Consider the following 144,179-nt stretch of genomic DNA (forward strand, 5'->3'; position numbering starts at 1 on the left):
CAATGTATATATATATATAAATACATATATATATAAATACATATATAAATACATTGTCTGCACTATTGTATTTACCATTCTGTTTTTCCAAAACGTTCTCTGCTGACCAGACCACCAGCGCTATACTTGCCGCAGTTTTGGATATGCGATTTTGAAAGGAGAATATGTGAGTAATATTTATTCATCAGACTTCCCCCCCACCAATACATTTGGGAGCATATTAAACACTTTTGCGTATGTTCTCTTTTTCAGTGTCCATTTTGCGCTCCCCTAACTTGGAAGAAAACGACTACTTGAGGAATTGGTGAAACGGTCTTTTAAGGGTTTGAGCAGCAATATTTTAATATAGTTTTGGCACACTCCGTGCACTTATTTAAAAGTGTTAATAGTTTAAGATTTTTCACATCACATTTTAATTAGTATCTTTATTGGAAAGTCACATTCTTGATTACCCTTGCTTTATTATTATAATCAGAATTACTGTTCTTATAGCTTAATAACATCGTTAAGTGAATGAAACTTTTTCGCAATCAGTATATGATTTTTTTAAACTGCATACAGTATTAGATATTTTAAAGTCACATGAGGAGAGCAGATATGTAACAGTGTTGTGGTTATATAAACTTGTCTGGTCCTGACCATACACCCTCCCCCACCTAAAACAAATAATGATTAGACCCAAAAATGGAGGTAAAGGACACAGCACTGTATTGAAACCCAAAATAACATAATTTTATATATATATAACGCGAATTCGTGTTGTAACGTATCGTGTTACAACGTTATAACGGGGTTGAGCTGCATATATACTGTATATACAGCTCAACCCCGTTATAACGTGATCCGTTACAACGCAAATCCGCTTATAACGCGATGCAAGTGTGGCTCCCAATTTCCGTATTAATGAATACTTTACAACACAATTATTGGTATCTTAAATACTTTATTGTACAATGCATACAATTGTACATTATTTCTAACGCGATCCGCTTATAACGCGATGTGATTCTTTGGACAGCGGTATAAGGGGGTTAAGTTGTATATGCAATGGATTTTGCCAGCCATACAAATCCAACACCTGTTGTCTTCCAGTCAACAGGGGACTTTAATATGTATCTAAAGAGCATAAAATAAAAAACATTATCTCCTCAAAATCCTCAAATTGGGCCAAACCATCCAAAATTGCACCAATAAACCATTAGCAAGGACCTTTCACAATCAAGGTTATTTGAACCCATCAAATTGACCTTGGCAGCCCCTAGAAGAAAATCGCTCTCTCAATACTATCTTGCAATGCTACAGTAAAAATGTCTAACCCCACACCTGACAGTTGAATCTTATATGCCCTTTATAGGCCTGCACCATCATCTTCTAAGTGTATGGCCCAGCATCACTAAACGTGCTAAGCTATAGCAAGCCTCAGATCCTATTTAAATGAATGGGCTTTAAGGCGTGATAAAGCTTGGCACCCTTTAGTGAACCTGGGCCTATGGGTCTAATGACAAAACTGCTAACAAAATAAGCGACAGCTTTGTTCTGTTACTTAGGGTATGAGAATGCTCCATATATTTACAAAACCAGATGCCGACCTACTAGACCTGGATTTAACTCCCACCAAATCAATGTAGACTCCGTAAAATTGATGGCAAGATTTGCAAAATCCCATTTCTTCCTGTGGATCGAGTGGCTTCACAAAATGTAAATCATTGCCCTTAACAGGTGGGTATTTAAAAACAGACCTAATCTTAACCAGCTCTCTCATCCCATTTTACATCCCTACACCCAAACCAATAAATCTTACAATATTGAACAGGAATACCAAGCTGACGCCCATGCAGTGGACATACTGGACATTTCCAGGTCCAGTGGACGTAAGAATGTGCGAGTATCCACACTGCCTACAAGCTACCCGAAAACTGAAATACAATTCCCCAAACAACAAACTGTAGGTTAGATATAACTTTAAATGGTTCAACTCCCATCAGCCAATTTTATGAATTCTAGTTACAGACAGACCCAGCCTCGCAGCTTCTATAGCAGTCCCAATCCTAAAGGATTGGGTGGTACACTGGGTGCATTTTACCCAAGCCAGGTTGATGCAAATTTACAAGGTAACAATAGCAGCTGTTGCCACACACTATGATCATAACTGGGCAAAGACAAGAGGAGTTACCAAGTACACTGGGTAGTAGCAAAAGGAGATTCCATTTATATCTAGTGGGAACCAATGTTTCAGTCTGGCACGACCTTCACCGGGGTTATTGCTGCCTGCTCTGTGTTTCTGGTAACTTTTTTTTAGGTTTTCAAAGAGGGTCACAACAAAGTATTGCGTAAAGAAAGCATTTGTAACACTACATACACAATATAATAAAACTGTTCACTTTCACCACTACAAAAAAAACATTTCTAGAATGAAATCCATGCTGCAACTCTAATATAAGTCACAATATGAACAATGAGTATGTTGTAATAGTAATTAAGGACACGGTTGTTATATGTATTGGTATTTAAAAATGGAATTGTTTCCGTTTTTATACAAGTTCAATCCTTCACTGCAGGGAGCAGGGAGCCAAATAAGCTCTTATCTTGTGTGGCTCATTAAAATGCAGTTTTCAGTCATAAGAAATAGCGTTGCATAGAAACTAATCTTCAAAAAGCAATTATCCTTAGGCTGAATTTAGGCTATTAAAAAAAAATCCCCAACCAGCTTTCTCGAATCCAAATTCTTTGTGTAGTGGAAATGGATGTCTCTTTACAATACTTACTGTTCAATTTAACCTGTTTGATAGTATCTCAGCACCTGCATCACACAGCTCTGGGGGGAAAAAATCATCTGATCGGCATCTTACAGTATTGTGTTCCACTTACAAACCCAGGCATTTTGATTTGCACTCTATTCACAGGCTCATTTTAACCAAATGACTTAAGCAACAGGTCATGTTTAGATGTTTGTGGATCATTTGCACATTGCTGCTTATACCATGAAGCTATTTGTGGACAATGCAAGCATAAGATGTTGTTTTGAAAATTGCTGAGTGGGCTCTTGCATTATTAGTGGCCTCACTTCATTGTGTTAGAGAGGGGTCTAAGCATCAAAGCAAAGAAAGGGTGTTGCTTATAGCTGCATCAAGTCTTCAAATGGTATTAATCAACTTTATTACATTTGACGCTTTGCTGGAGTGTTGTTTTCTACACTAAGTTAAGGTAACAGGAACATGGCAAAACATTGGAACCTTTTACTAAGGAAAGCTTCAGTTATCAGCAGCTTAACTGCAAGAAACAGATGTGTTGTGCTCGAACTGGTCCCACCTTGGTCACAGCCATTAAGCCTTTCAGTGCAATGCCATTGTCACGGGAGACCAGGCCATTTACACCTTTTTACCAGGATCATGCATTGAGCAAAACGAGTTGATGAAATAAATTCTAAATTTATTCACAGGTAAAGGCAAACACACAATGTTACACAAACTACAGCAAAAAGACACACTTACCTGGGAATTGGGGTTGAAAAACTATACTTTCCTAGGTGTAGGGGCTTATCAATCCAAAGCTTACCCTAAAAAGTCTTGGAACTGAAATCAACCTGCAGTTCCAAACGCCACAGCTCCCTTCTCTCTCCAAAGGGCTGGAATTCACTTGGTGCTCAGAATCATAGAAAACTTTGAAAGACCTTGGAGAACACTAGAAAACACCCTATCGAATGGGCGCAAGGGGTTATAATACCTCTGACTTTCATTCAAAAAATACTATAGCCCAATCCAAAGCGTGAGAAATGTCTCCGCCGCCAATCAAGCTGGTAGACACAACAGGGTTACCTGGAAATCTGAATGAACCAAGGGGCATGGACAATTTGGCACCTCTGGCCCTGGTTCCCTCAATGCCACCCACGGTGACAGGCTCCTGCCAGTCTGGTGGGATCAATAGAAATGCAAATGGCGTCCATTGATCTCAGGATGTGGATACTTGTCTTTCCCTCCTGTCCAAATGGTATTGACACATAAAACACATCCTCTGTGGCTTTCATCTCCACTGTATGAGTAGACACAGTGGCACCCAAGTTGGTAGCCCATTGGCTCACTCAGAACACTGGCTCTGAATGTCCCAGCTCATTTCTGTGCACAAACATATGTTTTAGAACACACTGTTCCATAAATTATACACTTTAAAAATATCCTAATTCTTTTGGTTATGGGAAATAGAATAAGAAGCTGCACATTATTTCTTACTAGCCATATTCCCCACACTCTATACAATAAACTTAGGACTGGACTTTTAAAAGTCCCCTCACAACCTTGTAGATGATTGGAGTACCCCAGAACCCCTATACCGGTTCTCGGTGACCTGGGCATTTACTGGGTATCCCCATTAACCTAGGGACCCCTTGACTGTTTTAGGGACACCTCACATCCCTATTCCCCATTTACCTTTCCGGGCTGTGCTGAAGCAGGGACTCCTAGTGGTGAGTCATGAAAGCGGTTTCAAGGGGAGACAATGTGTTACCGAGACAATGTGTCAACATGCAGCCAGGCATCTGACCTGATTCCGAGGCCCTGACTAGATAGACACATTCTGACAACACTTTCTCCGCAAAACCGCCCCTGAACCTCATACCACTGCAATCCCTTGCTTGCTGGCAGCCCTGGAAAGGAAAAAACACAAAAATTATTTATGGTCGCATAATTATAGGTAATGCTTTTACAGCAGTTGGGTCCAAGAGCTGACACTCCTGAACCCCAAAACATGGATCAGAGGTAACCAAACGGGCTTAACCTTTATTAGTGAGCCTGGCTACCTCTTCACTGTCACAGCCATGCTAGCCCATTCAGCACTGGAGGGGTTAACAAACATTTCCTCTTACCATAATGACTAACTTCATGGGGAAAGAGTTCAAAATCCAATGCTTTGTCCCTGTCATACATCATATCAAACAATAGAGACTGAAGAACACTCATTAGCCACTGAGTTAATGGCGCAATACGTGGACCATGTATTATGCGTGGCAAATGGTTGTGTTATTGTTAATCTATTTGCTATAACAAGGGGCTTCCATGGGGTGCATTAAATTGTGAGTCTCTGGACATCATTTTTCTGTGCTTTAAAACCCCCTCTCAAGTCTGAGGCTGCATAACTGTGTCGCAGACATCCTTGTCCCTTTTGATGTGTTATGGTGAGATATCCTACAGCACACCAGCACTGTCATTAAATCCAATGGAAACTCTTTGATATTCTGCATTACAATTGGATAATGTTGGATTATATAAGGGAACAATGCCATGGGCTAAACCTGTAATCGTCTCTGCCAAATAATCTGTGTTCAAAGCAGGAAACACAACTACAATGTAATACATTACTACAATTGTCACTGTCTCATTTTGCATAACAAGCCTGATTTGCGTCTGAAAGCTCCTTCCATAAGATGTGCAGTTTATCGAGAGCTTTAACTTCCAAATCTTCTACGTTTAGACAGTATCGTACAATTCACTTACATAGGAGTAAAAATAGTTGGTCTGGAGTGAGAAAGTGGAACCAAATTATTGAGGAACCAACCAGGAAAGGGGCATTCCTGCATTTGGTAATATCAAACAATGATACAACCTCAACAAATCAACTACTATTTGGTTAACAGAGGAGGAAGAGCAAAGTAGGCTTGATAAAATCAAGGTAAATAAGGCACCTGGCCCTGATTGCATACATCCAAGGGTTCTTAAGGAGTTAAGTTCAGTGATAGACAAACTGTTAAATATTATATATAAGGACTCAGTTTCTACAGGCTCAGTACCACAAGATTGGCGTAAAGTAGATGTGGCGCCTATATTTATTTAGCTGGTTGTGATGTAGCTCAATTTTTACAGACCTTTAAGCCTGACTTCAATAGTGGGGAAGCTACTTCAAGGTTTATTATGGGATAATATTCAGGAATACCTAATGGATCACAAAATTATTAGTAATAACATGGATTTGAGGGATAGGTCATGCCAAACCAACCTAAGCTGCTTTGGGGAAGTGGAGGGAGGGGGGGGGGGGGGTGATGTAAGTAGGAATTTAGAACAGGGCGATGTAGTTGATGTGGTCTAGTTAGATTTCGCACATTTGTGTAATACATGATGTTAGTATACATAATTAAAAAAATGGTCTGGGTGTTATTAGCACCTGGATAGAAATTTGGTTGAAGGATAGACCACTGAGGGTTGTCATAAATTGAACCTTTTTACTTTGGGCTAAAGTTGTATTGTAAGTGGAGTACCTCAAGGTTTGGTACTGGGGCTATTGCTTTTTAATTAGTTTATTAATGACCTTGAGATTGGTTAGAGAGTAAAGTCTCCATCTTTGCTGATCTCACCAAATTGTGCAAGGTAGTAAAATCAGAGCAGGATGTAATTTCTCCACAGAAGGACTTGGAGAGACTTTACACATGGACAGGTAAATGGCAGATGAGGTTGTTTATAGTAAGGGCAGTTAGAATGTGGAATGTATAACCCATGGAGACAGTAATGGCAGATACAATAGGTACTGTATTTGTAATTAAAGGTTAGACATCTTTTTTTTTTTTAGAAAGGAAAGGTATACAGGGGTATACATAATAAATAAACATTGGAAGAATGTTGATCCAGGGAGTAATCTGATTTACTGGAGTCAGTGAGGAGTTTATTGTTGCCATTATGAAACATCATTGGATAATATTTCTGTGGGGTTTTTACTTTGCCTTCCTCTGTATCAATATATTGTATTTACAGATGTAGCCGGGCTCCCCTCACCCGCATTCGTTGTTGTCGGGTGAGAGGGTTGCAGCAGGGCAGGGAACGCTCCGGTATATTGGAGGTTCCGCGATATCAGGGCGCCGCCATGTTGAGTGTTGGCGCAGGCACAGGTGTGGAGCTGGTGGGGAGCAGGAGGTCGCGCATGCGCGGGCATAGCTACCAAAGCCCGCGAAGGAGGAATAGTTCCTATAGGGTGGAGCATAGGGAACTACGAGTCCCAGCAGCCACCGCGAGACCATGTGATGCCAGGGAACCAATCGGGTGGTTGGGATAGAGGAAGGAAGGGAGATATAGGGTCGGAGGGCGCGCACGTTGCTCAGAGCTAGCGGGAGGAGGAAGGAGACGCAGCTCCAGGTGTAGGGAGGCATTCAGCCCCTACCTAGGCCTTATACCCCAGGCCCAGTTAGGCCCTGAGTCCCCGTAGAGTGGATCAGAGATAGGGATTGGCCCTAGACAGGTTCCGGTTCCCTTATTGTGCCGTTCAGTGATCAATTAAAGAGACAGTGTCTATCTAGCAGGAGGTCTGGGCTCAGACCCTGCTACTGTTGCTGCTGTTCGTCTGGGAGGGGTCGCCCCGGACGCCTAATGCTGGATTCATATCGCATTTGACCCTTTGTGAAGACCCTTGGCAGGCCCGGGTACTGGAGTGCCCGGCAGGTAATCAACAAGTGCACCAACTATATCACCATTCATACAGGACATAGTGGCTGCGCAGTCACCCATACATATTCGTTATCTCACTTGACGGTGGGGACACATTGTGTTGGGGTTATTGGACACGGGGTGGGACCACCCGGTGAAGGAGGGGGTAGAAGCGTCCTGCGAGACGCAGTAGATAGTGTCTCCTCTAGGGAGGGACACCTGTTATATGCTGTGTGTGTGTATTGATATATATATTGTCCTGCGAGGAACAGGTGGGAGCCATCGCAGGTGGAGGCGCTGCACCAAATACGAGGTATTATCTATTATTACGTGTGCCCCAGGCTCTCCGTGGCGGAGGCTTAGGCCCTGTGAGCCTACAGGTTATACAGCATATGGTAGCGGTCTGTGTTCACTAGGAAACAGGGCTACACAAATATAGGATGAGGTTTTACTATGTACACAGATACATGTCCACATGAAGTGAACATGGCGGGTAAGACTAACTGGCTTTGTTCTATCTCCTATCTCCTATCTATTTTGCTAAATCAACATACAGTATTGCCAGGTGCATTTTCAGCTCATTTTTGGCATTTTATCACTTTGTTTATAGTAGATTTGACCACCACCATGCCTGAGAGACATTCATATACCTTACAAACATTTAACATATTTCTGAATTACCTGACCTGGGAGACTGCGAGGGAGCTCCCCTCCACCCCAAGTACCCAGAACCCCACATAAAATACTCAAATAACCAACAGACAAGGTCTGGAGGTATAGTACAAGGCTGTGCCTTTTTATTTAACCATAAAATAATTGGAAAGCGCTACCCCTGCCAGAGCACCCGTTCAAAGGGTCAAAGGTCCTTGAACCCATGACCCGTGACGACCAAGCCGGGCCCACGTGAACCGGCCGTTGGCGTGAGTGAGCTCCCAGAACTCACATTTAAATGAGACCCGCCCACTCGCCTCTCCCAGCCCCACTGGGGTTTAGCAAGTACGGAGCCCCTTCTGGCAAGGATAAGCACACTTACCCCCTAGCTGTCGCTGCGACGGAGGCAACAAACGTCTCAACAGTTTCACCCCATTGGGGTAATAAAAAAACAGAGACTTATTTCCCCTCCTTCAAGGAACTTCAGTCTTTATTCTCATATTTCTTATTTGCTTTTTTTTTTGTTCTTTAAACTTCAAACTGCATCCACCACATCATTAACAATATACACAAAGAAAGGGACGGGTGGGCTGGAATTGCTGACAGGACACCGACTGACCACTTACCCTGCCAGTTTGTAAGGAATTTATTGTCACAAAGTCCCCTACTCTGGCACCAGCACGTGCGTGCACCCCCGATCTGCCTACAGAGCACGCGTGCAACTCTTCTAGAGTGCCACAGAGCGTAGCTCCGCCCCCTTCTCTCTCGCGCGGCGTGCACCCGTGACGTCGTGCCCTGCTCCCCAGGTGCGTGGCAAGTACTTACAGCCCACTTGTCTCCTGCAGCCAATCCTTGCCTCCACAGAGGCCGCGCCTCCGCTCCGCCTCCCTTGTGACTGGTTCCTGTCTGCTATAAATATCCTGCAGTTCCCTTCCTGCTTTGCTGAGCATAACCAGTCGTAGTCTTGTGCCTCCACGTCTGTTGTGCCCGGCTCCTTGTGCTTTCCCTCTACAGTTAACCCTTCGTGTACCGACCCAGCCTGTATTTGGATACTCCTGTGGATACTGACCCCGGCTTACCCTCAACTCTGCTGACTTCTCCAACCCCGACCACGGCTACACAGACTTCCACTATTCTGACCTCTCCAACCCCAGACCACGGCAATACGGATTTTGACCATTCTAATCTAGTATCTGGACTAATCCACTCTCTCCAACCCAGACCCGGCTATGTTGACAATCCGCCTGCCAGACACACTTCCGCTGCTGTGGGGTGTGTGGTTCAATACTTCCCCACCTCAGTACCGAGGTCCTTTCTTGCTCGTGGGCAGCGCAAGCGTTACACAGTTGGACTAACCTCCCTTGCCTCTTACCCTCCCCCCCCGACCGCCATCACCGGAAGGTGGGGGGTAGGGTGGGAGGTGAGGGAGCCAACCTGAAGGTAAATGGGGAGCCTGGCTACCCGGTCAAGGTTGCCCTTCGCTTAGGGCTCAAGATAGCTTTAGAGTGACCTTCATCATAAGTAATGGGTTAAATGTCCTTCTAGCAATAAGGGGCTGTGGGTCATTTGATCTTAATCAGTACCACTAGTTCATGCAGATCAACTCCAACCTGTAGTTAGATAGGATTCCTTCTGTTCCCAAATGCGTGACTGTTTCAGGAACCAAAAATGATGTTTAAAACAAGTACTGTAGATCTGTTTGGTCAACCTCACTAAAGAAACAAGACAAAAGTTGATAACTTTTTATTTATTTATTTGTACATTTAGTATGTTACATACATCGTTGCTTACAAGAACTGGCAAATATGATTCAGTTGGTAAATTGCAGTTCAAGCACATGTGCCAGCCCACCAGCTTTAATACATTAATAGGGCTAGCGATGCTGACCTCTAACACCATGAGATGTTTCATGCATGTACATTTCGTGAAGTGAGAAGTGTGAAGAAAAGCCTAAATTCTTACTTACCCCTGAGAAAATAAATAATCAAAGGTGCATGTTTTGAATATAATATGATCACATCAGTGGATTCAAGCCCCTTCTGACACTGTAATACACCTTACAACCCATTGACTTTAATTAGCTGTAAGGTGTCTTACAGCACCAGAAAATGTTTAATAGCAGGAGAATTCTTAGTAAATATGAGCCTTATGTCCAAAATTTCCATTTTTGTCTGGGAACGTCCACTTCAAACAATAGACGTCAGACCGTAAAAAGACATTATGTTTTAAAGCAAATCCATGTTCAAAATAGAAAGTAGAAATTACTAATCTATGACCTCTGCCGGTCAGCCTTAAATAGTGGATGAATGGACAGTATCAGCCATGACAATATTTGAGGCAATAAGAGCATAACATATCTGAGAGCTGTGCAGCAGAACTGGGCAGTTTAACTGTTTATGTATGTGTATATATATATATATATATATATATAATCAAAAAAATAAATAGATGATACCGTTCTGTGGCTAACGAAATGCTTTTATTTGTGCGAGCTTTCGAGATACACTGATCTCTTCTTCCGGCGATGTTACAAGGGAAGAAGATATATATATATATTTATATATGCAAATGTAAATACAACTGTATGCTCATCTGCATGTCTTAGGCAGGTCTGCAACCCCGCCTTTCACCATTATCACCCAGCACACAGCACTTCCACTGCAGCAAGGGATTCTGGGAAATGACATGCAAATGAGCACACAGTGCCACTTTTTGCTTCAAAAACCATTTTAAACATGGTTCCCTATAGGCTTAAGCTTGCTGCATGGTCACAGCTTTGAGCACAGCCAGGGTTAAGGTGCATACCCAGAAAACCCACCCACAGACAGCTGTTTTGACCTTAATATATATATATATATACACACACACACGTTTATATGTATAGGTATATACACATGTACACACATACACACATTTTTTTTCCTTTGTATTTATACAAATATTGTATATTATGTTATATTATATGAATGGGAGTGAAGATGTGCTAAAGCTGGGCCCCTTTTTTTTTTTATTTCAAACATTTTTATTGTTTTCTGACAGGGGTACATTCACATCACATGGTTGTTTATAGACAGTAAACTTAATTAACATATACATTTAAAAGTGAACAACCCGAAGCATCTCAAGGTTGATTGATCAAGAAGAGGCGATCTGCCCCTAGTATTTTGAAACCTCCTATGCATTTAGATTCTACTATGTAGATCCCGTCCGGGAGAATTAACAGTTTTAGGAGGATCTTAGATCAAACCCCTTATATTAGTACTGTAAAGGATAGGCAGAGAGAGAGAGGGGGAGAAGAGAGAAGAACAGAAGAAGGGGGGAGAGAGGGGATAGGAACGGGGAGAGCTAAGGGAAGGGGTGTAGTTGTCCTCCCCTCCACCTTGTCAAAAGACCCTGAGTAGACATGAACTCCCCCTTAGAGGGGTTAGTGGTCTAATGCAGAGTCCAAGTGAAGCATCTATATCTCATTTTTAATCTCTTTAATTATAAGGCCACTGTGCCCAAGCTGGGCCCCTTTTTGTGGATCTGGGCCTAAGTGTTGGGAGACTTACAGAGACAGAAGGAGAGACCGAGCCTGGCAAATAGTGATCGAAGGAGAATTACAAAAAAAAGGCTAAAGCAGTGAGTGAAAAATGTTTCCGATATAAGAGAAAGGATTGAGCCAGTTACAGTGTGCCGGTAGATTAATATCAAACATTATTGACATTAACCTTCAATGTTACTTAGTGTTGCAAATGCATGCAATCTTCTAGTGGCTTACAAAGTTGAAGGAATTATGTCTCTAATTTCTCAATCATTAAGATGTATGTGTAACCATTTTCCCCTGTGCCTAAGGGAAAACGCGGGCGATTACGCATGCTGCTGTACCTGTGCAGCTCACAGGAAGCCAAAGCCTCCACTCCTGGGGAGCCTGGGATGCTATCTCTCGCGGTGCAGCGCCTCCACCTAGAGGATCCAAGCATAGGCGGGATTGACACCTCATAGGATACAATACTCACTAATAATAATAAAACCAATGTATATAAACACACTTTACTCATACATAATATAATGACACCAACATAACAATACATGGTAATACATAATAACAATAATAATGGTGGTTCCCCTAAAGTACTGCGGGTGCCCTGGGCACCTGAAACCCTGATGTCCGCAGAACAATCCCACCCAAGTGTGAGATAGCGCTACCCCCCTATGAAGTGTTGGTGCACAGTGGGTACCTTCCTGGTCAACGGTCCAACCAGGGAATACCTGTGAAGCGGAGTTGAATCAGGTCCCATGCAGCGGGACTTCCCACATAAATCCCCTCAACCTTAGGGTCCAGGCCTCCACGTGGTGCGAGCTCCAGCCATAGGGTTCCTCCTCTATGCTGCCCCGTGCAATGCTTGTCCAAGGCAGCAGCATGGATGTCTGTCCATCAACGCTGTAGTTCTAAGGGGAAGGGTCCCTATCTGGGTACTTCCTTACAATACTGCACTATAGCTGGCTCAGGGCCTAACTGGGGCCTAGGGGGCAAGGTCTGGCCTAGTCCAGGAAGGGAGGTTCTAGCATTTTGCTGAATGGACAGGACTCACTGTAGTTGTTTCCCTTCATACAGAGGTAAAAGGAAGGGTTCACAGTTTAGTGTTAGGACCTGCATTAATTTTGGTTTACCTTGACGTGGTATGCAGGCTTCTGACGCTTTGGCCAAAGGGTTTAACTAAATAACAAAGTAAATATTATTATTATTGAAGTATTTAAACTTTATTACTTTATATGTTTCGTCAATTGGATGTAGCATTGGGCAACCCTGTCTTTTGCTAGTCCAGGAAGCTGACTGCTCCCTGGACACTACCTTCCTCCTTACTGATCTCTGTCACGACTGCCAAAGTCACCTTTAGACCTGCAGAGGATATCCTGCTCCAAGAGGCTGCTTCATCCCATTGGCTGGGACAGCCCATGTGCTCTATCACCCCTCCCCCCCAAGGATTCTGGGGCTTGTAGTCCCGCTACATTACATGCGGAGCCATACAAAGATGGCCACCACAACTCTCGCCCGAGGTTTCTGGGAATTTTAGTTCCAGATTCCCAAAATGGCCACCGCAACTTCTCCTGATCTGACGGAGCAATGCAGGGAAATGCAGAGGCAGCTCTCCCTGCTACATATGTTTTAGAGGGTGATCAACTCTTAAAGTCAAAAGTGCCTCCTACTCGGCCACTAGGATGGTCTTTGCAGCATTAGTGTTTGTAATCACATCTAAACTCAACCGTACTGACATTTTTACTGGATTTCAGATGTAGGAGCTTGAAATAGAAATGTAACTGGAGAGTTACATGCTGCAATAACTTGTTTTACGCTTCGTCCAAGTACCAACTGACGGCTTTCACAAAGAGTGATGCTATTTTGAGATAACTTGCCACATTTTATAGTAGAGCATTGGCTCAAATCGGGGTATTACGAATTAATCTGATACGTGCTTCCCAAACATAGATACACACCACATGCTAAACATGGGATCTTGGTGGTCTCCAGTGCTCACGGATAACATCTCATTTTAACCATTGGTTGAAGTGCCATTGAAAAGAAAGTGGTACTCTGCCCATTGTAAGGCATGATAATAATGTGACATTTAGAAAAAGGGTCCACATTTTTTCAGTTTCATACTACATTTAATTTAGAACTACGCCAATCTAGCAGATCTTAAAGGATATTAATTAAACATTACTCTTTGTTTTCACCCTTCCCGGTAATGCCTTTCTGGCTCTTGTCCCCTCTTCCCCACCTTACTCTCTCCTCCATCATGCCCTGCTCCTCTTTGCACTCTCTCCTCCCGTCTCTTTGCACTCCCTGCCTTACTGTATGTATGTCTTTATTGATATTGCGCCATTAATGTACATAGCGCTTCACGGCAGTAATACACATGACAATCATATACTGTAGTGCCAACGGTTATTCTAACACAAACCAGTGGCAAATCGCCGAAAAGACCCAGGTACATGCTGGGTCTAGTTTAAGGCAAGTTTAAGGCATTTCTGCATTGACTAATGGCCCATCAGATTAACAGCGGGGGTCACTGGCAGTCCCATTCAAGCTGAATGGGACTGCCAGGGACCCCTGCTGTGTTAATCCGATGGGTCATTAGTCAATGCAGAAATGCCTTAAACTTGCCTTAAACTAGCCAGGTTACACCCAGCATGTAACCGGGCTAGTTTAAGGCAAGCTTTAGAATACTCGTTGTCTGTAAATAACAAATAATACAACTAACACGTAGTGGGAAGACGTGCAGTGTGTCTGCTCCTCTCTGTGCACACTACTCCCTCCTCTCCTACTCCATCGCATGTCTCCTCCTCTCCTTGCTGTCTCTCTGTTTCCTCCTCCTACTCACGTTGCTGTCCCCTCCCCTCTCTTTGCACTCCCCCATGCCCCATGTGCACACTGCCCTCCATTCCCTCCTCCTCCTCGTCGTCCTCCTTTCCTTGTCTCTGTCTCTCCTCCCGGCTTTCTCTCTATCTCCTCCCCCCCTTGTTCCTCTACTTGAATTCCGTCTGTTGCTTAGCAACCCCAATAACAGCTGAACCTTTGTTCGGAAACGTACCCAAGATATTTATATATATTATATATGAGAGATAACAGAAAATTAGTGCCCAGTTTAAAAAATAACTACCTAATTTCAATCAAACAAAGAGTTATTTCAGTAAGTAGGGATGTGCTATATATATTTATGTCATACGTTTAAGTGGAACAGAGAGAAAAAAGTAATTCTGCTAGGACTTGAACCAACATGTACCAGAGCTCTTTTCACTGAGAAAGTGGAGATCCTTATTTCATTTTCTGCACTGTTGTTTATTTGTTTGGAATATTGTGCTCTTCACCAGTTACTGTATATATTAGAGATGGAGCCTTGTGCATTCTTAGCTTTAGTGGCTAAGCAACCAGCATGACAGGAACAGCAGTCACGGGGGGTGGGTTCTGGTCCCAGCTGAGGCATATTTATCTTTCTGTGTTTTATGTGGCTGTAAAACGGTTATATTTTTCCAATACAAGAAAAAAAACAACATCTAGAAAAATAGAAAGACTGGCTTTTGGCTTTACAAAACTAAATTCAAGTTGTCACTGTTCATCATTAAAATTCATAGCTGCAGTATAACCACAATATAATTTGATACTATATCTATACTATTTACTATAGTTTAGTGCACAATAGCGGTGATGCTATCTAATTTACAGAGTGCGATTGCAGTGTTGTAAAACACTGTTATAAATACCCAGTTACACACAAATAATTTTCAGTTAACATGTACGAAACAGCAACCATGGACTACCTCCTCCAGTGCTAATGTATTACAGTGTAATTACAATATATTGTGTTTTCAGCTGCTTCAGCAAGTGAAAGGATTAATAATAAAATTACTAATGGTAACAAAACTTGTTCATCCAGCTCCATAGTACAATACTTTACATGAGCCAAGCAAAGAACAGGCAAGTTGTTTTCAGACTAGGCCAAATATTTGCTCATTCTTGTATAATACATCGGATCCAGATAGCCACATGAACCAAAATGCCCAATTTGAACAAACAAATCACTGAAGTAAAAGGTTTTCAGGTATACATGACATATTTACAATGCACATAATACAAATATTAAAATAAATTCAAGATTTTTGCACAGTTGTTAATTCATTTTCCTTTAATAGACAATTTTGGTCTCTCCAAAGGAAGCCAATTATTATGTCTGAGAGCTATATACAATGCTTAGAAAAGTTAGAAGTGAAAATGCAGCTAATCTAGGCAGACTCCTACTGTAGATACATTGTAGTATCAATGCAACTGAATGCACAATGCAACTGAAAATGCATAAATCAATTATATACAGCTGCAGCGGCCGTTATTCGAACACTGCACGAGTTGTGCACATCGGAATACCCATGTCATGACGCGGGATGTCTTCCAACGTACCGCCTTAAGACGCAAGTGCAGAAAATTGCATTTTAGAGTTCTGTTTTTTAACACCTTAAATTGACACCGTAGCACAGTACTGTACACATTACAATTCATTCATTTAATTGCACCCAAAGATACAGAATCCATGAAATTCAAACAAAGCAATCGCGATAAGCGCGGGTGCCTGGGGCGATTGGCCGCGTTCATGCTGCGTGGAGTACAGCAGGGCACACGAAAACGGCGCTGTGATTTGTTTTAATGTCGTAATTACGTACCCTGACGCGTTTCGTCACACTGCGGTGACTTTTTCTCTTCAGTATCCTGGTTTATCTATGTGGGCACTGGTGATTGGCCTCTGGCTGCTCCTATTAACTAATCCCTTCATGTGGGTGTAAATATAGATCGAGTCCTCCACTGTGTTACTATCCCCTTTGAAAAAGTCACTGCAGTGTGATGAAACGCGTCAGGGTACGTAATTACGACATTACGTCATCACGCAAGGGCGCGCTTTACGGCCGAAGCGCGCTTGGAGCTGAATTGAGGCTGTGACACTTGGAAATCGCACTACAAGCAGAGATACGGCTATTTGTCCATTAGAAGCTGCTGAAAGTGAACCGGAGTGGATATCGATCCGTTTGGTGTGATCCAGGACGTTGTTACCCGTCTGGTGGTGATTATAACTGCTTGAATGTCTATTACTTTTGTGAGTGTCCTTAATCCCCTTGTCCTTTTTTAATATTAAATGTACTTTTTTACACTATGGGACGTGCGCTCTCTGTTCTCTTGTATATATATATATATATATATCAGTCTTCAGTCCTGATACTCTGACGTTAATAGAATGACACAGGACTGCAGAAGAGTTTGAGGGGCATTGTCAAATTTTTCATAGGTACACCAGGGCCCTATACAGATATCCTCTTGATTTTCGTGTATATGAAGAAAATCCCCCATGTCTTTATGGAAATGTTATTTTATTTTCAGGTCTGCCCCATTTCTTATGCAGAAATGTTCTCTGGTGAGATTTGTGCATCAAAATACTCCATCTCTTTAATATTTAAATGAGAACCACTATAGGGAAAACTATAGTAATCTGTAAATGTGTTAGGAGCCGACACTGCTTTCCACCGATTTCTGTGATCTATTGCTATCAAATTGAAAACTCCTTTTATTAACGAAGTAATAGAGATGTAGCAAAACAATAGCAAATACTGTACCACTCCTTCACTTATTCAAACTAAAAAATAATAATCATACCTTCAGTAACAGAACAGCTATTAATGCAGCTTTTAGCCATGTTGTCACGACAGAAACCGACGTGAAGAATTCATGTAATGATATCTTTGAATTCCCACGTAACCCTATAATGCTCAAATAAAAACAACTGGACTGCAAATGTCTAATATTCACATTACATCAGTATTCAAGCTCAATGTAGTTGGTTTTGTTTAGAGGGTGGATGGGGGGGGGGGGGGGGCTGTATCTTTTATTCTACCTTTACATTCCAGAGGGGCATAGAGTATACAGTCCAAAATAGGACTAAAACATTGGAAGGAAAGGTGTTAAACTGCACCAAAAGATGAAAACCCAGTTCCACTAGAGTTTAGCACATCTGTACTCAAACAGATGATTCACAATGTGCTTATAAAGCATAGATACTGTTTAATGCTTTGATGAGAAATGTCCTTATGAAAGGCCGTTTTGCCTCGAGTCATTATGATATAGTACTGGCGGGCAGCAGCGTTGTTTTAACTAGAATATGCGTTCTTTCCTGCTGCATCTCTCTGTGTAGATGTATCAAGAAATTTGTTCCGAGTTTTGCGCGCGGTGCCTCAGCTTGCGATCTGGGGAGTGTCCGTAGCAGAAGAGAGAGTTACGGGATACACCGATTGAAATGAGATTATTACAGCATATTCTGCGCCTCCGGCCATCACTTTTTATTTTGTATTTGTTTAAAAGAAATCCACATGGTCTGAGGTGGCGCAAACTTATCTGGCTAACAATCTGCATTTAATGTAAGAAACACGTTCTTAAAGTACATTTGGTGCAAACGTAAGAAGACAAATGGAGCAAGGCGTCAAAACAAACTTCTATGCGCACTTCCTTTATAGTGATACATCTCCCCCAGTGTGTGCTAAGGCTTAGCACTGTCTACTAACCTGATGGTAAAAGAACACTTGATTTGCTTTACATGAAGCACTAGAAATATAACAATAATTGTGCAAGGTGAAACTCCTTGTATTCACAATCTATTATGACCCAGCACAAGCCAGTGACTCAGAATGACTGGATAAGGCTAGACCTATATTTTTTAATACAATTATTCAGCAATTATACAAATGTATCCCATATCTCAATAAATATAATTTTACATAAAAATATAACCTCACATTAATACATATAACTACTAGATTTTCTTTTTTTCCCCATATAGCTTCTATCATAATGTAATCATCTTGTTTGATTATGCAGCTTACCATACACTAAAATTACATTTTGTTCACATCCAAGAGAGCATCAAAGACTTTCCTATGAAATGTACAGACAGAAAAGTCTGTGGAAGAACATCTTCCCTTAAATTTTTCAAGTACCTGTCAACAAACAGGAAACAACTGTTTTAGAAGCAGCTATTCTTCATTTTGTCCACCAGTGTACAGTGTACAGATCATTTTTACTATTTACAAAATAATATTAATAAATACATTAAATAAAGTTAATATTGCGCTCACGCGCTTCATCTAAAAGTTGTCATCACATGTGATCATCAAGGTCCCAATATTACATTTGTATGGGCTTAGCACAGCAGTTCTGCTTTATGGCAGCATGTGACCTGTGTAAATTATATTAAAGTGACAATGCTATTCACATGGCATAAGCATCATTAAACGGCTGAAAGAGACAAATAGGAAACCAAACTAATCTTACAAGAAAAGAGGTTTCATTTGCCCTAACCCCTCAATACCAGCGATGTGTGCAGAGCAGGGCACTGAAGAACATCTGTGGTTAAGCCTTTATTTTGTTCCCTGCCTGGAGGGAGAGCATATTTTACACTACTACCTTATCAGTTTCTGAGTTGTCTTTGCAGAATAAAAATCAATGTGATCAACTCATTTTACAAGCGTGCACAACCCACAATACCATGGGGGTGAAAAAAAACAAACACTTTCATTTTAAATGATTATTTCTGTGCACAGAGGCAAACTATTTAAACCGCTCTAACTTTTGTTTTTCTGAGCAAAGTCAGCTGTGATTATTTCTGCATGTACATTATTTATTTCATTTTCTACTCATTCTGTAGTTTTTACTCATCTCACATTGGGTATTAAAAATAAATAAATATATATATAGTCCGACCAGTCTAACACTCTTTGGTTTAATTGCCATTGCTGCCTATGCAGCTAAAAAGGCTAATAATGTACATAAAAGCAATAATACTTTGTAGGTCTCTCCAGCAGTGAAGTTGTCTGTCCCATAAAAGAGCTCTGCCATAGTTTGACAATGTCCACAGCAATGTATCATCATGCCATCCACACGTGCTGTGTGTGTCTCTGATACCATACCAATAAAGAGCCCTTATATTACCACACTGTAGGACAATACTTCTATTACTGTCCTTCTCCCTTTGACTTGACTTCATGCAGCACTTACAGTGCAACAAATATAGGACAATACCCACTTGCCCACCTCCCTCATGCTTCTATCAGCCATAAACCAGACCCACTTCTACCTCTGTAAACTGAGGTCAAGGCACAGTCGCATTTTGAGATCTAAAGAATCTACCCTTTGTGGGCATCAAATGCTTCATTCTCCACTTCTACAAAGACAAAAAGGTACGAGCTTTTAAATAAACCTGTTGTCTAATCAATCATTTCCACCTTCCTGATTTACTAATAGCAACAGTAAAACCGTTTAAAGATATCCTGTAAGATGATAAACTATAGCAGTACTTTAAGATTAGATTAGGTAGCAGAAATATGACGTGTCCATGTATACACCACTTTTAACTACAAATGTCTTTGAAAGAGTAACATGTAACGCTACTCTTGTCTCTGTGCTTCAATATCTTAGCTAATTATCAATACATTCGTGTGTTCTTTCCAGATGTTGGTAGCACAGCCTTTTTTTCCCCACCAAGCAACTCGCTCGAATGTAGAATGTAAAGTAATGTGAGCAAGTATACTAACTAGCAAGCGGTACCGATAAGATATCGCATTGCCATAGCCAACAAAACGAAATGTCTATCTGTCCTATGAGGAAATATGCACGGGAAATTCATGTACATGGACTGCACTCATTAAAGGCTCAACAGCATAAAATCATCTGTTAAACATCTCAACACAAGTGGAGTTTCTGTATGTAACAGTAAGTGCAATAATGGGCATTATCCATATTGTTGTTCGCCTTAAAAGAGGAGTAAAATAAGATTTATAGACATCCCAGTGACAAGAAAGAGCACTTCCTTAATGTCCTTCCCAGTTGCCGCGCAGTTGCTTTCTGTACCTTGCACAGACTCTTTAAGTCATTGGCAGTAGTCTCTGAGACATTTGCAACTTCATACTGTATTTCCCAAACATTCTTTGTGGCCTGGTAAGCTAATGAAAACTTCAAATGTAGCAATGTATTTATATTGGAGAACAACTGTAATTACGGCTAAATAACAAGCACTTGGTTACTTGAGTAATGTATCCAGCATAAGCGGAACATATCTGTTTTCCTTACAGAAAAGGTCTTGAGTATTTGTGCGCCAGGTGGAATCTGGAGAGAGACCATGTAAGACATTCATTTCAGAAAGTATATTTTGTCTGCATGCATCAGCCAAGAATTTCTTCGAAATTTACTAGTTGCTTAATCTGCTCTGTGTGCATTGAATGCCTCCGAAGCAGCATTTTCTTGCTTTTTGATTCCTTTGGAAAGAGAGGTGCTGTGGGTATAAGTGGCTTTGTCCCTGTAGAAATAACATTACCCATTTTACTGTGGCCACTTATATCTGGAATAGGCGGATAAGGGTTCACATTCAAAGGTGGAAGGAAACCTGGTCTGGTCTGAGCAATATGATCTAAAAGCAATGCTCCCGACCCTCGTCTCTCTAAAATGGCATGGTTTCTTCTGCTTAAGGGTGTCATAGATACACTCTCCAAAGACTCTCTAGAGCCTGATAGCAGAGATGGCGGGGAAAACATTTTCTTCTTTTCCAGAAGAGATTTGCTGTCCTCTGTTACAACAGGAACCAGGCAAGTTGTGAGCTGGGAGTCAGAGCTGTAGTGATTTGCACCTAAATTTCTTCTCTGAACTATACTTCTCAGGCTCGAAACTGACATTGAGTGCATTGAGTCGGGGTCTTGGTCCACTGGGATTTCAGACTTGTTAGGATTCCCTTCATTATAAAGTGATAGAGAATGGATTTCATCATACGACAGCTTTCTGGGGCCTGCTTGGTCAAATGTTTTTAAGAGATAAGCAGGATCTTTCACATCAATGCTCTGGTGTCGAGTGAAGTAGCGCTTGGAAAATGCCAAGCCATTCATTTTAAGAGACAGCTCTTCCTCTGGGGTGATGTCCTGCAGTTCCTCCTGCAGAGAGGACACTTTGTGTTGGTGGAGCAGAGAAGGTGGTATCCTCAACCAGGGCTCAGAGTGCAATCTCTGCAATAGTGGTAGCTTTGCTCCAACATGCATTAAATGTGGCTTCCTAGTGGGAGAGCCTGGCTCAGATGAACCCTTGAATCCACCAGAAGAATCGGCCTCTTTAAAGCTAAAAAGTTCAGTTTCAAAGGCATTTGAACTTTGAGTAGGAGATGTGTTTAGCTCAATTTCAGAGGGCGAGGTACAAGGGCTGGGGGAATGGCATCCTTCTATGCCTGGGGATGGTGGGACATTTAGGTACTGTCTTGTGGTTTGCCTTCCCGATGGAGACTTATCTGTTGTAATGATTATAACTTCTTTGCCCTTTGCCTTGCAGGCATTGAGTAGAATCTTAAGAGTCTCTTTTTCCTCTGAGTTCACAGCATACACCAGTGCAGAGAACCCCGTGTGGTCCTGTAGACTGGGGTCAGCTCCGCTTTCCAGAAGTAAAGAAACCACCTCTGCACCGGTGTTCTCCAAGCACGCGTACATCAAGGCTGTTTTCCCAAATTTGTCTTGGATATTAGGATCTGCATTGTTCTCCAGTAGGTATTTGATCATTTTGACTTTGCTGACGCTTTGGTGGTCTACATGCTTGGTTTTGCAAGCGATCATTAGTGGGGTTTCTCCGCGATCATTGCTCTCATTGATGTAGGCTCCACCTTCCAACAACAATCTTGTAAGACGCAGTCTGCTTTGATAAACTGCTTTAATGAGAGAGTTACCTTCCGTTGTCACGTCCACTGCTTCATCCATGGTCACTGGTAGTTTTTAAGATTAGTAAACAGGACCTATTGAAAATTAAAAGAAAAAACAGTATATTAGATACATGGGTTAGTGATGCCATCACACAATCTCGTCTCATCATTTCTAGAGATACAAGGCCGTGTTAGCTAAGCAGTCTTCGTGTCTGTTTTGAGAGCCCTGTAAGAGCTGTTCTGTAATAACGATGATATAATGTATATGTATTTTTAATGATGGTAGAAAACAAGCAGAGTCTCTGGTTCAGCTATAAAAGTAAGGGTTTGGCTTCATGTTATCGGGTTACATATTATATGTCTGGAATTATTTGGGGGCAAGTGCCTGAATGGTTAATCTATTCCCTCCTTGTCAACAAATAAACCAAAAGTAGAGATATTAATCGTATGCTTATGAATTGTAATGGAGTCATAAAATATTAGAGGTCTATGCCTCATCATTACCTATGATTTCGGCAATATCTAGTGAGATGTTAATTATATAATTTGTACAAATAAATAACAATAAGCACTTCATCGTAAGAATGATGTGAGATCTATTGAGGTCCCTAAAATCTACTCTATTGCAATAGTCTAAAGCTTGAGTTCCACCTGTATTACAGGGCTGTCTGTAATAATTTCTCACTTTATGCTAGCTCTACTGCTGGTTCATCCAACACTTCAGATGTAAAAGGCTTATATTGCAGTATTATCATTGTTAATGTACTGTATAGGAAATATTTGTGTTGACTCCTCTGCCATTGGTTACCTGCTTCTATGATGAACAATTTAGCCTTGAATGACGACATTTCGCTTAAGTGTTTACTGTATGAAAAGAGCATTTCAATATTCACTAATCAATTCCACCCGCCCTCATCCCCCAGCTTTATATCCATCTAGCATTTAACTTGTATGAAAACTGTTCACATAAAGTAGGATTTAATTCACCATTTTTTTATTTATGTTTTAAATAGATGAAAAATCAAGGATTTACTCTCATATCGTTATGTATATAAATACAAGCAAGGAAAGTGGAATGCAAATAAGTCTAATTAGAAATGCAAAAAATGTATAAATAATTCCAAATGAACATAAAATGTATACACACAGACTGTTTAAAAAAACGGGATTTGTGCCCATTCCTCCTACAAGCTGTTTTGAAAGCGTTCTGAAGCTGCAACCAAAAATAAACAGTATTTTCACCCGTTTTGATGATCTTTGTGCTGCCGGATATAGTTTGTTAAGCCAAAAATGACTTGGGAGAATAGAGACACATGTAATACATGCAAAGTGAAATAACAGATGGTGATATCGCAAAATAGGAGAATTGTGTTGGGACCTGACAAAGCAGTGACTTGGGGAAAGACAGGAGACCAATGTGTTCAAATAGCAGGTGAACCCAGGAGATGCAGGTGAATCACTATCAAAAGCTGTGCTGCAAATATTATGAAATATGAAATTGTTAATGAAATATTGTACTACAGCATGTCAAAATAGTGACAGGGGAAAGTGAAAAGACCAATAATATGTTAAAATCCACAAATATAATCAGTATTGTAATAGTCATTTTAATCACAAACATATCTCTTTATTCTAGTTCTTGAAAGTTAAAAGGACCTGTAAATTTGCATCACCCTGCACGTGAATGTGCTCTTTGTCATTCTGATATTTGAGATTATAAGAAACAGTGGCTCAGTGAGTAAAGACACAGACTGGCACTGAGTTTGAAGCAGGGGAACCTGGTTCAATTCTTGGTGTCTGCTGCTTGTGACCTTGGGCATGTCACTTTATCTCCACATAGCCTAGATTGTAAGCTCTACGGGGCAGGGACTGTGTCTGCAAAATGTCTCTGTAAGGCACTATGTAAAAACTAGCAGCGCTATACAAGAACAAACAATTTTGATAAATGTCATGGTCTGCAGACTAAACTACTTCTTAGAATTAATCAAAATCATGCTTTAAGCATCATTATTAAAAAAAAATAATGTGAAGCAATGTTTGTTATTGTTAGAAGAGTGTTGTAACCCTAAAAAGGCATCTGCCAACTTTTCAGAAAGACATTGTGTGGACTGTTCTGACTTACTAATGACTGATGTACTACTAGAATGTGGTTGAATTTAGGATAGCACAATTCTGGTAAACTTAAGAAAAGGTCTAGAACCCTATGCTACTGTAGGAAGATTTTTTTGGATTCTTTGAGAAATTAGTGATATGTATCCATTTGTACCTTTAAACTTCCCTTAACCAAATCAAAGTATATGGCTGGTATAAAAAAAGGAAGTGGGGTGAGTATGTTGCAGGTGTGACTCCATTATTGGTGAGATGGAACTATTGATTCCCCTAAAAATCTAAGTCACCAATAGGATCCGTGTTTCAATGGGGTCCTACTTGTGTTGGAGGTGCACAGTATTATTTCACCTGATAGTCAATCAGGATTTAACCAAACACAGCACCTTATAATAGAATGCATATACACAACATTAATTGAATACACCGTAAGCAAAATGCACTTAACAGATGCATACAATCCATCGTCACTGCATTTTTTGGGGGGTGCTCATTACCACTTGTGTCTCCTGTGTCTCTTTCTTTACACATTTTCCTCTCTCTGGGGGACTGCTAACTATTTTGCCTGCCTTCATGTTTCCTAAAAGAAAGGTCGAGAGCAAAGTAACAGAAACCGCCTTTGCTGCCTATACTTTCTCTGGTGGTCCTGCCCAGTTGGTGGGGCTTAGGAGCGGGGCACACCCCTCAAATAAAAGATGGCTCCCAGGCAAATGAGTGGAGTTCTATTTATTTATTTATAAAATGTTTTACCAGGAAGTAATACATTGAGAGTTACCTCTCGTTTTCAAGTATGTGAGTTCTGGAGTGAGTTCTAGTGTTCTGTCTACCCTGTGTATAGTGCAGTGTGACTAGTCCTGTCCTGCCCAGGGAAGGGATGGTGCCCATGGTTTGGAATACCTGCAGAGAGGGAGTGTTATGGAACTACTGTTATGCAGTTGCAATAAACCTGTTGCATTGATACTGGTACTCCAGAATGATTTATCTACACCATGGAAGTTCCAATGAGAATAAACCCCCGCTTATGACAGAACCCTGTAGGATGGAGGCGCTGCACCTACTCCAAAGGAAATCCTAAACCCCAAGCTCCCTACAACATCGCGGAGACTCAGCCTTCTGTGAGCCAGCAGGTGTGCACCACAACAACGTAATATCCCCAGTACCAGCAAATTTCCCTTGGGGGGGTGGGGGGGGGGTGGAGAGATAGGGGTGTTATATGTAATTTAAATAACTATGGTAAGAGAACTTTATGGCAGGATTTACTAAGCGACTGTATGTAAGGAGATCCGAAGTGGTCTAGAAGAAGCACCATCTAACCCGTATTATGGAAAATGGACTGTGTCTTAAGGATATGAGTTTAATTTGCTGAAAGGAGCCTTCTAGCCACACTGCATCTGTAAGAGACCTGCTGGCAGCGTCTTTCAGGCTGCCTGCTTAAAGCAATAGTTTTGAAACTAGATTGATTTAAAGCTTCTGTAACGGAGTGCTCACCACAAACAAGGCGTGACCGCGAGGCCGAGGTGGGGATTTGATATAACACCAACCCACAGCCACGTGGGCGTGCCTGGAGTGTAGATTGGTCGAGGTAGGAGAGGTCTGGATGGTCAGAAATACCTGCTGAGGTCGGTGAAGGAGAGTAGCGGATTGTAGGTTGTACTTAGCCGCGGTCTGGATTGGAGAGAGGCGGATCGCCGTGGTACTTTGCCGAGGTAATTATTGGAGAGGTGCAGATGGTCGTACGTAGCCGAGGTCAGGAGAACAGAAGAGAGGAGTCCGGAAGAGTAGCCAAGGTCAGGAACAAGGAACAAGGAGCAGGACAAGACTATGTAGGCAAGACAGCAGTGAACACTTCGCTAGCAGGATGGTTTATGCTCAGCCAAATTGCCAGTGTGGCAGCTGAGCATATAACGGGAGATTTGTCCAATGAGGAGGAAGTATACTCCTGAGTAAGCTGGACTGTGGTTGGCTGCTGGAAAGAGCACATGTGAATCCTCAGGCAGAGGAATCAGCAACAGGTGTAGTATAGGCAAAGGAGCAAGGAAGGTTCTGCGCATGTGTGCGAGTGCGCGCTGCGTGAAGGTGGCGTCATCTGGAGGTGGGGCCAGCGGGGACGGCATTTAGTGCAGTGTGGTCTGCGCGCGCCCCTAGATGGAATGCTGGTATTCGCCGGCAGACGAGATGTGCTGCAGGAGGCAGGAGAAGCGGAACACCCGGTCGTGGGTTGGTGTAAGCGAGGAGCGCACCGAGGATCACGGATCCTTACAGCTACATAAACACCATACAATTCATGTAAACCAATCGAAATGCATACCTAATAATTTATATATAAGTCTGATGATTTATGATATGTTCATATGTATTTGTAAATAAATATAATACATAATATTGTACTTCTGTTGTACATCGTATGCAAAATGTAAGAATAGTACAATATAATATTATCAATGCAATATTAATATTCATACAATATTTTTTATTAGCATTATTATTTTAATTAACATTAATACATATTAAAACATCATATAAATGACCGTATAGTGTTAAATAAATTATCAGGTGAAATATTTTCATTAGTTTACATTAATTCTATGGTGTTAATGCTGCTTCATAGGAATGTAAGTCTTTAAAAGTGTGTACTTAAGGCAGCAGTCTGGAAGACACATTCTGGAGATAAATATGGTCTTGAATGAAATGTAATGTCGGATGTCATGGTAGACCGAGACATCTTACACGGGATCGCAAACGTCAGACAGAACGAAGGCGTTAAATAAAACAGATTTATTTTGTCCGAAGCACACAGGAGAAAAATGCACAGCTTTAGGGTTACACTCAACAAAATGGGGATTATGGGGGGGGGGAATCTTAGCTCGCTAGTTTCTGTACTCCACTTCGATAGGTTAACCAAGGATCTTTTCCACATGCGGAGAGTCTCTGGGTACCACGGAACTGTAGGGATGCTAGTTGCATCCTAGCAAGTTTAAAAGTTCTGCTTGTCTATACAACCGAGCCTCATTCTGGAACTTTTTGTCTTCAGCAAAAACCTCTGAGTAACACACCAACTGTCTTCCAGACTGTGAGTCTGAATCTAATCTAACTAACTCTGCAAGGGTTTACAAAGTTTCCCCGCCACCATCTGTATTCATTGAAAGCCGGGTGCCGACCTATCAAAACATGGTTGCTATGTGCTGACCATTCACATAGAGAGGTCTCGCCTGTGATGGGCCTATCAGGGCCATGGGCGGTGACAGTTCTCTAGGACAGTCCAGAGGGGTGGATTTAAGGGGAGTGGGAAATTCAAATTGACCAATGGGAACTGAGCCGGTTGGTGTTAGGACCCAGACCTCCATTTCCAGTTTTAATCTGATACATCCTGCAGAGATAGATGTCTCAGAGCCTCAGATGACCAATGGTTCTGCTTTTGAAGTGCATGTTCACCAGGCCTACGTTAACACCCCTCCCCACTCCTCCAGTTTCCTAAGCACTTCACCCCACCCACATTTACATAGCAGGCTCAGAGTCCTTTGTGTGCTGGCTGGTTAAGTGAATTACCAGCTCAGCACACAGAGGAGTCATCTAGTTATATTACATTACATATACATTGGAAATAAACTGTTTTACAGGGGGATAAACAAAAACACACTGGTCAGCTATTTTGGCTGCAATAAGATAGTCTTTTAGCCTGTAACATAGGCATTCGTCTTGACAGGTAGGGGGAAACAGCCAGACCTAGCCTTTAATGTGCTGGCCAGGCTGCCCCTACGGTCACATCAGAAACTTCTCTACACCAGACCAAAGCCTTACTGTATCTTCCAGCAGCTGCAAAACACCTTTCAAGTGTTTCGGAAATACAGCAGTAGCTGGACGGAGTGTTGTGGTGCTGGAGGACACAGTGCAGTCTGGACTGCAGTTTAATAAATCTCCTCTTCTTGTGCTGTATCATTAAATGAAACATCAGAAGGAGATCATGGTTATTGGGAGACCTATAACTGCACTTCTAACCTGAAGTTACATTTTAGTTTAATAGATGATGTTCTTTTGCTGAGATTTTCCCTGACCCTTTACCCCCAAACTGACAGTGCACATTTTTTCTTTTAATTATTGTGCATGTGTATAATGTTTGTAAAATGTTACAGACAGTTAATGGTACCCTATTTGCATAATTCTATTTTTACACAACAACTACACGTGTCTGTTTTTGTTTTGAACAAGCTTAAGATTCACCTTTTCATGTTCAGGAGTGACTGTAAATTATTGGCACCATAGTTTCAGCTATTGAGCAAGTTTTGAAAACTACCCATAAAGACTGCACTATACTTCATGCAACAGTTCTCAGTTCTTGTCCAAGGTGCTGAAATTGTGTGGCCAAGTTCTGAAAATATTCCTGAAGACTAGAATGCATTATATTACACTACAGGTAAGGAGTGGACCTTGGTGCAGGTCAGTGGGTTTTTTTTCATTCTCAAAAATAACCCGGATGTATCAAAGTCACAAATTCAAGGTGACCACCACAAACTTGGCAAAACCTCTCCTGCACATACACGCAACTGCATTTTTCATGTTAGAGAAACGAAAAAATGATGAAAGCTTAAACTCTGCATATAACAAAAAGTACAAGTAGAGAAAATGATACACAACTATGTTTCCATAAAAAGTCCATGAAGTTCTACAATATAAATTTGGGCTCAAGTAATTTCAGTAGTTTTTACAGGAGCACAAGAAATGTCCATACAGTTCTCCTACAGAAATGAAAACCCTTATTAATTTGTATATAGAAATTGGTAGAGGGGACCATTAAAGAAAGGTAGTTTATATTTTTTCACCCCTGAGAAAAGGTGTTATATAGGGAATGGTACTTCTTGCAAGAGAAAAAAAGAATCTATGTACTGTATAAAGAGACTTGGAAGCAACATAGTATCATAGGTTGCATGTGTAATGTACACTATTAATCATTGCAGTGTTGGAACGGAAAGACAAGTAAAACGGTCTCCTTCGGCAGTTGGCAATTAATTATGGATTTCAAAAATAGCAACTTGTCATGCGGTCACTGAAGAGAGTTACACCATTTAGGGAGACAAAAATATGAATAAACGGTTAACATCAGGGCTATTTTTTCTCAGGGAAATGAGTTCAAACTAATTTTTTGGAACAACATAAACTCCATATAGTGAAATTGTTCTGAATGGTGCTTTCCCACCCCATTTCTTTATTTAAAGCTGTATTTTATATTGTAGTTTAGACATAACCTAGGGTACCTGCACATTTTTCCCTACAAAAACAATAGTAGTCAGGGCCGCCGACAAGGGGGGATAGCTGGAACATGTGTCCTGGGCCTGATGGCTGCAGGTCGCGGCCAGGCCCTGGCTCTCCCACAGCTGCGGTCCTCCCTCACTCTGTCACATGCCGAGCTTCAAACGTCAGTGCACGCCGGGCCTCCCTCTCATGCCGGCGCGCGCCGGAATCTGAGGCCCAGCTAACTTCCAGTACGATGACGTCGGAGGCCCATCGCGTGCCAACGTTGGAGTGAGGGACAAAGTGAGGGAGGGGCCTGCAGCTGTGGGAGAACCGGGGCACGGCCGTGACCGGGCCTGGCTAGAGGTAGGGCCCAACTTGCAGTGCCGGGGCCCGACCAGACCATCTCCAAGGTAAGTTAATTTTTTTATGTATGTATTGTGGGGGGGGGGGGTGGATTTTTAATATGTTTTGGAGGGTTAGTGTATTTTTAATATGTATTGGGGGGTGGGGTATTTTTAATATATATTGGAAAGGGTATTTTTAGTATATATTGGGAGGTGGGGGTATTTTTAATATCTACGGGGTGGTTTAAATAAAAATGCAATGGGGGTATTTTTAATAAGTACTGGATGGGTATTTTTAATATGTATTGGGGGGTATTTTTACTATGTATTGGGGGGGTATATTTAATATGTATTGGTAGGGTATTTTTAATATGTATTGGTGGGGTATATTTAATATGTATTGGGGGTATTTTTAATATGTATTGGGGGGGTATTTTAATATGTATTGGGGGCGGGGTGGTGGGTGTCTTTACTATGTATTGGGTAGTGGGGTTTTTTGGTATTTATTTTGTGGAGGGGATTGAGTGAGAGTGGGGTAATTGACGAAGGTGGGGGCGAGCGAGAGGAGAGAGGGAGTGAGGAAAAGAGGATGTAAGAGTGAGACGCAGGGGAGAGAAATACATGCGAGGCGGGAGGGGGGAGAGTAAGAGGGGGTAATTTGAGGAAGAGGAAGTGAGATGGAGGGGAGAGAAATACATGGGAAGAGGGGGGAAATGGAGGAGGCTTGTGAGGTGTGAAATGGGGGGTGGGGGTTGGAGGGGAGGGCCCGGACATAACTCTAGTCCTGGGCCCCAGGAAATCTGTCTGTGGCCCTGACAGTAGTTAATATGAATTAGGGCAGGGGTACACAAACTGGGGGGCGCAAGATTTTCCAGGGGGGTGTGTAGTGGTTACAGAGGGCACGCGCTCTTTCCCAAGGCATTTAAATGACGTGCCGGAGGATTGCATGAGGCCTCTGCAATGTTCCTTACCTTATCTTTGGCTGCGCGGCGTCAAAGGACGCCGAAGACAAGGTACAGAGGGGGTTTGCGAGCAGGGGGGGAAAGCAGGCAGGGGGGCACAGCGGGAAAAGTTTACACACCCCTGAATTAGGGCATATAAATATTACAAATTGATGCTAAGTGATTCAAACTCATAATGAATATAGAAATTATATAAAGTTCTAAGAAGTATTTACAGATTGAAATCTATATAATCTTTTCACTGACACGTATCTTCTTTTTTTTACTGGATGAAATACAGGGGAGAACAGAAGATAAATGAAAGCACTTATTTTGTGAATACATGAAGGAATATCTCAGAAAAGTCTATTTTTGAACTAACCCAGAATGAACAGCTGGCTAGATTGAGAGATCTGACAATGAGAAATCGCATGCAATGTCTTGTATATAATGTATACCTGTTCATTTATGTAACTGTATTTGTAACCATTTGTCTTAACTCTATGCCCAGGACATACTTGAAAACAAGGGGTAACTCTCAATGTATTACTTCCTGGTAAAACATTTTATAAATAAATATATCAGTCACACTTTTCCATTTTGTGTGATTCACCTTGTTGATTCCGTTTTTTGAGTGGGGCCGTTTGTTTATGTAATGCCAAGTATAGCTACTTGGACCGCTGTAGAATGAGGAATGGCATAGTGGAGAAGTAATAAAGGGGAACCGGGATGTCCATAGGATGTCAACAGACCGGCTCTGGACCCTACCCACTATTAACCACAAATATAGCCAATCCTCCTGGGGTGATGATGCATATAAATATCAGGTAAGCTACTTACGGCCTCCACGAGTGTGATCCGGATCAGCGTGCAGCCCTGACGAAGATAGCAAACCGGAAGTAGAATCCTGTGGGGAAGGATGTCAGCGGTGCACAGCACGGTGAAAAAATAGGTAAGGCTGGGTTGTGAATGTATAAAAATATTTATTCGGCCATAGGTAAGTAATACAAAAGGGGATGACCCCACACACGGGCTCTAACATGTTTCACCCAATCGGGCTTTATCAACGAGTAAAATCACTTTGTTTGGAGTGAACTAAATAGGGTCAGAGAGCCGCAAGTGACGTCACTCCTGTGTCCGATCCATGGTATTTCCCCAAGATGGAGAAAGCATAAACTACCAGAGGAGGACGTATAAAAAAATACTTACAATAAAGATCATGGAAAATATTAAAGTATAATTAATGTGTAATCTCAACCAAAATAATCAATATATATATATATATAATTAATAAGAGTGTTTAAGAAACAAAGAAATACAAATGTGTGGGTTAAACCTAGCCCACAAGTAATAAGAAAAAGAAAAATATATGTGTGGGGTCATCTCCTTTTTTATTTACTTACCTATGGCCGAATAAATATTGTTATACATTCACAATCCAGCCTTACCTATTTTTTCACTGCGCTGTGCACCGCTGACATCCTTCTCCCACAGGATTCTACTTCCGGAAATAAAATTAACATGCAGTCTGCACAGTAACCACAGACAAGCAGATATGAAATAAGATGCAATGATAACCTGAAAATGCTGATTAATGCTGAAGTAATTCATTTTTGTAATGACATGCCTATGATATAAATATGAACAGCATTTTAAAGATTCTAAGTGACGAGGTTTACATATCATTTAATAACATTTATCAGTTATACTAAGAACAAGAAATATCATCAGCTTAAGCTACTAACCACTAAAAGGTTTAGGCTTTCATTATACCAGATGCCACTGTGCGGCAGCACGAACCGGTGACGTCATCGTCACGCTGCCGCCGAGCAGCATCTTGAGCAGGCAGAGGAGACAGGGAGGCGTGGCCGTGAGCGGTTCGCACTCATTGGCTGAATCGCTAACGTGAAGCGGCCGTCACCTCCCAAGAACAAATTCCTCTGTCTCCTCTCCAGTCTGCTGCCCTGCAGTTCCAGGCGGTGCGCACGTCGCTCGAGGTATGTTTACCTCAATTGGATCAATGCATTTTGTTTTTTGTGCTGCCCGACGCCCCCAGCGGTTTTTTAGTATAACCACGGCCTTGGGCCGAGTTCTTAAATATGCAATTGTATCTATACAGATTTTAATTTTTTTAAACCAACCAGTCCAAGTGTATTTTTTGGTGATTAGAATAGAACCGCATTTAATAATCACTGATTAATGCCAGGAGCCAAGTTTGGACACACAGTTAAAAGCCTTATAGTTTCGAATATGGTCAAAAAGAAGTAGTATGTAGAAAACAAGAGAGTGGGACGTCGCTGAAACCATAATATCCAAAAATAATATATAGAGAAAAGGCCTGGTGCACAGGGAAGAGAAATATAATGAAAGAAAGTGACAGAGGTCACTGAAGTCCCCTATTAGTTGCACTCACGGCAAAAACAAGTAGCATAACTATAAGATACAAATATCCTCAGTATGGACTCAAGGTCCCAGGTGAAATAAAATAGTAGCTAGAGGATATAATATCCACAGATAGACAGATAGACAATATGGAAGCCACACCCTCCATATTAATGAACAATTGGTTAACTGAGGAAGAAGTTCATAAGCGACTTGAAAAAATTAAAGTTAATAAGGCACCTAGCCCCGATGGCATACATCCAAGAGTTCTCAAGGGGTTAAGCTCAGTAATAGCAAAACCATTATATTTAATATTCAAGGACTCCATTTCCACAGGCTCAGTACTACAAGATTGGCGTAAAGCAGATGTGGTGCCTATATTTAAAAAGGGAGCTAAATCACAACCGGGAAATTACAGACCTGTAAGCCTGACTTCAATAGTAGGGAAACTACTTGAAGGTTTAATACGGGATAATATTCAGGAATACCTAATGGAAAACAAAATTATTAGTAATACTCAGCATGGATTTATGAAAGATAGATCTTGCCAAACTAACCTTATTTGTTTCTTTGAGGAGGTAAGAAGGAATCTAGACCAGGGTAATGCAGTTGATGTGGTCTACTTAGATTTTGCAAAGGCTTTTGATACGGTTTCACACAAGAGGTTGGTGTACAAAATAAAGAAAGTTGGACTCAGTAATAATATATGCATCTGGATTGAAAACTAGTTAAAGGCCTGAGTCCTGTAACTTTGGGTTCAACTCTTATAGTGGGTGGTACAGAGTGGGAAGCAGGAGTAATTAGACACAACAAAACTGAAAGGAATTATAACAAACTTTATATTACTTTATCTATCATTTTGAACATATTAGTTCACATATCCTGTTGATCAGACAGGGTATTTGTACAATAACCTTTCGTTGGAGCTCTGGAGTCAAATAGATGCAGCTGCTGCTTCTTACAGTTAATTTGAAAGCATAACCTGTGTTCCAATGCAGGGGGATCTCTTTCTTTCCTCTGGCTGTTAAATCAAGATATTTCTCCTCTTAGCTGTTGCGGTGCTCCCTGAGGTGTCACTGTACTTTGTACTGCCAGCAAAATCCACCAGTCTCCTCACTCCATGGATCTGTCAGGCCCTTGCAGAGTGTTCTGCAGCAACCTCACCATATCAAAACAAACTGCCACCCCAGTCCCCTCAGTAATCCCTTTCCAACGGTCACTAACTGTCATTCCACTGGTTAAGCACAGTCACATGGTCAAGTGGAATGTAATTCTTAAAGGGGCCATGTCTTGTGCTGATAGCAGACACAGGGGGTTACACAACTTTAAAAACAAATTAGCCGACTTGGATTGCTCCTTTAAAACTCATTAAACAAGGCATTAAGAGATGAATAATAATAATAAAAAATACAGTAAGTATTATCTAATACTACAGAACTGATTTATTTTTTAACATAAGATTCCACACGATTGGCTGCTTTAATAAGGAAATTGAATGTGCATTTTGGAAAAATGTATTTCATACAGTAGTAGTTGGCATTTGCGTGGCTACAAAGATATATGTAGCTATAAAGATACAGTATATGTCAATTTAAATAGAATCTAAAGTGAAATAATGTTTGCGATTGACAAAAGCCCATCCTAAAGACGAAAGAAAGGCAAGGATGTAATAGAGTGTAAGGGTTTGCAACCGACAGGGAAATGGGCAGATTAGGTGGGCCAAGTTGTTCTTATTTGCCGTCAAATTCTATGTTCGTTTTCTTTAACCTTTATTCCAGTTCTAGCTTCACTTCTGCCATTGCTGACCCGGGCGGCCTCAGATCATGTGATATCATGGAAGAAAAACAAATGCAGACAGCCACAGCGTTTCATGTAACCGAAAAAATATGGCAGACCAAGTGACTACAGTACATTATTTAATTACACTAAAAATGTGATTCCATCTTAAAAATAAAGAGAATGGATGCCTGTGTCATTAAAATAATCCCCCCCCCTTTTTTTCTATTCAATGTTGCTCGACTATAATCAAAGCATCTGTTTTAATAAAATCTGAGCAGTGTTTTTAATGTTTTAATTAGTATTAGACACCTGGTTCCTTTGCATCCTTTGGCATTGTGCGTATGGTGGTAGCACTGAGGGAAAATATGTGCTGTATTGTGGGCTGTGTGGATTTTCAGGGGACTTAACAAAACGTATTGAATGAGGCCTTCGGTGAGAATGGAGTTATGGATGAGTCAGAGTAAGGGCATTCGATGTAATGGAGAAGGTGGATAGCAAAGTATTTATGTTACAGCAAAGGCATTAGTGTTTGTAAGAATCCAAACGTCTTTAAAACCGTAAACGCAAGAGCTTTATGATCTCTGATGTCAACCGCTTTCACAAGAAAAGGGCAATGAAAAAGAGCAGCGTACGGCGAGACCGGGCAGTAAAGACAAATTGGGTAGATCATGTTATGACTCCTGATCTAACAGAGCTTTGTGGATCAAGTCCTGAGGGGGTCATAAAACAAACTGTGATAGTGCAGATTGGGGCAATATCACACGGAAACTGCCGTTGACTTTCCATAGTTTCCTGATCGGCACTATCTCAATTTAATGAATAACTCACTATAAGTAATAACTTAGCGGCAGCCCCTCAGGAGGCACAAAACTGCTCGAGTTGTTTGTACGTAAATCTATGTTCCAATTGCTACGGCCTATCTTTATATCTCTGGAAGAGAAAGCAGGTTATTGCTGTTGGTAGAGAAGAAAATGGTATGAGGCTTAATAAAGAATAGGACTAATAAACTATAGAGAAACCCCCGCTACTGCTTGCAATAGTGAATTAATAATGATGGGTGTACTGTAGGTGCTGATGGGGCAATAAAAGAATGATAAACAATGGAGGAAAGAACCCCAGTAGAGCACTCATACACTGTGTTGAGATGATGGTGTAAATTTAAAACTAAACTTTATTAGAAACATAGTAAAACAATGGGGATTAAAATAGGATTAAACTCTGTATCACTACGCTTAATTACCTAAGGGATATGATAGTCCCCAGGTAGGTAGTTGTTATTGAAGTGTTGCTTGAGTACACTAGCCCCCAGCCATCTTAATTAGGGAAGCCTGGGGGAAAGCTAAATTGAGGGATTATAAATACTATTCTTATATGGAATGCCAATTATATACATGTAGTGCATTGGTGCATTAGTATTGAAATGACACTGCTAATGGTGGGTTGATTGCACAGCCTGTAGTTAGCAATAGAGTGTCATTTAAATCTTGATAAGATAATGCACCTATGTTGCCTTAGGGTTAAATGAACAGTGTAAATTACTGCCCCAAGGATACACAACAGCTATAGCTCTAGGTCATATTGTTAAGACCTCTAGCTCTAGCTGATATTGCACAGTGTAGTTATAATAAAGTGTGCTGCACTTCTAAAACCTGTTGCTAACTGCAGTAGGTGATATAGAGCACCGTATAGACTAATGGTGGCAGTTGCTATATAATCTGCCCCAGACCCAAAGGGTGTGCTATTTAACCATATAAGATTGTGAACTGACTTAATCAGTCGATTGAAATAAACATAATCTCTGATATAGAGCACCATGTGTATACTGATTGCTATACCTGGAAATCCCTGTATGGGAGTTACTGTGCAGAGTAGTTGGTTTATAAGTGTAAAAACAATTCAGCTCAGCAAGTGTAGAACATGAACAGTACATTAACAGCCCTGAATAGAGCTACTCTGCTGTAACAGTGAATGGTAGTGAGCAACAGCACAGGTAAGTATACTCTACAGCTGCTGTGTAGCTTGTTAGTATAGATATATATAATCCCTAGAAAAGGAGGCTCCCTTAGACCATCGGGTAATACAGGAGTGTGAACTGTGCAGGAGCTGAGGCTCAGCGCTGCCTGCTCTGTTGTTGAGCATAGATAGCAGCGTCTGTGTCAGAGGGCTCAGTGCCTGCACCTAACTGAGGAGTTCTGCCGACGTGCACGTTTCACTAGTAGTGCTTAATCATGGCCAGAGTGGAGGACTTTAGATGCCAAGTGCTCAATGGTTTATAGCAGTGGTGCGCAAACTGGGGGGTGCTAGATTTCCTGGGGGGGGAGGTGCGGCAGTTATAGAGGTCCCACGCTCTCCCCCCAGGTATTTAAATTAAATGCCGGGGAACCGCGCGAGGCCTCTCTTATTCACTTACTATCCGTTCCAGTGACACGTCGTCCTGGTAACCCGGCATCATTTGGTCATGTGACATCACGTTACTATGGCGACGTGATGTCACATGACCCTGTGCATCATTTGACGCTGGGGTCAAGCAGGGGGGTCAGGGCACGAGGCGCCGAGGAGAGCTGGCAGGGGTGCGCACGGGGAAAAGTGCACACCCCTGGTTTATAGTTATGTCTCTTAAAATAAAATGTAATCTGGCACAATGTTCACATTTGTTGCAAATCCTTAACCCTTTCAGTGGCCACGGCCCCTCCGGCACTTCTGCATCGCGTGAACGCTCTTCAGAGCTATCACGTGATGGTGTTTCTGTTCTGGGTGCCACTTTTCTTGACGTACACCGTAGGTAAATAGGGCCATGAAGGGGTTAAACACTGTAGGGTAATGAATGTCTTAATACCTAGAAATATATGGAAGGAGTCACAGATTAAGGAATAATTGAATGAAGTGTACACACTGTTTCACAGTAGTGTGACCGTAAAGCATAATGTTTAATGTTAAAGGGGCAGTCCCCTTTAGCACCAAAATGAACTAATGGCAGCAGCATGTATTTGTGTGTGTGTGTGTGTAACGGGTATTCCCCCCCCCCTCCCAATCGCATATAGTGTGTGTGTGCGGGGAACCTAATGTTACCTGGTGTGGTGCGTTATACCTGTCAGGCTCACAGGAGGCCTGAGCCTCCGCTAGTGAGAGCCTGGGGTGAATCTCTGGAATGTTCTCGTCGGTCAGCGCCTCCACCTATGTAGGATTCTATAGGAATGTAGAATGGGCCTAGCATAGGAACCCACCCAGAAACCACATACACCAGGGTTATGGCTAAAAGGTTTACTGAATGAGCAAATAACACAATAACATCACATCACATCATATTGTATAGCAACACAACACAGAGTATTATACTTTCACAGTGCAACATCATCAGTATGCACAACGATATATATGCCACCCTCTGCCACTAGCTGGCAGCTATAACCTTGCCCCTAACTGGGCTATAACCTCCTTACACAGTATCCCCAAGGTCCTTGTACCCAAAGTCCCAAGAGTCCCACAACCCCACCCACATGTGGAACAGCGCTGCCCACTAAGATGAAGTGTATAGGTGGTGCACTTGGTGACTTGGATAATACCTGCCCGGTGCTCCTGCTACCGGGTGCGCAGATGACCTTTGCTTGGAATCCCTTGCTCCAGGAGATGATCCAAGATGCCTCCGCCTCAACGGTGGGTGGCACCCGCATGGAGTGATCCACCTTTATAATGTCTCTTTTCTCTGCTAACGCAGAGGATGTATTACCTTCACAGCAATTGCCAGGATAGTCACGGTTCCTGGCTGGACCCTCACTTGTCTAGGTTCTACAGGACCCTGTCCCTAGTCTAAGGGAAGTCCCTGTAGTAACCACAAGCTGAGGTGAGTAGGGCCTAGCTGGGGCCTAGTGCAGGAGGCTACTTTCCTCCCTGCACAAACACAGCCTCCCCTCTCTGTGTCTCAGCTCTTAACTGACAATCCCTGTCTTCACACACCATTGTTGCAACTTTGCAGCATGAGAATCTGTCAGCCTTATTGGCTGTCTGGGTGCCTGTGACCAGGGTGAAAGTGCAGTCCCCAGAGGCTGCTGGGAACTGTAGTCCTTGGTGGCTCTCTTTAACATTGGGGCCTCGTGCGCGCTGTGTAATGGCCGCCGCCGCTGCTAACTGCGCATGTGCGAACTGGGGGATGTCCCTGACTATGGAGCGCCTCTTCTCACTCCCTGTAATGGCTGCCATATCGCATCTGAGGCTATACTACACGCGCGCAAACTTCCGCGTATGCGCAAACGCACACAAGATGGTGGCGCCCTGTAGCTGATGTCGCTGGGAGCCCCCGGTGACGCGATCACCCCTGCAACTGCCCTCACGCTGTCGCAGGTAGTAGAGAACCGAATGTATGGGGAGCCAGAGGGGACCTGGCTACGTGTGTGTGTGTGTGTGTGTGTGTGTGTGTATGTATCCTATTTTTATTGTCTCCATAGGAACCAAATACTTAGGAGTCATTTATTATAATTTTTTTAAACTAATTCCTTTTGTAAGAAGGCTATTTATGAGCTGTTGTATATAAAAGTACATTGTTGATCCAGACTTTTTAACTCTTTATTGTTTGTTTAAAACGAATTATGTTGCCATCATTAGCCAAAGAGATAAAGGGGAAATACCAATAATTTCCAAACAAAGTTAGAAATGATTGAAAGTGAATTGCTCTGTAAAGGTGTGAATCATTCTATGGAAAACAATTAGAAAACATGGAAAACAATTACATTGAAAACTGGTTTACACATTTTTTGTTTGCCTGCTATGTGGGACTGCTCTTTTAAAGCCTTTACTCAATATGATAAGTAAAGTGCAGTTAACTTACATTCAAGCAAGTGGAAGTAAATGTACAGTATCATTAATTCCTTGTCCACGACCCCAGCCCCCCCCCCCCCCTCTCCTGATCAGTACATTAAATAGGAGTCATGTGGATGTCCTAGCACTGGTATTTTGTTATTTGGAATTATGAGAAATGTTAACCCCTTTTATCCAATTAGCAGTTTATACCATCCTTGCTTTGGATAATAAATAAAGGGCCTTGATCAATTGTTTTTTTTATTTTACGACGTCTATTGAAAGATTAAAGACATTAATGAGGAAACAAATGAAAATTGACACATTTATGCGCGAGCGGGAAATGTATGTTAAAGCGATCGAGGTGCAGAAACAAACTCTGCAACTGTTTAAATATACTTCTACAATCTCAAAAGTGCAACTAAGAGGTGACGTTTTGATATTTAATTCAGATGATGTTTAAGTCAGAGATTTGTCTGGCACTGATAGTTTCATAGCTACTCGGTGCCTTTATTGATGATTCAATTACTTTTTGTTTACATTTTTGACAAGTTTGTAACCAGTCTCCTCAAAACAAAATACAGTTGACCGACATATATATATATATATACACACACAGTTGTGTGAAAAAGAAAGTACACCCTCTTTGAATTCTATTGTTTTACATATCAGGACATAATAACAATCATCTGTTCCTTAGCAGGTCTTAAAATTAGGTAAATACAACCTCAGATAAACAACAACGCATGACATATTACACCGTGTCATGATTTATTTAACAAAAATGAAGCCAAAATGGAGAAGCTATGTGTGAAAAACTAAGTACACCCTTACGGCTTCCATAGGAATTAAGATGCTACGTAGCAGACAGGCGCTGCTAATCAAATGTCCTTGATTAATTGATCATCAGCAAGTGTGACCACCTCTATAAAAGCCGAAGTTTTAGCAGTTTGCTGGTCTGGAGCATTCAGGTGTGTGATAACACAATGCCAAGGAGGAAAGACATCAGCAATGATCTTAGAGAAGCAATTGTTGCTGCCCATCAATTTGGGAATGGTTATAAGGCCATTTCCAAACAATTTAAAGCCCATCATTCCACAGTGAGAAAGATTATTCAAAAGTGGAAAACATTCAAGACAGTTGCCAATCTTCCCAGGAGTGGACGTCACAGCAAATTCACCCCAAGGTCAGACCGTGCAATGCTCAGAGAAATTGCAAAAAGCCCAAGAGTTACATCTCCGACTCTACAGGCCTCAGTTAGCATGTTAAATGTTAAAGTTCATGACAGTCCAATCAGAAAAAGACTGAACAAGTAGGGTTTGTTTGGAAGGGTTGCTAGGAGAAAGGCCCACAAACCTCAATGAACTGAAGCAACGTTGTAAAGAAGAGTGAGACAGAATTCCTCCAAAACGATGTGAGAGACTTATAAAGTCATACAGAAACGATTACTTCAAGTTATTGCTGCTAAAGGTGGTTCTACAAGCTATTGAATCATATGGTGTACTTAGTTTTTCACACATGGCATCTCCATTTCGGCTTTATTTTTGTTAAATAAATCATGACACAGTGTAATATGTCATGTGTTGTTGTTCATCTGAGGTTGTATTTACCTAATTTCAAGACCTGCTTGTTATTATGTCCTGATATGTAAAACCATAGAATTCAAAGAGGGTGTACTTTCTTTTTCACACAACTGAATGGGTTTCCTCTTTCTTAAATTTAACCTAGGATGTAAAGTTTAATAAAGGTATAATGGATTGATTCTACTATACGGTATATATATATTTTAGAGGAAACACAGTCTTACCCCTATGGGTCCCTATGGATACACGTAAACTACTAAAAGAAGGCATTCCCACCAAGTTTTTGATTGCCTACATAAAGAGAACACGATGTTTTAGGGTAGTAATACCTTTACCTGGACAACATGAGAGTGTTGTTGGAATTTACGCATAATTATTAAAGTTTTCACAAGTCTCTTGTACAGCTGCCAAAGACTACAGATATGAACACCCAGGAACCCATGAAAATCTGTCCCACAGGGATTCCAAATATTTCTGGCTAACATCAGACCATGTTTAAACTGCAGGTAATACAATTCTAGGAACAGATACACTTCGTGAGCGGTCTAGGATGTTTGGCCGTGGCCTTTTGACCACGATGAAACCACTGCCGGTGCCCCACCGCATCGCATGTCGCTGCCAGGAAAACTCACCGCTGGACATGTCGCTGCTTGTCTGTCACATTTCTTCGCCACCGGCATGTTTAAATGTCCTGGCCACTGCTCCTAATGTGAACACACCCATTATGAATGCGCCCGCTAAGCAGGACACTCAGCACTGCCAGACACTCGCCAGCCCCGCCAGCATGCCCGCCAGCATGCCCGCCTGTCGCAAGAAAATGGTAAGTTATGCAAACATTTTTGCGCGTTGCTGGTGGTGCCGGGCGGGTGTGCTGAGAGGGTGTGTTCACAACGGGCACCTAAGAAATGAGAAGAATCAGCGATGTGTCCAGTGGTGAGTGTTCCCGGCAGCGACTTGCGATGTGCCGGTGGCGCTCTGGTCGCAGCCAAACATCCCATTCCGCTTCACTGGGGCCTCTGCTTAGATTCCATCTACAATGCATGCAAAACCCCACTTATTTAGCAAATTCACGTGTCTCAGACAGGTCCATAAACCTGCCTTTCCCCATAGTCATAGCATGCTTCCACTGCAGCTTTCCAGTGTAAAGAGGCACTCAATAGTGCAATATGTTTGTGACAATTGGTGGACTGGGTCTGCAAATCCAAGGGGATATACGCACATATTCCCCATTCTATTTTGCATGTCGAAAGACACAGAGAACGCTCAGGAGAGGAGCGGTGAGAGCACCGTTGATCCCAGTCTACTGTTTACTATGCTTTTAATGATTTGACACTGTGAGTGTGCCATTTTTATTCATTATATATTGATAACATTTACTACCAGTCTGCACTATTGGATTTTTTACCTTTTATTGACGATGGTCATCCCACTCTAAGACGGACAAGAGCACAAGGCCACCCGCCACTGTCACTGATTTAGGACATGCTAGAAAGAATGGGGAATATGTGAGCATATCCTCGTGGATTTACAGACCCAGTCCACCAATTGTCACAAACATATTGCACTATTGTGTGCCTCTTTATATTTTCATATTAACCTGCGCGTCATCATGGTAACCTGGCGTCAAATGACGTCACGGGGGTCGCGTGACATCATGTTACCATGGCAACGTGACGCCACATGACCCCGCGCATCATTTGACGCTGGGGCCGAGCAGGTGGGGGGGGGGGTGAAGGTGGGGGGGGGGGGTGCCGAGGAAAGCTAGCAGGTGTGCGCACAGGGAAGAGTTTGCGCACCCCTGCTCTATATGCTTTCACTGCACCCAGGAATTGTGCATGGAGGGATACAATGTGTATTGTGCTGGTCTTATGAATTTTACTCTAAAAGGCTACAGGTGCATTCTCTTCATAAACTGATCTGTTTGATGTCATTCAAAAGTCATAAATCTTGTTTACAGCAGATAATGGCTCTCAATTCTCTCACGCCACGTGTATCTCTTTCCTGGAGTTCAGCTTTTCTTTGTGCACCCCATATAGATGATCACTTCTGTACAGGAAATAAATTGCTTACATGAAAGAAAATTAGGAGAAAAAAAAAGGGAGTATTACATTTCCAACAAGTATTTATAAGAATGCTACAGAGAGGGCTTTATAAATTACATGGTCCAGTCAGGCACGTCATCGTTAAAATAAAGTTCGCCAAATAGGTTTTTTTTAACAAAACTGATTGCTTAACTACTATATATTACTCCTATGAGCATATGAGACTGCTTGATAGTGGGGGTTTTAAGCATAGATTTGTTTTAATGTGTTTTCAGGCTCTATATTTTTCTACAAATGTATAGTATTTTCTCCCTGTATTTTAATTATCCTTATAAATGGAGAAAGACTAAACTACAGTTGTTGTTTTTTTTGTTTGCTTTTTTACTATAGTCTTCCAGCTACCTAACTGGAAAAATATCCCATGATTTGAATGGGATTCCTTTATCTTTGATAAATATGTTTGTGTTCTGCAGCCAGGAAACTGTAGTTAATAGATTCAAATTACTTTTCGAATCCTTTGCTTAGTGGAGACATTCTCGCATAACTTGCCCAGAGAATATCCCCAACTGCTTAGGGTTTGCAACCGCTTTGTCAGGGCCCTAAGGTTTTTGGTTCATCTTATAATGTCAATATGTGGAATTGCATGCACGTGGTGGATGCCGTGAAGGGCTTGCGGACTAAAGCAACAGAATACTACTGTTATTGAAAACGATATCACTGTATTATAAAGCAAATATCCCGACCACCATCCTGACTCTTGCGTTCTTCTCAAGGATGTCTTCTTTCTACCCCCTATGTATCTAAAGCCCTCTCCCGCCCTAAACCTTTCTCACTTACTGCCCCGCACCTCTGGAATGCCCTTCCCCTCAATACCCGACTAGCAACCTCTCTATCCACCTTTAAGACCCAGCTTAAGACACACTTGCTTAAAGAAGCATATGAATAGCACTGTGGATAATACTTGACACATGATACATAAAGCTTGGCCCCCTGCAGACGCACTTACCAGAACTCCCTCCTACTGTCTCTGTACGTTCTCCCTACAGTACCTACCAATTAGACTATAAGCTCCCCGGAGCAGGGACTCCTCTTCCTTAATGTTACTTTTATGACTGAAGCCCTTATTCCCATGACCTGTTATTTATATTATCTGTTATTTATTTGATTACCACATGTATTACTAATGTGAAGCGCTATGTACATTAATGGCGCTATATAAATAAAGACATATGTAGCCCCGGTCTATTTTCAGCCTCAGAGACCCCCTTCATTGCGTGCCGAGTGGTCGCGGGTGCCGCCGGAGGCAGTGAGGGAACTGCTGGCACACGGCAAAGGTGGGGGTAGGAGCAGGGAGCGCTCCGAGGCTCTGCGGCGCACCTGGCTAGCGTTGGCCGCCATTACAGATGCGAGCGCCTGCGCAGATAGGGCTAGGGAGTTGCGGCGGCCATTAGGGAGTCACGCATGCGCAGTGCAAGCGCGCACGCGGCCCCAATACAAAAGCAGCCTCCACGGGACTACAGTTCCCATGAGGCTTAGGGCCAAAGACCCCAGGTGTCCCAGAGTGGCCAATGAGGGCCAAGGATCCCCGAGAGCAGGGAAAGGGATACATTTCGCGGGCTTAGCAGTGTCAGTTGGAGCTGGGAGTAGGAAGGGGGAGGAAGGGTGTAGGGAGCAAGTGGCCAGGTCAGGTAATCCCCAGGTCCCAGGCAGGCCCCTATACCCACTAGGGTAGTGGATAGGTTCTGAGGGAAGGCCCCTAAGGTAGGGACTCTGCCCTTAGGTGTGTGGCGTGGAGTCTTGTCAGTGACACAGCTGTCAGTGCTGTGTGCGCTGACAAGGAGACCCAGGGTTGAGTGCAGTGCGGTTGCTGCAGATATTAGGTTGAGCTCGTGAGAGGGGATCCGGGAGGTGAAGGGAGAGGTAGTGTGGGTGCAGGGGGTCAGTGACCCATCTGCATAGGACAGTTCTACCCCGTAGGCCCCTGGGAGAATCCCTGAAGTCACCGTAGGTTGCAGTGCTGCAGGGAAGGCCTATAGTGATAGGAATTACATCACCCCTTACTGAGTACCAGTTAGGGACAAGCACAGAGTTGCGGCGGTTGCAGTCATCTGGGACCAGATGGCTGGACACCGTGATATCTGGAGGCCACGGGTCGGATGCGTCTAATCCTTTTCTGTTACGCCGGTGCTGCCCGCAGACCTGACCCGTCCCCTGTGCTGAGGTGGGACGTAGGGATACACGCACCCGCAGCAAACGGAGCGCGTCCGGAGTGTGGTGTTAGTGTTGCCAGGCCAGGTATAGTAATGAAGACAATACTTGCTTGTACCGGTAGTAGAGGAGGAGTAGTTATTGCCGTTGCAGGATCAGGGATAGGAGAGTTGCGGATGATCGAAGGTATAAGCCGTGTTACAGGGATGCCAGAAGTTACGAAGTCCAAGTAGAGCCGAAGTCGAGAGCCAGAGGGAGTAGTCGTCCAATCCGCATCTATACCTGAGGAGTCACTGAGAGAGTAGTCAAATGCTTCCATACAGAGACTATGTCGAGCGACGAGTGATGGGAAGCACAGGCATAATAAAGCTGGGCAGGCCAATGGAAAAAGGGGGCAGGCCTGGAGGACTGCAAGGAGTCTTCCCTGATAGGAGGGAGGTGTTACAGCCCAGCTGAGTGTAATCCTTGATTTGCATGTAACTGTGTGATGCTTGGGGGCGACGCCTCACTGCAGGAGCAGTGGTTAAAAGTGCTCTGTTAGGCGTGTGCTCTGTAAGCTGGGAATGCATGCACATAACGTCTGGGGCTGGTGTGCGTGTAGGTGTTCGTGCAGGAGGGCGTGGGCGCGCCCGGCGCTGAGCAGAGGAATCGCCGAGGGGAGTGATCCCGCGACGGCGGCAGGGGCGAGGAGCCGTGAAGGCCGGTAAGGCAAGATTGTTTTGTGTGTCCAGGGGCTCCCTGCAGAGAGGGAGTGCTCCATGTGGGAAGCAAGGAGAATGCCAATTCCTGACAGTACCCCCCTCTTCAGGAACGGCCTCAGGACGGTCCAAGAACGGTTTCTCTGGAAACTTTTTCCTGAAGGACTTAAGAAGGGCCGGGGCATGAATGTCCTTTGAAGGTACCCAGGATCTCTCTTCACGGCCAAAGCCCTTCCTCTGCACCAAGAACTGGAGCTGACCCCTGGATAGGCGAGAATCCAAAAGAGAGTGAACTTCGTATTCCTCGTTATTTTGTACAGTAATGGGATCCGGTTTACGAGTCTGATCTGGAAAGAAGTGACTGGAGATGAATGGTTTTAAGAGGGACACATGAAAGACATTGGGAATCTTCATACTGGGTGGTAGTTGGAGCCGGAATGCCACAGGATTGATTTGTTCACAAATAGGGAAGGGTCCCAGGAACTTAGGTGCCAGTTTAGGAGATGGTTCTTGAAGATGGAAATCGCGCTCGTCTGGGAGAGAGCCCGCCTATTACTCGGTCGCTACACTTCCGGTTCCGGGTCAGGGACCCTGTGTGACTGAAGCAGTGTGTTGTAGTCAGGACGGGGGTAACCAAATAGATGGAGACCAGATTCCTGTGGGAGTAGCTACATGCTGCTGTTTTACTAATTGTAAGTAATTCTGTGCTTCTGTTGTTACAATAAATTGACCCTATCTCACCCTGGTATTTTCTTTCTCTGCGCTCCACCTCCCATCCCTTTTTTCCAGTTTAGGAGATGGTACCTTGAGGTGGATATTCCTAGAGGAGAGCCATACCAAATCCCCTGGTTTGTAACTGGGCGCCGAACGATGACGACGATTGGCCTGTAGTTTCGATCTGCGGAAGGAGTTGAGAAGGGTAGACTGAATCCTGGACCATGCGGTTTGGAGGGAAGAAATGCGTTCATCTACGGCTGGTACTCCAGAAGGAATGTTGGGGATGGGAAGACAGGGAGGGTGGAACCCATAATTTATAAAGAAGGGTGACTCCCGGGTGGACTTGTTTTTTGCAGAATTGACGGCATACTCTGCCCAAGAGAGGAGTTGAGCCCAATCATCCTGGAAATCGGATATAAAACATCTCAGGTACTTCTCCAGGGATTGATTGATTCTCTCTGTTTGTCCATTGGACTGAGGATGATAGGCGGAAGAGAAGGAAGAAGAGATGCCCAATCTCTTCGTGAAAGCTCTCCAAAATTTGGATACGAACTGAGAACCTCTGTCAGAAACAATGGACGAAGGGATCCCATGAATCCAAAAAATCTGCTCCGTAAAGATATCAGCAAGGGCGGGGGAGGTGGGTAATCCTTTAAGTGGTTGGAGATGGAAATCGCGCTCGTCTGGGATCCTAAGGGAGACTCCTCTGGAAGGTCTCCTCTCCCGCTGCTCCCTCTCCCTCCGGTGATCAGACACAGTCCAGAATACAAAAAAGAGATGGGAGGTGGAGCGCAGAGAAAGAAAAAACCAGGGTGAGATAGGTTCAATTTATTACAAAAAACAGCACAGAAGACCACCAAGATAGTGTTCATTCCTCTGGACCTGGGCAACTCCACGATGAAATCCTTAGAAATGTGGGACCAGGGGCGGTCGGGAACTGGAAGGGGTAACAGAAAACCCTGAGGCTTTTGACGGAGAGTCTTGCTTTGAGCGCACGTGGGGCAGGCGCGGGTAAACTCCAGAATATCTTGAGACATCCTTGGCCACCAGAAATTCCGATGAATGAGATCAGTAGTCTTCTTAAAACCTGGATGACCTGCAGATTTAGAGGAATGACCCCAAGACAGGACCTCTGGAACAAATTTGGATGGTACAAAGAGTTTGTTGTCGGGAACGACCAAGTCCTTGGGAATGCGTCTCTGGGAGTGCAAAATCTTGTCAAGATTCTTGAAAGTAGTCGTGGCGAGAATCCTCTCATGTGGAAGGATAGTCTCCAACGATTCCTCTGGCCTCTCTTCAGAAGAATGTATACGGGAGAGTGCGTCTGCCTTTACGTTCTTGGTCCCGGGAATATAGGACAGGTGAAAATCGAATCGAGAAAAAAAAAAGAGCCCAACGAGCCTGTCGTGGACCAAGGCGTCGAGCGTTCTCTATGTAAAGAAGGTTCTTGTGGTCCGTGAGAATAGTAAACGGCTCTTTTGACCCCTCCAGCAGGTGTCTCCACTCTTGAAGAGCCATCTTCACGGCCAGAAGTTCCCTGTTACCCACGTCATAGTTCCTCTCGGCAGACGAGAATTTCTTGGAAAAATATGCACAGGGATGTAACTTATCTTGGGGCGTGGGTCTCTGGGAAAGAACGGCACCAGCGCCGCAATCAGAAGCGTCGACTTCCAGGACGAAGGGAAGTTCGATGTTGGGATGACGGAGAATAGGTGCGGATATAAAGGCTTCCTTGAGTGTCTCGAAGACGGAGATGGCCTCGGGTGACCATGCAGAAGGATCAGCTCCTTTTTTGGTGAGCGCAGTGAGGGGTGCCACAATGGTGGAAAAACTCCGTATAAACTTACGATAGTAATTAGCGAACCCTAAAAAACGTTGTATGGCCTTGAGAGAGTTGGGTCTTGGCCATTCAGTGACTGCTTGAAGTTTACCGGAGTCCATCATAAACCCCTCATCGGAAATGATATACCCCAGGAACGGAGTAGAGGTCGTATGAAAGGTGCACTTCTCCAGTTTGGCGTACAAATGGTGTTCACGGAGACGGGAAAGGACGTAGGAGGTGTGGCGTATATGGATCTTGGAAAAATTATTACCCACTGTGACCCAACAACAATCTGCACAGGCTCAGGAGCCCGGCCCATAATTCCAGGTGCTGACACATACTGGGAACCCAGGGGAGGTGATTGACTAGAGTTGTATAAAAGTGAGGGGCAGAGTTGAGCTCACATTAAAGACCATCACCACAGATCAGACAGACCAGGCTGTGGAGGAAGTGGGGGCAGTCAGGCATTTCAAGAGGCCCAGCAGACAGATGCCACTGGAAGGAATGAGAGGCTTTGCAAAAAAGTTCTCTTCTGAGTCTGACAAGGAGCGGGTGTATTGGGATAAAGGGAGGCTATACAGAGACCCTGATTAGCTGACAGAAAGCCAGTGGTACCCATGGAATTTTGGGAAGTTACCAAGAGTAGCTCAAGAAATTCCATTGACAGGACACTTGTGGGTGCTCAAAACCAAGTCACAATTAACCCATCATTTTTATTGGCCTAATATGGTCAGAGATGTGGCGAACTATTGTCCCACCTGCCCTATGTGTCAAAAGGTGGGGAAAATTAGGGATACAGGCTGTGCAGCCCTAATCTACCTGCCTATCATATGGGAGCCCTTTGAACACATAGCTATGTATATAGAGTGTTCCCTAGCTATTCTGAGTGGTTCCAGTTAGAGGTTTATCCTCACTGTGTTATATTATACCACCAGATACCATGAAGCAGTAGTCCTGTCCTCCATAAGGAGTTACAAGGTTGCAGATGTTAAGCTTTTTTTTACGGTAGGGTTTCTTCCATTTGGGAAGAAAAATGCTCTGGCCACCTTCCAATGGTTAGTAAATCATCTGTTAGAAGGCCTAGACGGAAGTGCTATAGTCTATCTAGATGCTATTACAGTATTTAGTCATACATGGGAGGGGTATTTGACGCATCTCACAAGGTTACTGGACTGTGTCAAAGCAGCAGGGCTTACTATTAAACCATACAGTGCCAAATGGGCATGTCTGAACCTTGGGAACCGGGTATGGCGTGGGACCTTCTGTCCGGAGCCCAGCAAGGTGAATGCTATAACTGTGTGGCCCACCTCGAAGACTAAAAAGCAGGTGATGTCCTTTTTAGGGACTGTTGGGAACAACAGAAAGTTTGTCCCTCATTATAGTGCCATGGCCAAACCTCTAACAGACCTAACAAAAGGGAAACTGCCCCAAGTAGTGACATAGACATCTGACTGCGAGGAAGCCTTTACAGCCCTGAAAATCTCTCTCGCTAACGAACCTGTGTTACAGGTATCTGACTTTACTAGGAGGTTTGTAGAACAGACTGACACTTCTATCTGTCTCCTGTGAGGTCAGCTGGGTTAACCTGATATTTGCATTAATAGGCCAATAAAACAATATGTTTATAATAGTGGTTACTGATGAGGGTGTACAGATGTACCACAGATTTTACACAATCTTTAGGTTATCTTCAAGGACGTCATGTAAATTAATTTAATCATTTTGGCTAAACCCATGGAAGATGTTAATCATCATACACTTAAATTGATTCTGCATATTCTAACAGCAGCTAGATGCACCGTAGCAGCGGCGTGGAACAAGACACTCCCGCCCTCCAGAGGAGAGGTTATTAGAAGGGTCAATGATGTTCAATTAATGGAGGAACTTGCCTCATTACTGAATTATACCACAAAGAAGTATGATAGGGTCCAGGAGCCCTGGAATGCTGGATAGGGGTGCGCTCCCGGAGGGAGAGAGGATATTGGAGTGCTGAATGTAAAATATAGTGTTTATCAAATGTTGTACGATATGTAATGTGATTATTGTGTTTGTAACAAATGTGATACAAAAATGGTTGTTCCCCCCCCCTCCCCTTTCCCCCCTCTTTTTGTACCCCTTCCTTTCCCATTTATGTTTGAAAAATCTAATAAAAATATAAGTTGAAAAAATCAGCAAGCTTTTGCTTCCATTCAGAAAGGAATGAAAGACCATCCTCTTTAAACAAAGCCAGGCAAACATACCCTAATACCCTGGCAGTCAGCTTTCCTGCTCCCATTTATGCTTTCCGCCCTTGTTGATCTTCCTTGTCGTTCCCCTATATATTTTCGGTCGGTCTCGGTTGTACTGTAGGTCTGGGATGGGTGTCATTCCTGAATTCCTACACACGCTCTAATACTGATTTAGATGGGGAGTAGTGCGTTAGAAAAAAAATCAAAATGAATAACAGAAACAGATAGCTCTCAACTAAGTAGAATGTTTTTATTGCACTGTATCCTTTTTTTTTATTTTTATAAACTACTGTTTGCATTGCTTTTAAAATCAGTGGGAACAATGTTGATTTGTGATGTGGAACCCTATTTTAATTATAAAATGACTCCATAAATGGTTATCAATTAAGTAATAATCCCCGAAGAACAGGGCATTACTGGCCAATAATGCCCTGGCTGGAAGAGTTGAAGGCCCGAGGCGAAGCTGAGGGACTTTAACCCAGCCAGGGCATTATTGGCCAGTAATGCCCTGTTCTTCAGGATTATTACTATTATAGGCTAAATTTAGGCTTTTTTAAAAATTTCTTAAAAAAAGATACATTTTTGTAGTCAGTATACCTGTGTAGGAAAAAGTAGTAAAGTAGACGATGAGAGGGCTGAGGGCGGGAGAGAGAGAGGTTTAGGGGGGAAGAGAGGTATAGGGGGAGAGAGAGGTGAAGGAGGGGGAGAAGAGAGAAGAGAAGGGGGGAAGAGAGAGGTGAAGGGGGGGGGAAGAGAGAGGTGAAGGGGGGAAATAGAGAAGTGGTGGGGGGGAAAGAGAGAAGTGGTGGGGGGGAGAGAGGTGAGGGGTAAGAGGGAGGTGAGGGGGAGGAAGAGGGAGGTGAGGAGGGTGAGGGAGGTGAGGAGGGTGAGGAAGAGGGATGTGAGGGGGGAAGAGGGAGGCGAGGGGGGGAAGAGGGAGGTAGGGGGGGGAAGAGGGAAGTAGGTGGGGAAGAGGGAGGTAGGGGAGGGAGAGGGAGGTAGGGGGGGAAGAGGGAGGTAGGGGGGGAAGAGGGAGGTAGGGGAGGGAAGAGGGAGGTGGGGGGGGGGAAGAGGGAGGTAGGGGGGGGAAGAGGGAGGTGAGGGGGGAAGAGGGAGGTGAGGGGGGAAGAGGGAGGTGAGGGGGGAAGAGAGAGGTGAGGGGGGGAGAAGAGAGGTGGAGGAGGGGGGGAAGAGAGAAGTGAAGGAGGGGGGGGAGAGAAGTGGTGTGTGGGTGGGAGATAGGTTAGGGGTAAGAGGGAGGTGAGGGGGGGAAAGAGGGAGGTGAGGGGGGAAAGAGAGAGTGAGGGGGAAAGAGAGGTGAAAGGGGGAAGAGAGAGGTGAGGGGGGATAGAGGTGAGGGGGGGTAAGAGAGAGGTGAGGGGGGATAGAGGTGAGGGGGGAGAGAGGGGTGAGGGGGGGAATTGGGGGGAATGGAGGGGGGAGGTGGGTGGAGGGGGAGGTGGGTGGAGGGGGGTGTGGGAGAGAAGTGGGGGGACTGTGATATTAACTATAACTAAATAAAAAGAAATACAAATTACCTTACAGTAGCACAGGCAATAGATGTGGTGAGAAATATTACTTTGTTGCAAGCAACAAAGTTACCAGTTGGGACACACAGCTTCTGACAGCACTAGCAGCTGTGTGAGAGAGGGAGAGAGGCTGCTTGTGCTGCCGTGATCAGTGAGGAGAGCAGGGCTGCTGCAGTTAAGATTTAAATTTGCCAGTTTTTTTCTCAGTGCGAGCCCCTGCAACTCTGCTTTGAGGCGAGTTGGCAAGTTAAATTCTGGGCATTACTGAATGAATAATGCCCTGAATTCTGACCAATCAGAGAGCAGGGATTTCAGTAATGCCCGGAATTTTACTGCTTTAGCCTATAATTGAACATATTATACTATTTGAAGTCACTTAAACAGTTGTTAAAATGATATTACAGGTAGCAGGGTTCATAGTAATGTGCAGATTCCTTTTGCTCATAGGACTTAGATAGCTGCAGATACCGCTTAAGTGACTGGCACAGGCTGCTCTAAAACATGAGATTGCTGCAGTGTCCTCCACCAGGATACCAGATTATAGCAGAATAAAAAAAATGAATTAATGCACTATACAATTTTACCTAATTATTACTTTCTTCAAAAGTTAATCTACTTTATCTCCAGTGAACTAGCTCTCTTTGAAGGTATACCATGTTCTTTCATCTAATTATGTGCTTGTGTAAAAATGGAGTAATGTTCCCTGCTCGTCACTTGGGTAAATTACAACCTATAACAATTTAATAGCTACATAGATAATGTAGTTGTCAAAAGAAAATCCACATATCTTGTTTAAGTGTAGAAGATACCTGAATGTGTAAGAGATCTGATGGTGAAATAGAGGTTGTTCTGAGGTATATATATTGTGATGCCGTCACTGCCCTCTAAGGGCTAGAATGGGGCAGTTGTGGGACTTTACAGCTCTCATAGAGTTAATCATTCTGGAAAGGTCTGTTCAGCTGTGAGTTAATGAGCTACAGTGGCGGCCGAGCTGAGTCTTCTGCGGCCGCCACCGCAATGTGCGAACAGACGCGGCTGTTTTTTTTTTACCGACGCGTGCCATGCGTCACTGATGCGCTGTCACGCGTGCCAGGGTGCATGCGTGGCGCGCATGCCCAGGGTTCTCCGAAGGTGGTGGCGGGGTAAGGGGGGATGTGGGAAGCAGAGGGGGACCCGGGGGACCCGGAGAAACAGAGGCAGAGGTCGCGAGGGGAGGGGAATGAGGGGAAGGATGCGAGGAAAATGCGGCTGGCGCGCAACCAAGTTCGGCGCCAGCCCGAAAAAAGCCGCGGGACAAGACGGGTAAGTGTGAGACTGAAGATGGCCGCATCAGTAATTAGCCCAGCCTATATAGTCAGGAAGTGATACAGAGATTCCCCCCCTCCCCATGCTGCCAGACACACACTGTTGAGAGTTATACAGAGAGGGTGAGAGACGCTGCTGCTATACTGATCTCGGAAGGCACATACAGACAGCCCTGTGAGAGACTGAAAGGGGACCTGCTGCAGGTACACTGGGTAAAGTGGGGAAAGAGTTTAGTTCTCCCACGATTAGTTAGGGACTAAGCAGTATTAGTCAGTACTCCTGGAAGGAGTTAGGTCTTTTATTTCTGTTTTGTGTTATGAGTTAACCCTGTACCTGCTTTGTACCCTGTAAATAGATATAGAAAGTACAGTGTTTCCTGCCTTTGATCTGGACAAAAGATCCGCCGCTGAGACTTATGACTTAGAGCCCGAGCAAGCTAAAGACTGACACCCTGAAGGCGGAGATTATGGCACAGTTATGGGTCACCCTCGCGGTTCGGGCCCAACGGTTCCATTCCTGGCATTATGATTTAGAGAAGACACCCCACTCTCAACTCTATAACCTTATACAGTCTGCAAGGAAGTGGCTCCAGCCTGAGGTATGTTCCATCGCTGCAGTTGTCGAAAGAGTCGTTATAGACCGGTTCCTGAGGGGTCTCCCCCGCACCATCCAGAAGTGGGTGAGCCAGAGTGACCCCAAAGACGCCTAACAGTTGGTCGCTTTAGTCGAATGTTACTTGACTGCCGAAGAGATGTCCAAGAGTTCAAGTCCAGATGAGTGCTCCGGTTCTCGCTTCCTGCGCTCCAGGAGGTCCGATAAGACTGTTCAACCGAATAGGAATCCCCAAGGACTCATTGACTTGCGTAAAGGAGTAGGAAGTCCCACAGCACCTAGGAGGGACTCTGGTCTCGTTGTTCCCAGTAAACTGGTGACAAAACACTGACCCAGTTTTGGAAGGTATATAGAGTGCTACAGATGCCATGAACTTGGACATGTGGCTGCAGTTTGCCCTCGGAACGCGGAACCAATGGAATGTAACTTTTCTGTGGGGCATGGTTTGTGCTGGGTTTCTACGGTTCAGCACAGTTCTTGCAGTTCAGAAGAGGACGATGAGGACTCCTATGTGGCCCCGTGGAAAGGACAACCTCCATGTGCAACAGAAGCTGCAGGGAAAGTTTACCCTGTGGCATCAGAAAAGACCAGAGGTGGACTACTGTACAACACCGAGCGCTTGGCGCAATCGTCACAGGAGTGACTACTCGCCTTGGTATGACAAAGGCTACCAATACCGCCATAAGCAGAAATCCAAGTGAGTCAGACCATAAGAGTGTTGACTGGAAATGGTTCTATGACGCGTCCCAACAAGACATTCAACGCCTCATCCACAAGCAAGAAGTTTCTCAGCGAGAGGTCTGCACATTAAAAACAGAGCTGGGTAAAGTAAAGCAGCAAGTGCTACAGGAGCGACTGAGTACCCAGAGGGTCCCCACCGAGCAGCATGATCAGCTGAAGGCCACCCTGGGCCTTACACGAGCATCACTGGAAGCAGAATACGAAAAAACTAAAAGTGTCCAAAGTGGAATCTGAAAAACTGTAGTTGGATAAAAGGCTTCTAGAGCTAAAGCTGAACACACGTCCCAGCAACTCACAGCTATAAAGGAGGACAACCTCAAGCTGGAGAAAGAGCTGGAGAAGCAGAGAGCCTGCTCCATCACCAAAAATCAGTACTCATAGGAGAAAGAGGCATGGAAAACAGAACCAACAGCAATCCTAGCGACAAAAACTAGAGAGATCCAAAATCTGAAGGATGCGCTGACACAAACCCAGAGCAAGCACCGGGAAGAGATGAAGGCTCTGAGAGGAATTGAATTAGCAGCTGCCTTGAGCCAGAAAAGAAGTATAGAAGGACAGCTTCAAGACCTGAGGAAGGACCTGGAGTTTGAGCATGCTGGCCGCAAGAAGGCAGAGAAACAACAGCGTGACCAAGGCGAAGAGCTCAAAGCTCTGAAGACTGAGTGGGACACTACGCTGGACTCTATTACTGCTCAGCAGGAGGTCTAATGAAGAAAACCTTTAAGAAGAGGTGGATGTCAGACATGTCTGACAAAGAGGTTGGTGCATGGAATAGTGCACGGGCCGCTCACAGGACAGTGTTTCGCTGGGGGGGGGGGGGATATGTGATGTCGTCACTGCCCTCTAAGGGCTAGAATGGGGCAGTTGTGGGACTTTACAGCTCTCATAGAGTTAATCATTCTGGAAAGGTCTATTCAGCTGTGAGTTAATGAGCTAATTAGCCTAGCCTGTATAGTCAGGAAGTGATACAGAGATCCCCCCCTATGCTGCCAGACACACACTGTTGAGAGTTATACAGAGAGGGTGAGAGATGCTGCTGCTAGACTGATCTGGGAAGGCACACACAGACAGCCCTGTGAGAGACTGAAAGGGGACCTGCTGCAGGTACACTGGGTAAAGTGGGGAAAGAGTTTAGTTCTCCCACGGTTAGTTAGGGACTAAGCAGTATTAGTCAGTACTCCTGGAAGGAGTTAGGTCTTTTGTTTCTGTTTTGTGTTATGAGTTAACCCTGTACCTGCTTTGTACCATGTAAATAAACCCCTGCTTAGAAAGTACAATGTTTCCTGCCTTTGATCTGGACAAAAGATCCGACGCTGGGACTGAGACGTCACAATATATATATACACAATATATATATATACACATACATATATATATATACACACACACATATATACATACACACACACACACACACACACACACACACACACACACACACACACACACACACACACTTGTAGGCATTACATAAAGACCCCTTGCAAGTCACAGTGGCCATGTATCTTCACATCGACCAGTCTGTCTAACAATCTTCTTTGGAACTCCTGAATCCTAAAAACAATGCATTGGCTTTGATGACAGAAACCCTAGTAGATTTCTCTGCATGGAAACTCTCCATCACGGGCTATCACTTGGGTGGAGAGTTTCCTGTTCCTCTTTGTGCAAAGTCCTTTCATAAGCTTTTATAATTTAGAAAAGTTGATTTGCTCTCCAAAATAGATAAGCACGATTAAAAACTGTGGGTTGTTGCTATAGAATTTTCAATTAGACATACACAATCTTAGCCAGCTCAAAAACCCAGACACACATTCTATGTTAGTAGTCCCTACCAGCATTCATTGTTAGTAGTCCCTACCAGCATTCATTGTTAGTAGTCCCTACCAGCATTCATTGTTAGTAGTCCCTACCAGCATTCATTGTTAGTAGTCCCTACCAGCATTCATTGTTAGTAGTCCCTACCAGCATTCATTGTTAGTAGTCCCTACCAGCATTCATTGTTAGTAGTCCCTACCAGCATTCTTTGTTTATTACTATAGAATTTTCCTTATGAATGAAACAATTCACTGCCATCAGGGATGGCATTCAGGAGTTGGGAACTAAGTTGATAATCTTATGCCAAGGATGAGCATTAACTCTTACAAACTGTCATTACCGCTACTGTATTTTAAATGCACAATGGGACTTAGAGCTAGGAGAGACATACTGTACACATAGTGGGATGGGCTAAGAAAGTGAGTCTTGGGTTGTGATGGGTTCATACTATTAGTACAGTACATCTGTCAATCATCAGCTGCAACATCTTTATAAGGCTGATAATTACGTGAGAGTTTCTGGGTTCAGTGTTCATATCATTAGTAACAAACTACCCACTTATATGTACACAATGAGAGGTAACAAAGGGTGTAAGTAAAGTACTAAATCAAAACTTTAAAACCAGTGTATTTTCTTCATGCCATGACCAGCATTTCATGCAAACCATTTCAAAGCTCTTATGATTCAGACTTTATTACTTAAAAATAATATTTTTGACAGGTTTACTAAATGGTAATGATGTTAAATGAAGTAAGGTTTTGTAACGGACTTATCACTGTTTGAAAGAAACTGCCTCTAAATCCAGCAGCGCGCTGGTTAATTGCACACAGGTAATCAACCAGAGTCCACCTGGCTGATTAGGACTCTGAGAAAAGCCTGATATGATAAACAGGAGATTCCTTAGCTCACATTTGGGCTGACAGAAGGAGAACAGAGAAGCCTGCACACAGACACTGTCTTTAGCACAAAGGCTATGCTGATAAAGAAAACAGACACCCAGAGACCTATATTTCCTGGACCCAGAGGACCCAGGAACCTGCCAGAGACTGACATGGAGGGCCACCTGCTTAAGGTACTTCCTGAGATTTGGGGGTGATAGGCTGGTAATGGGAATATCCCTCCAGTCCTGCAGATAGGGTCTGGGGAAGTAAGTTAGCCCTTACAAAGGGATAGGGGTTTGTTATTTTGTTGTTTTTGTATCTTTTGCCTGGATAAAGGAACAGGCTCAAAAAGCCAAGATATAATTTCACCCTAAAACAGTCTCCATTTGCATACCTCTGCACACATCTCTTACAGGTTTACTAAAACTTCGTGAAGCCTTGGGGGTTTGAATTTCTAAACAAAAGTGTTGGCATGTTCTATGCTATATCAACTGTGGTTATATGCTTAGTTTCTTAGATATGAGTGACTGGTTCATTTATAACCAGGAAAAAAAAAAAACAATTTGAATAATTTTGTAATATCTTGAAAAGATATCCATTTTTTGTAAAGAGCGTGCAGAAATCACCAACACATCAACCATTAGAGATGTTATTGCTGTGTGTTCTCATCTGCTCCTCGCAGTCATTGTCACCTTTTGGAACCCTTTTAAATCATACTGCAGTGTTGTTGTTGTTTTGCAATCTCAAAATCAGGAAGAATGGATAATTATTTTTTTCCAGGTAAAGAACAAGAGGGGGGTTATACTGCCATAGAAGGATGAGGAGATAGAGACAGTGTCCATGGGCTGCATATACCTTGACTGTTCCATGGCTGATACATCTTTCAGGGTATTTCCCCTCCCGAGGTCCTGCAATGTTACCACTTGAGTGAAGTGGTCATTGTGTCCCTGCATGCGATCTATATGGCATATTAGAGACCCCAAACATGTAGGAGTCATGCTTAAGATGGCCCTGTCACAATACTTTACTTATTACATTGCTTGGCCTTTTGGTCACTTCACTTTAAAGCACGCCAGTGTTTTGAAACAGAAACATAATTCCCTCAACATAGAGGTGGTTTGTCATGCAAACATGTGCTCTCGGGATGGCAGATTGGAGTGAATAAGAGGGATGGGGGTGCATGTTGTCTTATCAACCCTGTTCCTCTTCAGACTGTGCACAGTAAAAGTCAAAGTCTACTTATTCATCTGGTCTACAAATGAACAGACGGAGACTGGTGGCTGAAGACTATTCCAGAAGGCATCATCTGTGCATGGAGTCCCATTCACGTGAATAGGCCATAAAGGGCTATATTTAGTAAGCATTGTTACTCCAAAAGACATTGGTGGGCAACAGGTGGGCCTCGGGTCTCACCTTGGGCAATCCCAGCAGCCCACTCTCCCTTTCTCCTAAGTACAGAGGGAGCAGAGATGGTACTGGCATGGATTGTAGCTTCTCCCAGCTCCTTTAGCAGCTTAATAACAGGGCATTGATACATACTGTACTGCCCTGCTCCTCTCCTGTGCTAATCACTAGTTCCCTGTGTAAGAAGAAGAAGAGCAGGATAGTATTCACATGCAGCTCCTGAAGTATATCATGTTAATATCAAAATACTGTAAATGCAAATATAGTATAAAGTCTCTGTCGTCTAAATTTAGCATAGGCTGAACTTGGTGGACATATGTCTTTTTTCAACCTCATGTAACTATGTTGCCTACCACTGCCCTATGACATTATCCATGCCTACTCATTATGAAAAAAGTATTGAATCGCCGAAGCATTGATTACCAATATAAATCCTATGAAAGGAAATATTTTTATTTGAAACAACTCCGTTTTCCAAGGGTTATTTTCTATTCGATATAAAAGGCATAATGTACTGTACAAAAACATTTTTTTTTTACACTAGTAAGGACATTAGAAATATATCTACATAAATAATAATTATTCAAGGGGATAATGCCAAATTAACATAACACAATCACATTTACCTGTGTGCTTGATTTCTAATAGTTTTATTTGAATGTATATACCACAGATCGCAGCTGTTAAAAAGATCTATTTATACTGCTATTTCTAAGGGAAACTATTTTTAAGCTGTGTAAATTAACTTCAGTTTATGTTCCTCTGCATAGGTTTGTGATTTATGTCACTGGATAAAAAATTCTCATTATAACAGTTGTCATAACATGTCTTTCTTCATAGGAATGATCTTGAAATGACCTTGGATATATTTACAAGTAGCAAAGAAAAAGCTGATGGCTAAGAGCATTGTAAATAACTGAATACGTTTTATGTTGTCACCAGGTTGAATGCATTGCGTAAGCTAGTCAAAGTCTTTAGGAGCAGGCATCTTCAAATATATACTTTACGTGCTGTAGTCAGAAAAATGAAGGCAAAGGTAGATGTTTGGGGAATATCTTACAATTAAAAATAAGGAAGACAAGCTCTCAAAATAGCAATGAAGAAATATACAGTTTATACAAAAAAGTAATAATATACCAAAAGGATAAACAGACGAGCTTAATTTCTAATAGCTGCTGGAGTCTTAGGTCCCAATTCAATATGCTGCGAATGGTGCTGAATTCTTCTGGGTTGGGGTTCAAAGGAGCAAAGCTTTATACACTCCCCTTGAGATTACATTACATGTTCATTTGGGGAAGAAAGTAAATACAGATATAGCCTGTCTGTATCTTCAGTTTTCCTAACTAAAGTCCGGACATCAATCGTTTTGTTTTGGAGATGTAATCAATATACATCCCGTTTAGCTGTAGACAACTGTAGACAGCTCTTCATGTTGTTGGTCACACCTACACTAATTAAACAGGGATACGCTAGACAGATTTAAGATTTGTTTGTTTGCCATTTGGCGGACAGGCGTCGAATTACAAAGTGAATGTGTTAAGTTAGTTAGTCAATGTAGAGTGCTGTAAGTCTCAAGCAGGTGCCAGACTGATCCAGCAATATTCTGCAGTGCATAACAATTCCTCATTGTTTTATGGCCTTGACCATTCAAGACGTTATCAAAATTTGGTTGTTTTAATATTTTGGTGCAAAACGTAAATGTTCAATGTGTTCTACTTATACTTTGTATTCACTCACTCCTGACTGTTTCGTGAGCAGAGAAAGAGTGCAATGTCAATTGCTTTAGGGAAACCAAATTGTAGCATAATATTTCTCATTTATTCAGCCATTAATGATGCAGCAGATAAGAAAGCCACTGTATCAGAAATATATGGCTATCTCAATGCCAATTATGAATACTTCAGGGATTGAGCTGACTCTACTAAGTGGAAGAAGTCTTCATTCGCACCCCCCCCCCCCAATCCGAGGGTCAGAGGAGGTTTTTGGGTATTGGCCCCATCCTTTGCGAATATGTTTGATCATGGCAACTTAAAAAGGAGAAGAAGGAGAAGAAACGGGACCAACAGATTAAAACATACTTCCCAATCTCGCAATGGGACACCATCTGAAAATCATCGTGAACAGCAGCCCCAACCTGATTATACCTGGATAGGTCCATCTGGTAACCTGGTCCTACGTGACTACTATCTAAAGCAGTCGAACCTTGATTTTACCTCTAATGCTCAGTATGGCTACTGATCCGAATATCATCCTGCCGAATATCGTCCGCATCGGCAAGGTTGGCAAGAATTCTAACAAAGGTAAATATAATATAAAATATTTTATGAACTTTTGTGTCCTATGACACAAATAGCCAGTAATACTGATCCTTGATTGATATGATGCCAGTCACTATGTTACAGAGGCCTAGCGCAATACCCTGGAATTTAATTTAAATGCCTTGGGGAAGAGCGCGGGACCGCTGCCACAGCCTTGCCCCCCCCCCAAAAAGAATCCTGTGCCCCCCAGTTTGCGCACCCCTGGTGTATAGTACTTGTATACTTAAAGCATCCTGTTGTACTGTACTTAAAGCATTTTTTTTCAGAATCAGAACGGTGCCGAACCAGACGACCCTCAGTCTACCGAAGCTGAAGATGAACAAGAAGTCCCCAGCACCACTTATGTACAGCCAGACTTCCACCTGACAACAGAAGCCGAACCAGACGTCCCTTGCCGCTCTGATGCACAAGCAGACGACCCTCTGACAACTGAAGCAGAACAACACTTCCCCTGTCCCACCGACGCCCCCCTCCGATCACCCAGCCTCTTAGAGAGAGAACACGATTCCACCCTCACACCTTTTGTGAGCCTGAGTTCCGTGGGTCGCATACTGGAATCTTTAAGTGACTACGGAAGAATTTGCAATACAACACAGCAATACAGGGAGAGACCGGAAGCAAAGTTGGATCAACTTTCAGAGAGAATGGAGGGGATGGAAAGGGGCATGGACTCTATTATTTGGTTTCTGTCCCTCCCCCTGTATGTCCGACGCAGGAGGCGACCTGGAGGTATGCCATCCCACACCTACACACTCTTCTTCACCGGAATTGGCCTGCACGCTGCCATGAAAACGCACACCACTAGAGGAAAGCATCCTACCAGACACTCTACCCTCACCCACTGACAGAAGCACACCTCTTCCTCCAACACCCACTGCACCCAGAGGTGTACAGGTGCAAATGTGAAGTCCCCCAGACCATTTAGCCTTGCCCAGTGAATTAAGCATACCTGATGCATGACCCGCAGCACCCAGGAGAGTACAGCTTCAAATCCAACTCGATCCATGCACGATTCCAGACATGACGCTAACAGACCTTCCACAGAGCATATGGGAGAAATACTTTTCCAGAAGCAGTGGAAAAGTTACCATACTAGCCCTTCTCATTATGAAACACCATGTTAGTTATGAGCTGTATCTTCAGTGGTTTAAGGTGGTTAATTATGATGACAACAGGGGCAAGAAAGCGCTGCCTTCTAATATGCACAGAAATATTATGGACGAAATAAAAAGACATTTCATTATGACCCCGGTTCTTTTCCGAGCTGTGAAAGACAACATAAATGCCTTTTTAAGGCATAAAAGGAGTCTTCCCTGGAACACCCACGGCTATCAGGACGAACAATTGTTTCATTAATTTCAAAATAATAAACTAAAAATGTACTGGGATTGTTTTTCATCTAATAAAAAATATGTTTTGTTTTATAAAGTGTTCACTGGTTTCATTATATTAAGACATTTTTACTCTTTAGCAGTAAATGTAATACACTTACAGTAGTACTGTACATAAAGTACTAAGGTTTTCATGTAACATACAGTACAGTGAGTGTCATTCAACCTAGCCCTTGTCATCGTGTATCATGCAGTACAGTTTTTCTTACAGCTAGACGGGAGGGGACACAATAACTCACGATCACCGACTTGAATTTCTGGCTGGTATTGCATATAACGCCACATAGCGAATCTCTGCCTGCCTTCAGGTCTCACTTCACCCAGGTTAAAACGCGGATAACTCGTGTAAATTTGTTGGCAAATCTCACAAGGGACAGGCTCAGGTCACGAAAACCCAGGATACAAACAAACAGACTATATCTATACCTTCTCCCTCCTATCTGGAAAGCTCATGCTGTACCTCTGTGGGAATCTCATGGTAGCCGACAGCTGAGGCACTGTACACCTCTGAATGCTAACTACACACACAATGTATCAGAAAGTCAAGATAACGTGCTTCCCCTTATTAACATTTTAATAGGATTTGATTTACCTAAGTAAGGGAATGCAAAATTGTCCTTTCATTTCCCTTGTTCACTGGAAAAGGAGATGAAGTGTGAACTTGCCATTTTGCCGCAAATGTAAAACAATGATTGCTTCTTCCATTCATACCGGATTATGCAAAAACGTATATAGATGACAGTAGGAAATCTCGTTTGAAATACCGTCATGGTATTTTAAAGTGATGTCAATGCTATTCCAATAAATCATTTCCTTAGTAAAAATATATTCGCTCTAAATCCCAATACCAACTTCTAGGCGCCTTTACATGCACCTCTCAGAAAATGACAGATTGTAAGTACATACATTTCTAACCCCTCAATGGTTTACGAAGTTTAGGTCATTTATCTCCTTTCCATATTATATTTCCTCATTCAAAAACCTCTTGAAAAATAAATAAATATATATATATATATATATATATATATATATATATTTTTTTTTTAAATCTTCCCACATTATAATAACTAATAATTTTTTACTTCTTTACTGCCATGGAGGCAAGCAATGCATACACAATGAGAGAGAGGGAAGAAGTGACCCCCTAGTATGACCAGAATTTGAAGGCTGAACAAGCAGAATATGTCACAAACTGAAAATTATACTAATGGGTGCCACATGGACACGGTTACCGGACACCACTATGTGCCAAGAAGTAATAATCAAGTGGAGAATCTTGTAGCTAGATGCAGCCGATTAATGCCTTTGTTGTGTCACAGAAAAAAAAATGTTTCGGCAATACCAGAAGAACCAAAAAGTTGCTGTCTATGAGCAAATAAATTCATTGATTGGTTGCACCCAATTAGAAGTGCCTGAACACTTCACTTTTTTCAGAATTTATCAAACTACTGCACAGACAAACCCCCCCCCCCACATGTATACAATACATGCCGGTTCAGAAGTCTTGGTTATAGATCCTCAGAGGTTCGTTGTTTTCGCGCTAACAGCGTGACGATCCCAAAATTGGGAACGGACGTTATCTTTTGTCTTATTAACGGGTATCCTCAAAGCTACAAAGTTGCAAAAATGACGTCCATTAGCAAAACGACCATCGTAACGTTACCCGGATGAACGGAGATTATCGTAGTGTCGAGATGCACTAAACAATACACTGCACATGTGCAATGGGAAAAAGTGTACATAAACAGCGCACTTCAGTTTGTGACGCGTTACCTAACCCAATGCCCATGAACACGTTGCAATTTCAAAGAAATACACATTTCAAACTGGATAACTCTGTGAAAGAGACATGTGCAGAGGTACAACCAGGGGGACAGGTTTGGGGAAATGAAACCATGGCTTTTATTCATCCCGTCACTTTAAACAATACAGTTTAAGGAAACACAAAAATAAATAAACATCCTATCCCTATGTAAGGGCTAACTCACTTTCCCAGTCCCTCTCTGCAGGGCTGGGAGGAATAGCCTCTTTCCAAACTAAGACCCCAAAATCCAAAGAGGTACCTGTAAGCAGGGGGCCCTTTATGTCAGTCTCTGGGTCTGGGTCCATTAAGGGTCCAACCTCTGGCGGGTTCCAGGGTCCGTTGTGCCCTGGAATAGAGGTCTGGTTCCTGATGTCTTGCTGCCAGTACACAGTCCTTCTGTGCTCAAGACAATGTTTCCGTGAGTCTCTTGCTGGCAGTACACAGTCCTTATGTGCTTAAGGGATCCCCTGCAGTTCAAGCAGGAGGCTTTTCTACCTGTCTGATGAGCCAGGTGGAGACTGGTTAATTTCTCTAGCTGCAACTAACCAGCTCTCTGCTGGATTCCGTATACCAATGAGGCCCTTTTAGAGAGGGGTTAGGGCCCTGTTAAACTCAGCCATTTCATTTAAACTGCAAAACAGTTGAGATGGCTGAGCAGGCTTCTATGTCTACTGCTGGGGCTACTCCTGGTGCTGAGGATGGCAGAATATGTAGCCATATAATGATGAGAAGCTGGAGATGTTAATAAATGGGCTGGTAGATAACCACTCCAAATTAATGGAATCTCTCTGCTCCAGGATCAGCATTGCTGAGAAGCAGCAGATTTATGAGTATATACCTGAGTGCATAAATATCCCAGGGAACACTGTCCACACCATTGACATGCTCAAGAAGCGCTGGGCAGAAAGCAACAGTAAGGTAAAGAACAAACGTCCTTACCATGCTAACCAGGCATGGAGCACTGGAGGGGGATCACCTGTCCCATTGCACCTGACCGTATGGAGGAGAGGGTCAGCTTCATGATAGCCACCTCCAAGGTACCTGGCCTTGTGGATTCTGAGGATGCGGTGAGAACTGGTAAGTGACAATACAGTACATATGGAATATACTACAGATGCAGCAACCGTTATTCGAACAAATCACGGAGCCGTTTTCATGAGCTCTGCTGTATTCCACGCAGCATTAACGCGGCCAATCGCCCCAGGCACCCGTGTTTATCGCGGTTGCTTTGTTTGAATTTCATGGATTCTGTTTCTTTGAGTGCAATGAAATGAATGAATTGTTATGTGTACAGTACTGTGCTACTGTGTCAATTTCAGGTGTTTAAAAACCAGAACACTAAAATGCCATTTTATGCACTTTCCTGTACTCGCGTCTTAAGGCGGTACGGTTGGAAGAAATCATGCGCCATGACATGGGTATTCCGAGGTATACACCGCGTGAAGTGTTCGAATAACGGCCGCTGCATCTGTAGATAGCAATCTCATGCATACATGTTATTTTAGACACAACCTTGAACATAAGAACAAACATAACTGTCTTATTTGCAGTGCACTCACATATACAGGTGAGGAGTACTTAGCTAAATAACGTATGTGACATGCTTACATGTGTGCCCTCATAAGATTAGAAAAACACTACAGGTCATGGCTTCCACATTGCAGTAACGGATCAATTAATATAAAGTTATCCTTTGCCTATTTAAGAACCACAAAATGTCTCATTAATGGAATATTGTTCCCCCGCCCTCTGGGAGATTTGGCCATTACTAAACGTGTGGTGCATGATACCTGCTGGTAACAGGAGGGCTGAGCTGTCCGCCGATGGTAGTGGGGACACAGAATCAGGTTTCTGGGGTACATTACCCATGTGGTTCTCAAGCAGTGCAGAGCCTTCATCTGCAGTGGGCTCCAGATAGGTGAAGATGATCTCCTACAGTAGAACTATCACCTCTTCCCCCAGTAAGATCACACACTAGGTGGGAGTATAACAACAGGAACGGTTTATTCTCTTGGTCTGACAGTACATGAACAAGGCAGATCTCTGCCCACTGCAGTCTTTGGGATGGTCAACTTGAGGATGGTCCCTGGACTACCACTACAGCTGTAGCTTTCCTGGCTCTTCCCTGGCCCTCTAGCAACACCAGAGGTATAGGGTATCACTCACTCTCCCCCTAGGGGAAGAGGAACAGGGTAGGCCAAGCTCCAGGCAATCCTGTGTGATCCCTGCCTCTCTCAAGGGGTAGAGGCGCTACTAAATTTGGGGCGGCACTGCCCTGATGTCACCGCCTCCCACTGCCACTCAAGTGCAGCACCAAGAAAGGGGGAAACCCATATCGACTACTGCAGCCTGATTCTAGCAGGGCTTACTGCCAGGAGTAGGGCAGGTTAGTAGCCAAAGGTGGCATGGCTACACTAATAACAAGAACACTAGTTTAATCATCACTTAAAAAGTCTCAGTATCTCCAAAAGTCATACCTAATTAATCATCATGAAAGGTATCTAAACAGCCACTGTACCCAGCACTTAAAATCCAACATCAGCAACCTGCTTATACTGTAGTTTAAGATTCACTAATTAATGTTGCTGCTCTTCCTTCTGCTAATGATCACCCCATTGCTTTACCTAGTTACCGGTGTCCCTCAAATCATCTCCCACTCTAAATGCATTCCGGACTTCTTATGTGGTTTGCATTGCTATCATGTTAGAAATAGTCACTTTACAAGTATTAGTGCCCAGGACATACTTAAAGATGAGAGGTAACTCTAAGGGTATCATGCAGTAAGCGGCGGAAAAATGCATTAGCCAGTTTAGCAATTAGCCCTGTTTTTGGCGTGTTAAACTGGCTGTATGCTGTAAGGAGCGAATCCCTGGCGAATGAATTAGCCACCACCATTTGATGAAATGGCGTGTAACCGGTGGCGGGACGGCTGCCTGGCGAGAAACTGCCGAGAAGCCGTCCCCTGCCGAGTTGTGTTTGCAGCAGAGAGAGATCCGTTGCTCTCTCGGCGCAAGCATCAGCACAATAAAAAAATTTTTTAAAACAACTTTTATTCATAGTGTACATGTGCAGGGGGTCTCCGGAGCTGAACCGCATTGGTTTCAGGTCGGGGGACCCCCTGCTTCCTGAGATACAGGCCCCTTTATGAGGTGCCGGTATCCCTCTGCATTTAAAGGTCCCGATCACGTGACCGCGGAATGTAAACAAAGCAGAGGGATACCGGCACCCCATAAAGGGGTCTGTATCTCGGGAAGCAGGGGGTCCCCGGACCTAAAACAAAAGCGCTTCAGCTCCGGAGACCCTCTGCACATCTACACTATGAGTAAAACACACATATCAATAAAGACTCGTTCCTTACCTTACAGCAAGCATGTCAAACTCCAGTCCTCGAGGGCCGCAAACAAGCCAGGTTTTCAGGATATCCCTTCCTCAGCACAGCTGGCTCAATTAGTGGCTCAGTCATACTGAGCCACTAATTGAGCCAGCTGTGCTGAAGTAGAGATATCCTGAAAACCTGGCCTGTTTGCGGCCCTCGAGGACTGGAGTTTGACATGCATGCCTTACAGGGTATCTGCTATGGTAGCGAAGCAGCATTAATATTTATTTAATAATATTGTACAGTGAGCAGGGCGTCCCCCGAGCTGAACTGCATCACTTTGTGGACCAGGGACCCCCTGCTTCCCGAGTTACAGGCCCCGGTATGTGTGATCGGATGGGCAGTGTCGCCGCCATGTTTATAGCGTCCCATACGCTACGTGCCCGCAACAAACATGGCGTCCACACTGTAACCGATGCCCCAAACCGGGGCCTGTAACTCGGGAAACAGGGGGTCTCTGAGCCACAAATAAATGCGGTTCAGCTGAGGGGGCGCCCTGCTCCCGCACAATATTATTAAAATACATTAATGCTGCTTCATTACCATAGTGGATAGCCGCTAAGGCAATGAAGGGGTTAACGCATAATAGCATGTTTATTGGGGACAAATGCCTCCAATAAACATAGCAGCAATACACAACATACAATACAGTAATGGGCAACATTACTATTATCCACAAATGAATAATAGTGCAGTTGTCCATTTAAAATACATACAGAACAATAAAGACATTAAATACATATAGCACTCACCCATGTGCGGCTGCCACGATGAAGGCCATCCTCATCTTCATCCTGCCCATGCCCCATCCGCTTCTGCAAAACAGACACAAGAATAAAAACCTCCAATGTAATGTCCCCTAACCCCTTAATCACCATAGCGGTTATTAACCGCTACAGTCATTAAGGGGTTAACCCACCATCACCCACATACCCTCCCCCACTAACCTCCCCACACCCTGAGGCCTAACCACCCTCACCCACTACCCACAAGGGAGGCCTACCACATACCCTTGGGGCCAATACCCCCCCCCCCCCAACACATACAGTACAATAATGTGCCAAATAACTATTATCCATATAGGGATAATATATTATTTGGCCATTATTAAACACATTAAATACCGTAGTAAAATAAAGAAAATTCTACTAACCTCATCAATAAGAAGGCTCCATCGCCAGCATCATCCTTGGGGTCCGTTGCCAAAATAATAAATAGCCAATACATATCAATGCCATTAACATACCAATGAACCCCTTAAGCACCTTATCGGGTACTAACCTCAAAGGTAATTAAGGGGTGAAGCCATCCTGCAATGGCAACACCACTTATGCATAACATCCTCAATGAATTAAAAAGCAATTTCCTAAACAAATCTCATGTAATCATTCAATCTGAAGCCTCAAATGCCACTTAAAACATTGCATTTACAGTGTATACATGTAGCATAACATGTAAACTACATGTACACGCTGCAAATCAATGTTAACAATACAATAATCCAACTAAAATAGCCTGACATCACAAGAAGTATATTATGTAATGCAATAAAGTCACCATCAATGAATTAACAGACATGAATTACATCCCTAAACAGTTAAAATACCATCCATACCAATTACACAATTAACTATAGCTATCGTTACAGAGAACAAGATCAAAACATACAAAAAAGGACACCAAAAATTACAATATACTAAAGCAAGCCTCTCCATAACCTACAGTACAGCATAGAAGCCCAAAAATTACATCTCTCTAATAATAAAATACCATTTAGCACACATCTATGCATAGCAGCATAGCCACAATCATTTACAATACAGTAAATCAAGCTTTTACAACACTAACATTTCTTACCCTGTATGAATATATCTCTCTAGACATACATACATACAGTGGCAAGAAATGATATGCATAAAAAAAAACACATGAAAAAGCAACAAAAAACACAGTTACATTAAATACATTTCTTTATTTAACTTACCATTACTTGACCCCACCGACTCCCGTTGATCAGCTTACTCACGAACCAATCCACGAACAGGAACCCATAAAATAATAAACCAGAAAATAATAAACATTAAAATAATAAAACACGACAATCCAGGGGTCTTCTATTTGTAATCCATCTTCATCTGTATTCTTCTACCTTCTTCCGGGGTCTTCTTCCCATCTGGTGCCACGCCCTGGTCTTCTTTCTTCAGTAGGAGGTCCTTCCTCCTCGGTGTCTGGCTTCAAAATGAGACGACATAGGCTTTTAAAGGCCTATGACGTCACATTTTCGTCATATGGTTCCCACGGCCCTGATTGGGCCGTGAAAACCATGTGTTTTGGCCGATGTAAAAAAAAAATGATGACGTCACTTAAAGGCAAAGAAAGCACAGCCAATCAGAATGGCTTTGCTTCAATTGCCTTTAAGATGACGTCATGAAAAGAAACATGGCCGGCCTCACATGGTACGGCAGCCAATCAGAGCGTGGGAAGTCTATCCCTACTCTGATTGGATCAAGTACCATGTGACAGGCTTTCAATGACGCCATATCCGTTTTTCCCCAAGCCTCTGTCACATGGTCTACTAGAGCCAATCATAAACCCTGTGTGCCGGTAATGAATCGTTGTATTGTTATGCGTGATTTACTGTTAGCTCTGGCTAAATAAACTCCGATTTGTTAAACCCTTGTGTCCTGTCTGGTGATTCTACGATCCCTGGTAGTCTGGTCAATCCAGATCGTGATACACCTCTTAAAAGAAGCATCTCAGTAAACTTTCTACGCCCTTCGAGTGCACTTCTAATAATGCACTTTTACTCTTACAGTGTCTATAAGCCTCCCAACATACCACATAGATTGTAAACTCTGTGGGACAGGATCTTCCTTTGCCTTATGTTTCCATTTACATGCTGCACTTATTCCCATTGTTTGTAATTTATTTACCTTGTATTATAATTGTGTAAAGCGCTGCATGCATTTTTGGCACTAAATAAATACAACTGTACAACTTATGAATGCACTTTGCTTTATTGCAAGATTTAATCACCATTGAAGTGCATACTTTTTCTTACTTGTTTCTTTTTTTTTTCTTTCATTGTATGTCAGGTATTAATTGTACTTACCTCTGGTCTCTCTGACTAATGATGGCAGCATAACTTGTTTACACAAACACTGTGGATTAACAATTGCTCAGTATAAAGAGGATAACAAATAGGCTTATGATGAAAAGATTATATAATTAAGTAATAATCCCCAAAGAACAGGGCATTACTGGTCAATAATGCCCTGGCTGGAAGAGTTGAAGGCCCGAGGCGAAGCTGAGGGACTTTAACCCAGCCAGGGCATTATTGGCCAGTAATGAATGCCCTGTTCTGAGGGGATTATTATTATAGTATTATAGGCTAAATGTAGGCTTTTTTCATAAAAAACAGGCACTTTTGTAAAGATATATAACTCGGAACTACGCTGATGCACCTGTGTAGGAAAAAGAAGTAAAGTAGCAAATGAGAGGGGAGAGAGGTGGAGGGGAGAAGAGAGGTTGGGAGGGGGGGGAGAAGAGGGGTGAGACGGGGAGAAGAGAGGTGAGACGGGGAGAAGAGAGGTGAGGGGGGAGAAGAGAGGTGAGGGGGGAGGAGAGGCGAGGAGGGGAGAAGAGAGGGGAGGGGGGGGAGAAGAGATAGGTGAGTGGGGATTGAGGGAGGTGGTGGAGGAGGGGAGAGGTGAGGGGGGGAGCGAGGTGAGGTGGGGAGCGAGGTGAGGGGGGAAGCAAGGTGAGGGGGGAAGCGAGGTGAGGGGGGAAGCGAGGTGAGGGGGGAAGCGAGGTGAGGGGGGAAGCGAGGTGAGGGGGAAGCGAGGTGAGGGGGGAAGCGAGGTGAGGGGGGAAGCGAGCGCGAGGAGAGAGAGGTGAGGGAGGGAGAGGTGAGGGGGGGAGATAGACGTGATGGGGGAGAGGTGAGGAGAGGTGAGGGGGGAGGGAGATGGCAGAGGTGAGGGGGGAGGGAAAGGGGCAGAGGTGAGGGGGAGCGGTGACGGGTAGGCGAGGTGTTGAGGGGGGAAAGGGATGAGAAGTGGGGGGGGGGGAGAAGATGGGAGGGGGGAGGTGGGTGAAGGGGAGAATGGGAAGATAAGTGGTGGGACAGTGATTTGAACTACAAACTAAAAACAGATAAAAATGACCTTAGCAAAAGCTATGCAAGTGGTGGAAGAAATATTACTTTGCTGCAAGTAACAAAGTTACTATTTGGGACCCCCCAGCTTCTGACAGCGAGAGGAGGGGGGAGAGTGTGAGAGCCTGCATGTGCTGTGTGTGAGAGTGCCTGCATGTGCTGTGTGAGAGCCTGTGTGTGAGAGCCTGCATGTGCTGTGTGTGAGAGCCTGCATGTGCTGTGCGTGAGAGTGCCTGCATGTGCTGTGTGAGAGCCTGTGTGAAAGAGCCTGCATGTGCTGTGTGTGAGAGCCTGCATGTGCTGTGTGAGAGAGCCTGCATGTGCTGTGTGAGAGAGCCTGCATGTGCTGTGTGAGAGAGCCTGCATGTGCTTTGTGAGAGAGCCTGCATGTGCTGTGTGAGAGAGCCTGCATGTGCTGTGTGAGAGAGCCTGTGTGAGAGTGCCTGCATGTGCTGTGTGAGAGAGCCTGTGTGAGAGTGCCTGCATGTGCTGTGTGTGAGAGCCTGCATGTGCTGTGTGTGAGAGTGCCTGCATGTGCTGTGTGAGAGCCTGTGTGAAAGAGCCTGCATGTGCTGTGTGTGAGAGCCTGCATGTGCTGTGTGAGAGAGCCTGCATGTGCTGTGTGAGAGAGCCTGCATGTGCTGTGTGAGAGAGCCTGCATGTGCTTTGTGAGAGAGCCTGCATGTGCTGTGTGAGAGAGCCTGCATGTGCTGTGTGAGAGTGCCTGCATGTGCTGTGTGAGAGAGCCTGTGTGAGAGTGCCTGCATGTGCTGTGTGAGAGAGCCTGTGTGAGAGAGCCTGCATGTGCTGTGTGAGAGAGCCTGTGTGAGAGTGCCTGCATGTGCTGTGTGAGAGAGCCTGTGTGAGAGTGCCTGTATGTGCTGTGTGAGAGAGCCTGTGTGAGAGTGCCTGCATGTGCTGTGTGAGAGAGCCTGTGTGAGAGTGCCTGCATGTGCTGTGTGAGAGTGCCTGCATGTGATGTGAGAGCCTGCATGTGCTGTGTGAGAGTGCCTGCATGTGCTGTGTGAGAGAGCCTGCATGTGCTGTGTGAGAGTGCCTGCATGTGCTGTGTGAGAGAGCCTGTGTGAGAGTGCCTGCATGTGCTGTGTGAGAGTGCCTGCATGTGCTGTGTGAGAGAGCCTGTGTGAGAGAGCCTGCATGTGCTGTGTGAGAGAGCCTGCATGTGCTGTGTGAGAGAGCCTGTGTGAGAGTGCCTGCATGTGCTGTGTGAGAGAGCCTGTGTGAGAGTGCCTGCATGTGCTGTGTGAGAGAGCCTGTGTGAGAGTGCCTGCATGTGCTGTGTGAGAGAGCCTGTGTGAGAGTGCCTGCATGTGCTGTGTGAGAGAGCCTGTGTGAGAGTGCCTGCATGTGCTGTGTGAGAGAGCCTGAGTGAGAGTGCCTGCATGTGCTGTGTGAGAGTGCCTGCATGTGCTGTGTGAGAGAGCCTGCATGTGCTGTGTGAGAGTGCCTGCATGTGCTGTGTGAGAGAGCCTGTGTGAGAGAGCCTGCATGTGCTGTGTGAGAGCCTGTGTGAGAGTGCCTGCATGTGCGGTGTGAGAGTGCCTGCATGTGCTGTGTGAGAGAGCCTGCATGTGCTGTGTGAGAGAGCCTGCATGTGCTGTGTGAGAGAGCCTGCATGTGCTGTGTGAGAGAGCCTGTGTGAGAGTGCCTGCATGTGCTGTGTGAGAGAGCCTGCATGTGCTGTGTGAGAGAGCCTGTGTGAGAGTGCCTGCATGTGCTGTGTGAGAGAGCCTGTGTGAGAGTGCCTGCATGTGCTGTGTGAGAGAGCCTGTGTGAGAGTGCCTGCATGTGCTGTGTGAGAGAGCCTGCATGTGCGGTGTGAGAGAGCCTGCATGTGCTGTGTGAGAGTGCCTGCATGTGCTGTGTGAGAGAGCCTGTGTGAGAGTGCCTGCATGTGCTGTGTGGGAGAGCCTGTGTGAGAGTGCCTGCATGTGCTGTGTGAGAGAGCCTGTGTGAGAGTGCCTGCATGTGCTGTGTGAGAGAGCCTGTGTGAGAGTGGCTGCATGTGCTGTGTGAGAGAGCCTGAGTGAGAGTGCCTGCATGTGCTGTGTGAGCGTGCCTGCATGTGCTGTGTGAGAGAGCCTGCATGTGCTGTGTGAGAGTGCCTGCATGTGCTGTGTGAGAGAGCCTGTGTGAGAGTGCCTGCATGTGCTGTGTGAGAGCATGTGTTGCTGTGCTGTGAGAGGAGAGGAACAGAGATGCCGTGCTCCCTCTGCATCTCTGAAAGGTGAGTTGGCAGGGTGTCAAAAATTCCAGGCATTACTGAATGAATAATACCCGAAATTCTAACCAATCAGAGGGCAGGGATTTCAGTAATGTCCAGAATTTTACTGCTTTAACCTATAATGATCGGTAATAATACTAAAGTAATTGGTTACTACGGAGATATTAAACATGTTTAAACATATTTTAAAATACTTGTACTTGTCCGATTTAATATTTTTTTTTTTAAGTTGTCCACTACCTACACTAAACATATGCCCTTGCTCCCTTTACTCCTAGGAGGAACTGCCCATTAAAAGTGGCAATCCTTCAGCTCATGGCATTGCTAAGACATACAACCAGCTTCACTTCAAAATGCAGTGCATAGTAAACAATGTATTTACTGTTGAATAAATACTTTTATTACAATAATATACATACTGCACAGACAGCCCATCTACAGTATACGAGTATGGGAAAAAAGGATTTTTGGGTATGTTGATATTCAGGTTAGCCAGGTCTGCCAGACGATGGTTACGTGGGGCTTGCCTTCTCTGGGGATGGGCTGTGATGGCACCCTGGGTGATGTGTTCAGATGGCACCCTGGGTGATGGGCTGTGACGGCACCCTGGGTGATGGGCTGTGATGGCATCCTGGGTGATGGGCTGTGATGGCACCCTGGGTGATGGGCTGTGATGGCACCCTGGGTGATTGGTTCAGATGGAACCATGGGTGATGGGCTGTGACGGCACCCTGGGTGATGGGCTGTGATGGCACCCTGGGTGATGGGCTGTGATAGCACCCTGGGTGATGGGCTGTGACGGCACCCTGGGTGATGGGCTGTGATGGCACCCTGGGTGATGGGCTGTGATGGAACCCTGGGTGATGGGCTGTGATGGCACCGTGGGTGATGGGCTGTGATGGCACCCTGGGTGATTGGTTCAGATGGAACCCTGGGTGATGGGCTGTGATGGCACCCTAGGGATGGGCTGTGATGGCACCCTGGGTGATGGGTTGTGATGGCACCCTGGGTGATGGGCTGTGATGGCACCCTGGGTGATTGGTCCAGATGGAACCCTGGGTGATGGGCTGTGATGGCACCCTGGGGATGGGCTGTGATGGCACCCTGGGTGATGGGTTGTGATGGCACCCTGGGTGATGGGTTGTGATGGCACCCTGGGTAATGGGCTGTGATGGCACCCTGGGTGATTGGTTCTGATGGGTGATGGGTTTTGATGGCACCCTGGGTGATGGGCTGTTACGGCACCCTGGGTGATGGGCTGTGATGGCACCCTGGGGATGGGCTGTGACGGCACAAAGGATGATGGGCTGTGACGGCACCCTGGGGATGGGCTGTGATGGCACCCTGGGTGATGGGTACCACTAGTTGGTGGAAGCGAGCCTCAGTTGTGCACTGCTGGTCTTTTATGTTAATGTTTGGGCACTCTGGCAGGAGAGGCATGTTAATTGTTCATTTAATTATAACCAATAAAGCTGTGGCCACGTTTTCCTCTAGCTCTTTGTGTTGAGTGTTTTTATTTGTAGTGTTTAAATAGGTTGGGGCGTTCCAGGGTCAATAACTTAAAATCACATTGTCAGTAAGTGGAATAGAAGGAGAACATATTATCGGAATATACGGTACTGTTGATTCAAACAGAATAGACAGCAAATATGGTTACTGAAATAAGTATAATGAATTAATGGAACCAAGCTGGTTTCCTCAATAAGATTATTTTCTAGATTTCACAGCCCCATGCAAGTTTCAATTAACTTTCCTATTACAGCTCAACATTACTTACAACGTGCTATATTTAGGTTGCTAATATTGAAATATTCTACATGTAGCGCTGTTTCCCCCACCTTATGGGAGATGAGACGGCTAATACGTGTGTGTGGTGCTTTACATTTGGCTCCCAGGAGGTCTGAACCTCCGCTGCTGGGAGCCTGGGGTGTATCTGATCCATCTGGTGACAGCATCTCCACCTGTTCAGGATCCTACTGCCTACTACTATCCTAACCCCGTCATAGGAAACAACGCAATAATACACACACTGATAAAGATAACAGTTTACTACATGCATATGAAAAAGGAACAATAATATAACACCCACACCAAATAGGCCACACACGGAGGTAACCCCAAAGTGCCTTCCAACACAATGTCTACACTCAGATGGGATATTCGCCAAAGTACTGAGGTGCTCATGGCACCCAACCACCCTGGTGTCCACTAAGTTAACCCACCCAATATGTGCAACAGCGCTGCCCACAACTAAAGTGTGATTTGTTGGTGCACTTGAAGATACCTGCCGGGTGCTCCAACTGGTAGCGCTGACTGAAGACAAGGGCCCGTCCGGTCCCTCGTCGCCAGCGACGAGTCCGCCTCAACGTGGGGTGGTATCCAGCAGGAGGTCCCACAGTAATAGTCTCTTTCCGTGTGGTGATCTGGTCCCAGACTACCAGATCGCAGCTGCGTCCTGGTTGTGTCCCTCACGCTTGGTACTACAGGGGCAGTGTCCATATCTACTGGGCCTGTCCCTGCAGCAACCACAAGCTCAAAGTGGGAGTTGGGCCTAAGTGGGTCTCTGGCCTAGTGCAGGGGTCACAGACACGCTGCACACACACCCTACCCTTTCCTTGTCCCAGCTCCGACTGGCGTGTCTCCCAGGGTGCCAAATGTCCTCCGTGAATCCTGCAGCCCTATTGGCTGTATCTCCTCATCTGACTAGCAGCCCCTGGGGCTGCTGGAGATTGTAGTTCCCCTGCGGATCTACAACTCCTATTGGCCGCCTGGCATGCTTAACACTGCACATGCGCAGACACTACCAAGATGGCGGCTTCCTGCAAAGGGAGCCGCCGGGAACCTCGGGCGACTCGATCGCCTCCCCCGCTGCCGTGCGCCCCCCGCAACCTTCCCCACTCTCCCCATCCTCTGCTGCCGGTCGCAGCCGGAGCAGAAAGTAAGGGATGAAGGGGGACCGGGCAACATACATATATGCCTTTTTAGCCTATGTTAATTTTACTTGGGGCAATTGTCATCCCATGCTCTGGGAGAATATATGAAACTGAAATGAAATGTGAGAAGTTCTCTCTTTCAAAATCACAAACATTTTCTTTACAAAAATGCTCTTTTTTCAAACCAAAATATTAGAGATACACTGTAGATATGCCACTCAAAAAGATGGTACAGGTTTAAGTCTGAGGAAGTTGAGGGAACAGGGGAGAGAGGAGATATACCCCCTCAAACCTCCATCCAAATAACTTAGGGAGAGACACTAGTGCAAAAAATAAAAAAGCACATCATCTTGGGTACCTTGGGAGATATGCTAATGAATGTGCAAAGTATATTTAAATGAGTCCCTTTCCACACTTCATAAAAGGATGTCCATAATAACTATATTGAACAGGCAAGCCTAAAAGCCCCTAGTGAGTGGTGTACTGGTGTCAGGTGCAACAGGATTAGAACCCACAACCGAATTGTGAACCTACTGTGAGCATCAGCTCTAGCAGTGTGAGCTAAACCAACTGGTGGGTACTGTAGCATCATTGTCACATCCTATATTTGAGCTGCTCAAACATGTAGCTAATATAACTATGAGCACATCTCACAGGTGTCTCAGGTGTGTTCCAGAAGGAACATTAAACTGTCAACCAGGAAGTGGAAGTGATCTGCTTTTAAAGGAAACCAGAGGGAGGGAGCCATATAATACACCACCTACTGTATATTGCTATTCCTGCCCTCACCCAGACAACAGAAAGCACCAAGAGAGCTCGTGCTCGTAGCAAGGCGATAACAGAGCAGATCCCCAGGCTAACTGTGTGTCAGCAACTCAGATATTTATCTCTGACCACCTAAAAGGACAAAGGGAAATGTATTTTAAATGTGTAATCCCATGTAGTCAGTCAGTTGAAATTCTCGGGCTTCTCTGAACAGAGAAGTGTTGTTTGTAATCAAGTGAATTTATAGAAAATGTCATTCAAAGGGTATTAATATGGCATAAATACAAAGAAATAATCTGTGCTTCTGTTATTTTTCCCAAGTTACCATCTAATTAACTAAAGTGCATATATTCATAAACAGCGCAAGGAAACATATAGATGCAGAGACTGTAAATGTGTCACACCCCATTTGCATGGCAGTGTACTGTATATGCATGCCAGCAAAAAGAAACAGAGTTTAGTGTTTATTATGTTGGTGATAAATGCTGTTGTCTATAATATTGGATATATGTATTATTCTTGTATTTTGTATGATTTTTACTAGCTCCGGCATTTGACTCCACCTGATGGAGGACATCCTTTGTTTAGTTCATGAATATTCACGACTTCAGAGTGCATATCACCTTCTTTAATTGGCTGCTGCGTACCTAAACGCGATGACTCTGATCCTTATGAATACTTGTGTCTTCAAGAGTGCATGTCCCTTTTCAATAGTGGCTGCTATGTATATACAAATGATGCGCTGATCCTCATGATGAATATTGATGTCATAAAGAGCGCATGCCACTTTTTGTATTGTTTGCTATGCAGGTCGGCGTGATGACGCTAATCCTCATGAATATTTAACACGCTATAATGTCACCGTTTGTTTTGGCGTGAAAATGAATGTAAGAAAACTATTTAAAGATATTTTTAGCTCTATACATTTTCCATAAACCTGACGAAGGAGTCTGTTTCCTCAAAACGTTGTGCGTGTCTTTTTTTGCTTCAATTAAATTCCTTCTAAAATGTCATAGGGACTACGATATTATTTGTTCGCAGTGTGGGAAAAATATTGCCTACAACTACATATATATTTCCAGGGGGCTCTGGTATTCGCCTACTACATCTCGACCAGCACTGGATACTCAATAAGAGAGACGTGAGGGCCTCTACCCTACTATTACATGGACTGGCAATATGTTACAATGTCAAATTCAGGGACTATCAATAGGAGTTACACAACACTTGTATTATAATGTATCTCTTTTTATGTTGTTGTCGTCTGTCAAAAACAGCCAGATCTGCGGTTGTGTAACTCCCCTGAACGAACAAGAAGATTGAATATGATGAACACGTTTTTTAGAGGTAAAAAGCACTCTTCATTGAGTTGATACAAAGACCCCATTGAATTGTATGTGATTAATAGCCCTTAAATGCAATAATAAAGAGAAGCAGTCAGTGGCCAAAGCATGGTCTGCAGTTGAACAGTATATTTGTATGTCATGTGCATACTGTATGTGGAGGCCAAAGGAGTTAATTAGATGGTCTTTAAATAGAGCTAACTAGTCTGCCAGTTACTCAGAAGGGGATAATTAACCAGCACAGCCACAAAATTAACAAAAATTGCTGATTCCCAATACAGAGGCATGTGTTTTGCTGGGGGGGACAGGGCTCTTGCTACATACAGTCAAATTGGTAGATATGGTGCTAGGAGTGAATCGCATACAAAACAATGTCTTGTAAGGAACACTCAATATCCAGGTAAGTGAATGATTTAAATTGTGACTTTTAATAGTGAATAATAATAAAAATGATATTGGACAAAAAAAAGACGTAAGTAATGGAAAAAAACAAACAAAATATAGCTGCAAGCGAATTAATTCCTGATAATCAAGGAATAAAAGTGGTGACTCCTGGCTATAATGGTATAATATATAGATCCGGGTCTGTCCGTGGTATACAGGAGACAAACCACTCCATAGTTGTCTACTCCATACAGTATGCATCAGGAGCTAAATAAAAAAGAACTTAGAAACCTCCTTGGGGAGGAAAAGATCAACAGCTAGAGTATTACAACATGCAAAGATAAGAGCACATAAGGAAACGTATAATATCATTTCCCACTAGCAGATTAACTGGGGTCAGCGTTCCGACGTCCAAATAGTGATTCCTTCACAAATTATTGAACCTTTTATTCGTGCAGCATAAGTTGTGAAACTATAGTTAGCTGCTTCGATGCCATAAGCACCAACATTCATTTGTAATCTCTGCCTGAAAATGTTACATACTTCACCATGTACAATGTCAGCTCTAAATAAGGAAAATGTTTTTATGTTATCTCACTTTTAACCGTGGTTTTCAGCTGTACTCTGTAGCATTTCGCTTTTGTTCAATCAATGGTTCAAAAATCCATTAAACCTAGTGATACTACAGTATGGTTAATTGATCGAAAGAACAATACAGAGTTCTTCAACTCTTTTGGCCTTAGGTATAATCTATATGCAGATAATATGCAGATATATCTATCAACCCCTATACTCACTCCTATAATCCAGTCCCAAGTTTCGCATTGCCTCATGGCTATATCCTCATGGATAGCACTCCGCCGTCTTAAACTAAGTATGTCTAAAACTGAGCTCATATTTCCCCCCAAACCTGGCCTAATATCCTCTTTTTTCATCACAGTAAACAGTACTACCATCTATCCCATCGCCAAAGCATGTTGCCTAAGAGTGGCATTTGACTCCTCTCTTTCCTGCTCCATTCACATAAACCGCATGGCTAAAATATTTTGCTTCTTCCTCCGTAATATTGCCAAGATCCACCCTATCCTTGGTCAATCAACAGCTAATGCTCGCCCTTATCCTCTCCCGTCTGAATTATTTTAACATACGGCTAACAGGCTTCCCTGCCTCATAACTTTCTCCTTTGCGATTTATCCAACATGTTGCTGCTAGAATCGTGTAACTTTCTCAGACTTTGCTCATCTCCTTAAATCCCTCTCCTGGCTTCTATATCAAATTTCGGATCACCTGAAAAGTTCTCTTCACCTTCAAAACTCTCCACTTCTGCTCCTACCTCCATATCAGGGTTGACCTCTCGTTATGCCCGTGCTTGTCTCCTGAACTCTACCCATAATTGTCTCCTCTCCTCCCCTTCCACGCTATGGCTCTCTCTCACCTTAGACCTTTTTCCTCACTGCCCCTTACTTGTGGAAATCCCTCACACTCGGTATATATGCCAAGCACCCTCTCTCCCCATCTTTAAGACGCACCTTAAAACTCACCGTTTAAATTAAGCACTTAAAAAGTCCAGGCAAATTTCTACTGCCCCTACCAGCCATTGTGGCCAAGTACAGTCACCTTTTCCCTCACCTCCTGTCTCTGTAAGTCACCCAACATACCACGTACAGTGTAAGCTCTTCGGGGTAGGGATATCCTTTCTTATTGTCTGATTTGTGTGTTGCACGTATTGTATTATAATTCCCTGTAATGTACGCTCTCTTTTGTAAAGCGCTGAGAATAAATAAAGTTATACATATATACACAGTTCTTCAACCATTTTGAAAAAAAGTTAAACCAGACCAACTGAAACACAGGCCCATTTTAAAGTCAAGTTCTTTATGTTTAAAATAAAATAAGTGTCTGTTTATGTTTATAAATGACAATCATAATGGGTGTAACCAAGTACTGTACTATCATATTTTTGAATTGCTGTTAGATTATTATTAATCTATGTTTGAGTAACATTAGTTAAAACATAGCCGGACACATCAGTTTTTAAGTTGTAATTTTTCATGTTACAATAAACATATATGGCCTGTTATGTACCCAACGTCAGAATGACACATTATTTATATATTCTGCATCCATTATCAGAACGCTCCCAGACCACTATCTCCTCTCCAGTATTGTCTCTTGCACATGATTGACTCAGGCTGTTGTCATAGATACTGTACACTGATCCTCCCACCTTATTAATCTTCTGTTAAATCAGCTCCCAATATGTTCCATTCATTGACACGTCGTGGGGAGAGTGCAATTTATATGTTATTGTCAAACAGGCAGGTTTTAATCTTTCAGATTTTGTAACCGGCACCCAGTTTCTCTGTAATTTGCTCTAATACTGTAATTGCGTCTCCTTACTGATCTCTACAGGATTCACTTCCACAAATGTTATGAATAAAACAGCTCGCCAACAGTCGCACAAGATGACTTAACATTTACAGGTGAACCTTCTAGAGAAATATATATATATATACATGTAGAGGTATCAGTACCGTGTTAGCCGAGCTTCAATAATCAAAAAATAAATAGATGATACCGTTCTGTGGCTAACAAAATGCTTTTATTTGTGCGAGCTTTCGAGATACACTGATCTCTTCTTCCGGCGATGTTACAATGAATGAAGCAAGGGTATACTTAAAAACAGTGTCTCTTGGAATGTTATCTGTGCTGGTCCTTCCCCCGGTGTGGATGTGTTTTATGGCTAGATGTGTCAAAAGGTTCCTGAAAGCAAGTGAAGAGAAAGTGTGTATGTGTATCAGTGTGAATAAAAATGAATGGAGAGCCCACAGTATATACAGTGCTTTACACAAGGTGTGAGTGGAGTGGGAGTGGATATAAATGGTGTGGGTGGGTGTGGAAATGTGAGAGTTTGTAGCACAACTAAAAGTGTGTGTGGATAATTTGTGGTCCCTATTGGTGTATAGGGATGGAAAAACAAGGAGTATTAGTATGTGTGAGAGACAGCTGTGTGTGCATACATATAGCACAGTATGTACAGACATGGCCTTTAGCGCTCATGGGAAGAGAGTTCACTAGTGTCAGTAATGACTCATAAAATTTCGATCTCTATTTAGGCCACTGCTAAGTGTCCCGAACAGTTGCATAAATTTGTATTCATGCAACCGTCTCTCTTTCGGGGTTTTAAGATTACCTTTGAGTATGGCAACCCTCAGATCGTTCATCTTATGGCCAGAGTCAGAGAAATTTCGCCAACTGCTTTATGCTTTACTGTGGAGGGTTTTTGTCACTTTTTTTACCCACCATAACCTTAATAATTGTGGTATATATATAACAAGAATGTTCAGGGCACTCAAAAGGGAAAAAGTAAAAGGAAAAAAACTTATCTGATCAGTTGTGGTGCTCACAGTGCGGCCAGGATCACCACCCAGCAACAAAAAATAGATAAATACTCAATATCAAAAAATCTGGAGCACTCACAAATTCAAAAAATACAATTTAAATACACAGGCATCAGGGGGTAATCGTTGCTTCTTTTTTCTGTGATTAACCCCTGATGCCTGTGTAGTTAAATTGTATTTTTTTGAATTTGTGTGCTCCAGATTCTTTGATATTGGGTATATATATATATATATATATATATATATATATATATATATATATATATATCAACTGTATGAGTATGTATCCCTTAGATTTGTGAAATGTATAAAGTGGAATTCGATCAACTACAAGGCATTGCAAGTCAATTGGAGTTTTCAGCGAATCGCAGCATTCAATGGGAATTTTCGCTGAAAATTTCCCAAATATCCAGTAAGTATCTAATAAAAGCCCTTTGAAGGTTAATGACAAAAAGGGATTTTCAACATTATTCTAAAGTTAGAAGAAAACATATTTGTATTTCAGCACTGACACTGAAGTTCAAGCAAGGTCGCTCTGTCTATGATAGTTGCAATTAAAAATAATTATTACCTGTGTAAGCCTGGGTCCGCAGTGTCACAGCAGGGCCCTCTCCCTAAGAGGATCAGAGATTTCCAATAGACTGCTGGAAGATCTTTTATTGCTGAATCTCATAAATTATTAACATAATGAAAAGGTACATTGTTTCTGAGCCTCAGCAGTAAAATATTTGGTCAAAGAAAAATATCATTGTAAATACATTGTTATTATGATATATTGCTTCACCTTATTATTAAACAACAACATTCACTTATTCTGCTTATTGGTGTTTTTGTGACATGGTAGCAAACTACAGATTTAGGGCATCACGATGTTCTCCCAGACACAGAATATATAGATTAAGACTTAGAATATCACAGTTTCCATAGGATTTAGTTGGCGTGCAATACAACAATATATCCAGATTCCTAACACATCACAGCAGAGTAAACAATGAAGCCTTCTACATTATATCATATGATACACAGGGGCCTATGTACTAAGGAAATGTAGGAGCAGAATTGGAGCAAATTGTGTCATTTTTGTGTTGCGCCTCGTTGCTCCAATGTACCAACGATTTAGCTCCGCATTTTGCAACGTGTGCGTCAGCTTGTGTTCTGTGGCATGTCAATAGGAGGGGTTAGGGAAGAGTTACATAGCTCACAGATTATAATGAGATGCATCACACTTTGTACGTCACTTTTTCTGCTTTCAATCCCCAACACAAAAATCTGCCAGGTTTGAGGTGACGTTAACTTTGTTGCTTAAAAATGTGCACCTTATGTAAGAAACTGGAGGAACCAGTTGGTACATATGATCATGTTGGAGCAGTCTCAAAACATGATTTTCTGTAGTGTATGTTGATACATAGGACCATAATGTATTTATAAAGGTATTACAAAGAAATGAAAAAGATGAAATCCATATTCTGTAATCAGGGCCACCGACAGGGGGGGGGACAGACAGGACTGCTGCCCCAGGTCCGGCCTCCCTGCAATCCTACAGTTCTCTTACTGCAGGCGAGATGGGCCCTCCCCTTCCTGGCTGCTGCCCCCATCTGTCCCTCCCCTCATGCAGGACTGGAGGGCCCTACCTTTTCCCTGGCACCACCGCCATATGTCCCTCCCTTCCCCAGGCCATCCATTCCCCAGATTTCCCGGGGCCCAGGACTAGAGTTACAACCGGTCTCCCCCCCCCCTGTTGTCGATAGTCTTGCGAGCCCCCCCATTTCACACGTCGCGAGCCCAATTTATTTCCCCACCTCTTCCCATATATTTTTTTCCCCTCCGCCTCACTCCCCTCTCACTCTCCCCCCTCCATCAGTTACCCCGCTCTCACTCGATCCCTCCCTGTCTCACCCCTGTATCTCACTCTTACTTCCTCTTTTCCTCACTCACACCCTCTCTTATACTCCATCTCTCCTCTCACTCTCCCCCTCCTCCATCAATTACCCTACTCACTCAACGCCCCCCCCCACACAATACCCCCCATAAAAAACATACCAAAAAAACTCCCCAAATATAAAAAAACCTACCCACCTCCCAAATAAATATAACCCCCCACCCCCAAATACATATGAAAAAAACACACCCCAAATACATATTAAAACAACTCACCCACGAATACATATTAAAATAAACACTCCTACTTCACAAATACCTATAAAAAATACCTCTCACTCCCGAAATACATATAAACCCCCAACCCTCAAATACATATAACCCCCAAATGTAAAAAATCTCCCCCACCCCCAAATACATACACTAAAACACCCCCAACCCCAAATACAAATTTTAAAAAACACCCCAACACCCAAACAAATAAAACCACCCCCCATACATATAAACCCCACCCCCGAAATACATATGACCCCACACCCAAATACAAAAAATCCCGCCACCTACATATAAAAAAAACAACCCCCAAATACATATCACTGCCCCCACCCCCAAAATACATATAAAAAAAACCTAAATACATATAAAAATAAAACACCCCCCAATACATATTTAAAAAAAACACCCCAAATATATAACCCCCCTCACCCCCAAATACATATTAAAAAAACAACCCCCCCAAATACATATAACCTCCCCCACCCCCACCTCTCAAATACATATACCGTATTTCCTCGATTGTAAGGCGCCATAGAATGTAAGACTCACCATTGATTTAGCACTTTAAAAAAATCGACGGAATACGGTAATAACAATTTTCATGGAAACAACAGCAACCTCCTGCTCAGCCAATCAGAAGCATGGTGAGCAGGCAGAACGAGCCAATCGCAGGCGGGGGCATGGCTACATCCCCGGATGGTTGAGAAAGAGTGAGCTCAGTGTTGGTGGGAGGTTTGAACAGGATAATTTATAGAGTGATTAGGGAGCATGGTCTCTGCTGCATCGAGCTATTCAGGGCTCCACATGCCCAGAATTAACCTTCCCCCTCCACCAGTGGCAGGTAACCCAGCAGCCTCCCCCCTGCGGCGGCTCCGGCTTCCCGCCCAGCACTCCAGCAGAGCCCCCTTGCAGACTCTATTTATTTATTTTTAAAACATCGATTCTAAGACGCACCCCGATTTCAGACATGTGAAAATGGGACAAAAATGTGCGTCTTAGAACCGACGAAATATGGCAAATAAAAAAAAAAACACAACTACAACCCATTCCCCAAATACATATTTATAAAAATAAAACACCACCCCCCCAAATACATATCTCCCCCACACTCCCAAATACATATAAACCTTTTCCCCACCCCCCAAATATATACAAAATACAGACTTACCTTGCGGATGGTCTCCGGCCCCTGGCCGGGTCCGGCTGCTGGTCCTCTAGTTGCCGCTCCCTCACTGACTGTCTCACACCGAGCTTCTGACGTCAGCGCGTGCTGGGCCTCTCTCGCATGCCCGGTGCGCGCCGGAAGCTGAGCCCAGCATGCTTGTGGCGCGTGCCGACGTCAGAGAGGCCCGTCACGTGCCAGCATCAGAAACTCAGCGTGGGACAGTCATTGAGGGAGGCCCACAGCTGGGGGAAAGCTGGGCCCAGCAGGAATTAGAGCACCGGCAGGTGGACACCCCGCAGCCACCGGGCCCAGGACACTTGTCCCGGGTCTCTCCCCCACTGTCGGCAGCCCTGGATATATTATAATTACTAGACAACTCCCTTGTTAAGGAGATATGTGTATGTGGTGCCCGGGAGTTTGAGACAGAGCTCTCCCCAGAGCTAAGTGCGCAAACTTTTCCCCATGCACACCCCTGCCTGCTCTCCTCTGCGCCTCGCCCCCCACTGCTCAACCCTGGCGTCAAATGACGCGCAGGTCATGTGACATCACGCGGCATCATTTGTCGGCGTGTTACCAGGACGACGCATCGCTGGAAGGTAAGTGTATTATAGAGGCCTCACGCGGTCCCCCGGCATTTAATTTAAATGCCTTGGGGGAGGGCGCGGGACCTCTAACAGCCGCGCTCCCCCACCCCCAGAAAATCTAGCCCCCCCCCAGTTTGCGTACCGCTGGTCTAGAGGCTACCATGGTAACGTCAAAAGCTAGAGATTAAGAAAACCATGGATTTGAACACTAAAAACCTTTTTCCCCCCAAAGAGCAGGACATGCTCTGGGGGGCAGTAACAACATTTAACATAAGTTAACGTCATATTGCCTTCTGGGGTCGGTGGTGGTGGGAGGAGATGCTTTATAATAGGGGTACACAACTCCAGTCCTCAAGGGCCACCAGCAGGCCAGGTGTTAAGGGTATCCCTGCTTTAGCACAAGTGGCTCAATCAGTGGCTCAGTTATTTTGATTGAGCCAACTGTGCTGAAACAGGGTTATCCTTAAAACCTGGCCTGCTGGTGGCCCTTGAGGACTTGGAGTTGTGCACCCCTGCTTTAGAAGAAAACTCTCAGCCATGTAGTATCCTATTTTTAATGCTTAATTCATAAAATGAGATATGATACATATCTTTCAAACTGTCCAATTTCAACCAACACAAAGAGAAATACAACAGACTATACAATGCCTGCTGGTAATAATAACTTTATTTCATATACTGTGTAGCGGTCATGTAAAATGGCTACAGTCATCTCTCCTGCTGACAGTAAGGCCTGGTAAGTTGTGGGCATGCCAGCAGTAATTATGGAGGTTTGCCCTCACACCCTGGTGGAGTGCCCTGTGTATGGATGGGAGTAGTCACATGCTCTGACTCCATGGTTAGTGATGTCAGAGGTGTGTCAGCTTCCAGAGTGTACATAAGGCACAGCACTGAGTCTAAAGTTAGTTCTGCGTCCAGTTCTGCTAAGAGGAGGAGGAGTTCTGGCAGGAGTTCAAGTTCTAGTACTAGCCTGAGTTACTGAGAGTTCTAGTTATGTTATAGTAACTGAAGAGGAGACTGTGTCCAGGGACCTGGCACAGGGCAGTGATCCCTGCGGGGATAGGGAATCCCTATCTAAGGAGAGATACACCTTTTAAAGGGAGGCACTGACTGGACATGAGTGGCTAGATATCTACTGCGAGGGGCAGCTAGCCCACTCAGGCAATAAAGATGTTCTCAATCACAAACCCTCTCGTGTACATGTGTGGAGTGAATGTACAGAGAGGAGCACCACGAAGGAGTTCCTCAACAGGATCATCCCCATGCGGACGCAGGGACCCTGATGAGGTGCAGGCTCTGCACTGGAACTAGGTGAGACTCAGCACACTACCTCAGCTGCCTGTCTGGACGGGTCCTCCCCATACACCATCATGCGGGAGACTCAGGAGTCCTGTTGCCAACAGGTGCACCACCAGACACTACCACACTGTAATGGGGGCCGGTTAGACCACAGGGGCCAATGTGAGATTGGGTGGGTCAGGCCGGTTCACAAAAACCGTTACATTTGGAGGCGAGCTGCTGAGATCAGATCTGTCATCAGGACAGGCTCTAGCTAGGCACACTGGGAAACAGGGAGAGTGTCTGCTGCCACTTTGTGCTGCGTAGGGACGGACCTAGGGGTGGTCAGGGGGCTGACGGGATATTGTCAGTTCGCAGGGACAACCTAGGGGCCTGAAAGGAGTGAGGGGTTTGGAGCCGGACTATAGCTGACCGAGTCACCTTGAGGTAGTGCTAGTTGGTAGGATGCCAGAAGGGATAGCCTGTTAACTTGGTCAGGAATCCTGGAGAGGGTCTGCGCTAGGCTGACCAAGAGAGGTAGACGCTCCAAGTACTGCATGGCAGAGCCAGAGTACTCTAGCCCATTCCAGACACTTACCATAGGGAGCACAGACTGGGAGGAAGGAGTCACAGCAGACACTGAGAGAGTGAGCCTAGCCTGAGGTAGTGCAACATGAGTCCAGCCTAGATCAGGTACACATGTGGTGGTGCATCTGAGCAATCTTTATTGTACTGATGTGGAGGCTGCCCCGCAGAGCGGAGTCCCATGTACGATAACTGTTACGAGAGAATGGAGGATCCGCGTGGTGCGGAGAACACAAAATGGCGACCAGAGGGGACATGATGGGGAAGGCACCCGTGGCGTGCGCCCCACTGAAGAGCAAACAGTCGCCGAATTATCGTTAACCAATCTGCTCTGGAGCGGAGCGAAGGCCGTGGCTGCCCCGTTTTTATCCTGTCTGGGACACCGAGGGGCCACCCTTGAAGAGTGTGAGGAAATTGTAATAATTGGGGGAGAACCCCGCGAGGAGAGCAAACAAACTGACTTTTTGGGCTTAAAAGTCAACCAAAATGGCGGTTCCCGCTTGCTAGGGAAACCGCATGGGACAGTCACAGAGGAAAGGGCTGATGCAGAACTTGCAAAGAGCTGGCCAGGAATGGCGCGAACAGCAGAGCCCCGCCCTGATGGGGGGCATGGCGCGAAAGCTATGGCTGCGCCGTCATGGACAGTGACTCACTCGGCCCCAGTGCTGAGTCAACCGCTTAGTCTATGGGACCCTCCCCTGATTTCCACCAGGGGGAGTGACTTTCAACTATGGCCTGTGGGAATGCACCCACTGGGCCCAGGGACTGATATCCAGACGGCGCCACTACAAAAAGTAGTTCCGGCCGCGGAAATGATTTGCAAGAAAGAGGGATTTTTTGCACGCAAAGCCGCTGCAAGGAGAAGGCGGGAACTAGCCGCGGGAAAAGAATCCAGCTCTGAGGAGGAAACTGGCGTGAAAACGCAGACCGCGCCCACCAGGATTGAGAGAGGCGCGGCCTTAATTAAGGGGCATGATATTCCCCTGTGGGACCCGCCCATAATTGCAAACCCTGGGGGCGGGTTCCAGCTATGTCAGCGGAAGGAGGAGCCGAAGCAGGAAGTGGCTGGCCCAGAAGTTTCTACCGGTCAGTCACGAGGAACCACTGACCTGGAGAGACCCACACTGAAAGTGGTCCCCACAAAGAGAATGGCCTGCCCCTCCGCTGTGGGAACTATGGTCTCCACCCAGCCCTACTCAGTACCCGGCGGGCTACTAGTAGTAAGGGTGGCTAACACCGAGACGGTGGTCGGGCTCTGCCTACAATGCGGGCTGCCCGGAGGCACTGTCAACACGGCGGCACGTTGCCCACATTGCGGGACATTATATCTGTGGCCCATGCCCACATTTATACCCATTCAACCTGCTGACCCCCGGGGAACATGGCTAAGCGCTCCGCCGAGTCCCCTGGCGCACTATGGCTCAACCGTGCGAGTCCCGGAGAAAGGGGACTGGAGTCGACCAAGTCGGCTGGGTCAGTAGCGACCGAGGCGGTCGGGTCACTCCCCGACTGCGCAGAGACAAGAATTTCGCCACGCTCGGTGACCCCGAGATCCGGGAAGGGAGATTACTCAGATGAGGACCTCCGTGAACTAGCGGCGGTGAAATCGGGATCCCAGAGGGACACAGGACGGACGACACCCCGTGGGGTGAGTGGCAGCTGTCAGAAAGACAGAACGTCCCCCGCAGATCGGCGAGCCGAGAGACGGAGTCCCTCCGCCTCAGAATGTGGCGGCGACGGACGAGAGACGCCGGCACCCCTGCGGACGGGTAAGAGGAGTCCCTTCACTTACCTTGCCCCAGCAGACGGTGTAGGAGCAGAAGGGCCGTGCCAGGCCCGAGGCGCACGTGGAGAGACGGCATCACTTCCGGTGAGGACGACGGCGGAGCTTCCGGATGTCGTCATCGAAGAAGAGATCCCGAATGGGGGTCCAACCCGCGATGACGGTGTTTCCGGTTCCGGGGAGGACATCACTTCCGGTGGCGACAGCGGAACCGCTGGGAACAAAGCAGCGATGCTTCGGCGATCGGGGGAAGGTCCCCGATCACCTCCAAGGCCCAGAAGTTGGATCGGCGATCCAAGGACTGAGGAGGGTGAGATATCCTCATTGGACCAGTCTACGGACAGCCAGGAACGGGTCGTAACTCCGTGGGGTCCTATCACTCGCCCCTATGCCCCATCCCCTGGCCTAGATAAAGCCCTTGCCCCTGTCACCTGTTCCACGGGATCTCCGCCTAGCCTGGAACTCATGGACATACCTCGGGGGGGAGGAGAGACGGACTGGGGAAAGACAGCGCAGTGGCGCTACGGAGGGCGATTCTAGGGGAGGGGGAGAGTTGAGAGTGGCCGCGGTAGGCCGGTGGTTGCCCCCTGCAGTTCCTGAACCGGTAAAAAAGGCTCCGGGATCTTCCAGGTGGTTTCTACCGCGATCGGCACGGTCGTCTGGGGTATTTTCTCTGGATGATGATAGAGAGTCAGGGGGGTCAAATAAATTTAGAGAGAACCGTTGGTGGGCCCCACTATTCGAAGGATACTCCGCCTGGATGGACCGCACTCGGTTCCTCATCCGGCGAGAAGATGTAGTGGATTACTGGTGGGCTGTGGGAGAATTCACACCTGAACAAAGGGATAGAGAGTTGCAGGAGCGGTGGCTGCAGATTGAGCATAGGGAGATAGAACCCATGGGTCCTAGCATCCTATCAGACCCCGTGGACCCTGATGAGCCCCTATCATGGGTGTTACCTGGGAGGGCAGGTAAGGCTGACCTGACCAGGATAAGTAGGGCCGAGAGGACCATAATGGCTCGGTATAAATCATCCCACGGGTTGGAGTACCCGTATGTCCCTGAGCCTCTTATGGACGAAATAGAGGAAAACAGAGATAGGTGGCTTAGGGAGGCCATTGAAATGCATTTAGTAGGAAGAGGAAGTGCAGTAGTAGGGAAGAAGGCAGAGGAAAGGATAGAGCACTTAGTGCGTGTATGGGGCATTGGCAGAAACATTTATAAACACAGGGTGACATATAGGCCCGAGAGGGGACTGCCTAGGCACTATCACGTCACGGTCATAGACATGGGCGGTAGAGAGGTCAAGAAACCTGACCCGAGTCACTATTTTTAGGGGGTACTAATACATTACGCGGGTTCGTGGCTGCTGGTCGGGGCGGGCTTGGCGGAATGTACTGTAGACATTTTGTTATGTACCATGGAAATTTGTATGTGAAGTTAACCTAATTATGTGTTGTATTTCAGTGCTTCCTGGAAAAGGGTATACAAATTTAGGTCCCAGCGAGGACGATGGGATTCACCAGGGGGAGAATGTAGCGGTCATGTAAAATGGCTACAGTCATCTCTCCTGCTGACAGTAAGGCACACTACCTCAGCTGCCTGTCTGGACGGGTCCTCCCCATACACCATCATGCGGGAGACTCAGGAGTCCTGTTGCCAACAGGTGCACCACCAGACACTACCACACTGTAATGGGGGCCGGTTAGACCACAGGGGCCAATGTGAGATTGGGTGGGTCAGGCCGGTTCACAAAAACCGTTACAACTGTATAGCGCTTTTCTCCCAGAGGGATTCAAACCACTTCACTACAATACAGCATGCAGTACAGAATTCTTCAGGCACAGTCCCTGCTCTGATAAGTTTACAATCTATACCCAGTCTTCGACTGAGCCACATGTGCTGAACAGGGATATCCTGAAACCGTGATCTATTGGTGGCCCTTGAGGACTGGAGTTGCCCCCCTTTGATCTATACTTATGTCATTGGCACATGGGGATAAAGTGACTTGTGCAAGGTCACAAGGAGCCGACACTAGGCTTTGAAGCTGGCTCAGTCTCATTCATTTCAGAGTCAGTGCCTTTACTCATTGATCTACTCCTTTAACCCTCAATAGAAGCCTCAACAGCTCATTGAGATCCCATACCTAAACAGGTAAGATAATGCAGGAGTGCCCATCATGTTAATTTTAAGCGTCTTCAAGAAGATTTCCTCTTCCTATTAAGTTTGTGGCCACAGCTCTGTAACAGGGATATTGGCATGACTTGGGACAAAGAAAGCAATGACCAAACAACGATTTTGCTGAAAAATGTAAAGTATAAATCCCCTGCAAAAAAAAACATTGCAAGCCCCAGTTCTGCGCCTTTTAAACTTTGTAAAATAGTCCTTATTAAAAAACGGTCCCTCACACTAAACTGCCCTATCCAATTCTTTGTGATCACCTCGACACCTGTTCAGGAGGTGCTGTGGGTGAAAATAACAGTGAAAGCCACAGCCGCCTTCAATGCTAGGAATGCAATGCGTCACTGAGACTGTCCTCTTAATTAAGAATCACCAGCAATCATTTTGTTAGAGTCACTCTCCCCCCCACCCACACACGGTCAGAAAATCACCCCTTTCATTTCTCTTGAACCATAAGGACAATATAGGCCCATATGCCCTAAACGGTGCTATACCATTAAACACCTGGTGAAGGGACGACTTCGTACATATGGCTCATAGCCTCCTCCCGGTGCACAATCGGTCTGGGTAATTATCCTTAATGAAAACTTCACATTTATTTTCATTTTTTTTACAAATAACAATAGCTTTTCTTATTCGCAGATATGGTTCTCAGTCACCCGTTTCCTATAACAACAACAACAACAACAATCTTCCCTCTCTGTCAAGGCACCAATGGGAAGGAAAGAACTGCGATTAGATGTCAACCAAATGGGAGTAACTAATAAAAGGGGAAACACTTCACAGTTTTGAGTTACTAGGTTTATAAACATACACTACTTGGATGACATTTTTTAAATGCGTGTAAGTGCCTGCACGTAAAAAGAAGACAATAATCAACCATCTTTAACTGCCTAAACATGTCACAGACACGGGCTCATTTTGGTACTAAAGAGGTAACCTATTGTACAGTAATTAGGTCGGGTGGGCCATAAGCAGGGAATAATTATGCAAACTAAAAGACTGATGGCTAATAAACTGCGCACAAAATTGTTCCATCATTCCACTAAATTGTATCTTAATTGATAGATTTAGCATCTGTAGACAAATTTTCCATCTGGACTGTAAGACTACAGAAATTTCATCTGCCTCTTTGGGTTATTAGTCTAGAAATAAAGGCGTACGTTAATTAGCATTCATTAATTTGGGAACTGATTTTTATGTATAATGATTATTGAATTATAAAATACTCAAGTTTACTGTTGTTTAAACTATATTTGTTTTAACATAAGCACATTATACAACCATATCATTGTTTTCCTGATGTAAGCCCCTGTGTGATGAGCTCACACACTTTCACACTGTCCCCTGGCAGGTTTCTCTACAATGTGCTCTGCCAATAATAATAGCTGTGGACGAGGAGGCACTATGGAGCGAGGAGCCTTTTAAAAAAGGGGCAGCCATACTGGATTCGATCTGCGCGGACTTGAGTGCTAGAAGGTTCAATTGAGGTCTGCAGTGAGTGCACGTGTCAGCAGGAGCAGAGATCTACAGGTTCAGACTTGGACAAGAGATCAAGCGCCGCCTGAGGGGACCCTCAATGGCTACAAAAGCACAGTAGTACTGAAGCACCCTTTTTGAAGAACAGGCCTGCAACAGGTTCAGTACACTACAAGCTCCCATGGTGTGCCGGCCCCATTGCAATATACTTAAATGACTTGCCTAGGCGCCACGATATCCAGGATTGGGTGGATATTACATCACTGACATTGATTCACACCCGCGCAGCGTTTTTGGGGATTGTGTAGTACATAACCGGTATACCTTGTGTAGTGATCCTCACTTGAGGAGCACAAGGTTACCAAGTGCAGTAAGGTATAAATAAACTAGTTATATTACCCATACTGTGTCTGTATTCTTCCTGCCGTCTGACCGTAGGACACGTGTGGCTCAGTAGGTTATGAACAACGACTCAGGCCCCAGCCTCCACTATAATTATAAGTCTTAGTTAAAATTAGGAGGTGTTATATTGGCGCTGCTAAGATTTTTATTTTATTTTTCCAAATTGGTGTATATAGGTCAGACAAGGGCATGGTTAAAGTATACCCAATAGCTGGTTTCACCCAGAAAAGTTTTAAGTATGTACTAGAACATTCACTCTATAGTGCCCCATACAGCGTGTAACTTCAGTTCCTCACCATGAGTGTGGCCATTTTAAGTTAATCGTGAGCGCAGGACAGCCTGGATTGTAACAAAGCATTCATCCTAACGGTCCCAGACACAGCTGATGTGGTTATTAATGGAGTGCTGGGAGCTGCACCCCTGTGAGGAAGGGCCCAAATAAAAGGAAACATGTTGTACTGTAGCACCAAGACTGCATATGTGCTGTGTATGCATGAGGAAGATATTGATCCTGCTCATATGTCTACCAGTATTGCGGGGAGGGAAAATTCAATGTGGGATATCACTGTTGGTTGTGACCCTTTTGCTGGCCCTAGAAATCCCATCAATCACACTATTGTAGACAAGTTCCGAGAGTTCCCAGCTATGGGAGCCACCATGGAAGAGCTTGACAGTGAATTGTACCCTGCTGTCCCTACAGTACGTCCACCAAGGACACCCCCTCTACCTCACCATTCCACTCATTATCCATGGGACAATTAGTGGAAAAATCCATGCAATCCCGGCAGGGAGTCAGCTACTATTTGTGGCTACAGACCTTTTCAGGTGAAAAGCCTACTCAACCTGGAGAGGACAATTTTGAGAACAGTATAGAGCAGGCCACACAGATGGTGCAAGAATGGGGGTGGGGGGGGGGGGGAAATCAGAGCACGACAAGAGAGTCTGGATTGCGGAAAGCCTCAAAGGCCCTCATTGGCTATAGTAAGGGCAGTTAGAGAAGGGAAAGACGCCGTCACTCCTGGCACCTACCTGCATGCCTTAGAAAGAACATTCGGTGCTACTGAAAGTGGAGAAGAGCTCTATTTCCAGTTCAGGGGGATGTATCAACAGGAAGGGGAGACATTATCAGAATTTCTACGCAGAGTAGAAGTGGCCCAGCAAAAATTTGTGAGGTAAAAAAAATGGGTCTCCGCTGACAGGGTTGATCGCACCAGAGTAGAACAATTAATAAGGTGGTCCCCAAGGGGGACATAATGACGCTATACCTTTGGCTCCGAGAACAAAAAGAGACACCCCCTAAATTCCTAGAGCTCCTAAGGGAGATAAGGGATGAGGAACAACAGATGGCTGTACGACTGCCCACTTGAGGTTACATAAGTATTGCGGCTAGCAGCTGGAGAGGATTCAGAGACAGTATGGTCGACGCACAGCCGTGGGGAAAAAAGACCCATCCAAATCTGGGACACCCGTACGGGGAAGTGCAGATCAGCAGGAATCTGACAAAGTAGGTGAGCTCCCTGGAACAGTACCAGAGCTCCTGGCCTCATTACAGATAAGAGGGGTGTCGAGAGTGGATTCTCGGCCTGATCGAGGAGAAAGGCCCAGGAGGACCCGCAGGAGACAGACCCTCTATAGAAGGGGGATGAATACAAGAGGACCCCCGAATCTGACGGACACTAGCCTTGACTTCTGCTATAAGTGTGGCGAAGAGGGACACTATGCAAAGGACTGTAGAAAATGAGACAATCTGCCAGTATGTGATTACGAGATTCATATGGTCCGAGCCTAACCAGGGAAACGGAAAAAAGAACCACATGGCAAGGCTTTGCAAACACTATCCCTGCTAACAGACCAGATTTATCCAACCTGCCTAAAGGCCTCCTTGGCCCATCGACCCGAGTGAAGGCAAAGATCGAGAGACAAGTATGCGATGTACTCCTGGATAGTGGGTCTCAGGTATCCATTATTTTTTTAACCCTGGTACGATTGCTACCTCAAATATCAGCTGTAGCAACCGCTGGATGGCTTAGCTGTGTGGGGCCTCAGTGATGCCAGCTACCCTTATCTAGGGTATGCAGTGGTGAAGCTCGAGTTTCCAAAGAAGATAACTGGAGTAGAAGAACTGTTGATGGTGGTGGCCCTCATATGTCTTGAAGTCTGTAGAAAGGAAGAAACTGGAGCCATAATTGGCACAAATGCCAATATTTTTGGAACTAACAAAATGGTGCCAGACCATCGGCGGAAACGATTATGGCCAGACATTGACCATCCATCCCTTATGTTTGAAGGTGTACCAGCGGGTGGAGAAAAAAGCCAGGGATCAGTGTGAGGGGCCCTTGGGGGAGGTCAAGTGGGCAGAACCCTGCTTTATGCAAGTGCCCCCCCAACAGCGGGATAACTGGAAAAGTGACACTCCAGCGGAATATAGAAGGGACCATGGTCATAGATCGTCCACCCCATGGAGGATACGCCTTCATGATGCTCGTCCTTTCAGGGAAAGATCACAGAGATTGGCCCCACCTGATATGGAAGATGCAAGTCGACATCTCCAGGAATTAATGGGGGCAGGCATAATCTCCAAATCCTGGAGCCCATACGCATCACCCATACTGCTGGCCAGGAAGAAAAATGATTGCGTTAAGAATGTGCATTGATTATCGCACGCTGGACAAAAATCCGAGGACTCGCCCGGCTTCGCCAATCAGAGGAGGGGGCCGGCTTAGGTACTGAGGACCTCCCCTGGATGGTGGAGCTGCTGGCAAGTGGAAAATTTGAACTTGGCAATTGTACTCGTGTCTACAGGGATCAGAGCCCATCCCGGACTTGGTAATCAGTCCTTCCCCTCTAACCATTTGTCCTGGTACTTAGGCGCTCCCGGCCTTAGTCACGACCCCGGATTTCTCTGCAGACAGCCCAGTTAAGTGAATATCTGGGTCTGCCTATAGAGAAATGCCAATAACATCAATTACAGTACTGACTTGCTGACTAACTGTATGGGGAACATGCTACACTCTAACATGGGGAATAAAAGTGCTTTTCTTTATTATACAATCCCCGGTCCCCTAAATATACAGTTCTCCCCCTTCCAGACATCAGACAATAAATAGCGCTTTTCTGAAAGGGGTTACACAAAACATTACAATACATTCCAGCCAAATGAGCCTCACAGAGGCTGCCATTAACCATGGTATTGGAGTAGTCAGCCAGGCTTTAACTTTATTATGTGAAGCTGGCTACATCTCCCCCTTCAAGATGCAGGCTCTGGGGAAGCTACCCCATCAGGTGGCTCCCCAAGCATGAAGACTCTTGAAGTCTTGTGGTCGAGGCTGGTGTTGTCCTGCTGGGAAAGTCAGTCAGTATTGCTGTGGCCCCTGCCCTTTGTAAAGTCCAAATCCTGAAGGGCAAGGCTCCAGTGCAACAACTTCCCAGTCTCCCCCGCTGCAACCCACAGCCAAGGGGGCTGTGATCCATGATCACCGTGCAGGGCTTTCCTACACGGAGGGCTGCAATTTCTCCAGAGCCCAAAATGTGTCCAGGCTTTCAGAGCTTGGAACGCTGCCCCACACTCGGGAGACCAAGCTACCAGCAGCCGCTTCTTGGTCACCTCAGTCTGGGACTTGGCCAGGGCGCTACACTGGGAAACAACCTCGATCTCCCCCTCAATGCTTCATTTCCCCTCCACAGAGACCCGTGGCCAGTCTGTGATTGCACCACCTGTGCTGAAACAGGGATATCCTTAAAACCTGACCTGTTGGTGGCCCTTGAGGACTGGAGTTGGCCACTCCTGGTTTAGCACAAAGATGCCAAGGACCCAAACAAGCATTTTTCCGATTGATGTAAAATATGACATTAGGCTTAGCAGAACAAAATCCCACTTAATGCTCCATATCTGCACCAATGAAACTTTAATAAATCACCCTATACAGTAAATGTTTTCACGTTCTCTAATGCAAACGATGTCATTGCCAAATAGGTATGAAATGTCGCCTTTTGATGATTACTATCAACTTTAACCCAGACCTGCATTATGTTTACATTTGATGTGAGACGGCCAACAAAAGCTTGCATAAATGTTAAGTATTTTTTCCCTTCCATCTAAAAAAACCAAAAAAAAAACAGAAGGCATTTTCTGCGCACAGATATTGCCTTTATTAATTTTACTATCTTCATAGTGATCACACAAGCCTCAATGTAATTTTCAGAACTCATTAAAACCTGCCTAAACTCATTTGTCAGAAGTGAGAATAAATCCCTTATCTTATTACTGGTTATGGGGGATATATAAAGATATATTTTGTTCAGATGCAGAGAGAAGAAGAAGATGGGTAATGAGGTAAAACAAATCCATGATTCATTGTCCTTCATTAGGGATGGTTCCTGCAAAACTCTGGCTTGAGAAAAACGCATAATTAATTTATTTAGCACAGGTGGAAAATAAATTGAAAGTACACCTAGGTGTCTCTACAAATAAGGTGTGAGAAAATAACATGTTTTATCATTGCTCTCTATTTCTATGAGCATCTATCATCCTTTTGTACTTTTCCTACAGAAATAAAAAGGCAGAAATCAACTGGTATTACAGGGACTGCAAAGATTCACATCCATACTACTGCTGCTACATTCATTGCTGACAATATTCCAAGTGACTTTAACATAATAAAGGTTCTGTGGCAGATTCGAAAAAATGCTAAAATGTAACAAACATGCACGCCAAACTCTTGAAACCATATTTTAGTAAGAGATATACAAGATATATGTATGTCTTTATTTATATAGCGCCATTAGTGTACATAGCGCTTCACAGTAGTAATACACGTGACAGTCATATAAGATCTATTATTTACACACAGAAATAGAGTTACTCTTTCTAAAATTAGTTCCCTTTTATTTCAAATGAAAATAGAACTATGATGGTTGAAATAAAGATGACTGACACTGTGGATCTGTAAATATATATATATTTTTTTAAGTATTCCCTAATACCATCACTGATCATTAAAAACCGTAGCATAGATTGGGCCCATACTTATGAGTAATCTCAACCATAGTTTTTAGTTGAACTGGTTCACCTAAAAGTCATGTTGCTGGTTCTATAAAAATATATTTAACACCATACTTTACTAGCGCTTGATGCAATAATGTAATTGTCCAAATATAAGACTTAGAAGTTATACTTACAATAAACTAGTCGGCCATACAATTTAGTACTCAGCTGAGTGTAAACTACAGAGACACCCTGAAAAGTGCTTGCTGGAGAAGGCATGAGTTTGAGGCACTGGTCTTTGAAGTTGGAGCCCTCCGGTCAGGACCCAAAGCCAACTACTGCTTATCACCTTGGACAAGATTACTTTATGGTCGATGTGATCAAGGCACTTTAGCTTTAAAGTGTGATTTCCATTGATGGGATTAATTGTACTGCACTATGCAAGTGAACGTGTATTACTTACAACATCAGCTGCTTGATATAGGCCAAGAAAATATATGCAACCTCTGAATACTGTAGAGTGCAGTAGCGATATAATCTATCAAAAATGTATTTTAGTTCTGGTGCTAGGTGCTTTTAAACTCTGTCTTCCAGTTAGTATAGTTAACTGGTGCTGAGACATTACAACATTGTTTACTGACTCTCTTAAATGGAAGCATTAAACAAATAAAGCAGAATTCAGCTAAAACAACATGGAAAAATATATGATGGCTGTGCATTGAGGGAAAGATATAGTGGGCTGCCTAAATGGGACTAAAAAAGTCTACATTTTTAAGTCTAAAGCTGCTTAATGGTGCAAACATCCCTTGCCCCAAAATGTGTATTTTGACACATTCAGTGGTTGAGGGACATACAATGAATTGCACATTACCAGTAATCTCTTTGCTGCCAGAGAAAGAAGCACTGCCATGCACTGCAAGTCCTTCTAGCAGCATATAAGGAAAATGGCTCAACAAGTGGATGATGAATCTGGGCACACAATTTATTCCAGAGTAGTACTTGTAATTGGTTAGAAGCACCTTTTTAGGATAAAGAGGAAAAATAAGGGACTTGTGGAGAAAAGAAAAAAGAGGGAAATTAAAAAGCAAAAAGCGAGGTGTGAATAGGACAGACATTTATCTCAGAAGAGAGAAGTGTGGAAGGAGATAGTGGATACATAATAAATAAGGTAAAAGCAGAGGGAAAAGGCAGTTTGGTATAGAAGTCATCTCCTTTAACCCAACTGCAGGCTATTCAGATGGAATCAATGAAATACTGTACACAAACGAGTTGCAGATTCATGCTTGGAGCATACAGTATGTACAGTGATTGATGTTTTTTGCCCAAGTCTTTTGAGCCATGTCAGATACAGTCTGGGGATCCTTTTGAGGTAGAAGTGGATTATTTTTTTAAACCGCCTCAATAAAACAGGATAATTTACAGATTCATATATTGGGGGGAGCTGAACCATTGCTGACTAACTTTGCAGATAATTAGCGGAATATTATATAATGTTCTACTTTCTCCCCAATAAAAGTCACACCATGCTAGTGTAATTCAACAGAGGATTAAAAGATTTCTCTAATTTTCACAAATAGTAACTTTTGCGTGTTGGCCAGAATGCCTGCAGCTCAATGTTGCTCTGATTGTATGAATGCGGGTCCCTTACTGTTGTCCATGAGCAATGTCCTCCATAAAATCACATGTATTCAACTATACCCGAGCTCCTGGCAATGTCAGCAAGCATGAACTAACTGCTTACTGCAGCCAATGCTCCTCAATCATCCATCAAATCAAAGGTACCAAGGTTGGGGGATAAACTCTCATCACATCTGTCACATCTATATACAGTAATTGCAGCCTTTTCACTTCAGCACTTCCCAGTGGAAGATGCCTAAGCATGAGTTTGGAAGTCAGTGCATGTTGCAGCACCATGCAAAGCACACATTGCATGATCATACAGTATGGTTTGGTCGTCCAAGCACAAGACAGGGCAAGACTTCACACCTCCCCACACAGCTACTGTACACCTCACACGAAGTCATCAAATAAAGAAAGTTCACGGCACCTGACTTTTTATTTTTCTTGCATAAACGAAAAAGACATACAGCAAAGGAACTTACCTGGTTTTAAATATCAGCCCAAGTCACCAGGGTGATAGCAGAGGTGGGGTCAGCAAAAACCATCACAATTCTAAGACCCATTTATGCAAAAGTGGCGTTTCCCCCCCTTTATCTGCCTCTTCCATCAAGTGGTTTAGGGTGGAGGGCAACGGTGTGTCCCAGTCGTGAGGGCAGATCCAGCCACTTTTCCAGCAGCTCCTATCTGTAGAGGGGGTTTTGCGCGGCTGTCACCCAGGCGGTCAGTGAGGTGTCACTTCTTTGCATTGCAGTGGTGGTGCTGGGACTGCTCGCTCATCTACTGAGCTAGTTACTGCTGCTCTGCAGCCCACCACCGCCTCCGCTTCCACCTCCGCCTCTGCAAGTCTGTGCATGGGAACCTGCTGCAACTCACAAGTGGCAAGCGAGGAGCTCGCACACACAGCCTGCCAGGGAAATCTCCCCTTCCTCCTCCCACTGTGGAAGCACAAGATACAGAGCTTCCCAAACATTTGGCTTGCAATCTATTTCATTGTTTTCTCACTTCATTTCATTTGATATATTTGGGCGTGGGAATAGTAGGGGAATATTGTGTGTGTTTTATAGGGAGTTTGGGGTTAATTTTGGTGTTTAAAACCCGTTTTTAGAAAGAGAGGCTGCAGTGATTTAACCGAGCACAGCCCTACTCTGACTGGGCTATAACTGCAGCTTCAACCCCTATCCCCTCCCCCATCTCTGGTTATTTGTTTTTGCTCATTTACTTTCTTTTTAAGTTGATTTGTTTTTCATTTAATTTGACAGCTCTGTTTAAAAAAAAAAAAAAAAAGGGAGAATTGAGGTCTCCCTACCTGCTAGGAAGAGAGGATTTAAGGGAGGAAATAACAAGGAGAACTATGTAACTGCAGTGTTTTAAAACGTGGTCTTTCTTTCCTCCCTTAGCAGAGAGGTAGTTAACTACTGTAGTTCTTAAAGGGACAGCTCCTCTCTACACCTCTCTCCCTTGGCACTACCACCTCCCCTGACATAGAGGTTTTTAATATCATGCCTAAGGGGAGGTGGTATAGTAAGTAGTGCATCTGCACCCGGGCCCCTCAACCGAAAATTCAGGAGCACCAACCATGGCCACAGCCCTCATCCTGGTACATCCAGTGCCCTGGCTGCACCTCCCCCAGCTCCTGCTGGTAGCTTAACCCCTGCAGCACCAGCTACATCATGGGCAGAGGTGGCAACTGCAGGCATTAGCCCCAGAAGCAACAATGCTGGGGCCACAACTAGCCTAAGCAGGAAGCATGGGGTGAGGTGCCCTATATCACCTAGCAAGGGCATTGAGGCTTATGTGAGGGCTGTGGCTGATGTAGTGGGTCCCTCTGCAGTGGTGGCAGACAACAAGATGCACGGGAAGGGTGTATTCTTCTCCGTACGCTGGATGCCACCCACACCCTGGTGCAGAGAAGCATTGCAGTAGGGGGACCTACATCTCCAATGAACCCCTGGAAGGGTTGGGCACACAAATTGTACTTTCAAATGTGCCCCCCTTCCTCCCAGACTGCCTCATGCACCCGCCCCTGGGAGACATCAAGTCTCCCATAATTAAAATACCGTTGGGCTGCAGGGATAGGACGCTGAGGCATGTGCTCTCATTTAGGCGGCAGGTGCTGCTGCCAGGGAACATGGAGTCTGCGGACGGGTCCTTTATATTTTTGTATACAGGGTGTACTACGGCACAAAGGAAGTTAGGTGCTATCGGCAAGATCTGGGGCACTCGCAGGAGCAGCCCCAAGGTGAATATAAAATCTATCCCAGCTCCTGCACCCCCTACTCACTCTGCCAAAATACCCTGTCCCACTGAGCCCACCACAGCGGGGCCCTCGAGGGCTCAGTTCCCCCCTGAGGCCATAGGAGTAGTCATGCCCCTGCTTTGGGAGCAATTTCTGGACTTCTCCCTAAAAAACGGGGAGGAAAGAAAAAGGCCACCCTGGTACAGCCACCCTCTGTTGTTGGCGTTTCCCCCCAAGCACACCCTACCCCCAAACTTAGCACCATACAGGGTGCGGGGGAACAGGAAGAAACTCCAGCTGGGGAGACAGCAACACCCTCTCCTGGGGAATTGTCCCCCTCGAAGAGGAATTTTAAGACCAATAGGAGGGTGGCTAAGGATGAGGAGTGTGAACACTACTACGTTCACCCTCTAAAGACTCCTAAGCGGAACCAAACATCTGTTCCGCACAGGGTGGTCTTGTGGGGTCCGGCCCACGCTGGCTGATCTTAACCAGTGGGCCGGACCCCACTCCAGATCCCCAAGGGGGTGAGACCGTAGGGTCAGGGGATCTGGTTAGGGGAAAGGGAGGTGCCACAAGTTTCAGGGGTGGGGGCCAGAGTGATGTACAGCAGAGATGTGCAAACTGGGGGGCGCAGGATTTTTTTTGGGGGGGAGGGGTTGTAGAGGTCCCGCTCTCTTGCCCGAATGCTGGTGGACCGGGTGAAGCCTCTGCAACCTCAACTTACCGGGATTCAGTAGGCGTCTGAACGTGACGCCGTGGGGTAATGTGCCGTGTGTGTTGCCATGGTAACACGCATCACATGACGCCGGGTCACGTGACATCACAGGAAAGGGGGGCGCAACCGCTGGGGCGCAGTTCAAACGTTGCGCACCCCTGCTGTACTGCATGAGGCCCTGCCCCTGGACATTGACATCAGGGTGCCTTTGTAATGGGTGCTTACCACAAACAGGACGGGACCGCGAGGCTGAATTGGAGATGTTAGGGTACACCGGCCTCCAGCGACGAGAGCGCGTCCGGAGTGCAGAGTGATAGTTGTATAGCCGGGTGAGGGTTGGAGAAGGGAGAATAGTCGTGATACTGCCCGTGGTCAAGGGTTGGAGAAGTCGGATGGTCGTAGAGGGTAGCCGGGGCCCAGAGGTTGAGAAGGTAGAGGTCCAGATGCAAGCCGAGGTCGAGGTTTGGAGTAGTCGGGGGTCCAGGTACAAGCCGAGGTCAAAACACAGAGACAAGACAGGATCAAAATGCACAAGGCTGCAGGATGCTTGGGTTAAGCACTACGTTCAAGAACGAAGAATTATGCCAAGCCAATTTGCCAGAGGGCTGGCTGAGCATATAAAAAGAAGGAAACCAATGAGCAGCCAACAAGCAGCTGCAACAAATTAGCATCAACCGCCCACTCGGTATACAAGCGCCCAATCAGTAGTCAGGAGGCGGAGTGTGCCGCAGGTGCCGTGATCCTGGGTTAGTGTTGCGTTTCGGGATTAACCCCTCGCGTGATCTTCGCGGCGGCTGCGCTTGCTTTCCTGCGCGTTTGGTGCGTCACCCGTGTCGTCACGTGATGCGGGGGCGGGGCCTAAGCCCGAACCTGGAGGTATCCCCCTGCCTGGTAGTGCGGCGCCTGCGAGTAGTTTCCCTGGTTTGAGGCGCATCACCCGTGTCGTCATGGGACCTGTCGTGGGACCGGGACCTAACACTGATCCTCACAGCCTTCCACTACCCCACTCAATTGGAAGATAGTCCCAGGGACTTGTGTTTCGGTGGCTCTACCACACCGCACACAGCTGTCCTCAGAGACTCGGGTGTCAGCCAGGATCCCCCACTGTCTGTGCCACCTGTAGATGGCACACCTGGGGCAATGCCCAAGCTCGTGTCACCAGAAGAGGGGGAGGAAATTGGGCTGACCCCCAAGGATGACTGGGAGCAGGGGGAGCAGATATGAGGGAGGCTGTTGTGGTGAGTGCCCCAAATTATATTGGGGAGGCGTCTGAGGTGGGCCCTCTCTGTGGGGAGTCTCAGTTGGGCTCTCTGCAGGAGGCGTCTGCCGGGCTGGACCCTCCCCATGGGGTTCTCGCTGAGGAGAACTCTCCCACAATTTCTGCAGACCCCTGTGATATCTCATCTACCAGGTGGGGGTGGAGGAAGCAGTGAAGGCACTGTATGCCTCTGTGGCCCCCAAGGTCACTCAGGGGGCCACAACCTCCACCCAACCACCACCAGCTGCCCTTGAATGTTCTACCCCAGTGTCACAAGTAGAGGGTACGATGGACCTCCCCATGAAAACACCAAAGGGTGGGCCCATCATAAGGTTGAGGAGATTGACTCCCGCAGGAAAGGGCAGGAGTTATAAGATCCTCAGCCAAGAGGAGCCCGGGGAGTGGGGGCTCACACCAGACTTGACAGGGAGTCCTCTGACACTGTGGAGTCGGTGGACTCCTTGACTCCCGCTATCCCCACACAGGAACTAGCTGAGTTCCTGGAAAGTACCCTCTACTGGCAGAGAAGTATGAAGGTGCAGTTGGCCCTCGAGAGGCAGAAGGGTGCCTCACTCATTCAGCACTCTCATGGAATATATGAGGGAAAACCACAGGGCCACATAACTCTGAGAGCCTTGACTGTCGCACCTGGAAATTTTACCACTTGTTGTGAGTCCACAAGGCTACTCAGGATTCAGCAACTTGAGCACCTGTAGGAAACAAGATAAATTTCTGACTACCAATGGCTTTGAGTATTGGTACAATTAATGTAAATGGATGTAGGGACGGGTTTCGCAGGTTCCAGGTACTCTCCTTTTTACAGAAGGGAGGGTATTCTGTGAGCTTCCTGCAAGAAACCCATACCACTCCAGAGGCTGAAGCCAGCTGGCATCTGGAGTGGCAAGGCAGGTTCTTCTTCAACCACCTCACAGCGTCAACTAGTGGGGTGGTGACCCTTTTCTCAAAGTCCTTTCAGCCAGAGCTACTGCTTGCCAAAGCTGGTGTTCCAGGCTGTCTCTTGCATATCAGGGTCCAGCACAAGGGCTGCATATTCAATTTTGAAGAAATGCAATTCTTCGTCAGACTGTCTGAATACCTGGAGACAGTCGACACATGTTAGGGTGTCTATGGGTGAACGGATTTCCTGGTCCCAGATCGACAGACTGTATCTAACCAACCACAGCCTGTCGCGAGCCCAGTCCAGTGCCATTAGGCTGGCGCCGTTCTCTGACCACATTTGTGCTGTGGTGATGGTAGTGCTACTACCAGCAGCGCCCTCGGCCACCTATTGGCACTTTAACAATACATTGTTGGAGGACAAGGGGTTTGCGATGTTGGTCCGAGAGTTTTGGAGGGCCTGGAGAGGTAGGAGGATGAATTTTGCCACGTTAGAGCAGTGGTGGGACATGGGCAAGGTTCGCTTGCACCTCGTATGTCAGGAGCATGCCAAAGGTGCTTGCAGACAGCGCAATGCTGGGATCAAGCCCCTTAGGGGGGAAGTGATCGATCTTGAGGAGCAGCTGTCTGCGTCAGAGGTTCGACACAAAGCAGGGACAAAGCAGGCACTGTTTCTCAGGAAAAAAACAAAAACAAAGTTGAATGAAATCAAGGAGAGCGTGTGCCCATAGAAAAATGATTTAACGGAACCAGCAAAAAGATACAGCTACATTACGGGGTACAGGGGGTGGGGGTCCCTGTACCCCGTAATGTAGCTGTATTGTTTTGCTGGTTCCATTAAATCATTTTTCTATGGGCACACGCTCTCCTTGATTTCATTCAACTTTGTTTTTTGTTTTTCCTGAGAAACAGTGCCTGCTTTTTCCCTGCTTTGTGTCTATCTTAATATATAAAATCGAAAGGTTAGTGCTAGCTGCGGTGAATCTGATTGGTCCTCAGCCTCTGGCCAATCAGATTGGTGGCTCTGACGTCACCCAACTGCCACTCTCTTCCCCCTCGGCACACACACGTCTGCTTCAAAAATTTACACCCTTCACAAAATGTCCGCCTTCCCGCACCATCCACACTCCCTTCCCGCCTTCACCTACTCAAAATGTCCGCATTAAAAACATGTCACCATCAACACTACAAAATCACCTCATGTCCGTCTGCACTCCGCACGCCCGCAACTCATCTCCAGGAGCCAGGCAGGGAGAAGGGACACACACGCACACTCTCCTCACATCGTGACCGCGTGCGCCTCTGACCAACACCACACACACACACACACACACACCACCCCCCCCCCACCCTCCGGTGGGCGTCACTCTCCCCCGTCAGCCGGACCGCAGCTCACCTTCCCCCCTCCCGGTGGCCGTCACTCTTCCCCCTCAGCCGGACCGCAGCTCACCTTCCCCCCTCCCGGTGGCCGTCACTCTTCCCCCTCAGCCGGACCGCAGCTCACCTTCCCCCCTCCCGGTGGCCGTCACTCTTCCCCCTCACCCGTACCGCAGCTCACCTTCCCCCCTCCCGGTGGCCGTCACTCTTCCCCCTCAGCCGGACCGCAGCTCACCTTCCCCCCTCCCGGTGGCCGTCACTCTTCCCCCTCAGCCGGACTGCAGCTCACCTCCCCCCTCCCGGTGGCCGTCACTCTTCCCCCTCAGCCAGACCGCAGCTCACCTTCCCTCCTCCTGGTGGCCGTCACTCTCCCCCCTCAGCCGGACAGGCCTCGCACCTTCCCTGCTGCAAGCTTCCCGCGCTCACAGGTGCAGAGAGGGGGCGCATGCGCAGCGCTCCCCGGACGGGAGGAGGGAGAGCAGAGAAGGGCTAGGCGCGCAACAATCGGAGGAGCGCGGGAGATAGGAGCGGTGCTGTGAGTCCTGGCAGAGGGGAGGGGGCTTTGTGGTCCTGTAACGGGGGAGGGGGCTTTGTGTGTGTGTGGGGGGAGGGGGGACGGACAGTGTGTGTGGGGGGAGGGGGGGACGGACAGTGTGTGTGGGGGGAGGGGGGTCGGACAGTGTGTGTGGGGGGAGGGACGGACGGACAGTGTGTGTGGGGGGGAGGGGACGGACAGTGTGTGTGGAGGGAGGGGACGGACAGTGTGTGGGGGGGGGGCAAGTGTGTGTGGGGGGGGAACATGTGTGGTGGGGGACAGTGTGTGTGTGTATGGGGGGGACGACAGTGTGTGTGCGTGTGGGGGGGACAGTGTGTGTGTGTGGGGGGGGACAGGGTGTGTGTGTGTGGGGGGGGACATTGTGTGTGTGTGGGGGGGGACAGTGTGTGTGTGGGGGGGGGGCAGTGTGTGTGTGTGTGGGGGGGGACAGTGTGTATGTGTGTGTGGAGGGGGACAGTGTGTGTGTGTGGGGGGGGTGGGGGGGCAGTGTGTGGGGGGGAGTGTGTGTGGGGGAGGAGTGTGGGGGGGGAGTGTGTGTGGGGGGGGAGTATGTATGTGGGGGGGGCAGTGTGTATGTGGGGGGGGGCAGTGTGTATGTGGGGGGGGACCACAGTGTGTGTGTGTTGGGGGGGAAATGTGTGTGTGGGGGAATGTGTGTGAGGGGGGGAAAAATGTGTGAGAGGGGGGGACAGGGTGTGTGTGTGGGGGGGACACAGTGTGTGTGTGGTGCGACAGTGTGTGGGGGGGACTGCGTGTGTGTGTGTGTGTGTGTGTGTGTGTGTGTGTGTGTGTGTGTGTGTGTGTGTGTGTGTGTGTGTGTGTGTGTGTGTGTGTGTGTGTGTGTGTGTGTGTGTGTGTGTGTGTGTGTGTGTGTGTGTGTGTGTAGAACACTGTAGGGGGGGGAACGGAGCTGCGCAGGGGGGGGAACACAAACAGAGAGGGGGGAGCGGAGAAACAGACAGGGGGAGTGGAGATTGAGGGGGGAGCGGGAAATTGTACTCCCGGGCAACGCCGGGTCTCTCAGCTAGTTTCAACTATAGAAAAAACGGAAGCACACCCCCTATTGGAAAAGAAGAATTTCTGACATCCTCAAGGACAAACACCTACTCTAAATGTGAATTATTTATCACTGGCAAACACTCCATTCTGATACTTTATGCTGGGACACTTTATTTATTGTGTGGCCCCTTACTACATTGCTTGTGGGGGTCCTAGCTCACTAGTCAGATTACAATGGAGAAGTGATTAATGTTTGATCATTTTATGTCCTATGGATTGGTTACTGTTTATTGATTACTGAGGGGTTTAATCTCAAGAAACATTATATGAATTTATTGAACTTTGCAATTTTTCAAAAATATTTTGAGGCTCTTTTTCAGAGCACCACACATTTTTTCCATTTTCCTATGCGTCAGAGGATCAATACCTGCAGAGTGCGCACGTAGAGAGGAAGTGCGCTCTCCGAGACTTGGAAGACCAGAGAGCACAGGGGACATACGTGTGATCCTGCATCCAGTTCCTTCGGGTCGCATCTCTTCTACGTGCTGGAGAAAAAGAGGGGAAACAGTTAACATGTCACCTACTTACTGGCAGAGGACGGTTCCCCTCTAATGGACCCGGAGAGCATCCGGGACAGAGCCCGGAGGCTCTACGTAGACCTGTTCTCTCCGGAGTCCATCCAGCCGAACGCATGCAGGGTCTTATGGGAGGGGCTTTCCATGGTCAGCGAGGGTGGAAGTGAACGGCTTGAGTTGCCATTGACAATGGCCAAGCTCTCTGAAGCCCTCCATCTCATGTCCCACGGAAAAGCACCGGGGTAGACGGGCTGACTGTGAAGTTCTTCCAGTTATTATGGGAGACACTGGGACCTGATTTCACTGAGGTCCTGGCCCAAGCCCTCGAGACCGGTGAGGTGCCCCTATCATGTTGGCGGGCAGTACTGTCTCTGCTGCCAAAGGGGGTTCTCCACCAGATCTCTAACTGGTGACCGGTCTCGCTGTTCAGCATGGACTATAAGATCGTAGCCAAAGTGCTCTCGCTGAGGCTCAAGTCCATGCTGGCAGAGGCGATTCACTCTGACAATTCCTATACAATCTCGGGCCAGACCAATCATGATAATATCTTTCTGGTCCGGGACATGTTGTATCACGTGCCGAGGACTGGTCTGTCACTCGCCTTCCTGTCCTTAGATCAGGAGAAGGCGTTTGACATGGTGGATCACCGATACCTCATACAGACCCTGCAGACGCTTGGCTTTGGTCCACAATTTGTGGGCTATCTCCAGATGATGTATGCCTCTGCAGAGTGTCTTGTGAAATTAATTGGTCCCTAGCAGCACCTTTGGCGTTTTGGTCGGGGAGTAGGTCAAAGATGCCCCCTGTTTGGGCAACTGTATGCACTGACCATCGAGTCCTTCCTCTGCCTACTGAGGAAGAGGCTCACTGGGCTGTTGCTGCGGGAGCCCGACATGTGGGTAGTCCTGTCAGCGTATGCTGAGGATTTGCTCCTCGTGGTCCAGGATCTACTTGATCTGGAGCGGAACGGCCTCTTCAGCTCAGATCAACTGGTCCAAGTCCTCCAGCCTTTTGGTAGGTCCCTTACAGGTAGACTCCTTGCCCCCCACATTTCATAATATCTCGTGGGGAGTCTACCTGTCCACAGCAGAGAATCTGGCCCCAGGAATCTTCAGTGATCTTGAAGAACGGGTCATTGCCCATCTGGGGTCATGGACGTATCTGTCAAATGCTTTCCCTCAGGGGAAGGACACTGTAACACAACATGGTCCTTAGCAAGCCCCTCTGGAAATAAAAGGGTTAACAAAATGTGAATTTTTTTTAATGCCAATCAGTATTGCAAATCCATGCAGGACAGTGCATTGCAATATATTGCATACCCATTTGTCTTACCAAACTTGAAAAGCGGGTCTAAATAGTATTTTGGCAAATACTGTACATATTACAAGACCTTGTACACTGTTAACCAATGTGTTTCTGGCGTTTCTGGAGGCAGGAGGTAAAACAAACTTGAACATTATTCCCACATATTATTTTCCTCACCGCTATGTAAGAAATGGAGAAGCACAGTGCAATGGGTTTTAACCTGTAGGCCCCTCCAGCACCTGTTGGGTTTATAGATTTTGAGTACTCATTTTGCTCCTGATCAGTTGCACATCACAGAATGACCAGTAGTCTGTTGACAGCCCCAGCTGAGGACCCTAATACTGGGCAACATATGAACAGTCCTTTCAGAGAGATTTGCCAGTAAGAATTATGTAGATTTAGGTTTTTATTTCCCCTTGAGACTTGCACTGGATTGGGGGGGACTTCCTAAGTAGGAAAGGTAATGGCTTAAAATTTAGCACCACATTTCAGATTGTAAACTCAGAGGGGCATGGCTTCCCCCTATCTGTATATCCACCTACACACAGCTCTGCGGCCCTTTAAATTCTACATACAGTAAATTATTTGTAATAAGACATATACAGTACATGAGCATTTAGTGTTCATTGCCCTAGTAATAGGACCCCCCCTACAGTTTTTTGCAGTATTTTCTTCATAAAAACAACAAATCTTTGAATGAATATACTGTATTTAGTGTATGCTGTGTGTCTCTGATTTACTGGTCTGTAGTACTTTGTTTTTAACTTTGTACAGTATGTTTCTTAACCCCTATAGTGTCGGTAGGTCATACCACCTCCATTGCCCCAGCCCCTCTGGAAATAGCGATCATATGAATGGTCCTGAACGATCACGTGATAAGGGACTCTTGGGTGCCAACAATGTGGGTGTAAAACGTATGTTCATAGTGCATTGAAAAAGTTCACTTTGATGCAAGCCACTTGACATTTCATTTTATTGTGTGTGCCCAAAAGGAGAAAAAAAGTGACAATAAGATGCAGGTGTTACACATCATAGCAAGTGGTTCATAAAGAGGCTTCTTAGTTCATCCTATAGTTACTCACACAAACATTCCCTATATTGCTTTTAGATGGAGAAGCAGAATTGGAGCAAAGCCATCACATACTGTATCTGTTTGTCATCAATTTAAACCTAGTTTCCCAGATCCAGATGGATGCCTTTACCTAGATAGGGTCAACATCACCAGACCTGGCACTACGTTTTCAAACTGGAATTTCCAATGTAAATGTTTTTGTCTCAATCCTTTGCTGCCACCGGGATCGCTTCAGATGAAGTGAAGGGATTGACAAAGTCAGTGCCACCTCCAATTTTATGCTGTACACTTAACAGACTTTTTAAAACAACAAAACATGTTACTACATCAAACTGCATCGGGTCTCTGCATTGCAAAGACTTCATGCCTAGTTAAAATGATTTTGCTCTTCTGAAATGTCACTCTAATGTGCTTAATTTTAAATAATCCGTGACGGTGAATAAATCTATCATGTCATCTCAGGCAGTTTTACAGTAATGTTTTGGCATTCAGATATTAGCTATTCTTATATGTCCAGATCCACACTTCAAATCAATTGAATCATGAATAATTTATTGTACTACTAACCTGTGAAACTTTAATCAAGCTATTGTACATCTAAATATAACACAGATACAACATGCAAATTCCTGACGGGCTGTAAGGTGTCACCCAGAGCCTGGAGGTGTCATGGCAGGAGACTGATTAGGCTAAGTCCATGCTGCCGCAGACCGCGTGGAGGAGTGCGTGCGCGGCGCGATCACATTGGCTTAAGGCCCATAGACCGCGCGGGCGGCAGCAGGAGGGGGTGCGCGTTCTGCGAGGAATCAGTTGAAACTGATTTCTCGGCGCGACGGGCAGGTCACGTGAGCAGTTCGCCCAATGAGGGCGAACCAGCTCCGTGACGTCACTGGCCCGCCCCCCGACAGCGCGACTAGCATGTCCGGAAACTGCACCCGCTTCACGCGGGTCACGTCACGGACGCGCACGCCTCCGCGCGGGCGAAGGCAGTATGGTCATGCCCTTTGTAAATTTGGCCTGCAGTGTACTGTGGTATAGATGGCACATTAGGGAGGCCAACTTACATCCAGCAGTTACGTGGCTTAGTTTGTTGTAATACTGTGATAAAGGCTTTCATTTGCAGTCTTATTATAATGATGTGTAAAATATTTCACTTATCAGGGCAGAGTGCGGTGTTGAATGTTTTGTTTTTTACCGGTATGTAATATGGCGCAATTTGCTCTAGTAGTGTTGGTAAATAGTTGGCCTTCAATGTTAGGCCGCAATTATAGTGGGCGCGCGCCAACAACAGACCTCTTCTCTATGAGGCCGCCCAGCGACGCAGAGCGACCACGCGGCAGATTTTTGAAAAGACAAAATGATTTTGTCTTTTTGCACGACGGCCGCGTCACGTGAGCGGTGCAGCCAATGAGGGTGAACCAGCCTGGTGACGAGTCCGCCACGCCTCACATCGCCTCAGACCTCCGTGCAGGGATCGCTCGAGCGATAGACGCCCGCAACGCCATGCGCTCCGTCACGAGCCCACTATAAACGAGCCCTTGCGTAAATGATTTAAATTCCAGTGCGGGTGGTTGTGATGCCATGTAAAATGGTGGCGTTCAATGCAATGTTCTATAATGTTTCAAACACACGTTCCTGTCATTCGCAAACTGAACTGCAGCCGGACTCATTACCGATTTATTACTATCAATTTGACCTTTAAACATTGACTGCTATAAGAATTGGTGTGATCGTATGTCATAAAATTACTGCTAATGTAGCCCCGGGGTTATTTTTCACTCACTGACCCCCCTCCGGGAGTGCCGAGTGGTCGCGGGTGCCGCCGGAGGCAGCGACGGACCCGCCGGCACTTCGCGAGGGTGGGGGCCAGTGCAGGGAGCGCTCAGCATCCCTGGAGCTCCGGCGGCGCACCCGGCTAGCGGGGGCCGCCATGACATGTTGCGTGAGCGGGCACGGGATCGCGCATGCGCAGCAATAGCCAGAGCGTTCCGGCAGCCCTTAGGAAGTCGCGCGAGGGCAGGGATAGCAAGGGAGAGGTTGCGGCGGCCATTGGATACCTGCGCATGCGCAGGGCAAGTGCGCACGCGGCCCCAATGCTATAGCAGCCTCCTGGGAACTACAACTCCCAGGAGGCATAGGGAGGCAGGCACCAGGTGTCTGATAGTGGCCAATGAGGGCCAAGGATTCCCAGACAGCCAGAATAAGATACATTTCGCGCGCTGTGAACGGCAGTTGGAGCTGGGAGCAGGAAGGGGAAGGAAGGGTGCAAGGAGCAAGTGGCTCCTGCACCAGGTAAGGATCCCCAAGTCCCAGGCAGGCCCCAATCCCTGTTAGGGTAGTGGGTAGAACTGAGGGACAGCCCCTAGGTTAGGGACTCTGACCTTAGGTGTGTGAGGGTGCAGGCTTGTCAGTGTCACGGCTGGTAGTGCTGTGAGCATTGACAAGTAGGCACAGTGTGTGCAGCGTGTGCTGTGTGTTGTTGCTGCAGTTTGCCTGTGTGTATTCAGTGTGTTTGCTGCAGGCGTTAGGCTGAGTTAGCCAGAGGGGACCCGGGTGGGCACGGGAAAGGTAGTGTGGGTGCAGGGGGTCAGTGACGACCTGCATAGGATAGGCTACCCCGTAGGCCCTAGGAGTTTCCCTAAAGCCATCTAAGGTTGCTGTGCTGTAGGGACGGCCTATAGTGCAGCGAATGTCACGGTAGTTCACGGAGTCAAATAGGGACTCCATTGACGCTGCATACCCGTGCAGAAGGTTGGGCACTGCCCTTCGTTGCGGTTGCAGAGGCCATCTTGTTGGGGTCTTCACGGATGGTGGATCCTGGATGTCGGGCCGGAACTCGACGGATCCTTTGTGAAGCGGTTGCAGATCCGAGCACTGGAGTGCTCGGCAGGTACTGTATCAACAAGTGCACCAACATTTGTCATCAGGCGCTGATCCCGCCTTAGGCTAAACCTTTGTAGGAACACTGTGCGAGTGGTTACAAGACTGAGCCTATTCCATATAGTACCAACACATTATATATGGACACGGTGTGTGGGGCACGCGGTGAGGGGACGGAGACGTTGCCCTGAAGAGGGGGCAGCCGCTAAAGTTATACCGTTAGAGTATAAGTATATGTATGTGTTATTGCTACGTTGCATTATCATTATTAAAAACCAGTTACAATCATAAGGTGTTGTATGTTTCTTGCCCAGGGGAATCTCACATCACGGGGATCCTGGGTAAGTGGAGGCGCTGCGCTAAGGAAATGTGTAAGTGTTACCTCAGGCTCCCAGCTAGCGGAGGCTCAGATCTCCTGGAGCCGCAGGTGTTATACAGTGACCTTTGGGAGGGTTCAGAAAAAGGGCTACACTTATATCAGTGGTTCTCAAGACCCTGCAACAGGTCAGGTTTTCAGGATATCCCTGCTTCAGTGATATCCTGATCCACCCGTGCTGAAGCAGGGATATCCTGAAAACTTTGGTACATATTTGTTTCTTTTTTATAATAAATCGGTTCTGTACTATGACAAAATACTTGTAGCATTAAAAAAAAAAAGAATGTTTTAAAGACATTTTTAATGTTTTTAATGTAGGAAGGATTTCCAAAGTGACAGCCCCCTTCCCCCTTCTTATAGGCTCTGGCTCTTGAGCCCCGCCCTCTCTCTAGAAGTGCACCAATTGTATCTAGTAACTGCCCAGTCAATCATATTCCAGGAACTACATTGCCCAGAATGCTGTGCAAGAACTGAATTATATAACCCTGAGCAAGTGATTGATTACAGGAGAACGGATCGATCTGCAGCTTAGCTAATCACTTGTCAGTGTGCAGATTGTATTGGTGCACATATTGAATGGGGAAAAATATATATATTTTTTTTTTTAAACGGCAGCTTAAACTGCAGCTTTAACATGTTTGTCTCTACAATTGCATGCACTAATGCATACTGTGAAAATCAGTTTTGCCATGTAGTTTTCATTATTTAAATGTACTGTATACGCTTTATAAAACATCACTTCTTAAAAAGTAAATCCCAGAGCCATAACTGAGGCAAGCCTACTTTACGTTAACGTTTTCAACAGGTCTTTTTCTCCCCTCCTATTATGGTGGCTGAGCATTTTATTATTACTTCGATTTTATTGAGCATTTCACTTTTTTCAACAGACAAGTGGGTACAGAAATAAAAGAAGAGGTAGGAGGATACAAAACAAAAAGGGGTTCAATGATATCTCGTCAGTAAACATTGTGGAGTAGTCCAGGTAACAAAATATGAAGAGGTGTCAACACAGTGTTACATAAAATGTAGGCTGCCTGGGAAGCAAACGCACAAACTGTCCCCAAAAGCCCCAGTGACCAATTGCAGAGGGGCCTAGGGCCACCAACAGAAATCATGGGGCCTAGGACAAATGAAAGGAGCAGTTCCCCCCCCTCCCCCCAACCCATAGCGCACCTACCAAGAACAAATATTTTTTTAGCGCGCAACTTTCACTTAACTGTTTTCTTCTTATTGTAATACGGAATAAAACATTACAATGCAATCTGTTTATTTTTATATTTTCAACAAAAGACAGGTGACTGCCTGCCTGGGTGGGTGACTGACTGCGTGGGTGAGTGACTGGGTGGGTGAGTGACTGGGTGGGTGACTGGGTGGGTGAGTGACTGGGTGGGTGGGTGAGTGACTGGGTGGGTGACTGAGTGAGTGACTAGGTGACTGCCTGGGTGGGTGAGTTGGGTGAGTGACTGCCTGGGTGGGTGAGTTGGGTGGGTGAGTGATTGCCTGGGTGGGTGACTGAACTTGACCGGGTGAATGCTGCTTTCTGCTTCCTTGCCTACCAGATGCTCCACCCCCCCCCCCCTGCCCCTGATATCCCCGCGGCTGCCTCCCAGGGCGGGAGGGCGAGAGTGGCGAGCTAATTCCGCGGCTGGAGGCAGGCGCATGGGGAAAGCTAGGTTGGCGGGCGTGAGCTCACCATGGCCCTTCCCCTACATCCCACGTTGGGAGCGGGCCCACAGGCAGCAGGCCGGACACTCTGCTTTCCCTGCGCATGCGCGCCGGGACCTCGGCTCTGTGCATGCACACGGGAATTGCCGCCATTCTATTTTTTTGTTCTAATAAAACGGGCACAACTGCACAGGGGGCCTGGGCGGCCGGGCCCCGTTAGTCAAGGGGCCCGGGACGCCAACCCCAGCTGACCCCCAGTTGGCGGGCCTTGAAAGGCCACATGGGAAGGGGAATGCCCCCTATTTCCATGTTGTGTAAGTTAGCCCTGATTGACTGGCCTGTTTCTGGGGATTTTGGCTGGAGATTTGGCTTGTTAGTCCCCAGGCAGAGGTAGCATACCTCTCGAACGATTGGCTGATAAGTTAGTTGTTAGTCAGGTAGGCAGGTTAAGGTGATTGGTTGGGGGAGGGTCATCGCATGGCTAGAGACTGTTTGGGTGGTGGGGATGGAGGCATGCAGGAGAAAATTAGTCAAAGCAGTTGCAGAGTTTGTTAGAGGTATTGGAGGGAGGCAGTCCGTCCGGCACGTGACTTTGGAAGGTGGAAGAGATGGTATGTACAGATGTGATTTTATGCATTTATCTGACATTAGTTTGCCAATTTTAATTTGGGTATGCAGAAAGGTTTAGAAAAAACTGTGTCATTAATGGTAGGTAATGAAAAGGAGATCCAACGCACTACGGATTTGCTGAATAAGAAAATGTATTAAGCCACACAACGTTTCGACCATGAAGGTCTTTATAAAGTGGCAGGCATGTCACTTGATAAAGACCTTCACGGTCGAAACGTTGTGTGGCTTAATACATTTTCTTATTCAGCAAATCTGTAATGCGTTGGATCTCCTTTTCATTAGCTCAGATCTGGATTACCATGACAGGTACCTGCTAAACCAGCAGCACCGGTAAATTGTATGTATATATTCTTTATTTTGGTGTGCAGCATACTACTTCTTGTTAAGTCTTTAATGGAAGGGCCAGGCCCAATTTGGGTTATCAAAACATTCTCGGCACTGGGGACGTTTTTTCAAGTTACCAGGTGTTTATGAAGCGGCTAATGTAGTTTACTTTGCTCGTTTCCTGGCTGGGGAGCAGAGCCGTGGTTTAGGGTGTTCTTTATTGGCTAGGAGGCGAAGGGTTAAGATTTCAGTGCATATGGAAAGAAATGTTGTTTGTTATTTAATAAATGTGCTGTGGCCTTACCCCCACTTTAATTATACCGGTGTCTGGCATGCTTATTTGGTTTATTAATACAATAAGGTTATTATTTAAAGGGAGAGTGCATCATACAGCTTTCATGGCTACTGATTAAACTAGCTAGGGCAGGAGTGGTCAACTCCAGTCCTCAAGGACCACAAACTGGTCAGGTTTTCAGGATATCCCCGCTTCAACGGAGGTGGCTCAGTCTTTGACTGAGACACTGATTGAGCCATCTGTGCAAAAGCAGGGATATCCTTTAAACATAACCTGTTGGTGGTCCTTGAGTTGGCCACCCATGAGAGAATTACTGAAGGATTGAATGTATGTTGGGTCCTGCTGACCCTGCTTTAAAATCTGGAACCAGAATTTCTTAGGAAACCAGTGAGTTTTCCATTTAGCCGATTAAACAAATGTGATTTTGGTGGGATAGACTGCTTTTTTCCAATGAGCATCTAGTGGCCATAAGGCCTTGCCCCCGCTGCCTGCTATAGCGTCCGCTGTGGCAGACGCTGCGCTCACGAGAGCCCTCCCCGCAATGGCGCCGGGCCCGCTGCGAGGGGGGGCCGCAGCGCTCGCGCGAGAGCTACTCCTGCTCTCAATAGAATTGAGAGCAGGAACTCGCGTCGAGCGGCTAGGCACGCCCCCGGCGGTTCAGCCAATGAGGGCGAACCTGCCGGGTGACGTCATGGCCACGCCCCCGTCACTCCTCCGCCACGGCCCCCCGGTCTCTGCTCCTGCAGTGAGCTGCAGACCGGGGAATCGCCGGAACGCGCAGCCAAAAGCGCGGGCGCGCATTACAGCGCCTTGACCGGGGCCTTAGCCTAAGGATGTGGGAAATCAACATTTATTTAAGGGTGTACTTCCTCTCAATAATAACCCGATCTTGGAAGTGAACTCGTTTAAAGCAGATTTCCATCTTGTCATTTTCTTTTTCTTGTTCTTGATTTTGTTGTAATTTTTATTTTAATATGCTCAAAACTTGCAGTATTGTTCACATGGCAACCTCTGCTGTTTATTCACACTTTTTTTTTTAACTCACCAGGCAGCAGAGAGCTTTTTTTCCATAGACTTCAAAATAGTTTTTTTTTACCATGGTCCAGATCCAGCAATCAAGAGGCTTGTGAGTGACACAGAGACCTTTTTACTAACGTCATTCTAGTTTCTCAAGCCGCTAAGTACAACTGGTCTCACTGAGATTCAATTCTCATATCTTGAGTTACCCCAACAGGAAAAGGATGGGTTTTTTTTTTTGAGAACATGGTTTTAGATGGTCATGTAATATATTGTAATGATTCAATTTTAAACTTTAAAAAAAAAAACACAGTTATTGAAAACGGATTGAAAATATAGCATACAAATGGCTCAATATGTAACTGCATTTATCTTTTTATTTTTGTAGTAGTAGTAACCTGAGCTGGGGATCCCTCAAAGTAGGGCCGACAATTACTTTCCACCAGGAGATGAAACGGAGTGTTGCCAATGTCATGTTGGTGAGCCAGTAAGTGAAGGAGCGTGTCCCTTTGATGTTCTGCGCACTGATTGGCTGTTGTAGACCATGTTCATTGTTTTACCCCATGGCTTTGTGGGTCCATAGCAGCTGACCAGAGATATCTAGTTGTAAGACATTCACAGCCTGCCGAAGGTGCCAGGTCAACACCAAGAAATAAGTAATTTGAGGGAATTGTTGCTTTAACTCTTCAGTGTTGCAAGCCCATCTGCCACTAAAGGAGATAAAAGAATTTATATTGAGCTACACGCTTGAAATTTTAATTCACCAAGGAAAACACTTCTGACAGCTGTAAAGTCATAGTATAATTGAAGCTATAATGCGTCATTGAACAAACGCTGTCTAAAACGGCAATTTGACTGATATTACTATTATGACCCCATACCTGTATTTTCATCTCCAGATAAGAGTATTTTTGTACTGTACAGTAGAATTAAAAATAATTATCTAACCGTTGAAAAGCACTCCAATTCATTGTAATAACTGGTTAAAGCATTGCTGGCAGAGAAGCCGTGAAGCAATTTAACAGAAGGATAGAATTTCTATCTGTGACTCATCTTTTTTCATCCCTTTCGTAGCTAGATTCAATAAAAATCTCACCAGTTCATCACAGTAACGATCAGTTTTAAAGCAGTAGTACACAATCCGTGCCTCAACATATTAACCTGTCTGCGTCTCGGCTTCTCTTCTATCTATTGTGTTTATTATTTAGTCATCTGCCTTATTTGTCTGAATTCCATTTATTTGGACAACCAAAGGGTGGTATTGCTGTCTGCCAGAGATTTCTACAAAGTACTCGCATACAAAACCTCCCTGACATCATGATCACTAAACCAAAAGAATTCAGTCTCGCAACAATTAATTTTTTTGGTGACAGACACCACAAATCATGGGCATGGCCACAAAGTATGCCAACCTCTTCATGGCCAGGCTTGAGGAAGAATAAGACCATGGACACATGATGTACGTCAGATATCTAGCTGATAGATGTATTATCTATACTAAAGGCGACCAGTCATTCAGACAGTTTTTCCAAGCACTTCGACAGCTTCCACCATTCTATAAAACGGACCATGGATTATTTATATCTTAGATTTCCAATCATCATAAAAGTAGATGGTTACATTGAAACAGCCATCTGCAGAAAACTCGCCGACTATCATAGATATTTACATAAAACCAGATTCTATTCCAGGCACACGAGCAAATCTGGTATTTTTACCCAGACCCTAGATACCACAGGATCTACTAAAATGCCAATACAAGTGGTAACACCTCAACTCACTCCAAAATATCCATATGGAGCAAGAGAAAAAATGTGTTCTAGCATGAAGAACAAAAAGACTGAATTGATACCTCTGGTTCTAACCTACAAACCCCATTATCGCATAACTGAAAGGCGTGCAACATACCTATCCCCCCCAGCTGCCACAGATAGGTTGTCACATAACTCACACACAGTCTCTGATCTTTCCAGACAGGGTTTAGACATGTTCTACTAGAGTGTTAGCTCTGCGGGTTACCTTTAATCTCAGGGTCTCTCTCCATGGGTTCAGGCCAGGTTTGTTAGGAGTGTAGTGAAGAGGCAGAAGAAATAGAAAAGGGTGCCAGGAACTTTTAACATTGGTGGTTCAGCATCCAGGGTTATTGTTGGTTCAGCATACGGGGCATTATTCCACCATAGAACAATAGAACAGATTTATCATCAATCAGGACAGGTTTTCAGTGCACATTGGGTCCCCCTCCAGACAGGAGTTCCATGTAGTCAATGCAGAATTAAGACCTCACGCCTTTCATTGAACGTGGGGTTTGGATTCACCCCCCCCCTCCCCTCCTTGCAAGAGTAGCCTCTCTTGGTCCTTAATTCAAGTACCCTACATTCAGGAAACTCATCCCTGTCTGTTCCAACAAGAAGGAAGTTTTTCCCTTTTCTTCTTGCCTGAAGTAATGGAATACTGTTGTGGTGCATTCCCTTGAGTACCCCTAGATCTCCTAATGCAAGGAACTCTTAAGGAACTCCCTCTCCCCCTGGATAGTCAAGCTAGAACCACTTAATTATGATGGATCCCCATTTTGATATAGGAGGAGTGGCCATAATTCTGCCCCCGGTATCTGGGCAGATCTTGCTGTAGCAAGGTCCTCATCCTGTCAGGTGATCCAACTGCTCACAAGCAGGATGTGCCTGGAAGTGGCAACATAAACGAAACAAAGGGGAAACTATTTCACCTGCCTATCCCGGTGACTAGTTATCCCTGGCTCTGCCTGCAGCTTACTAGGGCTGACTTAGGCTAAGGCCCCGCTCCCTCAGTCAGCGCGCCCGCACTGCATGCAGGCAACGCGCTGAGAGGCACAGACCGCTATCTGCGGTCTGTAGGGAGCGGGAGCAGGAGTGGGAGGGGGGCGTGGTTTGAGCGGGGGAGGGGGGGGCGTGGTTTGAACGGAGGGTCCGTCCGTTCGTATCCCCCTCCGCTCCTCCAGTGTGCAGGAGCCCGGAGATACGATCACGCTCTGGCACTTAAGTAGCTTGGGAAAATCAATTGACCCGCGGGTTCCTCATCGCGGGCTGAGGCTCCCTCCTCCTGAATGAAACTGATCCGGCAAAAAAAAAAAAAAACAAGCCATGACACACAGCTCAACAGGCCACCTCCCTACGAGCTCCTTCCCTGCTCCCCTGCTTACCTCCTCATTGGCTCACACGTGCACCATGTGACGCGTCAACGCTCCAGAACACCATCTTCTGGTAGCGCTGGCCGGCTGACGCGTCACAGCACGTAGTGAGCCACGGAGGGAGGAGGCAGCGGGGACCAACAGATTGCAGGTAAGGGGCTGGTGGAGCACGCGCACGCGGCCGCACGCGCCACCGGATGCAGCGGGACCAAGGCCATACAGGGCAAGGGGAAAGATTCTAGCAGGGTACTGCAGGTGGATAACCAAAGATCTACAACCCCTGTTTTCTGCGGATGGAAGGTGAAAATGAACTTCCTAGAGCTAGTCATTATAGCTTAAAAGATAATTCCAACATCCTGATTAAAAGCAGGACTAACATCCAACCAGACAAAAGTAGCACAGGGATCCTAGCCCTGCAATCACAAGAAATGTAAAACGTGCAAACATATGCACAGCAACCACCATCCCCAAAACAATAAGATCAGCATGCAAAGATCATAAAATGTAGGTAAAGCAGCAATATTAATTATGTTTGGGAAATGAAACAGCCCCTCAGACCAGAATGAAACACCACACATTTACCATATCAGGTTCTAACACAAGAACAGCTATGGGACAGTACTTTTTCTCTAGTAGGACCATCAATGTCCAACTTCTCTATACTGGTACACAAAGTACACTGTCAAAATGCACAGGAAAGGCAGCGATGTGAATCAACATACAACCTACATCTGGACTCAAAAGACCAGGGGGTTATTCATTAAAGTGCAATAGAGTTGACAAGGCATTACCATCAAGAATTTCCTGTTGACGTAAAAAAATATGAATAACCACAGATGGCTAGAATCAATAGACTTGGTTTATGACACTTAATGGTAACCTATTATACAATTCCCGTTCCCCATCTCAGTGAATATGTTTGCCTAAGAGCCTAATGCCTCTTCACAGCTCCACTAATTGTCCACCTCTGATACCTAGTACACTTGGCTCTCGCTAATCTATACAAATCCTGTCACTACTCCACTTGTAGACCTTTGAGGTTTTGAAATAGCTATACACTATCATTTCATCTATGGAGAACTCTTAGGTGGGTCCCTAACAGCTATCACAACCTGTCCATGCAATGTCTTGTATATAATGTATAACCCTGCTTACTTAATGTAACTGTATTTGTCATCATAACTCTGTGCCCAGGACATACTTGAAAACGAGAGGTAACTCAATGAATTACTTCCTGGTAAAACATTTTACAAATAAATAAATACAAGTCAATACAGTCATGTTTTTAGGTAACATTATTTGGTATTTATAAGTTATATAGTGTGACACCTCAGTCACTTTGCAGGGTCTTTTCTCCCAGGTGAAAGGCAGGAAACATAGGGTTCACTTATCAGGTTTATTATCAGCAGGGCACAAAACACAAACATAAACAAAATACCTAACTCCTCTCGGGAGCGCTAACTGACACTTTGTTAATTACTGACTACAAGTCAGAGACCTAAGCTCTTTGCCAACACAGAGTCCTGTACATTTGTGTGAAGCAGCGGATCAGTCACAGTAAGCTCTGTTTACCTCCGCTACAGCAGGCAGCATTGCAGAGGAGGTATGAGCGGGCGACGGGCTCGCCGGAGGCTACCGGCAGCTCCCACTGCAGGGCGCCACCATGTTGGTGCGTGTGTGCGTGGTGATGTTTTGCGCATGCGCAGGGATGTTCCCAGTTGCGGCGGCCATCACCGAAGCTTTGCGCATGCACAGTGCAGTCGCGCATGCGTAGAGTGCTGCAGGGCGGCCAAGAGATGTGGAGCTGCTGCAAGGGAACTACAGTTCAAAGAAGGCTTTGAGAGTACTAATCACATGCCGTGCAATAGCCAATAGGGCACCAGGATTCCCCTGCTATGGGGATTGATACATTGCGGGCGCTGTGAGCACGCCCATTGGAGCTGGGACAAGAAAGGGGTAGGATGTGTGTGCAGATGTCTGTGGCACCTGCACTAGGCCAAATACACCCTATTAGGCCCCAACTCCCCTCAGCTTGTGATTGCTGCAAGGACAGGCTCATAGATAGGGACACTGCCCTCTGTAGCATAATAGTGAGGGACACAGCAAGGACATGCTGCATCCTGGCATCCAGTGGTCTGGTACCAGATCACCACCTCCAGCAAAGGACACTCTTCATGGTGACACCATCCTGGCGGGACACCACCCAACATAGAGGTGGAGGGTTCGCGGTTCAGCACTTCGGATCCGTTGATCCCATCTTCATCTGCGCGCCCGGGTGTGGACACACCCGGCATGTACCCAACTCACCAGTGCACCAACTCAACACTTTAGTGGGGCAGCGCTGTCTCACACATTTGGGTGGATTGGCTCTTGGGGGACAATGGGACAGTCCAGTGCCTGGAGCATCTCAGCATATTGGGGCAAACCCCACGGGGTATGGACACGGTGTTAGGGAGGCACGGTGAGGGGTTACGGCCTTGTGAGGTCTGTGAGGGTGTATATAATAATTAGTATTGTTTATGCTGTGTATAGTAAACTGTTATGCTTTACACGTGTGCATTCTTTATTGTCCTGTAACGGGGTCATTCCACACAGTAGAATCCCATTACAGGTGGAGGCGCTACCGAATGATCACTCAGGTTTACCCCAGGTTCCTAGTAGTGGAGACTCAGACCTCCTGTACGCCACAGGTATAGCACCACACATATACCGTAGCCACACATCTCGCAGGGGGTGGGGAAAATGCGCTACATGTGTCTCTCTCTCTCTCTCTCTCTCTGGGAATAGAAGGGCTAGGGAGCTGCTTGAACTGCTTTTTTAAAGCAGCAGCCCATTAACTAGTCCCCAGGAGAGGAGAAAGGGTAGGAGCCTAGGAAGGTGCCGGGTCCTATATACCTCCCTTCAAGCACTTCACGTTTGACACATATATATATATATATATATCTACTATATATTTTTGAAAGCACTGTATGCCTGTCTGCGTGTCCTCTGTCCCTAGCGGCAATCGCATTGGAGCTTTGGCCCGTCACTCCGCCTCAGGCCAATGAGATGGCTCCCTTGGCCCGCCCGCCCCCGCACACCTCTCATTGGCCTGAGGCGGAGTGACGGGCCAAAGGAGAGAGACACACACACACAACCACCCCCCCCCCCCTGGCCCTCCTCAACAGCTGCCCGGCCTTGACCACCCACCCTCGCCCATCCACCCTCGCCCATCCACCCTCTCACCCCTCCGCCCTTCCCGGTGGCTGGCCCGCAACAACGGAACCACCCCCTATCACCACTCCGTGGGACCACACAAAGATCACCCTCTCTCCCGGCGCTCACCCTCTCCCAGCGCTCACCCTCTCCCTCGGTGCTCCCTCCCACAGACCGCTCCCCCCCCCCCCCCAAGAGCACGCTCTCGCCGCTCTCACCTTAAGGCCTAGAGGCCGCGTCCCCAGCTCTCTCAGTCGGGAGCTGTACGGGTCGGCTGCCCACACCACCTCCTCACCTGAGCGTCTCAGCTCCACATCGCCGGGGGGAACGGAGACCGCTGAGGAACCCGAGGAAAAGGAGGAGCGTGGCCCGGTGCGAGGTAACTAAACGCAGGGGAAGGGATCTTTCAACCCCCCTGGCCCGGCCCTTCACCCCCCTGGCCCGGCCCTTCACCCCCCCCCCCTGGCCCGGCCCTTCACCCCCGCCCGGCCCTTCAACCCCCCCGGCCCTTCACCCCCCCCCCCCCCGGCCCGGCCCTTCAACCCCCCCGGCCCGGCCCTTCACCCCCCCGGCCCTTCACCCACCCCCTGGCCCTTCACCCTCCCCCGGCCCTTCACCCCCCCCCCTGGCCCTTCACCCCCCACCCCGTGGCCCTTCACCACCCCACCCCCCCGGCCCTTCACCCACCACCCCCCCACCGGCCCTTCACCTACCACCCACCCCCCACGGCACTTCACCTACCACCCACCCCCCATGGCCCTTCACCCCCCCTGGCCCAGCCCTTCACCCCCCTGGCCCAGCCCTTCACCCCCCTCCCCCGGCCCTTCACCCCCCCCCCGGCCCTGCCCTTCACCCCCCCTGGCCCTGCCCTTCACCCCCCCCGGCCCGGCCCTTCAACCCCCCTTGGCTCTTCACCCCCCCTGGCCCTTCACCCCCCCGGCCCTTCACCCCCCCCGGCCCTTCACCCCCCCCCCAGCCCTTCACCCCCCCCCCCGGCCCTTCACCCACCCCCTCCCCGGCCCTTCACCCACCCCCTCCCCGGCCCTTCACCCATCACCCACCACCGGCCCTTTACCTACCACCCACCCCCCACGGCCCTTCACCCACCCCCCCGGCCCTTCACCCACCCCCCCCCCGGCCCTTCACCCCCCCCTGGCCCGGCCCTTCACCCCCCCCTGGCCCTGCCCTTCACCCCCCCCGGCCCTGCCCTTTCCCCCCCCCCAGGCCCTGCCCTTCCGCCCTTCAACCACCCCCCCGGCCCTGCCCTTCACCCCCCCCGGCCCTGCCCTTCACCCCCCCAGCCCTGCCCTTCACCCCCCCCCGGCCCTGCCCTTCACCCCCCCCCCGGCCCTGCCCTTCACCCCCCCCCCGGCCCTGCCCTTCACCCCCACGGCCCTGTCCTTCACCCCCCCCCGGCCCTGCCCTTCACCCCCACCCCGGCCCTTCCGCCCTTCAACCACCCCCCCCCGGCCCTGCCCTTCCGCCCTTCAACCACCCCACCCCCCGGCCCTGCCCTTCACCCCCTTGGCCCTGCCCTTCACCCTCCCCCAGCTCTGCCCTTCACCCCCCCCCCAGCCCTGCACCCCCCGGCCCTGCCCTTCACCCCCCATGGCCCTGCCCTTCACACCCCCCCCGGCCCTGCCCTTCACCCCCCCCCGGCCCTGCCCTTAACCCCCCCCACCCCCGGCCCTGCCCTTCACCGCCCCCGGCCCTGCCCTTCACCCCCCCTGCCCTGCCCTTCACCCCCCCACCCCCGGCCCTGCCCTTCACCCCCCCCCGCCCCTGCCCTTCACCCCCCCACCCCCGGCCCTGCCCTTCACCCCCCCCCCACCCCTGGCCCTTCACCCCCTGCCCCTGCCCTTCACACACACACACACCCTGCCCTTCGCCCCCACCCTCCCTGCCCTTAGCCCCCACCCTCCCTGCCCTTCGCCCCCACTCTCCCCGCCCTTCGCCCCCACCCTCCCTGCCCTTTGCCCCCTCCCTGCCCTTCGCCCTCTCCCTGCCCTTCGCCCCCTCCCTGCCCTTCGCCCCCTCCCTGCCCTTCGCCCTCTCCCTGCCCTTCGCCCCCTCCCTGCCCTTCGCCCTCTCCCTGCCCTTTGCCCCCTCCCTGCCCTTCGCCCCCTCCCTGCCCTTCGCCCCCTCCCTGCCCTTCGCCCCCTCGCTGCCCTTCGCCCCCTCCCTGCCCTTCGCCCCCTCCTGCCCTTCGCCTCTTCACCCCCTCCCTGCCCTTCGCCCCTTCTTCCCCTCCCTGCCCTTCGCCCCTTCGCCCCCTCCCTGCCCTTCGCCCCCTCCCTGCCCTTCGCCACTTCACCCCCTCCCTGCCCTTTGCCCCCTCCCTGCCCTTCGCCCACTCCCTGCCCTTCGCCCCTTCACCCCCTCTCTGCCCTTCGCGCCCTCTCTGCCCTTCGCCCCCTCCCTGCCCTTCGCCCCTTTGCCCCCTCCCTGCCCTTCGCCCCTTTGCCCCCTCCCTACCCTTCGCCCCCTCCCTGCCCTTCGCCCCCTCCCTGCCCTTCGCCCCCTCCCTGCCCTTCGCCCCTCCCTGCCCTTCGCCCTTTCTCCCCCTCCCTGCCCTTCGCCCCCTCCCTGCCCTTTGCCCCCTCCCTGCCCCTCCCCCCAAACTCCCCCCTCCCTCCCCTTCGAACCCTCTCCCCCCTCCCTGCCCTTCGCCCCCTCTCCCCCCTCCCTGCCCTTCGCCCCCTCTCCCACTTCGCCCCCTCTCCCCCCTCCCTGCCCTTCGCCCTCTCTCCCCCCTCCCTGCCCTTCGCCCCCCTCTCTGCCCTTCGCCCCCCTCCCTGCCCTTCGCCCCCCTCCCTGCCCTTCCCCGCACCTCCACGCCCCCCGCCCCAGCAATCACGGGCAACGCCGGTTTTATCAGCTAGTATATATATATATATATAAACGAGACAGCACATAAAGGTAGTAGTTCAAAAAAACTGTATTGAAGTACGTGCCACACACACCGAGGGAGTGCCTTGAGAAAAGTCCCTCTGTGAAGACTGAAACATCGGTGTGTGTGCCACGTACTTCAATACAGTTTTTTTAACTACTACCTTTGTGTGTGGTCTTGTTTTTCTGCACGGCTGTCCAGTGAAAACACCTTATCTATCTTACCTCTAAGGGATAAGCACCAACATCTACTCCAACTCCACGCGAGTGCCAACTGCCTTACTGAATACATATACAGTTAGGTCCGGAAACAACTGGACACTGATACAAGTTTTGTTATTTCGGCTGTGTACCCAAATAAATTCAAGTTACAGTTAAATAATGAATATGGACTTAAAGTGCAGTCTATCATCTTTAATTTGAGGGTATTCACATCCAAATTGGAGGAAGGGTTTAGGAATTACATCTCTTTAATATGTAGCCCCCTCTTTTTCAAGGGACCAAAAGTAATTGGACAATTGACTCAAAAGCTGTTTCATGGACAGGTGTGGGCTATTCCTTCGTTATTTCATCATCAATTAAGCAGGTAAAAGGTCTGGAGTTGATTCCAGGTGTGGCATTCGCATTTGGAAGCTGTTGCTGTGAACCCACAACATGTGGTCAAAGGAGCTCTCAATGCAAGTGAAACAGGGCATCCTTAGGCTGCAAAAAAAAAAGAAGAAAACCCATCAGAGAGATAGCAGTAACATTAGGAGTGGCCAAATCAACAGTTTCATACATTCTAAGAAAAAAAGAACAAACTGGTGAGCTCTGCAACACAAAAAGGCCTGGATGTCCACGGAAGACAACAGTGGTGGATGATCGTAGGATCCTTTCCATGGTAAAGAAAACCCCATTCACAACATCCAGCCAAGTGAAGAACACTCTACAGGAGGTAGGCATATCATTATCCAAGTCTACCATAGAGAGAAGACTTCACAAGAGCAAATACAGAGGGTTCACCACAAGGTGCAAACCATTCATAAGCCTCAAGAATAGAAAGGCCAGATTAGACTTTGCCAAACAATATCTAAAAAAGCCAGCCCAGTTCTGGAACAGCATTCTTTGGACAGATGAAACTAAGATCAACCTGTACCAGAATGATGGGAAGAAAAAAGTATGGAGAAGGCTTGGAACAGCTCATGATCTGAAGCATACTACATCATCTGTAAAACACGGTGGAGGCAGTGTGATGGCATGGGCATGCATGGCTTACAATGGCACTGGGTTACTAGTGTTTATTGATGATGTGACAGAAGACAGAATCAGCCGGATGAATTCTGAAGCGTATAGGGATATATTGTCTGCTAAGATTCAGCCAAATTCAGCAAAGTTGATTGGACGGCGCTTCACTTTACAGATGGACAATGACCCAAAACATACTGCGAAAGAAACCCAGGAGTTTTTTAAGGCAAAGAAGTGGAATATTCTGCAATGGCCAAGTCAATCACCTGATCTCAACCCGATCGAGCATGCATTTCACTTGCTGAAGACAAAACTTAAGGCAGAAAGACCCACGAACAAACAACAACTGAAGACAGCTGCAGTAAAGGCCTGGCAAAGCATCACAAAGAAGGGGAAACCCAGCGTTTGGTGATGTCCATGCGTTCCAGACTTCAAGCAGCCATTGTCTGCAAAGGATTCTCGACAAAGTACTAAAAATGAACATTTTATTTATGGATTGTGTTAATTGGTCCAATTACATTTGAGCCCCTGAAATAAGGGGACTGTGTATGAAAATGGTTGCAATTCTTAAACGTTTCATACGATATTTTTGTTCAACCCCTTGAATTAAAGCTGAAAGTCTGCACTTCTATTGCATCTCGGTTGTTTCATTTCAAATCCATTGTGGTGGCATACAGAGCCAAAATTATCAAAATTGTGTCAATGTCCAGTTATTTCCGGACCTAACTGTATATATATATATATATATCCTGCGAGGATCCCTAGAGATCCAATATACTGGCACAGCACAAGAGATAATCACATAAAAGTGGTTTATTGGGTCCAAAATGCACATATATGCCCAAAGTTCTCCAGTAGTCTAGTATTGTGTGCCCTAATTCCTTTATATATTGGGGGATTGCGGCACACACTACTAGACATGGTGCTGTTATTAGAGTGTGTATGAGGTGCTGTACAAAAATAACAAAGGGATAGGCGCACCAGAAATATGCAAATATATATATATATATATATATATATATATATATATTTATATATATATATATATATGTAACGGGTATTCTCCCACCCCCAATCGCAGATACAGTGAATGTGGGGGGAACCTATATGTTACCAGGTGTGGTGCGTTATACCTGTCAGGCTCACAGGAGGTTTGAGCCTCCGCCAGTGAGAGCCTGGGGTGAATCCTCTGGAACGTTCTCGGTTTCAGCGCCTCCACCTGTGTAGGGTTCTAGGGATGTAGAAGGTTGCCTACAAGGACCCGCATATACAATAACCACGTACTCATGGATGTATATAACCAGTTTACTGTAACGCAGAATATATATGCAGGTAATAACACACACTTATAACATTCCCTCCAGAGAGTAACTCCACAGTCACCGTATATCCCCACACTGGGTCCACAGCCCAACCCCCTTGTCCCGTGGTCAGCGCTGCCACTATGTGTAGTTGTGATATGTTGGGATACGTTGGTGCACTTATGGAGATACTGTAAGGAATCCGCTCCACGGTTTACTGGTTACCTTACCTTGCAGACCGGTGCAGTTCTGGAACAGCTTTCCTGAGGTTTGCTGCAGCCTGGATTCACTCAAAGCAATACACACTCCCTCTGGTATCTACTGCAGCTGTGCAGCCTTTCATTGCAAACTATACTTGCATTCACTCATTAGGGGCAGTACCTTCACACCCCCGCCGGGGATTGGCCCGCTGGCCTTTAAGTATTGCTTGCCCATAATGCTCCTTGCCGAGCATAGTCCTTACTGGATGTCAACTGTTTTGCCACAAGCTCTCGCTTGTTCCCCTTTGCTGATACCAGGTCACGCCCTGCGTCCTTCAGCTTCCTTCAAGCCGTTTGTTCTCCTATGCTGATTCCAGGTTACGTCCTGCATCCTTCAGCTCCCTTCAAGCCGCTTGTTCCCCTGTGCTGAAGCAGAGATTCGTTCCTGCGTCCTTCAGCCTCCTGGATTCCTGCACTAAGTAGTGGTTTCGTCCCTGCGTTCTGCAGTCTCCTGGATTCCTGCACTGAAGCGGAGGTTTCCCTGTATCTACAGCTTCCTGGTTCCTGGGGCCTACTCTTTCCCTAATATAGAGAGGCCGTGTCCTGGTTCCTGCGCTGTAACAGTGGATTCCCTTGCCCGCTCAGGACTTTTGCGCTGTAGCACTGGTGCACCCGTGCAGCTAGACGGTGTGCTATTCTGGTCTGCCTACCATCTCCTGTGACCAGCACCATGGGCCATGGTCGTCGCTCGCGCAAAGGCCAACCCCGCGCTCCTAAGCTGAAGCGGGTTTCTCCTATCTCCTTATTGCCGAACTCTTGCATGAACAATGTTTATCCTGACGTCTCCTGTTCTGACCCTGGCTTGTACAACGACGACGCTGTCTTCTCCAATCCTGATCCTGCGACATATGACTACGAACTGCGCAATCCGGATCAGCCTGCGCGGTCTCAGGTCGGTGCTTTTACAACCCCACCTCAGCCTCGCGGTCCGGTCCTGGTTTGTGGCGAGCAGAACCCTGACAGTATGCTCGGCCCTACAAACTCGGACCCCGCTGAGGTGTGGGTTGGTAAGTTTTTTCCTAAAAACCTGTCCCAGCCTGTAGACCAGTCCCAGTTTGAGAATAATTATTTGTGCGATATAATACCTCTGATGGAAGATCCGTTTATGTTGGAGGGCTTGACTCCCTTGCAAAAGAAATGCCGTAATAATCTGGTTTATAAGGCTTACTGCCTCAGAGACTTAAAACAGTACCTGGCCCGTCTTTTGGCCATTGCTAACATTGCTTGCTCCCCTGATTCCCCTTTAACTGGGGAGGAGCTGAGTCCTGTGGAACTGGTCAACGCCTGTAGTACACTCAATGCCCTGACTTTATCCTTGGACATTCCTATAGTATTCCCGGAACCTTCCGTCATGGTGGCTCTCGCTCACGAGACGCTGCATTTACTTTCCCGTGCATTGGATGATTGCTTGTTAAAACAGGATCGTCTCTTAGCCGCTCACGCCGTCGTTTGGCGGTATCCCTCGGCTACCAGTCCTGTTGCTAAACCGGGGGACGTATCTCTCTCTCCGGGAGATGACCAAACAGAACTATTACCAATATCTCCCAACGTAGTAACTGCCACAGTCCCAAGCTCTGATTGTATGCCCGGGTTCCCTGACACTAATGATATGTCTACATTAACCCCTGCCGATCAGTCCTGTGAGGTCCCCTTGGAGAACACATATGTGTCACTAACTAACACTAAGGTTCTTGTATCAGAGAATAAGTCCCTTAGTTCTCCTATTTCTAGCTTTGAATCCCTCTCTCTAGGTCTTGAGGGTTTCCCAGCTTTAAACTCTGCTAGACAGTCCTGCGCGCTTTCCCCGTCAGAGAAAGAATCCCTAAGTTCTGTTCCCAGGGTTATTTCTGTATTAACCTCTGTGGGGCAGCTCTCTGAGTTTCCTTTGGTAAATCCCTGTTCTCTGTCAGCCACGGTCATGCCCCTAGCTTCAGACGAGAGATTCCTGCTCTCTTCTAATACAGAGAAAAGGTTACCTATGTATTACTCTCAGGCATTGTCTGCATTAACCCCTGTAAATTCTTGCTGCCTCCAAGTTAATGCCTTCGTTGTAGCCTCAGAGAATGAGTCCACAAGTCAGACAGCAGAGGTTGCATTGAGGGATTCCCATAACCGTACGGAGTCTCTAGATATTCTTTGCTATAAATCCCCTGCTTCAGCTCAAGTTTCCGCAGTTTCGTCTCCGGAGACTTCGGCTAAAGTTCTGGTTCCTTGTAAATGTATTCAGGAGTCAGGTTTTTCCCTAAGCTTAGTCGCAGAGTTCCTTCTCCCGGGTATTTCACTGAACCAGCCTGTCGCCCACATAGCGGTGATCCCTGCTTCAGCGCATAGTTCCCACATTATGGAGTCTGCAGTAAGTTCTGGTTTCCCAGACATTCCTTACCAAATACCTACTTCAGAGACCAGTACAGTTATGATTAACCCCCGTGTACTGTCTGAGTTCTCCTCCTCTTTAAGCTTAGGGTTAAAGGCATACAGTAGTCTGTATGTCTCTCCTGGGGTTCATATTGTGTTCCCAGGAATGTTTGCGGACGCACGGTTTTCTCCCAAAAGTGACGCTTTTTCATATAGATCAGTAAAAAGCTTGCATACTGTTTCCCTTTTCGCTGAATTGTGTCTTACTAGTTTTGAGACTCTGAGAGGTAATGATTCTCCTTCTGATTCTGAGGCTCTTTCTATAAGGGGTATCCTGTCTGGGGGCTCTCCTGATTTCTCTCTCCAGGCTAATCCTTTGGGGATCAGCATATCTGCGGTCACTCCCTTAGTACTGTCTGAGGACACCATGCACATATTACAAGTCCTGGGGTTTAAATCTGAGCTTTTTAGCTGTCCTGCCTTTGCTGAAACCCAGTCCCTCAGTACTGTGTCTAAATATGTCCCAGCAAACATGGGGTTACTCGGGGGGGAGATTAAAGCTCCTGTCTTAAAGGGTATTTTTTCTCACATGTCCAGCAAATTTAGAATCTCAGTAAGTGTTTCTATGTCACTTATCAATACATCTGATTTTTTCCCTAATCAAACCCAGATACCCTCACTATCGGTTAGGAGTCCTGTGATCAGAGATTTTGCACTAGAAAACACACCAATTCATGTTTTTGTCAGGTTAGGTACCCCTGTGGTTAGGGCCATTGCAGTTTTAGAGAAGACTCTTTGTACTCCTAAGGTGCATGTCATTAAGAGTTTTCATAGTTCATACTTGCTGCTTGTTGATTCTCAGGGCCCTGTCACTGAGGTACAGACTTCAGCTTCTGATGTTAGCTTCCCTCCCACCACTACCCTGGCTCTGCCTTTTTCTCAAGCTACTGATTTGAAGATCCCAAGGACTATTCCTGATTCACTGACAATATTATCTCCCAATGAAGATTTCCCAGTATTGGAGAGCTCTACTGTTGTTTGCTTCTCTGCTCCTGCTAAACCATGGTTTTGTCCCTCGGAATTTTCGGTTGCCCCTGTTATTTCCTCTCAGTTGGAAATACTCTGTACGTATCCCAAGATTTCGGTCCCTATGCCTGGTTTACTGCTTGCCTTGTCACCTTCCATACCAATACCGGGAGATGCTTCTAACCAGCCTATACCCTTACTAACCATTACCTGGGAGCCTTCTAGAGGAAAAATTCCTCGCAAATTCCAACATGCAGTGGTCAGCCAAGACTTTTTCTGTTACAAAGTTTCTCCTGGTGTATTCGATCAACTATCAGGGCCGCGGATCCTAGATTCAGGTTTCTTTATTAAGGACTGGGCTTTCAGTGGGGGTTCTTCTACCGTTTTTGCTCTGGAACTCTCTGGTTCTTCACAGCCCTGGATTTCCAAGACATTTTGCGAGGCAAGCCATGTACCAAGGATGTTTCCTCCATCAATCTTATATCCTAGAACTGTACTCACCAAAGAACTGCTCGTTTACGGATGCCCTTTCTACCTAAAGAATTTTAGGAACAACTCAATGTCCCCAAGGCCCATGGATGGTCCTGTCTGGCCAAAGTTCTCACCGGGGGGTGGGGGTACACTAAGGACTAATCATGAGTCTCTGGAGTACGACTCTAGCCCCAATCCTAGACGGTTCAGCAACAATTCCCGGGCCTCCAACTCTATGAGTGCTCATGTTCGCCCGGAGGTCTCGCGTGAAGGGGGGGGTACTGTAAGGAATCCGCTCCACGGTTTACTGGTTACCTTACCTTGCAGACCGGTGCAGTTCTGGAACAGCTTTCCTGAGGTTTGCTGCAGCCTGGATTCACTCAAAGCAATACACACTCCCTCTGGTATCTACTGCAGCTGTGCAGCCTTTCATTGCAAACTATACTTGCATTCACTCATTAGGGGCAGTACCTTCACACCCCCGCCGGGGATTGGCCCGCTGGCCTTTAAGTATTGCTTGCCCATAATGCTCCTTGCCGAGCATAGTCCTTACTGGATGTCAACTGTTTTGCCACAAGCTCTCGCTTGTTCCCCTTTGCTGATACCAGGTCACGCCCTGCGTCCTTCAGCTTCCTTCAAGCCGTTTGTTCTCCTATGCTGATTCCAGGTTACGTCCTGCATCCTTCAGCTCCCTTCAAGCCGCTTGTTCCCCTGTGCTGAAGCAGAGATTCGTTCCTGCGTCCTTCAGCCTCCTGGATTCCTGCACTAAGTAGTGGTTTCGTCCCTGCGTTCTGCAGTCTCCTGGATTCCTGCACTGAAGCGGAGGTTTCCCTGTATCTACAGCTTCCTGGTTCCTGGGGCCTACTCTTTCCCTAATATAGAGAGGCCGTGTCCTGGTTCCTGCGCTGTAACAGTGGATTCCCTTGCCCGCTCAGGACTTTTGCGCTGTAGCACTGGTGCACCCGTGCAGCTAGACGGTGTGCTATTCTGGTCTGCCTACCATCTCCTGTGACCAGCACCATGGGCCATGGTCGTCGCTCGCGCAAAGGCCAACCCCGCGCTCCTAAGCTGAAGCGGGTTTCTCCTATCTCCTTATTGCCGAACTCTTGCATGAACAATGTTTATCCTGACGTCTCCTGTTCTGACCCTGGCTTGTACAACGACGACGCTGTCTTCTCCAATCCTGATCCTGCGACATATGACTACGAACTGCGCAATCCGGATCAGCCTGCGCGGTCTCAGGTCGGTGCTTTTACAACCCCACCTCAGCCTCGCGGTCCGGTCCTGGGTTGTGGCGAGCAGAACCCTGACAGATACCTGCCGAGCGCTCCTGCACTCGGGCCTGCAAGCGACTTCGAAAAGGATCTGCCGCTTGGTGATCCCGTCTGATCTGATGTTTCCTTGCATGGGTCCACCAGGGGCGATCCCACCCTGGAGATAGTCTCTGTCTCTGTGGGCACAGACTTGAGCCCAAGTCTGTTCTCTGGGAGCGCAGTGTCCGCTGTGTCCCTATCTAACACTAGTACTACTGTGACAGGGTCCCTAACCTAGGGCCTGTCCCTGTAGCACCACAAGCTGGGGAGTGAAAACCTATCTGGGGCCTAGGGGTTACTGGCCTAATCCGTTCCCCTAGCTCTTCCCGGTCCTGACTCCTAGCGGATACTCACAACTCCTGCAGCAACGCACTGCAACCTACTTGGTGCCTGCAGCGAACGTGCTGCACACACGATGCCCTCTTGTCAGCACTCACAGCACTGACAGCCGTGACACTGACAAGACGCACACACACACGAACCTAAGGGCAGGGTCCCTAACCTCGGGCCGCCCCTTATTAATTACCCACTAACCTAGTGGGGAGTTGGGGCCTGTCTGGGACCTGGGGAACGTTACCTGGTGCAGGAGCCACTTGCTCCCTACACCCTTCCTTCCCCTTCTTGCTCCCAGCTCCAACTGAACTAGCGTGGGCTCAGCGCGCGAAATGTATCTCTTCTTCCTGCCTGCAGGGCAATACTTCAGCCCTATTGGCTCCCTGGCGTCACATGGGGCGGGCCTGGGGCCCGCGCGCGTCCCCGGTAACCGCGCACATGCCCCCTCACCACCACGCGAGCGGCGGCGGTGAGCAAAAGGGGGGGGGGGGGTTATAAATAAAACAAAGGGATAGGCACAAAAAAATATATATATACCTCTCTAGCTACTGCTTCTCTCTTTGCAGATGGGTAAATGAATACAAAGTGAAAAAGAGGTGAAAAAACCCTTAAAAAGGTAAACAAAACCAAAGCAATTTGGTGTTGAACAATATATAGAAATAATGTTTTGGTGCTCTTATGGGAACTGTTGTCAGCTCTGATGACTGTTCCATAATGGGTCTGAAATATTGGTACTTTTCCCCCCCATGTTCACAATATAATTTTGTCTATTACTGCTCGTATGGTATCTATTTCTATAGATATTACTTTTATTCCTTAAAAAGGAAACATATATATTAAAAAAAACAACACTCCACCGGGGACACCTATTATTTGGCTGTACTCATGCATTTATTTGGAATCATCAGCATACTTATTTAATAATGAAAAACAAAGACCCAATTTTATTAGAGGTTTCTCTAATAGTTAGCATGAAAACCCAAAAAATAGAGCTTTCACCTTGGAAACTAAACAGAGACGAGAAAGCGCACAAGTTCACTCTTTTACTAACTGCCTCCAGAATTATTTTTCACATGCTGTATATTTCTAGTTCCGCTCCCTGACCATCTAACTAAACTTGACTTGCTCGTGTTTACTGAAAAATAAGGATAAAAGAATACACAGCATTATTGTAAGAAATTACTTCTGCATGCTAATTGTGAAGCTTCCTAAAGTGTTGGACATCCCCCCCATTTTAGGCTAAGCAGCAGAGCAAACACATACAAACGTATAATTAATATGAGAGGCTTTGGGTATAAACATTTTCTTATGGTCAGTTTTCAAAGCATTGTGCATTTCCAATGCCACGTCTCAGCTATAAAATAGTATTGAAAGTTGATGTAGTTCTTGGTGAACTAAGGCCGCGGTTATAGTTGTGGCGTGCGCGACCAAGTGTGTGACATCACGCGGGCGTGACGCTAGCGCGAAACATGCACTGAGGCAGGAGGTAATCGGGAGGCATGGCGGGCGCATCACCAGGCTGGTTCGCCCTCATTGGCTGAACCGCTCACGTGATGCGGCCTTGGCGCCAAAAAAAACATTAAATTGTATTTTCAGAAATCACCCGCCGGTTGCTCGGCAGCGCTCGCGCACTACGGGCGTCCTCATTGAGGAACACACATTGGTACTCGCGCTGCGCGATGTCGCACGCGGCCACTATAATTGCATCCTAAGAGCAAACTGGCATAGCATTGCTTTGGTCTTCAGCAGCATCACTGTCTGCTAGAGACAGTGTCAGAGTGGCATCTCTTTCCCCTTAGGTGAACTATAGAAAGGTTGCAGTTTAATAATGAGGATGCAGAGTTCCTTGTAGAGATATGTGACACTTTCGAACAAAATTTGAAAAGCTGGCAAAATGTGGACTTTTGTCACTTAGTAAAATGTTTGCAAAGTTGTCAACATTCCCATAAATTGGACAAGCACTGGTAACTAACTATACACTAAAACAAAAAGATGGTAAGAAAAGTGTCCTCTACAGCAAACATGCTTAAAACTCTTTATTACAAATACCATAAAAAGGACACAGGAGACAGCAAAACATTACTAAGGCTGCGCTTTAAGTGCCGGCGACAGCGACGTCGCGCTGCGGTTACTGGAAAAAATAAAATTGACTGCACTTCCAGCGATCGTGACCAAGCCGTCGCGCCGCTTATAAGCACGCCCTAACCGAGTTGGAGTTGGTAGCGAGTGATACTGTCAGAAGGAAATTTGCATCTACTGGGCTCCTTAAGGCAAACTTTCTGCAGGCAGGTAGTGCTAGTAATTGCCAAGCTGAGCCGCAATTTCCCAGTGATTCTGTCTGCAATCATATTTATAACAATATAAAGAGGTGAGGAAGTGCACTGTATGGAGCCCAAGTGATCACTCTATAGATCCAGCTGTGCAATCAGCATGGTGGTGCCGATGATTACTGACTGACGTTACACAGTGACGCGGAGGATACTTAACAACAGAACCTAACCTCTGCGTGTGCAAGGGCACCTATCCCCAAAGAGGCATCGACTTCTACCCGGAGTCCAATTCTGCCCACTGCACTACACTGTGTGAGGAAGAGGAAGATGCTGAACAACAGGCCCTCAGCACATCTGAGTGTCAAAGGGCATCAGGGCACCCCAGCACCATCTGTTAGAGTGGCTGTGAGAGAGCCATGCCTTCAGTACTGCGACAGGAATGGATACCAAACAGGCTCTATGCACATTTCTAGTAAATGGGGCAAAAAAGTTTGTGAAGCGAACTTTCGCACAGCGCTAATTATCTGTAATAACTCTGCATAATTTCTTCCCCAAATAAGAAACAACAATTAAGATAAGATTTCATGGTCTTATCCATTTTCTGTTATGAAACAGTTTAAGAGAAACGAAGAAACACTGTAATAAATGATAAATTCATATGAATAGTCCGGAACAAAGCAAGCAATGTAATGTATGTTTCAGTAGTATAGTATGCAAATCGTACGGGGCGTTTAAATCAACCAGTTTCGGATAAGTCGTCTACTTGTACTGCAATAAAATGGATTTACCCAAACGTTTCTATATGTACAGTAATTCTTCATGCATGGCTCTGAGTTAAAAGTAAACAAACCATGGATGAAATAAACCATGATCATGAAGCCAATTCCTTGTCATGTTATCTCTCTTCTGCTTTTCACACTGGCAGCCATGTATAATCCCTTCCTGTGCTAGACTAGGCATAGAACGCATTGCAATTTCTTACAGCACTGGGGCTAAAAGTCTCCGGCAGAAAGTAAACAGCTTATCCATGCCATCCTCCTACAATACTTTGCATTGCTGAAAAACCGCAGCAGTTCATTGAGGATGACCAGGCTCCTATATAAAACAATAAATACAGTTACACACCAACTGTGTGTATGTATGTCTTTATTTACAGTATATAGCGCCATTAGTGTACATAGCGCTTCACAGTAGTAATACATGTGACAATAATATAAATAACAAATAATACAAATAACAGATCATGAGAATAAGTGCTTCAGACATAAAAATAACATTTCGGAAGAGGAGTCCCTGCTCTGAAAGGCTTACAGTCTAATTGGTAGGGAGAACGTACAGAGACAGTAGGAGGGCATTCTGGTAAAGTGCGTCTGCAGGGGGCCAAGCTTTATGTATCGTGTGTCAAGTATTATCCACGGTGCTACTCATATGCTTCGTTAAGCAAGTGTAAAGATTCTCTTATTGTCAGAACAGAGGCAGAAAAATATCAGTATCCACTCAGGAACAAACTACAGACACCAAAAGAGGAACCTCTACTTTAATAAAGGCCCAAAACCCCTGGTGTTCTGTTGATTATTAGTGTGGGAACCTCAGAAAAACAAGATTTAGCAAAACTGGAAAAAGTTTTTTTAACCTTTATATACTAAGCAGTTATAGCAATCATTAACCACTTTACTGAGTTCACAGAAGCATTTTAAAAAACCTGATAATCGCGTGTATGTCACTTAAACGGCTCTGCAATATGTTTGGTTAAAATTGAGATAAGTATGCGGTCACGTGTAGCTCACCTGTGAGCACGTGACCTGCATATGGGACAAGGGTTAATACGCAGCTACGTAGCTGACCCACTTCTCACCTTTCGTGAACGTCCCTCAAATGAACAATATCTCCCCTCAATCCCTCCCAATATACATACATATACATATATATATATATATACATACATACATAAATACATACACATATATATACACACACACACACACACACACACACACACACATACATATATATTTCTGTCATGAAGAGCATACTTGTGAGCAAATGACTTAGATATGCAACCAGTGGTACAGTAATACACACGGCTACTCTAGCTAACTCAACTCACCTTTCTCCTCCGCAAGGTCCTTTCAATTAGTTCATATTTACCCCTTAATCGATTATCATGCACAATCATATCTACTCGCTACGACCACCCAAGAAATATCAAATATGAAATTTGCAGAGTCTAAGGTCCCTGTTTATTAAACAAAAACTATATACAACACACAAATCTGTTGTAGCAAAATGTGTCCTAAAATGTACTTTACTCTATACAAAGTATGCAAACAGTTCATTCAAAGCCAAAAGCATCACTTATTAAAGTTTTGTTTTAATATATATAGAAATACAATGCTTAGATTACAGAAAAAGATTATTACAAGAAAAAAGTTACAATAAATGCAGACCAGTTTCTTACAAGAACAAAGTTACAATAAATGCAGGCCAGTTTCTTAAAATAAAAGGATAAAACAGAAATCCCTATACAGTACGTTACCATGTCATAGGTTTTTCCCCAAAGGGGTCAATAGTGTAGAAAGATGAAAATTCACGTGTCTGATCCCAGACACACCTCTCCTGAATTCTGATTTTAATATTACCTTGGTGAGACTAAACTGCAATTTTTTCCCCATTGAAACAGCATAAGCCCACCGCGTCATCAATCAGTCATTGGTTTGACAGCTTTATGACTTAAAAGAAAAACTCCTCTTTTGCAACATTTAAAAGTCTCACTGAATATAGAAGCCCACTCATAACTTAATTTCTCTAATTCCTAGACGCGAGTCATATCAATAGATTCAGGCATGTTTGCTGAATGTACCAATGCTAATTTTGACTGACTAGTACCGGCTCATCCCTAAAATTGAGCAACACATATATATCTGTCCCTTGCCTCCTCCAAGACATCAAGTGTTTTGCCTTATTGCATCCGTCTCCTTGCATAGATTACAAATATCTAAACGTTATTCTTCAGAATAGATGTCATCCCACGATGTCCTGTATTTAATAAAGCCCTCAGACTAAGTGGTGACCTCTCTCTGGGATGCAGAGGCGGTTGGTGCCGCCAGCACATGCGCAGTGCCGGACGCAAACACCTACACACACCCACTATGTTCAAAGCCAACATCCCTGCTTACAGAAAGATGCAGAAGAATGACATCACCAAACAGGGGTTGAGCTGCAAAGTAAGATGAAACTTTTTGCTTTTCAGCCCTGATACGCAGGGGCGGACTGTGCTTACCTGTCTGCCCGGGCAATTCCTTGAAGTGTAGCCCTCCCCCTGCAGCGTTGCCACACCATGTGACGTCACGTTGTCATGGCAACACGTCACCATATGACGTTGCACCTTCATGTGATGTTGGATCGCCATGAGAACGCGACGCTGTAGGAGGAGGGCCGCTCCAGAGAAGGTAAGAACCCCTCTCACCACACACACACACTTACCTTGGGGTGAGGTGCGGTCGGCTGGTCTGGAAACTCCACAGCTCCCTCCTCCAGCTCGTTCCCACAACACTGAGACTCTACTGTAAAATGATATACACAATTTCACTGACAAAAGACAAAGAAGTTTCACATAATATGCGCGTGCTCGGCACACACCCTTTTTTCATTGTAGCCAAGTGGCACACATCCAATAAATTCCCCCACAGAGAGGTCAGTGCTTAGCAGGAGCTGAAAATAACTCAATTAGAAGTGACAAACGTTTTAAATGTGCAAGTACTGTACTTGGTCAGGGCAACATACATGTACCGCATGACATGTTCCGTGGTATTCCTGTTGAACTATTTGAAGATGTGCTAACAGTTTTGGGGTTCCACTGGTGTGGCTGTGGCAGCCGTAACTGCTTTTCCTGGTATATCTCGTATTTGTTTTCTTCCCTTGATTTTGGCTTCTTCGCTGCACCTTTACAGTCGTTTTCTCTCTTTCCCTTTGCTTTGCTCTTCTTTTATACCCTCTGCCTCTTCGACGATCTTTCACTTGACCTCATTTAACTCTCCCCTTCTCGCAAGCAACCCAAGAACTCTTTAACTTTCTGCTTCACGTAAAGCTTTAAGTCATAGAACTCCAGAACGACACAACAACAAAGAAAAGCGCAAAAATATCAACGCCTATTACACTGTCGCACAATTACTTTGTCTAACAGTCATTTTCACTCTGAATTCTGCAATTTATCTCACTCAAACTTAGCATCTACAGCCGGTGTGTATATCTCTTCTTCTCAACAGTATTGGCAAATTGTTGGCCTACAACAATTTTAAAGTATGTCTATCCCGCAATGTTTCTGAAAATCTTGATGTGCTGATGGCAACAATTTGCCTTCCCAGACATCTCCAAACCAGGCAATTACTGCTGGGGTTGTTCCAACTCAAAGATGTATAGC

General features: G+C 45.9%; 1 protein-coding gene and 2 long non-coding RNA genes across 3 annotated transcripts; all 3 read right to left on the minus strand.

Annotated features, from left to right (window-relative positions):
- Window positions 1–14,459: 14,459 nt before the first annotated feature.
- On the minus strand, window positions 14,460–102,599 carry ANKRD34B (ankyrin repeat domain 34B). The gene is made up of 2 exons (XM_075592287.1): window positions 102,262–102,599; window positions 14,460–22,384 (listed from the first exon to the last, which is right to left on the minus strand). The coding sequence occupies exon 2, from the start codon at window positions 22,347–22,349 to the stop codon at window positions 20,784–20,786; it is 1,566 nt and encodes a 521-aa protein (XP_075448402.1). The 5' UTR covers window positions 22,350–22,384; window positions 102,262–102,599; the 3' UTR covers window positions 14,460–20,783.
- Window positions 41,538–52,835, minus strand: LOC142469307 (uncharacterized). Its single transcript, XR_012789018.1, has 3 exons — window positions 52,700–52,835; window positions 51,174–51,327; window positions 41,538–43,511 (listed from the first exon to the last, which is right to left on the minus strand). It is a non-coding gene; the product is annotated as an uncharacterized LOC142469307 (long non-coding RNA).
- A 17,719-nt stretch (window positions 102,600–120,318) lies between the features above and the next one.
- LOC142469314 (uncharacterized) lies at window positions 120,319–143,542 on the minus strand. The gene is made up of 2 exons (XR_012789019.1): window positions 143,243–143,542; window positions 120,319–120,669 (listed from the first exon to the last, which is right to left on the minus strand). It is a non-coding gene; the product is annotated as an uncharacterized LOC142469314 (long non-coding RNA).
- Window positions 143,543–144,179: the final 637 nt, after the last annotated feature.

The sequence above is a fragment of the Ascaphus truei genome, chromosome 1, assembly GCF_040206685.1.
Source record: "Ascaphus truei isolate aAscTru1 chromosome 1, aAscTru1.hap1, whole genome shotgun sequence".
NCBI classification, from domain to species: Eukaryota; Metazoa; Chordata; class Amphibia; order Anura; family Ascaphidae; genus Ascaphus; species Ascaphus truei.

Coding starts and splice junctions, on each gene's coding strand:
- ANKRD34B (XM_075592287.1), bottom strand. CDS start 22,349: ATGGATGAAGCAGTGGACGTGACAACGGAAGGTAACTCTCTCATTAAA.